The 107964-nt window shown below is 45.7% G+C and overlaps 3 protein-coding genes and 1 long non-coding RNA gene across 11 annotated transcripts in view; 3 read left to right on the top strand and 1 right to left on the bottom strand.

The window, feature by feature from the left end:
- Window positions 1-217: 217 nt before the first annotated feature.
- On the top strand, window positions 218-21841 carry PTGER1 (prostaglandin E receptor 1). Of its 7 annotated transcripts, XM_082213748.1 has the most exons (9): window positions 218-970; window positions 2342-2457; window positions 6419-6529; window positions 9319-9388; window positions 10196-10356; window positions 12496-12780; window positions 18255-19110; window positions 19917-20280; window positions 20350-21841. In XM_082213748.1, the coding sequence occupies exons 7-8, from the start codon at window positions 18283-18285 to the stop codon at window positions 20199-20201; spliced, it is 1113 nt and encodes a 370-aa protein (XP_082069874.1). In that variant the 5' UTR covers window positions 218-970; window positions 2342-2457; window positions 6419-6529; window positions 9319-9388; window positions 10196-10356; window positions 12496-12780; window positions 18255-18282; the 3' UTR covers window positions 20202-20280; window positions 20350-21841. The 7 variants fall into 7 exon arrangements, with proteins under 7 accessions (XP_082069874.1, XP_082069875.1, XP_082069878.1 ...); XM_082213749.1 differs by lacking the exon at window positions 10196-10356; XM_082213752.1 differs by lacking the exons at window positions 9319-9388; window positions 10196-10356.
- A 433-nt stretch (window positions 21842-22274) lies between these two features.
- LOC309527170 (transitional endoplasmic reticulum ATPase-like) lies at window positions 22275-41620 on the bottom strand. Of its 2 annotated transcripts, none has more exons than XM_082213745.1 (18): window positions 41508-41620; window positions 37866-37977; window positions 36387-36559; window positions 35817-35959; window positions 34104-34234; window positions 33466-33597; window positions 32115-32217; window positions 31655-31788; window positions 30098-30233; window positions 29642-29754; window positions 28613-28777; window positions 27843-27965; window positions 27469-27681; window positions 26421-26599; window positions 24692-24821; window positions 24302-24460; window positions 23920-24071; window positions 22275-23059 (listed from the first exon to the last, which is right to left on the bottom strand). In XM_082213745.1, exons 3-18 carry the CDS (start codon window positions 36551-36553, stop codon window positions 22954-22956), a joined length of 2286 nt encoding a protein of 761 aa, XP_082069871.1. In that variant the 5' UTR covers window positions 36554-36559; window positions 37866-37977; window positions 41508-41620; the 3' UTR covers window positions 22275-22953. The 2 variants fall into 2 exon arrangements, with proteins under 2 accessions (XP_082069871.1, XP_082069870.1); XM_082213744.1 differs by lacking the exon at window positions 41508-41620 and adding an exon at window positions 40676-40856.
- Window positions 41621-41682: 62 nt separating this feature from the next.
- LOC309527172 lies at window positions 41683-44579 on the top strand. Its single transcript, XR_014217124.1, has 2 exons — window positions 41683-41793; window positions 43593-44579. It is a non-coding gene; the product is annotated as an uncharacterized lncRNA (long non-coding RNA).
- Window positions 44580-83616: 39037 nt separating this feature from the next.
- The window catches only part of PKN1 (protein kinase N1), a 30048-nt gene continuing 5700 nt past the window's right edge, over window positions 83617-107964 (top strand). Inside the window, exons 1-20 of the mRNA XM_082214317.1 lie at window positions 83617-83834; window positions 88826-89126; window positions 93621-93766; window positions 95052-95181; window positions 95907-96052; window positions 96707-96920; window positions 97233-97433; window positions 97962-98071; window positions 98583-98726; window positions 101046-101121; window positions 102324-102486; window positions 103179-103275; window positions 103420-103505; window positions 104038-104116; window positions 104373-104464; window positions 105149-105325; window positions 105616-105678; window positions 105993-106069; window positions 107185-107327; window positions 107907-107964. Coding sequence (XP_082070443.1) covers window positions 83790-83834; window positions 88826-89126; window positions 93621-93766; window positions 95052-95181; window positions 95907-96052; window positions 96707-96920; window positions 97233-97433; window positions 97962-98071; window positions 98583-98726; window positions 101046-101121; window positions 102324-102486; window positions 103179-103275; window positions 103420-103505; window positions 104038-104116; window positions 104373-104464; window positions 105149-105325; window positions 105616-105678; window positions 105993-106069; window positions 107185-107327; window positions 107907-107964 — 2548 coding nt within the window. The 5' untranslated portion in view covers window positions 83617-83789. The remainder of the gene's footprint in view (window positions 83835-88825; window positions 89127-93620; window positions 93767-95051; window positions 95182-95906; window positions 96053-96706; window positions 96921-97232; window positions 97434-97961; window positions 98072-98582; window positions 98727-101045; window positions 101122-102323; window positions 102487-103178; window positions 103276-103419; window positions 103506-104037; window positions 104117-104372; window positions 104465-105148; window positions 105326-105615; window positions 105679-105992; window positions 106070-107184; window positions 107328-107906) is intronic.

Genomic DNA, 107964 nt, shown 5'->3' on the forward strand with positions numbered 1-107964 from the left:
ATGGCCACCCTAGGCTATAGTAGTGCTATAGTGAGTAGATACTAATAGCAATCAAGAAATCAAAGCAAACATCCATAGAGATCAAGAGGTTAAAAGTCTCTAGTCTAGAGGATTCCCAGAGACATCTGGTTAGCTACTGTGAGAACAGGATGTTGGACTTAGATGGGCCATTGGCTCTTTTTTTGTGTCCTTATGTTATTTAGTTTGGGGCTGAATGAAGGATTGCTGCATCAGTGGTAAAAACTTCTCTTAACAAAGGATTCCTGTACAAAAAAGAAAAGAAAGAAAGAAAGGTGCCTAGGCTTTACTCTAATTCCTTCCTCTCTTCCGAGCCAGATTTCATGATGGGGCCGGGGATCGCCCGCAGCACAATGTTTATGTGGCATCAGCTCTGAAGTGCCCTTGACAGAAGCAAATAAAGCTTGCATTAATGGACCCCTGGAATACGTTCAGAGCTGGCACTCTTGGCACAAAAGTAAATTACAGAATAATTTTGCCTCATTCCTGGATGGGATTCAAGTACTGCACGGAAGAGAAAACAGCATGAAGCCTGCTCAGGAAAACCTATAATGTAGAAGGAGGATTTTTATTCCGTTGTGCTGGGAATCCTATCCTGCTTCCCCAGCCTCCCAAATAATCACTGTCCTCAATTGCCAGAGGGACCAAGGAGTTTTGTTGGAATGAAACACAATACAAATCACTGCCAAGATGCAGAAGCAGAAAGGCAAATTTTGCCCTATGCTGGGTCCTGAGAGAAATGGAATTCCTGCCTAGGCCTGGCCCTCTGAAGAGGCAAGGTGCTGCCTCAAGCAGCAAAAGCCCAAGAAGCAGCACCCGCATTGCCTCTGCTGCACCTTCCCGCTCCCTGCTGCATCTGCTGCCAGTGGAAAAGTGGCACTGGCTTCTGATGAGATCTTGCCAGAAGCTGGCACCACTGCTGGTGCTTTGTGGGCGCTGCTGCGTCATGCAGGTAAGAGAGCTGTGGCGCCAGCGGCGGGGGAGCAGGAGCAGCAAAATGGAATGTGCTGTTCCTGTTCCTGCCCTGAGTTATTCTCACAGTATTGGAAGGCCATGATGAATTTGTGAATATTCCCTTTATCTAATCCTTTTGAAACCTTCCCACCGCACTGTCTGGCCTGCTGCTGTAAGAACACAGAAACAACCCTCTGCTGGCTGGTGGTAGCAAAGGCTGTGTGAAATCAGGAAAGGGCCTCATGTTTCCCCCTGCTTTTACACGCTCTCTGTTCCCTGTGTTTGTTCCACATGCCAACACGATTCCTCAGGCCCAGGAAGAGGTATGCTGTCTCTAGCAGGATTTTAGCTGCTTCGTTCCCTTGGGAGAAGCATGATGCTTTCTCACTGTCCTGTCAACACAACAGGGGCACAAGAGAAAGTGTTTGCACAAGCCTCTTGTTAAGCAATGTATAAGCCTCTTTCGTTGCAAATTGCCTCACAGACCCAACAGAAACAAAACAATCCTTTGGTTAGCTCCTCCGAGTGGACGTTGAAGGAAGGGAAGGATTGAAATACAGCAGATTTTTGAGTTGGTGGTGCCCAGGCTATCGCTTTACTATAATATTAGAAGACCAAACCAAATATTAACTGGCATTAACCAGTCCTCTGCAGAATGGACGTTGAAGGTGGGGGGAACGTTTTTGTGGCTGTGCGTGATATTGGCCTGGCAATATCTTGGTACACAGGTAGCAGCGCTTTGGGTTTCAATATAGGCAAGTGAACTGGCAGAACTTAACAGCTCTGGGCTACATAAATACCTAGACCTTTAAAAACAAATAAACAAACAAGGATCCTCTGGGACAAAGCAGTAATGAAGAATATCAAACACAAAGGGCCCCAAGAGGTGTCAGGCCCAGTCCTACCAATAGGAAGAGTGAGGTGGCTGCCTCAGGCAGCTATTTTGGCTGTCATGAAAGGGCAGCAAAATGTGAGGTGTTTGAATGATTATTGTATTTTTACTCCCAGGGAGAAGTGCTTGTGAGCTTTTCTACTTCAGGTGCCAAAATAACTTGGTCAGCCTTGTATACTATGCTCTTTGCCTTAGGGAGGGAAGCCCCATTTGTTAATCTACCTCAGGCAGCAAAGTTCCTTGAGTCTTTTCAGAGAGGAACCAGTTCCACATTGAGGTCCCTGGGATGGCTGGGGAGGGGGCCATTTGAAAAGTGCTGAAGATCAGTATTATTGCTAATCCAATAAAGCAGGGGTCAGCAATGTGGCACATGCAGGTGTACGTGTGTCCAACGGTACCTGCTATGGTGCCCGTGAAAGTCTTAGTAAACATTCCATGAGAAATCCACAGTGTATGAGAAACTGTTTTCCTACTCAGCTCCTGTTTGCACTGGCTCAGTTTCTCCTACATTAAACATGCCCTCTTCAACATGCCCACATTTGACGGGATGCCAGGACTGAATACCCACCCATGCATCAGTTCTGAACCAAGAGGTGAAAAGAGCTTCTCTCTGTGAGTGAACATGGCTGGTGTAGGTGCCTTCCCCCACTGATGTCTGCACTTAGGGTTGCCATATTTCAAGAAGTGAAAATCTGGGCACAAAAGTTGAGCTTTTCTTTGCAAAATCTTGAGGGGGGATTTAGTTTGTAAGCTGCGGTATTTTTTTAGGAGATTCACCAAAATCTACACTTCCAACATGGGCTGCCATACATCTGGATTCACCCACGCATTTTAAAAGCAATTCTGCCCTGTTTCTGATGGCCAAATCCCAGCTGTATCTGATGTATGGCAGCCCTACATTCACTAGTTAGTGTTCCTGTTCCTGCCTCTTTTTCTGTTCTTTTATAAGTGGCAGCCATTTTGTGTTATGTCATGGCAGCCATTTTGTGACTGCCACCCAACATTCCAAAAGTACCCACTGGCCCCAAACAGTTGGCAAACCCTGTACTAGAAGGAAGCATTAGGTCTTCTCTGCTAGCAAACAATGAAATTGTGCAATAGAGAGCTTGTTTTATCTGCATGTAGTGAAAAGAGGGTTAGGTTAATATTATTTTATTCATGTTGTGAGAAGCAGAACAGGCAAAACTGAGAGCTCCCAATCTATAACCCACCTCTTTCCCCTGATTCTCCTTCACATTACTGAACAAAAACACACAAAATATTTTATTGGCATGACAAGATTATCCCTGAACAGGCGCCAAAATATAAAGGGTATAAAGGAATGAGCTGCTCTGGTTTCTTTCAAATCTCAACCTACTGCTGTTGGAATACAACAATATGAGGTTTCAAGTTACATCAAACCCTTCATTTTTCAGGTGTCACAGTAAATAATTACACTGTGCTTCAGCTATGTAACCATACACGTTTAATCATCCGTGCATCCACACATTTAGCAAAAAATCGTTGCAGTCTATGTACAAAACCACAGTGCTTGATTACTAGGGAAGATACAAAATATATGCAAATATTTCCACACATAAGTACATCCTTAGAGCAAACAGTTTGGAAAAAGTTAAACATCGGGTGCTTGCCATTGTTTTAATGATTCATGAAGCTAAGAATCTCTTGTTAATCCACTGTTGTTTAAATCTGGTCCTGAATTTCAGTTCTTAGGACTTGTGTTGAATATAACTGCAAACGTTTGCATATACTGATACCTTTAGCTGAAACACGCAAAATATATTGCAACATCTTACCCTCTCTCTCACTTTCTAGTCTGTACCCCGTAAGGAAATTGGCAGGTTGTTCCTAATCTTGTAGAAACAGGGGCAGGGAGTCAACTCTAAACTGCTGAAGGGATCCATGGGTGAGGAGTGCAGAACTCTCCCCCCCCCCACTTGCCACTTTCCTCCTGTCAGCACTGGATGTCAACTGAGGATAAAAGTGCTCTGTGTGTATGTGTGTGCGCACTCTAAGGTTGCCACATTCCTAAAAAGGGGGTGGGGATTCCCAAAGTTGTTGAGCTTTTTTTGCAAAATCTCAGAAATACTCAATTTCTGCCCTGATACTGTTTACGAGGGCTGAATACCAGCTATGTCTGGGAAATTCCAGATATATGGCAACCCTAGTTTGTGCAAATTTTGAATCTATAAACTGTGGGCTGACTGCTACTAACAATGGACTCGTCTTACTATAAACATGCAAATTTGTTATAATCAGTTTGTCTGATTACTATAGAACTGGGAATATAGGGACAAAATTTGTGTGTGTGTGCTCAAGTTTCCCAAACTTCTGAGTTTATTTAAAGTCGTAATTGACCCCAACCCAAATTCTTAGGAATGTAAATGAAATAAAGTCAAGAAACAGGAATATATAATCTACATTTATTAATTAGCAACCACCATTCCTAGGAACCATAACATGTAAAAAACAAGGAAGAGAACCAAGAGAAAATAATAATGATACCATATGCATCTGTACATGTCCATGCCTTTTATTTCTAAGATTCCTAGTTCCTAGTTCTTGGTGTGTGTTTTTGCACTATATCTTGTAAATTTATTTTTCACCCAAGGCCTGCTTTGATTCCTAGGTCTTTATTCACTCCCTGCACAGTCCCATCAATCCCAATGGGTCAGTACTGACCACTTTGGAAACTAGCTGGTTTCTGCATGCATGGTCACCCCTGGAGGATTGCAGCATCAAGTGGTGACTTGCATAATACCACAGCTAGAACTTTATTTTCACCTTATATCACACTTTGCCTTTCAGCAGAGTAGCTTCATATAAGCAGCTGTGTTAGCTAAGCTTGAGTAATTAAGTTAAATACGTGTAAGCAGTGCTTATGGATGTGCTGGTACTCCATACCAGTGAGTGCTCTCTCTCTCTCTCTCTCTCTCTCTCTCTCTCACACACACACACACACACACACACACACGTATGTGTGTATGAGCCCTGTGTAAGAGATGTCTTAAGAGGGAGTGGGTAATACAGTTTGTTGTGCCTGCTCTACTGCATTTGCTTTCAGTATCAGAGAAGTCACCATGTTTGATGAACAGTGAAAAGAGACAATAATATATGCCTCTGGACGTCGTAAGAAAGGCATGGTAATAGAAGTCACCTGTGGTTAGCAGGAATTTCTTCAAGGGTACCTAGCCGGTAGTAAAGGAGGGCACCCTACAATCCATGGATGGAATTGAACTGGACTAGCATTTGGATCTTAATTCAACACTGGTAATGGAACAGCATCTTCCACAGCATCTGATGGGCTGGCTTAGGGGGTGGCACACACCGATCTACCTCCCCACATCTCACTGATGCTGCCTGCCTCTCAGCATCTGCTGCCTGACCTCACTCTGCCTAACAATAGGGCCAGTCTTGCAACCTAGTGGGGGAAGTTCTGTAAACTGGGTCTGTGTTTTGTTCTTACCTCTTGGAATACCTGTAGGCCAACAATTTGTGAGGGTTGGTGGGGGTTGTAAATAATCTCTTACATGGCAAGTCTTTAGCACAAGCAGTTTTGAGAGAAATGGTTAAACATCAGGAATGTAAAGATTTAATGATTCATGAAGCAAAGTATCACTGCCTGCCCGCCCCAATGCATTTGCTTTGCACTTTGATTCTTTAGTGATAGAGGTCTGGCCTGGAACCCAATACCATATTATGTTGTTTGGTTTGTGTCTGAGGCAGTTTATTATTAATAATATAAACAAACCAATTCTGCCTGCAACCTTAGTTGCTAAGCGGAGGAGTGTTTTGTCTGGAGATGAATAAAAGGCCAGGGAAAAAACAAGAGGGTGAGGGCCAAGAGGAGAGTGGGCCTTAAGGAGTGCTTAGCTAGTGTACTTAGCTGGAGGCCAAGGCCTCAGAAAAAGGAACCATTCTCAAACTAGTGTTCCGGACCAGGCAAATGGTGCTCTCTTTGGGTCATGAAGAAATGGTACTCAGTAGCACTAGACTGGAGGCAGCAACTCCTCACTGCTCCCCCCTTCCCCAAGAGATAGGCCAGGAGTGGGGAATTTGCCACACACACACCCCGATGTTGCCAGATTATAAAACCCATCACCTCCGACCATTGGCCATGCTGACAGGGGCTGATGGAAGTTGGAATCCAACGGCACCAAGAAGGCCACCGGTTCCCCACTCCTGCAGTGAGAAGCTGCATAGGCACTCCTATGAGTTGACAATTCCTTGTTAGAAGAAAGCACTGGAGTATTATGCTGCTTTTGTATTAAATCTGTAAGTTTAGAATGAAGGCAAGCCCTTGTCCAACTAGACATGACTAGTCTTTCATTTTGTTTCTATTTTGCTGGTAAAACTAGTTATTTTTAATAGTTACAGATTGTGAAATACAGTGACAATGCAAAAAATACAAAAATGTGCGGCATTTGTAAACACATATACCATTGCAAAGGATTTATATGGTTTGAAGTCTGTGTCATATTTCATCTTCTTAAAATGGATGTAAAGAGAAAAAGCTCCCAAATAAAATGGCACCTTTTTCTATCTTGCTTTAAGGCAGGAATGAACGGGATCCTGTTCGCAGGGTGAATTCAAAAATCCCTCACCCACATGGGCCAGCTTTGACAGATGGTCAGGACCACCCACTTGTTAATCACCAGAGATCAGGTTAGTGACACCTGTCAAAGTTCAAAGGAGGTAACTATAACTGCTGAGCAGCTAACTGGAGGTTACAACAACCTCCTTTGAAGATGCACTTTCAGCATTACAGTAGTCAGCTGACTGGAGGCATTCGTCTTTAAGAGGCTTGCTGTAACTGATCCTGGCTACAGAGAACCCCTTGGAAGCATCTGCAGAAGGGGAAATGCTTCAGTTTTCATGGGATGCTGTACTTTGAATCCAAACTGCTTCATCTAGAGAGGAAAAATGCTCTATTTAATTTTTTTTTAATTCAAATTCAGAATGAGGCACTTTTTGTTTTTACAGTAACTTTTTATTGCTTCGTCATCCCAGAATCCTAGAAGTAACCTAATACCTACAAGCACCTAGAAGACTAAATTCAGTCTACAATCTCCATCTATAGACTAGGACTTGTGCTACGAGTAGAGAAAGTGGGAGACATGTCCTCTTGCCTTATCCTGTTTCCCTTCCTCAATGGCCATAGGGAATCCCTGTGCCTCTAGAAGGAAGGCAGGAGTCATTGAGAGAAAGAGCTTGCCCAATTTCTGTCACTCTGAGTTCCAGGAAAGCCTTTAACAACTCCTGGGAAGCTCGCCATTGCTCTCCTGCTGCTAGGGGGAAGGAGGCCAGAGAGCTGCACTCCCCAAAACCCTGTCATGTTCTTGATGGAGAACTGTTGATGGAGAGACTTCATTGCCAAAGTACAAAAATTAACACATCATCATCATCAAACCTTTTATTGGCATCACATACAACATCCAAACAAATCAATACAGAATTACCACTTCCCCAGTGGCAAAAAACATTTGCTAAAAGAAAGGAGGCAGAGCAGTCTATCGTCACAAAAAATAACACAACCACAAGTATATTAAACCACAAGTGTAATACAACTTCTTAAATTGTATGTTATTTATGTATTTTCTTTATGTATGTATTTATTTTTAAATATTTGTACATGGAATTTTTTATTGATCTATAAGTCACTTTAAGATTTTTTTGTATGGCTCAGGCTGCAATATATGTGGAGTTAGAGGCAGGGCTGAGGGGCACTGGAAGAGCTGGCAAATTTTATCCTTGTTCTGCTTCCTCTTCAGAGAGCGGAGGAGTGGGTGCTGGGAACACACCCTAGAGGCCTTCCACAGTCAACCACAATCCCATTATTAAAGCACTCAGCAGCTATGGAGCCATTATCGCTAATGGTGCCACAAAGGACTGAGTTCTGGTGGTAAAGTGGGGGTGGGAAGAGTTGGAGTCAATTCTCAACTGAACAGGAGAGGTAGTTGCATATGCTGAGCAGTTCAAGCAGCCAAAAGTTCCTTCACCAGAGAGTAGTTGAGTTTCCCTTCCCACAATGACCTTTGGCAAGGTAGATATGTATCAGCATTGCTGAGCTAGGAGTGCGTTTCTAATGTGCTGCTGCATGGAAGCTCATCTTCCTCCATTGTGATTCTTAGGCAAGAATCCCATGCTACCTGGAGCCTGTGGCTCTATAACAAGGGCTGTCTGTCTGGGCAAGAGAGGGTGCTGCCACTATGCCATCTGTTCCACTGCTCCACTAATCAATTCCCCCAGCCCCTCTCTTCCCAGTAATAACGACATTCATACCCCACTGTTTCTCCAAGGAGCTCAAGGTGGGATGCGTAGGTCTCACCCCTGTCCGTTTTATCCTTGCAAAAACCTGTGAGATAGTTAGGCTGAGAGCCAATGGCTGTGTACACCTTACAGGCTTAAAACTCAGCTAGGTCATTCTTTATCTCAATTCAGATCGAAGCTAGTTTGAGGGGAAATGCATCAAAGTATTTACTAAGTAATTTCGGGATAGATATGGATTATGGCTAATGTGTAACATGCTTCCTGGTGGGGGGGCACACTGGATGCAGAGTAAACAGTAGTGTGTACACAGCCTATGGGTGGCCCAAAATCACTTAGCAAACTTCATGGCTAAGTAATTGGACCACAACACCACACCAGGGTGACAGTGGACCAGTGAGGATATGGGCAAAGATTAAAAGACAGGTGCATGGGCGTAGCCAGGATTTTTGTTGGGGAGGGGCAGGACTTTTTTGGGGGGGCAGAACCAATGTGATTGGTCAGTTAGTTAAGTATTTCTATTGTTTTATGGCCATGGACAGGTGGTGGGAAAAGGCAGGAGGTCCATTAGCTGTATTCTTTTTCTGTCTTCAAAAAAAGGTTCTGCTTCCAAGTTGGCACACCTTTCATGCAGTACTAATAATGTTTATTGTATATAAAGTCCTTCAACAAGGTAGGTCCTGCCCAGTATGAAAGAAATGGGCTCTGCCTGCTATCAAGCTTATTATCTACATGTCAACACCTTGAGGACAGGTGAAAGAACAGAAAAGGAATGGCGGGGGAAAGGAAAGGAGAGGCAGAGACTGAAGGACAAAGGCTCAAGGGAAGAGGTGCATTTTCATATGTAGTGTAAACAAGGACAAGAAAGGAAAATTGCAGATGTGAGGGAGGCAGTGAGTGTCAGAGAAAAGGGGCAGCCAGAGAGAAAGAACAAGAAGAGTGTGACATAGAGGAAGCAAACTGGGGCAGAGGTGATGGAGAGAGTAAATAGACAGAACGAGAAGAAGATGTAGATAAAGGGAAGGACAAAGAGATTTGTAAACAAAAACTATAGTAGCTTAAACTAGGCCCCACAAAGAAACAAAAGCCAAAGCGAGAAGTGCATCAAAGAAGAAATGTAGGCAAAGGAAGATATAGCACAAACATATACAGTGATATAAATTCACGTGTTGTTTTAATCCTTACAGCAACCCTGTAGGATAAGTCATGAGACAGAGAGAGATTTTCCAAAGGCCATGCCGTGACTTAATGGCAGAGGTGAGATTTGAATCAGGGTGTCACTCTACTTAGATTTTTTATTACAAGTTTTTATTTCATTTATGGCTGCAAGGTCCCCAACCCTGCACAAAGCTAGAACTGACAAAACTCAATTATTTATTTAAAACTGTGATCAGCAGCATAGCTATCTCCACCCACGCCCAAGCAGGAAGGCTATCCCGCATTAGTTACACCCTCCACCAGGAGTGTGGCTTGGAGCTAGCTGGAGCATTGTGTTCCATCTATAATGTGGTTTGAACATACGTATTTCATGGCTTGTTTTGTTTGTGCTGAATGCTCCTAAGTAGAGGAAGCTAGCAAGGAGCCATCTTGTCCTGACCACCCTGACAATGTGTTCCCACTGCCTTTCTCCTCTGGATTCCAACTGAATCTCCTGCCCGTCCCTAAAACCTTGTCACCAACTTTGCTTTGAGCTTGAAAGGGAGGCCCACAAGGTGGATTTTGTTCTAAGAGCATGACTGTAAGAACATAAAAATTGCCCTGCTGGATCAGGCCAAAGGCCCCTCTAGTCCAACATCCCCTTTCCCACAGCAGACAGCCAGATGCCTCTGGGAAGCCCCTAATTTGGATGTGAGTGCCCATCATCCTCTCCTGCTGTTGCTTCCCAGAAGCTGGAATCCGGAGACATGCAACCTCTGATACTGGAGGAGGGAGTACAGAGCCGTAGCAACTAGTAGCCATTAATAACTTTACTCTTCGTGAATTTGTCTAGTAGCTAGGCTGTGCAGATGGGAGGAAATGTTTTCTCTTCCGTTCCCTGTCGTATCTCTTCACCCTCCCTAACAGTCCTGCTGCTTTTCTGGGATATGAAATTCTGGGATATGTAAACACTTGAAGCTGCACTTCAAAGAAAGGTCATGGCGTTTCAGCCAGTAGATGAGAGAGCCATATGCCAACACCAACGCCGTCTTGGAGAATGCCAGGTTAGCGGTCGCCAAGTTCCTCCGGTGAGCACTGAGCATTGCCAGAGCAGGAAACTTGTTCTAGGCCCTTCCTGTCCTGCTCATGCTCATGTTTTTATTTACCCTAACCTTGCCTCCTTATCAGATCTCTCTCCCTGCTCTCGCAATCCTCTTAACTACTCAATAGGAACAAGACAAAACAGAAAACACTGGGGTATCGTGGCTGCTAGAGACTTCCTCTCCTGCTCCACATGCAACTCATAGTTGGGCAGCTAGCCAGGCAATGTCACATGGAAAAAGAAGGTCCCCATCACCACCTGCCTTTCTTCCTTACGAGGGTGTGGTATCTGCCTATTGTCTTGCTGTACCACTTCCCACTGGTGGGCAAAGAGCTGGGTAGAGTCTATTCCTGGCTGTGATAGTCAGCTAATTCCTACAAGGAACTCTGGATGTTAAATCTGTTGTTTTTGCTGGGTGGCGCAGATTAACTGTGTCCCTGCCACACACAATATGCTGGATGGAATGAAGAGATTCCCTCTGCCCATTCTAATGCACTTACATGATCTCACAGCCTGAGTCCAGCTTTCTGTGCACAAGCTGAAATGAGATAACAGGCTCTTCTGTGATTCTTGTTTTCTTGGGGGTCCTAGTAGTATCCTGCCCCCCTCAGAAAGCAAAGGCTTAACTTGTTGGTGTGTGCTTTTATAACCCACTCACCCTTTTTCAACCCTCTTCCCATACAGCATGTTAGAGGCTGCTGAGCCATTGGGTAACCTTCTCAGAAGTGCTGCATGGAACACAACGTCCCCTTTCAACACTCTGAGGGTTTCATAATTTCTTGGTGAAGAAAAAGTGGCAATGAAGCCTCAGCAGGGGCCCTCTCAGGTGGCAGGCTCCATGGGGGCAGCAGATCCTGATGTAGATAGTCATTATTCCTTTGTTCCTGGTGTAGATCTTCACTCACCCCTTCTTCCCTGGTGGGGAGGAGCACCCTTTGGTGGCTTGCCTCAGGTGCCAAATTGTCTTGGGCCAGCTGTGGGCCCTCTTATGGCTTCTGTGCATGAACTAGATTTCCTACACAGAAGTCAGACCTTGCAGGAATCCAGCATCTAGTTCGCTCAGGGACAAACACATATATGTCTGTGAATATGTCTGTGAATGTTTGCTGCGTGTAAGATGTATATCACAGGAGACATCCATAACTTCTCTTTAGAAAACATCATTTTGTGTAATGCAGACCCTAGGCTCCAAACAATGTGACACTTTGCTAGGTCAAGGCAAGATAGTCCTTCAGCCACTGCTGTCTTCAGGTGCCAAGACAGGGTTCCCAGGCAGATAGCTTTGTTCTGTCATTGCCCACACAACCACCTTCCATCTAAGGAAGTGCTCTGACTGCCTGGTTTGAAGCTGGCCATCGTAGAGTCACTATGGGTGTTGCTGTGCTTTGGCTGATAGCAGGCCTACAAGGCTAATTGATTGGAAGAGTCAGCTATGGAAGAGTCGGAGAGGAGGGGAAGGGGAGTTGAGTTTCTTCACAATGGTCCCATCTTGGGGCCCTTCCATACTGGTGGTGCTTTTTGTGAGCGTATTCAGCAGCATGTCACCACTATAGTAATAGTGGTGGATTTATACTGGACTGCCAACACATCAATTCTGCTTTATTAGTTCTGAGATGCTTCCCCAGTGTTACCACATTATTGCCATCTGGGAGGACAAGCAGCACAAACCCCGTCTCACTCACCTCAAAAAGTTGCAGAATTTCAGCAGAAAGTTACGGTACAGGCACCCATTAGAAATGAAGCCGTATGTCTGCCTTGAAACTTTCGTAGGTGCAAGTGGTATTGAAATTGCAACCACATCTAACCAGCCCAATAACATCATGACCACAAATCAGGATGACTGTCCCAGGTGTGTGTGGTCGGCACCAGGGTAAACATGGCAGAAAGTTTTTGGTACCCCACCCCACAGGTGCTGGAAGGGTGATGTGTGCATGTAAGAATACTTAAGAGGAATCATGACTCCCTGTGCCAGTAAGTTCTATTCACAAAGAGTCCCTCCTCTCTTCCGAACTTTTCCATGCACGTTGAGAGTCTCATACTGCATCAGCAACAGAGGATTTGTGAGTTTCTTATGATCGTGAACTTGTGTCTAGAGCTACAAAATATAACTTTTTTTTTCATGCAGGAGAGTTTTGCTGCGGCGGCTCGTGCGGAACAAATCCTTCTTTGGAAGGCGACCGAGGAGGAGGAGGAGCAGCAGAAGTAGTTCATAGCGTCCCCTAGTGGCAGAAGAGGGCGGTGCCCGTCCTATAAACTCGCACAGGAGCGGGGAAGGGCGAGGCAAAAGCGAGGCGAATGAAGTGTACTTCGGACTGAAGTCAGGGCAGCATCGGCGCCGGGCTCTTCCGTGTCGCCGGACGCAACCGAAGGCGAGACTCGGACGCGTCGGAAGCGCGCAGCCCTGAAGAAGGTGAGTCTCCTGCGCAGCTCCAAGCTCTTAATCCCTCCAATTTCGACGGGACGGGAAGAGGGCGCAGAGCTGGAGAGGGAAGGGAGCAGCACGAGTCGGGGCAAGGGGAAGGTGTGCAGGCTGAAGACCATCAGGGGCTGCTGGGGAGAAATCTGGGACTGCACGTGTCCCCTCCCGACTTGAGATAAACGAATCTCGGGAGGACTCCGATGTGTTGAGAAGGGGCTCTCTTAAGGGGTAGCACTCCCAACATCTCTAAACACAGATTTGCTGCGCTATGCAACCACTCTGGTGCACTGACAGCCAGAACGGCTGCAGACAGCACCAGGGTGTGTGGGGGTATTATTTCTTCTGTGTGTAAATTTAGACGTAAGGAGTAGGGAGTAACAAGAATATGGGAGTAACAAGCAGTAGCTGGCAAATTATTTGAGGTAAGGAAAATAGCGTGATCGTGAATAAGGATCTTGCACCAGAGGCAAATACAGCTTGGCTCGCCTACATAAAGTAACTGAGCGCCTGTTATTTCCCGGTAAACACAGCTTAAACTGCTCTGTTATAGTCACACTTAGGATGGGATTTTCACCCCTGTTTGGCATGCTTGCTGATGGGGGCTTGGAGTGGGGATCCTAACCCTTGTAGACAGTTGTGAATGCTGGTAGTTAGTATTCAATAATTAATTGATTTCGGAGCAAAAGGGTGTGGTGGTGGTCTTACTCTCCTGCGTCTGACGATAGCGCCTTGGGAGGCAGCTGGCTCTGAAGAGGGCCTGTCTAAATGCGGAAGAGGTCTTCATCCTCCACCATGGAAGGGATGAAAATGAATGGACTATTGGATTCTCTTCTGTGTTCCAAAGCGGAGTGTTTGCATTAGATAAAGGGTATCAGGATCCTGGTACCACATATTGACTACTGTACACGATCATAGATGATTATTTATATGAGTCTTAGTTGATTGATTAAATTTGCATAAGTTGCATACAGCTAAAAGCAATATTTCTGAAGCAAGATGCATCCTCAGTTTTCAGATAATGTGCACACTTTGGATGACAGTCATCAATTTAGAAGGGGCACTCCTTTCTCTACCAGCCTTCTGAAAGAAAAGGTTGAATGCCTCTTTTACAGAGACACTTATCAACTTATATTAGATATCGGGGGATGGAGTCAAACTCAGTCATGTTCAGAATCGACCTATTGAAAACAGTGGAACTTTTTAGTTGTGGCTAATATGAGAACCCTTGATTCCAAGGGGTCTGCTCTAAGCATGACTAAATATGGACCCATCAACATCCACTATTTGATTAATCCAGGACAGCTTTTTAGTCAATGAAATAGTCTAACGGATTAACCAATTAATCAAAATTTACAGCCCTAATATTTTATGCCCCACATTAATTAACTATTTCTAATGTAGTAAATAAATAGAACTCATTTTCCCCCTGATAGTGATTGTGCCCCTCAAATGTTTATTGAAAGAATTAATATATTACCTCCCTTTTACTAACATTACCCTTCTGTTAATACTACTGGGCAGTTAAAGGATGTTAAGGGAGGGGTAAGCAAAACAATTGCTCATTAAGTGTACCTCTCTGGATGCTGTTTCTCATTCACAGAGACAAATGGGAGCTATAGTATATTAGAAGTTATGACTCACTCAATCATCCGGTTCTGAATATAGCCCTAGGTTAGTTGAGCCAGACAATAGGAATAAAACAAAAATAAAGCAGAGTGATTCAGTTATGCTACATATGATTACTACAGAGAGCTCATGATTTAAACACACACACCACCCCTCTGCTGTAAGTGGCAATGATGGCTATAGCTTAATAATAAAACTTGCTTCTGGTACTAGTATATTATTTTATACCGCTACGCCCCATCCATCATAAGAAAAGCATGTTTCTCTTTCATACTCTATGCAAATGTTAGGTACATGTGTTGAACTATTAGTAAATATCTAAAATCCACAGCTGCACAATACTTTTATTAGAACCAACTAAAGTATCGCAAAAAGTGAGCAAGCTTCCTAGTTCCCAGTAATTTTTTCTCAGGTTATGTAAATGGTGAGAGGGGAGTCAAAGAGAAAGCTCTTCTGTTGAAGACTTGAAGTCTGCAATTGATGTGCAGTCCTACACATACTTACTTATGAGTAAGTTCAACTCAATGCTGTGCTAGGTGATAAACTCATTTTCAGTTACATACACGCACAGAGACACACCCCATTTTAAGACTGTTATATAACATCAGAGGAGCCCTGCTGTATCAGGCCAATCTGGCCCACCTTATCCATCATCCTGTTCTCACAATGACCAATCAGATGCCTGTGAGAAATCAGCAGACAGCATCTGAGCACAAAACACTCTCCCCTCCTGTGGTTTCCAGCAACTAGTATTCAGATGCATAATGCCTCTGACCGTCCTCTGTATCCATGGTACATGAAGGCAGAGCATATCCTCCATTGTGGCTAGTAGCCATTTATAGACTTATCCCCCATTAAATAGTTTAATGCTCCAAGTTGGTGACCATCACTGCCTCCTGCAGGAATCAGCACTTTCTTTTACCTGTCCCGAATCTTCCAATGTTCAGCTTTATTGAATGTCCACGAGTTCTTCTGTTATGAGACAAGGATAAATTATGCATCCATGCCATGCATACTGTAATGTTATAAAATGTCTATCATGTCACCTCTTACTTGCTTTCCCCCTAAACTAAGAAATCCCAAATACCACCACCTTTCCTCATAGGGGAGTTTGATTACTCTGGTTGCCTTTCTGTGAACCTTTTCCAACTCTACAATATCCTTTTTGAGGTGAAGTGATCAGAACTGTACACAGCATTCCAAATGCTGTCGCACCATAGATTTGTATAACGACGTTATGATGTTAGCAGTTTTATTTTCCTTTTCTATTGATCCCTGACATTTCCCCTTTACTTTCCTATTGATTCCTAACATGGAATAAGCCATTTTCACTGCTGCTACACACTGGGTTGACATCTTAATTGAGCTATATACTTATGAGACCAAGGTGTCATTCCTGGACAGTCACTAATGCTGCAAAGCCCATGAACGTATACAAGAAATGAGAGGCACAAATGAGAGGCACAAATACAAGATGGGTGACACCTGGCTTGAGAGCAGTACATGTGAAAAGGATCTAGGAGTCCTGGTTGACCACAAACTTGACATGAGCCAACAGTGTGACGCGGCAGCTAAAAAAGCCAATGCAATTCTGGGCTGCATCAATAGGAGTATAGTATCTAGATCAAGGGAAGTAATAGTGCCACTGTATTCTGCTCTGGTCAGACCTCACCTGGAGTACTGTGTCCAGTTCTGGGCACCACAGTTCAAGAAGGACACTGACAAACTGGAACGTGTCCAGAGGAGGGCAACCAAAATGGTCAAAGGCCTGGAAACGATGCCTTATGAGGAACGGCTAAGGGAGCTGGGCATGTTTAGCCTGGAGAAGAGGAGGTTAAGGGGTGATATGATAGCCATGTTCAAATATATAAAAGCATGTCACATAGAGGAGGGAGAAAGGTTGTTTTCTGCTGCTCCAGAGAAGCGGACACGGAGCAATGGATCCAAACTACAAGAAAGAAGATTCCACCTAAACATTAGGAAGAACTTCCTGACAGTAAGAGCTGTTCGACAGTGGAATTTGCTGCCAAGGAGTGTGGTGGAGTCTCCTACTTTGGAGGTCTTTAAGCAGAGGCTTGACAACCATATGTCAGGAGTGCTCTGATGGTGTTTCCTGCTTGGCAGGGGGTTGGACTCGATGGCCCTTGTAGTCTCTTCCAACTCTATGATTCTATGATTCTAAGAAATGAAGGGTTTTTTGTCCCACCATTCATACTTTATGCTTGTTTCCACTGAATTGCATCTGCTATTTTACCACCCATTCACTGCATTTGTATAGGTCTTTTGGGAGGTCTTCATGATCTCTTTTTGTTTTTAATTACTCTGGACAATATAATCAGCCACCTCACTGTTCACCCCTACCTCTAGATCATTCATGACCAGGTTAAAAACCACAGGTCTTTGGGGGACTCCACTTTCTACATCCCTCCAGTAGAAGAACTGTCTGTTTATTCCTACTCTCTGCTTTATGCTACTTAACTAATTCCTGTTCAAGAAGTGGAACTCTCTTCTGATGCCATGACTGCTAAACTTACTCAGGAGTCTTTGATGATAGCTTTTTGAAAGTCCAAACACACTATGTCATCCAGATCACCTTTATTTATATGCTTGCTGAAACTCTCAAAGAATTCTAATAGGTTTATGAGACAGGACTTGCATTTGCAGAAGCCACGCTGGCTCTGCTTCAACAAGGCTTGTTCTTCTATGTGCTTGGTTACTTTAATAATACTTTCTACCAGTTTTCCCAGGGCAGACATTAAATTAACTGGCCTGCAGTACCCAGGTTTCCACCCCGGATTCCTTATTACAAATTACAGGCTTTTCTGTTTTGTTTTCAGAAAGTTTGAGACCGTTGAGAGAGTAGATGCCAGTTCCCAGGAACAGACCCAACTTGTCCACATCATGTTTTGCTTTTTTGTTTAATTTTGTGATGACGTACAATCCAAAAACTTGATAAAGAATGTGTCGCAGGCTTTGTGTTTGTTATATTAAGCTAAACATGTTTACATGTAAAATGATAATATAACAAACTAACCAGCATTCCATTTATATTTCTTAGCTGGCAAAAATGTGGTGGGAGAAACAGTAACTTTAAATGACAATTCAAAAAATGTTAGTTAAAATGAGACACAGTATTATAATTCTCCCAATTAGTATTCCCCAATTTTCTCTCATGTGTGGGTCTCCATTCTGTACAATCCCTGATCCAAAACTGCTAGGGGAAGGACCAGCCTAGTGTATTTCTTTACAAAAAGGCCAAGAGTGCTCTAGTTCCTCAGCACTGTAGGAGCAGCACCTTGACTTTCAGTTGCTAAAGTCTTTCAAGGTCTCTCCCTCCCCCAGGCTCCTTCCTTATCACCACCATCACCATTTAATTAAAGTATCTAAAATGCACATAGTTCTGTCCAGCATTTCCTTGCAAATTTGAGGACATGAAACACAAGGAATGGGAAGGTGGAAAGTCAGGGAAAATCCATCAGATTATATGACAAGACGAAAGAGGATTTAAGGAGAATCAGTTTGATAGTCAGAAAAGTAATTACTGAGGGGACAGGATAAAAACCAGCTTCTTCTTGCTTTGGATTCTGCAGGAGCTGGGAAGGAGCAGCAATTCTCATCTGCTGGATTTGTAGCTCCCAACGGAAGATTCTGGTGGGCAGGAAGTGCACTTTCAACCTCCTCAGGCATGCTTCTTCCCTCTGCTCCAGAGCAGAAACCAGGGCAAAGGATAATTTTTTAGGGAAATGTGCTGGGTTTCCTAAACAAATGTTTTCAGAGAAACTTCTTACCTTTTAAGGACCTCCTCAGGTTAGTTTCTGACACCTCTTTTCCCCTTGCAGATGCCTGCACCCGGAGGTAGCCATTGACATGATGTCCGGCATCCAGTCTCCCAATGCTTCACAGGCATCACCTGTGAACCACTCCTCATGCTACACAGAGCCCACAAAGATCCAGAGCTCTGCAAGGGCATCTTCACCTGCCGCCCCCATTTTCTCTATGACCTTGGGTGCTGTCTCCAATGTGGTGGCTTTGGCTATCCTGGTGCAGTCTTACACCCGCTTCCGGCGCCGCTCCAAGGCCACCTTTCTGCTGTACGCTAGCAGCCTGGTTATCACCGACCTTGCAGGCCACGTCATTCCAGGCTCCTTCGTGCTGCGTCTTTATGCCACACAGAGCAATTGGGAAAAGATGGACCCTTTCAAATCCCTCTGCCAGTTCTTTGGAGCCTCAATGGTATTCTTCGGACTGTGCCCGCTCTTCCTGGGCTGCATCATGGCAGTGGAGCGCTGTGTGGGCATCACTCGTCCTTTGTTGCATGCTTCCTTGGTGACGCCGGGCCGGACTAAACTTTCCTTGCTGGGACTGTGGGGCACTGCCCTCGCCATTGCCCTGCTGCCTCTCTGCAGCTTCGGGAGCTATGTCGTCCAGGCCCCAGGCACCTGGTGCTTCATCAAGGTGCGAGAGGCAGAAGCTTGGCCTGACGTGGGCTTTGCCCTGCTCTTCTCCACACTGGGCTTGGCCTCGCTGGTGGCCTCCCTCTTCTGCAACACCTTCAGTGGACTCAACCTGGTGCGGGCTCGGCTCCGCAGTCAGCGCAAGTGTGGGCACCGGCGGGCCAAAGCCCATGACATTGAGATGGTTGTGCAGCTGGTGGGGATCATGGTGGTTTCCTGCATCTGCTGGAGCCCCTTACTGGTGAGTGGGGTGGGGTGGGAGGGGAGATTAGTGGAAATCATAGCCCTGCTTTTGCATCCGACTTGTCATTGTGAGAACAGGATCCAGGTCTAGGTGGACCATTGGGACCATCTTAAATGCTGGAATGTCTGAGAGGCAGCGGGGAGGGAGGAGTAGCAGCAATAGAATGAAAGTAGGACTTTCGTGTGCTGGTGAGCATCAGTGAAGTCTCCAGCATGGGTGGATGGAATCTTGCAGGGGGCGTGCAGCGCCTTGATGAGGAACGGGATTTAGTTTGCCCAAACTGCATGGCAGTGGCGTGTTGGACAGGGGACCTTTCCAGCCCTATTTAAAGATAGCAGAGGTTGAGCTTGGAACCTTTCACATCTAAAGCTATGGCCCTTCACCAAAGTTCTAACAGCACTGATGTTTGCACTGAAGTAATGTGACTGTGATCCACAGAGGTGCCTTCCTTGGGGAAATTATAATTGGAAGATTTCTGGAGGTCAATACCAGCAGGAGGCCATCAGCTAATCAAACGATTAGGGTGCATGGGCCTCCATGAAGCAGATTTGGTAGGTCCTTTCTTCTCTTAAAGTCCAGGCAGCAAACTAAGCAGGCTATGGAGACTGGGAAGCTCTTATCAGGGAACAAATGTAGGCAGGTTGAGTGAGGATGGTGCAATGACTATACTGACAGTTTGGTGTGTGCATAGTTCCTATTTCTCTGTTTCCAATTTTCGTTAGGATCACTGAGAGAGTAAGAGAAAAGGCCGCAGCAGAATTACTGTCCTCTTAACTGCTATTCTTGCCTCTTTCTGTTCCCAGGTCTTTGTCATCTTGTCAGTGACCAACTCCCATGGAGACCTTAATTATAAGGAGCTGCTATTCCTGGGTGTGCGACTAGCCTCCTGGAACCAGATCCTAGACCCCTGGGTATATATCCTGCTTCGGCGTGCTGTGCTACGCAAGCTCCTTGCTCTAGTTATTCGGCGCCCTTATTTCAAGGGAGTCCGCTTTGACCGCTGGGAAGCCAGCTCCTTCCAAAGCTCTGAGCGCAGTATAGGACTGGCGGGAGCAAGCAGGAGAACCTCTACTCTGAAGACCCCCTAAGGAGCACGTTTTGCACATTCTCTGTTGTTTGCAGAATTATCTCCCCTGGGATTCAGCCAGCATCCAGGGCCCTTGGATGGTAGAATCATAGAATCATAGAGTTGGAAGAGACCACAAGGGCCATCGAGTCCAACCCCCTGCCAAGCAGGTAGTGGTGTATGCAAGGAGCGGATATGGCATTCTCAGTTTACCCTCTCGGCCAAAAGAGCGATGGGATTCAAGATTGTGGAGAAGAGCATGCTGCTGGGCCCAGTTCCCTACCTAACTGGGACTTTACGGTGGACAAGGGGCACTGGATCTTTTTTTGGAGATTTGTGAAGGAATTGTGATCATCTTTTCTTGGTGGGGTGTGTGTTTGTGTGTGTGCCCCACAGCAGTGTTTACAAAAGTGTCTTGGGTTCAGTTCCTGGCACCACCCGTTCTGCAGGGCTGAAGAACTGTGGCTCAGATCCAGGAGTTTCCAGTACTCAAGGCTAGATGAACCAGTGGTCTGACTCAGTATAAAACAGCTTCATATGTTCTGGTAATTTTGTTGATGACAGGGAGGAAAGCCATGATTAAGTGCGTTCTGAGTGTACCCAACACTTTCTTGGTACAAGCTATGTGGTATGAATGGAAACCTTGACTTGTTATTAGTGTTCTAGTCCAAAGTGGTGAGTTGTCAGTGCTTCAGAGCACAATGGCATCCATGAATGCCCCCCCCCCCATTCCATATTTCAATGATAACCTCTCAGGGGCATAAAGCTTGCTTGTGGATTCATTACTAGGCAAGGAGACAACTTCTGCGATGATAAAAATAGAGGGGGAGACCTTTGGCATCCTTTCTTGGATAATTTGGTTTAGGCATTTTATTATCCAGCTGCAGTTGATATACAGCATTATGTTTAATCCGCGGTGACCTGGACACTCTGGGCCCACAATGTTCTTTCCACATCCCACTCTAGAGGCTGCTGCAGTTCAGTGCCGTGCAAAGGAACACATACATAAATCGGCACCCTTCCTCAGAGGCAGCAGCATATCTGTCCAAGAAAAAAATAATCCCTGCATAATGTCCTTTCCTAAAACAGGAGAGCAGAACTAGGGCACAGGGTAATGATGACTCAGGACAGCATTTAATTTAGATATAAACTTGGTCATTCCAGGGAACCCCTGCATGCAAATGGGGATGCTCAATGGGGTGAGAGGTTTGGAAATGTGATAACCAAAAGCTCTTCCACACCAGCTTCCCACCCTCAATGGGAAACAAGGAAGCTCCTCCTGGAACTGAGCACTTATAAGTGAGCTACTTCCATAGACAGGAAAGAGTTGGCGGAGCACCAGGCAGATGGAAGCCTATCTGGCTTACCATGAATTCCAATTAGATGGGAGACTACCAAAGGCCCTGCAGTGTAGTCTACTGTACTGGAGAGGTAGGTGGGACTAGCCAACAGACCATAAGTGGGGTGCCTCCAGCTGCTGTTATGCTCTGGACTTAGGATAATGGTCCTCCGGGGACTTTCAGGGGACAGTGGGAAAATCCTGAGAAGCTTGTTCTGCAGGGATCATGCAGGCAGGGGATCTAGGCTACTGCTTGCTGGTGCTCTGGCCTGAGAGAGCTGTTGATTGGCGCTGACCATTCTACAATAAAGTATTTTTGTGGAGCATTCTGTCCTATTGCACTTTATTGTCTTCATGCCACTGACTAAATCCCAGCATTCCTGCTGTCAGCTGGCTCTGTCAGCCCTACTAATCTGGTAGGCAGAGTTCTCCATTTATCTCATAGTGTGTTTACTCTTTTCCCACTCTGTGATTTCTCTGCTCTGCCTGTCCTTGCCTCTTCCTAGAACTACTTGATGACTATGGGGCATGTGTGATTGGGCCTCTGGAAACCTGGCTGAAATATGGCAAATGTGCACAACAGGAGAAGGGAAAGTTTAACGTTTTCCCAGCATAGATGGGAATTAGTAGCAGAATCATAGGTCTCTCTCTGTCTGCCAACATGCCCTGCCTGTTCAATTCTGTAGCTTGCTGCCCCAAGCCATTCCAGCCCCTGCAGATGTGAAGTCTGCACACACAAGACATTACACTTCAGGCTTTTATAAAATTCCTCCCAGTATAACGGGCATGCACTTTCAGTTTATTAAGACATCCAGAAATCTCTGTCAACTGGTATCACAAACTGGAGTTCATTGGCTTCATGCATAACTGCAGGCTTCAAAAGCTGTCTCTGCTGTGGAATAAGAAAGGACTAATGGGAGCAGGCTGGGCCGGCTTGCAAAAGGATCCTCCAGTTCCCTGGTTTCTAAAAAAGTGGGAGCCATCAATACATATGCTACAAGGAGCAGGCACCAGCTTGGGACAGTTTGAGATGAGATCAAGGGATAAGTGGGCAGCTTTGCACCCTGTGAGGCATCTGGCTGGTTGGCGGAAACAGAATGCCAGACTAGATGGACCTTTGCCTCTGATCCAGCAGCTGCTTAGGCTTTTGCTGCCCCCTGGTGACTTCCATGGGTATTGCCTTGGACACCCAACAAATGCAAGGGCTGTCGGTGCCATGAGGTTCCTGGTAGTGGCCGAGACAGGCACAAACACTGAAAGAGGCATCTGGCCCCCAAATCAGGGACGAGGAGTTTGCCTCTGGTAGCTCAGATTCCACATACAAGGATGAGGGTAGGAGTTGGGGCTCAAGCACCAGCCCTGACATTAAAGAGCACAATAACTATGAGAATACAGGGTAAATGATGCCAGCAAAAAGGAGGCATTTCCTGCACAATCAGTTGTAAAGATCATCATCGCCCTCCTCTTGGAAGAGGCTTCCTTGGCCACTGCTGCTTCCACTGTTTCCCTCTCCACTGGTGCTCTGCTTTCCAGATGGAAACCTGTGGAGATAAAGAATGGCCTTGGTTTCATGCAAGAGAAAGTTGGGTTATTCTGTTTTATGAATGTGGGCACTGATCTGGTTGTACTCTACATAAACAAGGTGTTAAAATAATGTGGATGTGATGCACATCCCAATGCACATAAAAACCCATCCCGTTTAAAGTAATGCAATATTGGAGGGACTGTATCCTCACTCAGGTGCTAATTCTAATGTGCATCTGAATGCACTTCTAATTTATACCTGCAATTCAGAGTCTGCAGGTACCGCCTGTGGATCTCCATAGCTGGGTCAGGGCAATGCTGTTTTTGAATGGTCTTTTGTTTATTTTAGCTAGTGTGTGTGTGTTTAATTCTATTGCACTTATTTTGAATGGTACCCTTTATTTTGTATATGGAATTTAACATCTTAAACTAACTTGAGAGCCCTCACTGGGTCATACACTTAATAATAAAAAATATTATTTTCAGTTGGTTGGGATGATGGAATGCAACCCTCGGAAATCTTGATAATACTGTTATTATTTAATTTATTTAATTTGTTAGTCACTTTATCCTGCCCAAGGCAACCCAAAGCAACTTACAAAAGTTAGCAGAGTGACAAGGTAGATAGTAGAGAGTCAAGCTACATAGTAGAGTCAAGCTGAGGTTCCTGTACCTTGTTTCAAAGAACAAATTTCCCCCTATCCTAGGAAAGGGGAACCTAGGAATGTTGTTGAACTTCAGCCTTCACTAATCCCAGCCATGGGAGTTCTGGTCAAACAACATCTGTGGGGCCAAGTTCCTCACCCAGGCCCTGTCCACTGCACTGAAGTGAAACTCTAGCTTGGGGCAGAGGAAGCAAAAAGTTCTCCAACATTACCTGAAGTTGCCAAAGCCACGGCTTTGCTGTAATGTTTGGGCAAACATCTCATACTTGCGTATGTCATTATCACTGACAGAGCGGCGTGCAAAGCGCATTGCTTCCTCAAAGTGATCGCGTCGGATCTCTGGCACGGGGTCATAATCGTCATCCTATCACAAAAGGGCAGGGGGGGAAATGTTGTTGAGCTTCATCCTTACAAGCTCCAAAGCCCTGTGAGATCAATGCAATCGAGGACACTGTGGCCCCACGATGGGGGGGTGGCCATAAAGTTCCCAGAATACTATGCAGAATATGTTACTGAGGGGAAGAGCAGGGCATGAGGCAATGGAAGGAATCCTGCCTGGCCCTGTTGGGATGTGGGGAAGTCTCGCTACCATACCATGGCGGCACATTTATGACGCTGACGCTCCCGTTCTGCCTTGATCTCCATCTCGATGGCCTCACGGATGGCCAGTTTGCAGGCACGCTGGCATATTTCAGTGAGGTCAGCACCTGAGAAGCCATGTGTGATCTTGGCCAAGTAATTTAAATCCACATCCTGTTGGAGAAAGATAACATGGGCTTACTGGAAAGGTCCTGCCAACACAGAAAAAACATTCCCTGTTTGAAGAAGATAAACATACCTTTCGTGCAATACATCCTCCTCTGTTGGAAGACTGTGGTGGTGGAGGCCAGGATGTGGTCTCAGAATCCTATCCCCATTTCTACTATCTACTTCCCATGCTGTTTCACCCCCCCTCCCCTGTGTTCAGTCCTGGCTTTCACTGACCTTGGCGATAGGTGACTTTCGCAAGTTGGCTTGGAGAATAGCTATGCGAGACTTGTCATCGGGCAAGGGGATGTAGATGAGCTGATCCAGGCGTCCTGGACGAAGGATGGCTGGGTCAATGATGTCTGGTCTGGAGGCCAAAGAGACAGAGACTATATTCAAGGTATATTGGCTGCTTCACCCTAGATAAGGCACTAGATAATCTCAGCTCAGCTCAGCAACAGCACAGACGGGGGTATCCATTCACAGGTGTCAAGGCAGGGAAAGGGAATATTTTTCACCCAGAGATACACATTCCTTTGGAGCAAAGCAGTCAGGGTCTGCATACCAACAATCACTCTTGTTAAAGGTTTCCTCGCTTAGCTTCCCTGCTGTGGGCTGAAAAAGGAATATGGATTCACTATGGTCAACGGGAATAGCCATCCCCTTAGAGAACTGTGTTTCTTGATTCCCCCAAGGCATCGACACATGGCTCTGCTCACTCAAACTCTTAGTTTCATCGGTAACCAAGCTTAAAGCAAAGAGCAGATTCTATAGTCGTGACGGATAAGAATTAGCAAGGAAGGAGGTGTAACTTTGCATGAAGGGAAGCTGTGATACAGAACATTCTCCTTCCAAAGAACCCTCCTTCCAAAGGCTGCTTCTATGGATGTGTGGAGCTCTAACTTTCAGTGCCTGGCAAATGTACACACTGGTGAGCACATCGCCACATAAAGAATGCAGCATTGCTAGCGTTAGTGAAAAGGGCTGCTGCTGGCCTACTGGAATGTGCCATGATCTGTAAATGAGTGGGGAAATGTTGGGATTCATAAGCTAGGACTATGTAGGCTTTGATCTACTGGGCATTGGTGGGACCCATTCTCACCTAGTGAAGTTGGATGGAACAAGACAAAAGACTGTTGGGGTTTCTACAGGTCTCCATCCTCTGAATTTAAGTTTTCCATGCCTTTCTAGCATCCAGTTTATGCCAGGTACACTCTCTGGGGTGTTGAGGGTGAGGTTAAAAGGAGTGTAGGATTAACTCATGCAGCCTGTGTGGAAGGGTGAATTGACATAAGGACAGGCAAAATACTAAAAATAAACATGATCACAAAGGCAGAAAAGCGGAAGAGATAAGGAAAATGATAAGAGGAAGCGATAAGGAAAAAATGTCTGACTTGGGTGAAAACTAAAATGAAGCTTGAGTGAGCAGAGGCTATACAAAACTTCAAGCCACATGTCCCTGCCATCAGCGAATCAAGAAACAACAGTTTAAGTGAATACCTCCCATGCCAACCTGAAAAGAGGGTTCCCTTTCTCAGCATGAAGCAGGGAAATGAAGCCTCTCTCTCGTTCCTTAGTGAGAGACAGAGACACTACTTGGAGTGTCATCAGGTAGTGACATGGTCTGAGGAGGACTGTGTGCCTGGAGATATAACTGCAGTCCGCATTTGGAAGCCTTGAGATTGAGATCCAGTCAAGAGGTCCCTCCCCACTGCCCTAAGGACTCACCCCTAATGACCTGGTTCTGATTTAACTCTTTTCCAAAAAAAGGCCTCCTTGCATTCCACCCCAATGAGGGTAAAACGGAATAGAATTTGGGGGCCAAGTGGCTGAGTTTGCACTGGGACAAACAGTCTGGTGTTGATCGTATTTCAACAGAGCAGCTTTCTTTGAGAGGAGACCCCAGCACAGTTCTTATGCATGACTTGGCCACCCAACTGTACCCTCCCTTCCCCACCCTCTTTACCTGTTGGTGGCACCTATGATGAAAACTGTCTTCTTGTTGGTCATGCCATCCATCTCTGTGAGGATCTGGTTGATGACACGGTCAGCTGCACCTCCGCCGTCTCCTGCACTGCCACCACGGGACTTGGCGATGGAATCCAGCTCATCGAAGAAGAGGATGCAGGGAGCAGCCTGCCTGGCCTGGGGGATGCAAGGTACCAGTGTGAGCTGGATGATGGAGAAGAGATGGGGCTGACCAGGGTTGCATCTAGAGCTCAGAGGCTCCGCGTCTACCCTGTGTAGTGCATCCCCAGCAGTGGGTACACCAGCTGCCTGTCCCTATTTATAGGGTGAAGGTGGTGAACTGAGGGCTGGATGGTAGCCACCCACACCTAATGGCAACGAAGAGCTGGAGGCTCGTAGCTCAGTGGTTCCCAAGTAATATGTTAGGAAGGACCTAGTTAACGCTGAGTGCTTAGTGGGCAGATCTTCAGGCTGCCAATAAGAATGCAGCAGAGAAACAGTATTCCACAAAGACTATATAGAAACTATATAGTTATCTGCTCCCTGTGGAAAACTGATAGGCAAATCTTTATTGAACATACCACCAGGGGCCTCCCTTAACAACCAAGTCTCTGGAATCAGTGCCCTAATTTCCTCTGCCATTTTTTTAAATGATAATAAAGTCTGGAGGTTTGCTACAATCTCCTTTGCTTTTGGTTCTTCATATGGGCTACTGGAAAGTAGTTGGAACCTCCAGTTCCTTCCCTCTCATTACTTATTTGCTTCTTCACTCAGCCATAAAATATACCATATATCCTGTGCTTTGTTACATGGCCTCAGGCCCAGTTGCAACTAAGATACATAAAACAATCCAAAAACTACTTACAGAGTTATAGAATACTACATTTAGAATTCAGTATACATCCCCATTCATTTGACAACACTAAAAAATGGCTTGCTGCTGTTTCTCAAAGGCCTGGTAAGAGAGAAATACTTTTATCTGAAGCTGAAAGCTATCCAGAGCCCAAGCGAGTGTTCATCTGCCCCACCCTGCATCCACTTTGTACCTTGTCAAAAACGTCACGGACATTGGCCTCACTTTCTCCAAACCACATGGTGAGCAGCTCAGGCCCCTTGATGGAGACAAAATTGGCCTGGCACTCATTCGCAATTGCCTTGGCCAGGAGAGTCTTGCCACAGCCAGGAGGTCCATAGAAAAGCACACCTCGTGATGGCGTCATTCCAAATTTCAGGAACTTGTCGGGATACTCCACTGGAAACTGTTGAGGGTGAGAGGGCGTGGGGGGGTGTTAGGGTGTGTTAGGGAACTGGGACTGTTCCCCCTTACTGAGCGTATAGTCAGGACAATCTTCTGCTGTACCAGTTTTGAAGCAGCACATTAATGCTTCTCTTTCCTCAACCACACCATGCTGCTACTGACCTGCACCAGCTCTTGTAGCTCACGCTTGACTTCCTGCAGGCCTCCAATATCTTCCCAGCAGACCTGTGGAACCTCCACTACAGTCTCGCGAAGTGCTGACGGGTTGCTCTGTCCAAGGGCCCACTACAAAGCAGAAGAGAGCATGAAGCATTGAAGTTCTGCGCCTCCCTGGACAGAGGCAGCAGCTTCCTTCCTTGCTTCCCATAGAATCCCCCAAGAGCAACCCAGGAACACCGGGGCACTTTGGCCAAGTGAGCAAGTATGTGGGCGACCAAAGCCAGTGAGGAGGAGGGAACCGGAGGTGCACAAAGGCAGGAAGGCACAGTGGAAAAGAGAAGGTCTAAGTCACTCTGCATTGTGGAAGACAGGAGAAGAAAAGCCTGCATTTTGAAGTGCCGTCTTCCTTTTCTGGCTTCCCAGCACACCAGCAGTGATGGAGGGAAGAGGGGGAGAGGACAAAGTGGAGAAAGAAGCTTTGCTCTGACACTCACTCACTTTCTCACACACAAACATACACAAAACCTGCTGCAGCTGAAGAAAGCACAAGAAAGAAGCCCACATCTTCAACGCTGGCTTTTTCCTCCTGTCTCAAGCAGCAGCAGCAATAGTGGGATCAACAGGGAGACTGGGGGTGTAAAGGGAGGGGGGTTAGCAAGGGGGAAGTGGGTTTGGTAGGGCCACTGGGGTTGGCGAACAAAGTGAACAGGGGTGATAGCTATATATATTTAGCTTAAGAGCTCTTGCTATTGGATTGCCAAGAGCTGGCCCACCTGGAAGTCATCCATAGTGACAGCCATGGAATTGAGGATGTCAGCATCAATCGTGTCGTCCTCCAGGTCAATGACGCTCATCTTCTTGCGGATGGCTTGGAGCGCTGCCTCAGAACACAGAGCTGCCAGGTCAGCACCCACGTGCCCATGCGTTTCATTGGCCACCTGTAATCACAAACTGTGTGTTGGAGGGGGCTTTCCATGGGGTGTCATTCCCTAGGACAGTTCCTTAAGGGTTCCTGAATCAGCTTCTAAGGAAAGTGAGCCTCTCCTAATGATGCAAAGAGCCTTTCCTCGTAGCTAGCGGTGTAATCAGCTGTCCCAAACAATAGACTGCTGGCAAACCTGCTCTTTCAGCACTGAACAAATGGCAATCTGTAGATAACATGCTTGCTGTTTGCTCCATTTCAGCGCTAAACTGCAGGTTTCCCCAAGGGGAAAGAAGTGGGGCAAATGGAAATGTGGATGAGTCCTCAGGTGACCTCAGGCAAATGTAGAGCACCCTGCATTCTATACAGGGTACTTTCTGGAACCGTCATTCTACTCTTCATACCCAGTCTCTGAGCAAGGATAAGCACGCCCTGACAAGCACACACAGGCAATCCCCAAAGCATGCTGCTGTCTCCTTAGGTTTCCTGCATACCCTGTTATCTACTAGTAGCTATGTACCTCAGAACCTGAGAGCTACTATAATTCATGGGCATCACATCTTTGCACCTAGGGCCATGGCTCTTAACCTCCATCCTCCCACCCAACTTGGGTCACATATGAGGTGCGTCACTTGATGTTGAACCTCTTGGTCAGTGTGGGAAGTGGCATCCTTGAAAGGCATGGCTTGAGGAGTGTGAGATGGAGTGTTCCACCTATTGTGTGTGACCTGTGACAGCTCATTAAGACATGTAGCAGAAATCAAGAGATAAGTGTTCCTGCCTAATGCAGCCCTTACCAAGCTCTAAAGAGCCCATGCATCTCCAAGTGTCCCTTGGATCCACCCTGCCTCCCCATGGGCCTCCATTGCCTGCTCCTCACCCTCTCCAGGTCCACATCGTCAGCCAGTTTCATGTTCTTGGTGTGTATCTGCAGGATTTCCAGCCTTCCCACAGAATCTGGGATCCCAATGTCAATTTCTCTGTCAAAGCGCCCTGCAGAGGGTAAAGGAGTACTGAGCCCAGAACTACCAAAAACAACACTCCTTCATCTTCATAACTATCATATCTTGCAGATGAGGGAACAATGAATGGGAAGTGGGTCTAAGTAGTTAGGATGTGTCCCTGGAGATGGGTTGGCATCTGGGAAGGTTAAGGCCCCCATGGATTAAACAAGAGAGCTAGAAACTTGTCTCTTGTTACAGCCAGTATCTTTAGGAGCAAATTGTGACAATGGGACTCTGGTATTTTCCTCAATGGATTTAAGGCTCACAACCAAGGGAGGAGAAGGAGGAGGGTTCCTAGGACAGATGGATGAGAATGCAGGAGAGTCTCCTACCAAACCGGCGCAGTGCAGGATCGATGCTGTTGGGCCGATTTGTAGCCGCCATGACTATCACATGTGAGCGCTGCTTCAGGCCATCCATGAGTGTGAGCAGCTGGGACACAATGCGGCGTTCCACTTCTCCATGTGTCTGAAATGGGAGCCCAAAGTTGAAAGAAACGCTGGAACAACAACTGGCTCTCATACCTTAGCTTAGAAGTCAAACAAATCCATCCTAGGACTAAAGTTTTGGACACGGCTACCCCTAGTGGTGGTAGATGTGCACAAGAGCAAACTTGGGAGATACAGTGGAACCTTGTCTTATATACGCCTCATCTCATGGACATTCCAAGTTGCATCCACGGCAAACCCGGAAGTAAACACCAGGTTTGCCGCGATTCGCGCATGCACGGAAGCGGCTTCTGCCATCTGTGCATGCGCAGAAGTGCGCTACTGCCGAATGTGCATGCGCACAAGAAGCCTCTTCTAGCATACTGTTTAGACCAGTGGATGGACCTACGGAATGGATTATGTCCGTAAGTAGAGGTTCCACTGTACAGCAATGTATGGCTGCCTCCAGGTGGTCAGGGTTTTGTGGAAAGATTCAAGACCTCACAGGAATTTCAAGTTTGCGCAGTTAGAGTGGATTAGAGTAGTTTATTGCCCTAGCCCAACAAAATCCACTTTATTTTTAAAAAGGGCTTTCTGAAGTTTGGAAAGTAACATGCATTGAAAAGTATGGGATGAATGATTAAAGGGAAGACATGCAAACATCTGGAGGAGGGGCCCAAGGTGAGCACCATAACAGGGCAAAAGATTGAATTGCATCCCTTGCAGCATCTCTTGTACTTGGATCCATAGGACAGGATTTTGCAGCATTCTGAGAAGCAAGAGGAAGGGGGAAGGTATTTGGCAGCACCTTTTCCTCCACCAGCAGTATAATGCCAAGAAAGGATTACTGTATTCTACATTACACAAACTTACCGCCAAGCTGAAGATAACTGTGATGGGAATGGAACTGGGCTCTCTCAGCATGGCTCCTGCTAGTGTCAGGCTGGGAGAGAGTCACTGTTCCTGGTACTGTACAAAACTTAATGATTTCTGTTCCATCACAGCATTAAGCACATCCAGAACCGGGTTTATTCCATTCTGCCATATCCTCTCTCATTTCACGCTGAACAGCTTTACAGAATGTGCCAGTGCTATCAACAGCCCCAAAGAATATCACACACCAGCATTTCCCAAGTAATACAACTGGGGAAAGACCAGCATACCTCTGGCTAAATTCAGCCTCTCTCTCTCTCTCTCTTTCTCTCTGTGCATGTGCGTGTGTGTGTGTGTGTGTGTGTTGAGGGAAAACACACAGGCTTCGTTTAAACTAATATTTCACCTAATGGTGAGATATAGTTGCTTTTGACATTTCTGGAGGCAGTTTATTGCATTGAGGATACCTTCCCAACACATCTGAGATGGGAGCAGCCAATCATAGAAGGATCCCAGTTTGAACAGGCAGCTGTCTTTCGGCAAAGTAGGATAACTTCACTATCTGCTCCCAATAATGCCATCTCTCACCTTCTCCCTCTTAGGGGCAATGGCATCCAGCTCATCAATAAAGATAATGGCTGGAGCATTCTTCTCTGCCTCTTCAAAGGCTTTGCGCAAGTTGCTCTCCGATTCCCCAGCCAGTTTGCTCATGATCTCTGGGCCTGTAGAAGAACAGAAGACAATACTTAAGTCTTAGATTATAAAACAGCCTCTTCTATACTTCAGAGTAGCTATAGAGGAAAGTTGTAGAATGAAATGGCATGGCATCAAAAATACTATTGCCAGTTCTGCTGTGCCTGCTTTGGACACAGCCCAGAGTTTATACATCTCCTGTACACCGGCTTCACATTAATCATAACCTCCATCTATTTCTGGGTGGCAAGAAGGATTAGAGTGGTTGTCCTCAATGGATGAAGAATGGATGGATAGATTTTGCTAAGATTCCCCACACAACTTCCCTCCCTCCATTTCACACAGTATTTCTCACCGTTGATAAGGAAGAAGAAGGCTCCGGTTTCATTTGCAACAGCACGGGCAACAAGTGTTTTCCCAGTGCCAGGGGGACCATAAAGAAGAATCCCTCGTGGAGGCTAGGGAAAGAAAGGAGGGAAGGCAGAGGAGTCCTATAAGGAGAGTCTGTGCAAAATAATTAGGTCCTCCAACAGTGACAGAGGCAGAGCTGGCCCACCCATGAGGCGGGTGAAGCAGTCGCCTCAGGCAATGGAAGCGGTGAGGGTGGTGCCCTCACAGACACCCTGCCTTGCCACACTGCTCCCACCACAAACCGTGTAAAGGAGGCTTCTGCGGCAGGAGAGCGGCAGTGTGTTGCTTGCTGGTCTCCCCTGCCCCTAGGGGCGGAAACAGACCAGCAGCAAAGCCTTGTGGAACATCCCTGCTTGCCAAGAGTCTTGTCAAGAGGGAGGCGTTCCAGTGCATAGTGTTACACCCCAGCTAAGCCCTTGCAGAGTTTGCACGTCCCCCCCCACCCCTGGTGGTGATGCTTCACAAAGGCTTTTCCTTGAAGGGAAGCCCTTGCAGAGCCTCATGAGCTACCCCCCCCCCATGGTGTCAAAATGTCTCAGTCCATCCCTGGTGAGAGGTCAATGGGCCAGAAAAGATGCTTTGGCCAATGAAGCCAAGAGAGCCTACAATGTGGGAGGCAGGAAAAGGGTTCTTGCTTATTTTAGGAGTGGAAGTATGAATGACACAGAAAATTCTGCTTAGAGAGAAAGGAGGAGGAGGAGGAGGAGTTTGGATTTGATATCCCGCCTTTCACTCCCTTTAAGGAGTCTCAAAGCGGCTAACATTCTCCTTTCCCTTCCTCCCCCACAACAAACACTCTGTGAGGTGAGTGGGGCTGAGAGACTTCAAAGAAGTGTGACTGGCCCAAGGTCACCCAGCAGCTGCATGTGGAGGAGCGGGGAATCGAACCCAGTTCACCAGATTACGAGTCCACCACTCTGAACCACTACACCACACCGGCTCTCCGGTGGTGGGAACAAAGCAGAAGGAATACTTATCCACGTTTTTGAATGTCTGATGTAGATTTTTTCAATTTTGTTTTTCTGTAAGGGACAGTGACAATAAAGATTATCATATTGATTATTGTATCGCAACCTATGGAAGAATGTTGCAACACAGGGATAGCTAGTATGGTGTTGTGAACTACAACTCCCACCAGTCCCAGCCAGCATGGGCAATGCTCAGGGAGTTGAAGTCTCCAGTTCCTAGAGGGCACAACATTGGCTTCCCCTGTTGTAATACGGTTCATGAACAACAGTGAAGAATGGTCCTCTGGAAGCTATTACACCCTGGCCTTCCCACTTCCCCTGCCGTACCTTCACACCAATAGCTTTGAAGAGCGCTGGGTGTCTCAGGGGCAGCTCCACCATCTCCTTGATCTGAGCCAGCTGTTTACGGCAGCCCCCAATGTCATCGTAGCCGACATCATTGAGGCTTTCCTCTTCATCCTGACAGAGCGGAGGGGTGAGCAGGAAAGTATCTCAACAACAGAGCACCCTGTCCCACAAAGCTTATATGACATAGTTAACATGCTGAGTAAACTGAGGAAGCAGGATTCGTGCCTTAACTCTTCTGTGGGCCCTGCCAGATGTTGCTGGACTACAAACTCTTGTCAACCTCAACCATTGGCCATGCTGGTTAGAGGTGATAGGAGGTAGCAGTCCAACAACATTGAGAGCTCAGAAGGCTTCCCTTATGCCTCTCTTCAATTTTGTTGAGGTGCATCTTCCACAGAATTATTTTCTAAAAAATAAAATTTTACTGAGGACCACAGTTATTTGCCTGTACCAAACAAACTGGACAGTGCTGATCTTGTACAGCAAATCCCACCCTCAAAATCCTGTGCTTCTACACTATCCAAATGGCTTGAATGGCTTCTAGTAATAACCGCCCAACCATAGTCCAGCTGCCTGCTCTCCCATCCCTGAGGTGCATCTCTTCAGACCATACATACCTCTCGCTTGATGGGCTCCCCCTCGCAGTGGATGATGGTGTCAGGAGCAACGATGCAGTGGGGGCTGGGGTCAACCTCAACCACCTTGAACTCCACAGCCCTCATCCCGCCTCGCACAAGGAAAATGTCACCTGAGAAGACAAGAGGAAGCACCTTGCTAGCTCCAAAGGTTTCGAATTTGGTATGCTAACCTGAGGACCCACAACAAAGGCTGGAAAGTGACAGTTCTGGGGCAAAATAGGAAAAGGCAACACCTGCAAGTAAACAAGAGAACTGGGAATATAAATCCCAGTGGGGTTGCCAAACCCAGCCCCAAACTGTGCTCAGACTGAGAAAGCAATCTCCCCGGTGCTTAGAAGTAGAACCAGTGCCAAGTTAGTCCCTTGGCATGGTGCCCTCCCTCCAGAAGCTCCTCTCCCCAGCACCTTCCTGTCAGCCCTCCCCAAAGTTTTCCGGGGGCAGAAGGGATGGGCAGTGGCACTAGTCCAGCTGGCCAGGTCTCCCTCAGCTTGGTGCTGTAAAGATAAGCTTTGGGTGAGGCAGCTGCAGCAGCCACCATCTTTATTATCTCTAATGCCTCTAGGCTCCACTCCTGTAGTGGCACATGCCAAAGGTGGGGCCCAGAAGTGTGGAGGAGGTGAGTGTGGTGCAGCAGCTAAACTCCTAGACCAGGACCTGGGAGACTGGGGTTCAGATTCCCACTCAGCCACAAAGCTTACTGGGAGACGCTGGGCCACTCACTCACTCTCAGCCTATAGGGTTGTTTTGAGGATAAAATGAGGAGGGAGAAAACCATGGAGCTGCATGGAGGAAAAGTGGGATATAAGGATAGTAATAAATAAAACACAAATCACCAAGGTAGCAGTGGCTTCGGCTACTTAAAGGTAAAGGTAAAGGGAACCCTGACCATTAGGTCCAGTCGTGACTGACTCTGGGGTTGCGCGCTCATCTCGCTCTATAGGCCGAGGGAGCCGGCGTTTGTCCACAGACAGCTTCCGGGTCATGTGGCCAACATGACTAAGCCGCTTCTAGCAAACCAGAGCAGCACACGGAAACGCCGTTTACCTTCCCGCCGGAGCGGTCCCTATTTATCTACTTGCACTTTGACGTGCTTTCGAACTGCTAGGTTGGCAGGAGCAGGGACCGAGCAACGGGAGCTCACCCCATCACGGGGATTCGAACCGCCGACCTTCTGATCAGCAAATCCTGCGCCACCTGCATCCCCTCGGCTACTTAGCCCAGCGCTTTATCTTACAGCAATACAGTGGTACCTCAGGTTAAGAACTTAATTCATTCCTGAGGTCTGTTCTTAACCTGAAACTGTTCTTAATCTGAAGCACCACTTTAGGTAATGGGGCCTCCTGCTGCCGCTGTGCAGCCACTGAACGATTTCTGTTCTCATCCTGAAGCAAAGTTCTTAACCTGAGGTAATATTTCTGGGTTAGCAGAGTCTGTAACCTGAAGCGTATGTAACCCGAGGTACCACTGTAATGAAATTGTGGGAGAGAGCAAGAGCACAAAGAGAGGTCGGCATCAGCTGTGGTGGGGACTTTGGGGCCCATGGAACCTGGCATTTACCCTACCACGCTGGGTGCTGATGCTGTCTTCACTGCAGCCCCCTTCACCTCCAGGTCGAAGGCCCCTCTCTCCAGCACTGCCTCCCTCCCATTTAGCCTTGTTCCTTATGACATGCCTAGTGTTGCCCCTCCTCACCTTTGTGCACAGGTCGATAGGCCTCGAGGAAATAGGGTTTGAGGTAAACTTCAAAGAGGTTCCCAGTCAAGCCTGCAATGGTGTCGTCAATGGGCAGGACGTGGATCCGCTTTCCGTACTTCACATCCGGACAAGCCTGCACACTAGACAAGGGAAGGCTCAGCTAGCTTCCGTAATGTAGGAGAGAGCGCACACACATGCACAAACACACTCTTCAGGAACAAGCTGGATCTACTGGGTATGCAACATACTGGGTGTGCCACACAGCAGCCGTTCCCAAGCTCTAGCATTGTCCCCAATTTTAATAGATTCCAATTTAACAGATTCCATGCTGGACAACTTCAAATAAGTATACATATAGATGGATGTGCACATTCAAATTACCAATAACAAGGGCTGATTCCCTCCAAAAGCTTAAAATAGCTCCACTATGAGCCTTTGCTGACTGTGTGGCACAGTTTGCCCTCTGGTGCTCCCTGTAGCAGCGCACACTCACCCTAGCACACTCACAGCACAACTCCCTTTCCTATGCTTTCTTCCTGCCCCTAGTTCCATTCGGACAGGCCTCACCTGACCACGTCTCCGAGGCGCACACGGAGGTTGTTGCGGGTAACGCGGTTCATGCGGATCTTCTCGTTCTGGCAGGAGTCATCCGTGAGGACGATGCAGACTGTCTCCCGGCGCTTCTTCCCCTTCAGCAGCACCGTGTCCCCCCGGAACAAGTGCAGCTCTTCCATCTTGGCCTGCGATGAACCAAGAATGGGACTGAGGCAAGGTCACTTTCCAATAGATGACATGCAGCTGTGCGTGTTTTCATGATGTGGTTCTTGCGGGGTCAAATGTGGCGCATCTGTTTGTGCAGGTGGGATGCCTGTGATGTATTTGCAATGTGTGTTTTGTAAGGCATTGTGAGAACGGAAATTGTATACTTTTGCATATCCATTGTGTGTGTTATTGCCTGTCTTTCTGGAGAAAATCAAATCTATGGGGTGTTTTTTTAGTATTTATTTATTTATTTATTTATACATACCCTGCCCTTCTGGCTGGGTTTCCCCAGCCACTCTGGGCAGCTCCCAACAGATTAAAAAATAGAATAAAACATCAAACAGAATAAAACATCGTTTAGGTACCTCTGTTGCATGTTGGCAAATCTAAGATATGTTTGAATTCAAATCATGTGCTCACATCAGCCTTGGCAAAATTCTGCACACATGGGTTGCTTATGTATATTTCTCAACAGTCTCTGTGTGCTCTTTATGTTAATATTCAAATCACATCATGTTTGTGACACAAAATATATGCGTGCAGTTCTCAGCTATAGATTAGGAAAGGCAGACGAGCAATCATTTTTGAGTCTAATGGACATAAGCAATATTTCTTTATCTTATAGGTTAAAATCAGTTAACCCAACCAAATAATTAACAGTTATAACAAAAAAATAAATACACACACATGACCCAACCCCAAACTACCACTGGTTATTTGGAATTTTATATCTTGCCCTTCTTCCCAAAAAATTAGACACACACAGAGTGGCTTGACATATTTAGAAGTTTCCCCATAAATTTAGTTTGTAAGCTAAAAAGAAAGGGGAAGGATGGCCCAACATAGACTGAGTGCACTCACTGCCTTCCAAGAGCCATGGGACACGGGGGGGAGGGGGAATGTGGCAGGGGTTGGGGGATTGACCTGCTCGAGCCCCTAACAGCTAAGATTATGTTCAAGAAAGGATTATGATCAGGGGATGTGCACCACGAGACATGCACCCCTTGACCCCAACCTCCTACCCTTGATTCCACTTCCCCTCCCCACCACTATATGGTAGAACTATCTTCCTCCCCATGCTGTACTGCACTGGTTTTTGGGCTTCAGTGAGATGGGGCCATTATATTCACTGGGTGCAGGATTTGATTTGGCCTGGCCAGACTAGCTAAGGAGCAGAGGGCAACGGTCTAGAATGAAGCAGCAGTGACGACGGCTAAATTGACTGTGGAATGTGGGGCAAAGGACACTATGGGCAGGAAAGGTGAGCAGTAGATTTATAGTTACCTGAGACAGGCTCACAATGCTGTTGTCTTCATTGGCCGCTTCATCTACAATGAGGCGGTTGGGACGATGTTTCTGGCGCAAGATGGCTGTGGAATAATCCTCTCCCTTGGGGCTACAGGACAGAACATCAAAGAGGTCTCTCAGGTGCGTGGATGCTCACATAGAAATAAGTGTCAGAGAAGAGAGGAGGACTACAATGTATAGGGGTTTCATTGTAGATATTGCAGAAAGATACAGTAATGTCACTTTACACCAGCCTTTGGTGCAATCCATGTTTTGGGATGCAGCTCCCATCAGGCCCTGTTGGGTTGATAGTTGTAGTCCAAAACATGTGCAGGGCACCAGGTTCAGGAATGCAGCTCCACATCCACTGAGAATCGTGGCCATTTGCAGGTTTCCATTTCTACCAGAAACCCAGGCTGTGTGCTACTAGCTTTCTTTCTAGCAACAGGGTTGCAGTTCTCCCTCTCTCCTGTTAAGTCATCAGTCAGGGTGACAAAGGTTGTTTTCATCCTGAAAACCAGGCCTTCAGTCAGACTCAAATGGATCTAGAAGCAGGGGCGCGGACTTATAAAAAATATTGGAGGGGGCCGGGAAAGCTCATGAATAATAAATAAGCTCATGAATATGCAGATAAAGTGGCGCCGCCTCCTCGTGAGCGAATAGGGGAGAGCGTGCTGCGCCTATTAATCAGCTCCGAAGGAAATTGGGTGGAGCTTTTGCTCGGGAGGGAGGGCAGGAGGCATGCAGGCAGCCCGACCCTGTGCATTTTGGGCTGGGGGAGGGGCGGCGGTGGCGCTCTGCTGGAGGGGCGCCCGAGATTATTGGGGGGGGGCAGAGCCCCCCCAAACGAATTTTTGAGGGGGCTCGGGCCCCCTCAGGCCCCATGGAGTCGGCGCCTATGTCTAGAAGTTGTTGGGACTTTGACTGCCATCAACCCCAAACAGTATGGCCAATAATCAGGGATGGTGGGAGATGCAGTTGCACAACAGCTGGAGACATTCCCCATCCCTCGTTTAAAATGAAATGGGAACTGGTGGAAGAAGATGTGCTCTTTCAAGTCACGAGTCACAGCAAACTTCAAAGGCCTGGTCTTGGATACATTCCAGATGGAATTATTAAAATAAATACAAAAAACATCAAAACAATATTATTTTAAGAGCATTTATTGTGGATACTTTTTATATCTCATAATAATAAATATATAGTTTTTCCTGAAGAATAACAATTGGCAATTATTTTACATCAATGAAGGCAGCCTGAAATTGTTGAGGAAGAAAACTGAGCTTCCCTCTCTAAATGACATCCTTGTTGCTGATAATGTAGGCATGACACAAGACGAAACACTTATTTATTGCACTGGAAGCTGTATTTGGATAGGTGGCCTGAAGGCTGGAGAAATTAGCTATCTGGAGGAAAGACATCTGAATCCTTTGCAACAAATGAGTACAGTAATAATTTTTTTGCACATTTTTGTTGGACGTTTCTTTTGTTTTTAGGGGGAGTAACTTCCTTCATACACACTGCAATTCCTGCAAGTTGCCTACTCAGAAACATGCCCTATCAACTTCAGTGGAACTTACTCCCAGATAAGCATGTACAGGACAACAGCCTTCGTCAACTTACACCATTGTCCTCTAGTAGACACAACATTTCCGTGGCAAATTCAGGGTAGTGGGGGTGGTACAGCAGTTACTGAGTCTGATGCAGCAAAACCAACCCGAATCTTGTGTCCTGTATTTATTGTATCACGAGAATCCAGACAAAAATCCTCTCAGCGATGCATCTGACAAAGTGAGCTCTCTCGCCCCCAAAAAGCTCATGCCACAATAAACACTGTGGCCTCTATAGGCTTGCCATACGACAAGAAAATTCCTGACTTGTCCTGGTTTTTGGGTGTAAAAATGGTGTGAGGGGGAATTTTGGCAAAATGTCTGGGGAAACCCGGTTGTATGACAACGCAACGGAAAAAGCAGCGGAAACTGCTCCAAAAGCTTTTTTAAAAAATCACTATTTTGAGGGGAGGTTCCCCCCAAAAAGCTCAACAATTTTGGGGTCTTCCTAACTAAAGCTCAACAACAAATCTGCTGGTGTCAGGAATTGTACTTTTTGAACTATGGCAACCCTAGGCCTCTAAGGTGCCACCAGACTCTTTGTTGCATTCTGTTGGCACAGCTGATGCTGAGCGACAGAGCAGAAACGCAAATACGGTACCTAGGCAGGGCCAGGAAGGGAGAGGGGAGGGGAAGAGAGGGGAGGGGGGGTCATGTTTTCCCCTCCAGCCTCGCGTCGCGGTCGGGTTCCACAACCTATAAATACTCTAGCAACGCTCCCCTCCCCGTCCAGCCATGCCCATGTGGTGCGATCATTGTCGGATATAAACATCAGCTGCCCCCTAGTCCGGCTTCCCAAAACAACCAACTTGGGAAATACGAGAAGAGCGAAGGGCCCGCTCCTGCCAGGCTTCGGGGACGGGGGGAGGGACCCCGCTATTCACACGACACGAGAGTAGCGAGAGACAGGCATTAGCAACACCAAAACAAACGCGCCCAAGGCCTTCAGCACCTGCTCAAGCGAGGGAGCGAGCGCCCAACTTGGGGGGAAGTTTCCTCCAAGTGCGAGGCCCAAGGAGAGGCTTCTCCCGCCTGCCTCCCCCCGAGCCCTGCCCCGCTCCGGCCAGAGGTGGGAGCCTCCCCCCCCCCCCCGGCTGCGGCGAGTTGGGAGGAGTGCCGAGCCCGAGCCGCCCCTTCGCCGCGCGCCGTTCTCTCGGCGGAGGCGAAGTCGGGTCCTGCCGCGCGAGGCGAACTTACTCCCCTCCGGAGGCGGGCATGCTGGCTGCTCCGCAGGCCCTTCGTGGGGCTTCCCCCGGCCTGGCGTGCCGCTCGCGTCCTCCGCTGCAAGGCCTCGGCTGCTTCGCGTCCCCCGGCTCCCCCGCGGCCACTGCCCGAGTGCCCTGCTTCCCTCCTCGCCTGCCTGCCTCGCTCGCGACACTTGGAAAGCCGCCCAGCTCTGCCCCCCGCCCCGCTTGCCGCCTGCCTGCCCGCCCGCCCGCCTGCCTGGCCCGCCCTCTCTCCCCGCACGGCCCTGCCAGGAGTTTCCCAAGCGAAGGAGGCTGCTGCCCGCCTCCCCGCCGGGGCCTCCGCGGAGATAAACAGCCAGGCGTTGTTGTTGTTGTTGTTTTGGCGAACGAGGGCAGCTGACACGCTCGTGTGGCTCCACACAACCGGAGTCGTTAGTGGAGGGGTCCCCTCCCTCGTTCACACACTCGTGTCTGCGGCTCGCTCGTTCTTGCTTAATGGATAACAGAAGCAGGGGTGCCAATTGGAATAATTATTTTTTGGGGGGCAGGTAAGCCCCGCCCTGCGTAATCGACCACACGCACTCTATTTGAATGGCAATGCCTATTAACTTTGGGGGGGGGGCTCAAATATTTTAGGGGGGCGAAGGGACCTCAGCCCCTAGGAGTTGGCTGCTATGAACAGAAGAAAGGGTGAGAGTTGATTGCGGACACGCATCTCTCAACCGGTTGTCTGCACAGAGAGAGAGAGAGACCAATGAATTTTAGGGACGGTGATAAACTTGCAAGTAATGCCGGATAAACCCCCAGTCCTTCTGCATTTGCCGTTTTCTCTGTTCCCTCACTAGGGCTGCTTTTGACTTGACCACTATGAATTTTTTGACAGGCGAGATGTTCGTGCATGATGCAGCACAGGAAACCAGGAAGAGAGGCCACCCTCCTTTCCATTCCCAGCAGCAGTTTAGCGTAATTCGATCATGTTGTCGTTAGAACGGAGCCTTGTTTTGCGCCCACTCTTTACGAACCCTGCAGGTGGCGCTATGCTCTGTATAAACGCGGCTGCTTGTCTTGCTCCGCCCCGAAGGCTTGCGCTTTGGTGGCCTTCGATTATGCTTCCCTTATATTTGCGAGGTGTGTCTTGCTTCGCTTTAAGCTTGGACCTCTCTTTCTCTAGAATTTAATAAGCGTGTCGGATGAAAGTCTATATCCCGTAATAACAAACTGTGAGATAGCAGGAGTTTGGTATACCTATTTTGCTCTGGCTCTTAGCACGGGCGATGGCCTAGCGGGGGCAGAGGGGCAGCTGCCTTGCCCAGATCAAGTAAAACAATAAAAATACTTAACTGACAGTCGGTCCTGCCCCCCCTAACAAAAATCCTGGCTACGCCCATGGCTCTTAGCAGCATATACTGTGAAAACCTCTGTGTATGAGTGTATTTTCACAGTTTGCTGTGCAAATTCGACCCATAATATATAGGTAAAAAGAAAGGAAGCTTCGTCTCTATTGGCTCAGTCTTGGTCAACAGAACTTCCAGCCTATGTAAAGTTTTTTAATGCTTCCGGTTTGGACTTTGAGCATCCAGGTGGAAGGAGTTCCAGAGCTACCAGTCAGCCACACGAGCTAATGTTATGGTTATGAATTATTCAGAAATAAGACCCCTTTTATGTCTTGTTTGTGAATAGGTTTCAGAAACCATGAAGCAGAAATCACATAGAACCCTGCTGTCCTGTGCCATATAATCTTCATGCTTCATGGGATCAACTCCGATTCTGTTGGGTTACTATCTCTACTAAAAACAACAAATTATTGTGGCACCTTGAAAACTAACAGATTTATTGTGGCATAACTTTTCGTAGATTACAGTTCACATAATCAGGTGTACTCAGTGTTGCTCTTAGTTGCAGAGACAGTTGGTGTGGGTTGTAAACAGTGAGGTCAGAAGAAAATAAAATGTGAAAAGTAGAGATGGTGATAATTACCTTATTAACAGTTGTGTTGCTAACAGAAGCTCTGGTGTTGGTAAATCAATTAGCATATACAGTGGTACCTCAGGTTAAGTACTTAATTCGTTCTGGAGGACCGTACTTAACCTGAAACTGTTCTTAACCTGAAGCACCACTTTAGCTAATGGGGCCTCCTGCTGCCACCGCGCTGCCAGAGCATGATTTCTGTTCTCATCCTGAAGCAAAGTTCTTAACCTGAAGCACTATTTCTGGGTTAGCGGAGTCTGTAACCTGAAGCATATGTAACCTGAAGCGTATGTAACCCGAGGTACCACTGTATTGTGTGATAAAAATCCATTGTGTCCATTCTATCCACAAGTGATAGCACCAAACTTACTGATGAGGCATAATTTATCTGTTTCATGTAGCATTCTCCCTTTGAAGTTCCAATACAGTGGTTCCTCGGGTTACATATGCTTCAGGTTACATATGCTTCAGGTTACAGACTCTGCTAACCCAGAAATAGTACCTCGGGTTAAGAACTTTGCTTCAGGATGAGAACAGAAATCGTGCTCTGGCGGTGCGGCAGCAGCAGGAGGCCCCATTAGCTAAAGTGGTGCTTCAGGTTAAGAACAGTTTCAGGTTAAGTACGGTCCTCCGGAACGAATTAAGTACTTAACCTGAGGTACCACTGTATAGCCACCTTAAGGTCAATTATGGAGTGTGCCGGGAGACTGAAATGTGCTCTTGCTGGTTTTCCCAATATTGCCAGTTCTGATGCCAGAATTTCTGTTCATTCATTCTGCTTAGTTTCCAGTGATGTTTTTAATAGTAGCCTTTTTTGTGGTTCAGTAATGATCTTTTCTCTCCCGCCTACCTTCCCTCCCTTTTCTCCTGTGGGGCCAGCCAAAGGTTTGCTGACATTATGTTATCATCTTGTGGTTTGATAACTGATTCCTTCTGCTTACTTTCTGCCATATGCCCAGGATGCCTGCACTGGGGAGGAGGCAGGGGAATGCATCTGGGCACTTGGCACTGAACACAGCCAGATGGAATCCCACAAAAGAAGAAGGAGCCAAGGAGGCAGCCAAGCCAGCAAGGGCTTGCTGAAGATCCTTGTGGCTCGCAGAAACAAGCTGCAGAAGCCCAGGATGAAAATCGGCACAGGTGAACTGGGAACTCGCTGCCTTGGAACGGTGTGACTTCAGGAAGTAATATGCCATCTGAAATGTTTATAAAATGTGCCAGTTCGGGCGAAATGACTTTGCTACCTCTTATGGTCTATTGCAGTACTATTCACTGGCAAACTGGGGATAATACCATCTATCTTGCCAGCATCAGCACAGATTTCAGGAATGCAAGTGCTCATACAAAGTGACACTTGCTATTGAAATCTTCTGTGAGTACTATTCTAACACGGGGCTGCTGCTTGTACTAAGTGTTTTGTCTGTGCACGTTACAAACATGAGTTGTTTTATAATTATACGGTGTTGCAAAATACATGTACCATGGCTGTGAGAGAGCCATGATAGGCCAGGACATTGGTCACTTATAATGTGTGAAGCAGAGCACATGGTAGCTGCTGAAACTAGGAAATGCTGTGGTACCAGGCAGTGTTGCAGAAAGCACAGTATATAGCATGCCCTTTTTGACAGTGCAGCTACATAAGATGCTATATACTTGTTTGTCAGCAGACATCAACAGCCTAGATGGGTTTTCTTTCCACCCAGTACTCAAGGCCAGATTAAGGTGGTTGAGGACCCCTGGTGCAGTTCCCAAAATTGGAACCACCTTCCCCTCAAAAGGATCAAATAAGATACCACTAAATAAAGCAATCTGTTATGGCACAAGAAAGGTTTTGAGCATGTGTAGTTTTATAACTCTTTTGTTTGCAATATATATATATATATATTGCCAGCTTTGATAAATAATAAATAAATATGCTCTGAGCATGTGGAGTTTCACATTATAAACTTGCTTAATTCATCCTTGCTTTTGCTCAGTTTCTACTTTGTTCCAGTCACCAACTCTCAGCCTAAACTAGCTCACATGGCTGTTCAGAGGCTATAGGAGGCAGTATACAATAGCTGCCAAAGGGGATTAAGTGCTTGTATCATAGGCATAAAAGCGTGGTTCCTTTAACCAGAATAAAGCATCTTTGTAGTATAAAGGACCATGTTTTTCTGCATTTCCCCAGCAAATTAGCACAGCTCCAAGGCTTCCACCAATCTTCATTTGACCTGATTATTGCGTGTTTTAGATGCATAAATTCCACTTAAGTTCCATTGAGTCTACTCCCAGGTTAGTGTGCATAAGTGATTGATTCCTAAGAGGAGTTATCTTAGGCCTGTAGCCTAAGATAACAAAGTAATATTTCATTTTACAAGTGACTTCAAAAAAAACCCTTTTAATAGGTAAAATAGTATGGAAAAGCATACCATCATTATTTTTCCTAACTGAGCAGTGAAAAAAATAAAAACTGCTCTCCCTTTCCAATGTTCTGCCCCAGTGACAAAACTACTAAGATAACCAACAGCCTTTTAATATGTTATAGAATAATCCTATATCCACTTAGCTGGAAGTAAGTCACGTTTATTGTGTAGTAGTATTTGCAGAAATTAACTTCTAGGGAGAACTTGATAGCGGATCAACTTATCTTAGGAAAGATGCATCCTGGTTGCTAGGAATTATTATTAATTAATTAATTAATTAATTAAATTAAATTTCTGTGCTGCCCTTCTGAGGATCACAGGGCAGTTTATGAAAATATAGCACAGAAACAAACAATACCCCTCCTCAATTTAAAAGGCCATAGGTTTGTTTAATTAGCCATCGGCTTGGGAGAAGAGGAATGTTTTTGACTGGTGCCTAAAGATATGTAATGAAGGTGCCAAGCGAGCCTCCCTTGGGGAGAGCATTCCACAAACAGGGAGCCACTACAGAAAAGGCCTGTTCTCATGCTACTGCCCTCTGGACTTCTTGCAGAAGAGGCACACAAAGAAGAGCCTCTGTTGATGATTGCAGGATTCAGGTCAGTTCATATGGGGAGAAGCAGTTCTTGAGGTTTAGCTGTCGTGAGCCTATAACCTTAGGCTATAGTTACCGGTACTTTGGGGCTAGAACTGGCGAGCTGTAGTTTGAGCTTAGACCCCCCAATAGGATTTCAGCACTAAACCATGGTAGTATTAGCTTGGAAGGCAAGTGCAAGCCAGTTTTCTGCTTCAAGCATAATGACAAACTGAGGTTTGAACTGAAAAGGTAGTAACTAATTGAAATGGAGCAGTCAAAGGGAGGAGGCAGTACATGAGCACAAGACTTGCTACCAATCTGAAATCAGTGTTTCTGAGGGATAAATTCCAATTTCTGGTAGCTGAAGTTGTGAAGAAGTTGAGGACTACTTGAATCTAATCCATCCTAACTATTATTATTTTTTAAAAATTTCATATTGTAACAGAAGAAATTGACTTGGAAAATGCTCACACCACTTTTCAAGACCATAGCAGTAGGATGTGGCCATTAAGGGGAGAAGCTGGAACAATCTCCTTGGCTGTTTTCCAGGGGTTATTAGCCTCTGCCCCAATGAGCCTCCTTAAGGACTCCTTCCCATATTGGTACATTTGGATCTCAATATAAGCCATTGTTACTAACCTACTATGAATGTGTTGATGGCACCTACTTTGCTGCTCTCTGCTAGCATATGGAAGAAAGAAGCCATGCTCCCTGACTTAATATTAGCATTCAAACTGGGAACCACGGTTTGTTTGAACCATAATCAGTAAGCCAAGAACAAGCCTTCGCTACAGATTATTTGGACCAGGGTTTATAATCTCTGTGCCTCTTGCTAGTACGAAAGGAGACCCAGATGAGTACGATGTCATATTAACATTTCCATGTTTTCAACAGGGCCCGAATTGGCTAAAAGGAATCATAAGGATCCTCCCGTGGATCAGAAATTGTTTAAGTACAGTGGTACCTCGGGTTAAGAACTTAACTTGTTCCAGAGGTCCGTTCTCAACCTGAAACTGTTCTTAACCTGAGGTACCACTTTAGCTAATGGGGCCTCCCGCTGCCGCTGCACCACCACAGCACAATTTCTGTTCTCATCCTGAAGCAAAGTTCTTAACCTGAAGCACTACAGTATTTCTGGGTTAGTGGAGTCTGTAACTTGAAGCGTCTGTAACCCGAGGTACTACTGTAGCAGCAAGCAGAGAGCAGGAATAAATGGATAGTTCTCCGAAGGGAGAGATGTCAATAGTGAAGTCCCCCAAGGATTAGTTTGGGACCTGTGCTTTTTAACTTGTTCCTAAAAGATGTAGAGCTAGAGGTGAGCATTGCTGTGAAGGGATGCAGGGTTATGATTGAACCTACCAGAAGGGAAGGTGCTGTGATTCTTCCCTGTACCGTCAAGAGGTCTGAATAGATGGGGTGATTTTATTATAGAATGGAAAAGATAGTTGGCATGCTCAGAAACTGAAACGAAGAGCTTTCTTCTATTTGTTATTTTTAAGTCAACCATCATCTTTGTGCTCACCATGCCATGCTACCTCACAAAATTAATCTCCTCTTTAACGCTTAGCATAAGTAGGCAACGATGGAAATGAGCCTGAGGGAAATGTATCTCTTTGTTAACCATAGATTTGGAAAGAAGGAAAAGTTCTTGCATACCTACAACGAAAACAGAGAGAAAACTTTTTTGGCAGCTCAAGAGTGCAGGCGAAGGAAGGTGACGCTAACCCTAGACTTCCTAACCAACAATACCTCTGTACTCCTGAAGTTCTAAATTTACTATTACACCACCAGCTTGTTTTCCCCTGAACTCCACCAGCCAATTTGGGAGGGGCGGGGTGGGGAAACCCCATTGTGCTGGCTGTACTTGGATAGGTTTCTGCTAGGGAGACCGGTTAGTTGAATCTGGCCTACTGTCTTTATGTGATCAAATAATATCAGTGGTGTCCTGTTATGTGATGGTTACAGTATATGCAGCTTCAGGGGTAATTGCATAAGTGGCTTTGGAATACTGTAGAATGTAATGTTGTTGGCTGGGTGGGTATCCTGCAATTCTCCCTGTGCCTGATTTTATTTGGTTGGAAGAGGGCTTGATTCTGACCATTTCTGGTGTTTAACATGTTTTAAGTAACTTATAAGGCATTGTGTGAAGGCATAGATTTGTATGCCTCTCGTACACTGATGAAATCCAGAGCTAAGCAATTGGGCTGGGGCTTTTTGGGTTGACTTACAAAGATGCCAGCCTGCATGACATTAGCTTCTGCCCAGATGATTCCTGATTAGAACAAGCAATGGGCCACTGATTGCTGCACACAGATATCTTGTACATATACGAGTATGCAGAAGCTTTTAAAGTGCATTTAAAAAAGGAAGACTACTCAAACATCTGCAGTGGTAGTTCCAAATAAGAAACTGTCCTTGGCAGACTGTTGCCTTTTATCAGAGCTGCTCTTCAAGGGTAAAATGAGACAAATTGCTTTCAAAAATGGATATTTGCCTAGGGACACTTTGAACAAAGCTATTTTTATTCTGAAGGTAGGCTAATATTCTAGTTGTTCTTTGCTCCCCTGGGTGGGGCTTTTAACCTCAATAGTTTTGAAATGGTAGCAGTAACCATATGATGAAAAAAAATAAAAATAAAATAAAATCAGATCTGCAGTCTCTGATAAACTAGATATTTTCAGAAGCTGGATATATGGTATCCCCTTTAATCTTTCCATACCTCTGACTAGGAAAGATGGATAGCTACCCCTCTGCTTTTCTTTCTTTACAGATAGAAAGGTGGGGAAGCTTTCCTTTCAGAAATATGTGAAGTACTGTCCTTCATCTTACGGGGCTGAAGATCTTTAACCTTGCAGTTGTTCCGTACCACAAGCCCCTTCTTACCTCTTTTATGCACCCCAAATACTGAACATGTGGTGAAACATGGAGCAAGGCATTGTATGTTGAATGCAATGTCTGAGCAGTTTCACATGGGAGGAGGTGGTCATTCAGATGACAAGGTTACAAGCTATTAAGGACTTTATAGAAAATAACCCGCACTATTGAATTGTACTAGGAAATTAAATGGGAGCCAGCACAGATGAAAAAGAACTGCTGCAATGTGTTCTGAAAAGCGAGCACCGCCAGAAACCACTGTGTCAGCTGCATTTTACACCTGGTAGAGTTTCTGAACACTTTTCAAGGGTGACTCCCCATAGAACATGTTCCAGGAATGAAATCTGGATGCAACCAGTGCAAGACTGGATCTACATGGTCTAGGAAAGGGCATAACTGGTCCACAAGCCAAGGCTGTGCAAAGACACTCCTGGCCACATCTGGACTTCTAGGAACAAGGCTGGGTCCAGGAACACTCTCAAACAGCCCACCTGATCCTAAGGGGAGTACAGCCCCAGCTGACACATGTCAAATTTCCAAGCCAGGACCAACTCTTCTGCTGACCATTGTCTGGATTAAGCCTCTGCTTCTTAGTCCACAATCAAACCATCACTTTAATCAGAACTGTGGAGGTGAAAGAGACCTTGAGGGCCATCCATTCTAACCCCCGGCATACTGTTTATGCTGCATTACTGTTTGTTGCTTTGTTGTGAGCAGCTTAAAGCACCTCCAGCCCATGGACCTAATTGGACCTGCCAAGCCACGCCCACCTTCCCCGCACCTGATGTCATTGATGGCATGAGTCCCAGAAAGGTTCAAGCTGCAGCAAAGGAAGAACAGAATTCTTCCTTTGCTGCCATGGACTGAAGTTAAAATCACCTGACACATCAGGTGCCTGACAGGTGCATGGCCTTGTCCACCCATCAAAATTGCCCACAGAGGGCTGGCCACTTCTGGGTCCGTTCCTCTAGCTGGATCCAATTCCCTACCCCTGGCTTGGAGCATATGGAAATACAATAAGGTGTGATATAAGTTATTGTAATAAATCAAATCAAATCTGAGATTACTTTGTGTTTGAAGGCCAGTCCAGTATCTAGGAGTGCACATCTGGATCCTCTGTTTCTCCTGACTGCATAGTTCACTCTGAGTTGTGTTTTTGTTTTAAATTAGGTTGAGGAAATCATACTATGTGTTTCAAACCATTTACTGCAGAATAGCTGTACTGGAGGATATTGCTCTGGAGCAAAATGGAATGAGGCCAGTATGACTCATCCAAAGACTGAAGTCGCATGACTATTGTGTGCAGCAGAGGATCACATTTCTGGTGAACCGGTTGCCAGATTGGTCTGTTGGTGGCAAATAGTGCAGGTCAGCAGAGTTAAGTTCGCTGCCTGACACTTTGTGTTTTGTGCTTGCGACAAAAAGGTTTCAGTTCTACACTGTTCCATCTTCCTCATAAGTGCCCACCCATTCCCAGACCGAGCCTTATATGTGTATTGTATCAACAGGTGTATTGTAACAACAGGGACGTGGGTGGTGCTGTGGTCTAAACCACTGAGCCTCTTGGGCTTACCGGTCAGAAGGTCGGCGCTTCAAATCCCTGCAACAGGGTGAGCTCCCATTGCTTGGTCCAAGCTCCTGCCAACCTAGCAGTTTGAAACCACGCCAAAAAGTGCAAGTAGATAAATAGGTAATGCTTTGGTGGGAAGGTAAATGGTGTTTCCGTGCGCTGCTCTGGTTTCAGTGTTCCATTGCGCCAGAAGTGGCTTAGTCATGCTGGCCATATGACCCAGAAAAACTGTCAGCGGACAAACACCAGCTCCCTCGGCCAGTAAAGCGAGATGAGCGCCACAGCCCAAGTTGTCTGTGACTGGACTTAACTGTCAGGGGTCCTTTACCTTTAACAGCAGGCTGATCCTGTACAGGGTTAGGTATGCCCAAACACATCACATTGGCTTGTAATCTAACTCAGTCTTGTCTTGGAACAGTATGCAGGAATCCAAGGTACATAGGAAACTGCCTTACATTGAGTCAAGCCATTGGCCCATCTAACTTAGGGGACATTCCCAATCCTACCTGGAGGTGCCGGGGAATGAACCTAGGACCTTCTGCTTGCAGAGCAAATGCTCTAGCACTGAGCAGATGGATTTCCCTCAGTACTTAGCAGATCAGTGCTGTACTCTGATGTTGAACACACACACTCCCCCTTGGTAATAAAGACTGTTTGGAATCTCAGTCTGTTTTACTGATAGCTCCCTGCTGAGAAATGACCCTGCAGGTGGCAAAGCCAGGCTGTGTGAAGGATGTACATTTTGTAGTTTTCCCCATTGGGCTTGTGGAGAAAGTAAGAATCATCACTGGGGAAAGAAAATGTGTGCTTTGTACAAGACATTGGGTTTAGGGCTCAAAACCAACCTGATGTAGCAGGTTGTGTGCAGGAGGAGCAGAATTCTAAACTTGAGTCTTGCGTAATTTGTAAGGTGTTAAATGTTACATTTCTTACTAGTAATCTTACCAATAAAACGTTAACTGTAGACTAAGCTTGCATTTGAGATTGAAATTACATGTTACCTTTTAAAATAGCAATTCTGGTCTTCTTTTTCCTTGCAGATCGTCCCTTTCTAAATGAATGTTTGTTTATTACTGTAATAGGGATGTTGTTGCACTGAGTTTAATTACCTCCGCCTTTGTTGTCTTCCAAGAGGGAACTTGTAGTTCCATGTGTATGATCACTGCTGCAGGAGAAACTTATGCCAGGTCCTGTGATGGCTAACAGCTGCACTGCAACTCTGCTTACATGGGAGTAAAATATAGACAAAACAGACTTCCCCATTAACGTAGCTTCTCTTTCCTTCACTATACCGGTAATTTCCCTTGTTTTGGAGTGCAGAGAGACTGCTTGAGGGGACAGTGGGATCTTGCCACATAGGGCTGGAACTAAGCCACAGAATGATGGTCAAGCAGGTGTGATTAGTCATAAGACTGTTCTTGTTATCACAGGCCAATGCTGAAAACAAGATGTATTAACCATATTGAATTACAGGAACGGCAGAGAGGTCTGCCCCTTAACCTCTTCTGATGGACTCAAAACAGCTACCCGTTTTTTGTTTTTACTGCGTTTTTGTTTTTACTGTTCTGTTTTTGTTTTTAGAAATCTTCTCCCAGCATGACTCAGCTAAAACTGGGAGGAGTCAGGTGGGTGTAGGGCTTATACATTTCAGGAAGTCTGCCCCTTCTCCGTTATTCAAGCCCTGCCTGAACTGCCTTCGGACTCGTTTTCCAGTAACTTCAAATGTACATTTGGATTGTTCAGGTATGCATTGCCAAAAGAGGAAATGTATCACTGGAAACAGATGACACAGAACTGCATACAATTTGAATACCGTATTTTAAATGCATAGATGCAAATTTAGAAAATTGCTATAACCGAAACAGAAATGCACGCACGGTAGTGGGGAGCTTTTGTGCCTGCGAATCTTAGATCATATCAATTTGAATGGGACAGCCCTCTAAGTAGACTCTGGACTTCTATTGCCACCCCCAATAAAGTAGGACACACAGTCACCTCTCGTCCCCCCCCCCCTTAAGCCCACGAGTAGACGCGATAACCAGAACATCAGGGTCTGCACCAAGACCCGGGCGACCCTCTCCTGGCCGTGTATGGCAACAATATGAGTTCTACAAGCACCCCACATAAGTTGTGAAGTGTAATGGGGGTGGGAGTGGGGAGAAGGCGACGAGGCGAGAACAGGCAGCGCTTGCTGGGCAAGAAGAGCAGCCGCTTGAGCGAGGGGACGGGCGGAGGGAGGGGCTTCTGAATGAAAGCCAGGCCGGCCTCTCAAATAATGGCAGCGTCCAAACGAGCCTTCTCCGTGTCCTTCCTCCCGGCTGCAACAAACCCGGCGCTGTTCTGGCTTCTGGAAGCCAGGCGGGGCGGCGGAGGGGAGCTGGCCCTCCTACCCACCCCGATCCCCCCAGCCTGGCCTTTGTTGCTAATCTTTTAATCTGCTCCGGAAAGGGGGAAACCTAGGGAGGGTTGGAAGTAGCAGCTGCAAGCTACCCCCGCAAATCTCCGGCTTCGGCCAACGGCCTCCTCCCCGCCCCCCGCCCCTGGAGCTGGCGGCGGCGGCGGCTGCAGCGATGTCTCCGTCTCCTCCTCTCTCTCTCTCTCTCACACACACACCCCCCAACTCAACCCCCCCCAGCTCACGTGACCAGCAACCCGGCCAGTTGAGCACCGGGAGGGAGCGAGCGAGCTAGCCCGCGGAACCGACGCTGCAACAACAATAAAGAGCGGCGAAAAAAATAAAAGAAAGGGAGGCCGGCGCGCGGACGGAACGTTCGGCGGGCAAAAAGTGGCGCGCGCGGCGGTATCGGCCGCTGCAAGGCAGGCTGCCTGCAGGAGAGAGAGAGGGAGAGAGGGAAAAAAACCCTCAACTCCTCCTTCTTTTTCGTCCGCTCGTCTGTTCCTGGGCGGGTGGGCCGCCCCCTTTCGGGGCTCGACGGCTCCCTCCACACACGCCCCACCAACCAGAGGATGGCGGATCGACGACGGCTCTTGCTGCTGCTTCTGCTGCTGCTGTTGTAAGGGCAGCCCTGGGGAGCAGCAGAGGCTGCCCCAGGAGCAGCAGCAGCAGCGAGAAGGCGGGGAGGAAGCCAGCCGGGGCTTGGCGGGAAGATGGCCAACGAGTCGCTTCAGGTAAAAAGGAAAACAAACCCCCACCCGAGTCCTCGCTTTTCCTGCGCGGGGTGGCGCGCAGCCTGAGGAGGGTTCGGTGGTTGGGATGCTGGGGGGAAAGGAGAGAGAGCCGCCGGTCTCTGCGCGCCTCGGGAGTGCAGCTGAGGAGGGGCTGCGCGAGCTCCCCCACCTCCTGCTCGCTTCTCTCCCCCCCCCCATCGTGGTCCAGATGGTGGCGAGAGTCGCAGCTGCTGCCTGTGTTCCCGAGGCCGGATCCCGGCGCTGGTTTGGCTAACCAAAAGCGGGGCGGCGGAGTGGGGACGGACTCAGATGAGCCATGCTTCCTAGATATGGGTCGGATGGGTTTGTACCTCGACAGAGCCGGTTTCTGATTCCTGGTTAGCCACCAGCTTGTAGGGTGGACTTGGGCAAGTCGTCGTATCTCTCTCATCAGTTCTATTTTTTAAAAAAGAAAGTAATACTGTAACTTGGGATACTTCATGATCACGTGGTGTTAGCCGCCGACAGTGAAGCTCTTGCGCATGAAGTACTACTAAACATTTAAATAACAATGAATCTTTTCATCTTTTCGGGGTGGATGGGGAAACCAATCCAGGACTTTAATGTGCTCTTCTTCTGCATCCTGTCACTCATCAGTTTAAGTCTCTCAAGATGCCCAATGAGTAAACCACTGGGTTAGATAGGCTTTCTTTCTTGGGTGCAGAGTGCGTGTGTGTCCCTCTCCATTTATTTAACCTAGCCCCTCTTATGAGACTGCCTTCAAAATTGGGAACCCTGGCCCCTTCTTGCTGGTGATCCCAATGTGGTGACAGAGATTGCCTCCTAGTTGTGAACCTTCAAAAAGTCCTTTCTTCCAGGTCATTCTAGAAATCTTGGACCCTTCCAGGTCTTTCAGAAGTTGTTTAAACTTGGCAGTGAGGTGGCCAAGTTTGCTGGTGGTAGTAAATCATTCAGCATTGTCATAACAAAAAGAGATTATGAAGAGCTCCGAAATGACCTTTCCAAAACAAAAAGAATAGGCAGTAATATGGCAAATGCAATTCAGAGTAAATAAGTGTAAAGCAATACACGTCAGAACAAAACAAACAAACAAATCCCTAATTTCACATATATGCTCATGTGGTATGTACTGATGGTGACTATTGGGGTCTATTGTGGTTGTATTGTAGTTCTGTGTACTATTGGAGTTGTATTGTAGTTCTATGTACATGTCCACCCGACGTGTGGCAGCTATGAAAAAGGCAAGTTTCATGTTAGGGATCATTAGGGAACAGAATGGAAAATAAACCTGCAGGTGTCCCAATGTCATTATAGAAATCTGTGCTTTGGCCACATTTGGAATGCTGTGTACAATTATAGTTGTCTTGCCTCAAAAAAAGATATTTTAGAGTTGGGGAAATGGTTCAAAAAAGGGGAACCAAAATGATAAAGGGGATGGAATGACTGTCCTATTAGGAAAGGTTGTAGTGTTTGGGACTTATTAGTTTGGAGAAAAGGTCACATGATAGAAGTTTATGCAATTATGCCTATTGTGCAGAAAGTGGTTAGGGAAAAGTTTTTCTCCTTCTCTCCTAACACTAGAACTTATGGCCATCCAGTGGAGCTGAATGTTGGAAGATTCAGGACAGATAACAGAAAATACTTTTTCATGCAGCACATTATTAAACTATGGAATTCTCTCCCATAAGATTTAGCAAAGGCCACCAACTTGGATGGCTTTTAAAAAGGATTGAACACCTGCGCTGAAGAGAAGACTTATCAGTGGCTGTTTCCTATCATGGGTTGGTTCTGCCTTCACAGTCGGAGGCAATAATGCAGCCTTTCTCAACCTGTGGGTCCACAGGTGTTGTTGAACTACAACTCCCATCACTCCTAGCTAGCAAGGCCAGAGCTCAGGGATGATGGGAGTTGTAGTCCCAACAACATCTGGGGACCCGCAAGTTGAGAACCGCTGCAATAATGCTTCTGAATACCAGGTGCTGGAAACTCCCGTGGAGTCACAGGGCTCTTATGCTCAGGTCTTGCTTGTGGGTTTCTGACAGGCATATGGTTGGCCACTGTGAGAACAGGATTGTAGACTAGATGGGCCATTGATTCTTAGCCTGTGCTAGCTAGGTTATGTCCAAGAACCTTTACATGTCTCACTCTCTCACATTTTGTGGTTGTTGGCCTTGGTGTCAGCTTCTTTCCCTGTTACCTCACTTGTCTGTTTGGATTTATTGTTTCTGTCTGTGTGCCCATGGGAGCCCTCTTCAGATGAGAGTTTTACAATCATAAAGAAATGCCGAAGTGAGACTTTTAATCAGGGAGGCATGCAGCAGAGCTCTGTGGGAAGAAGCACTTTGCTTAAAGGGAATTCTGCTTGCCAGGCAAGCGTCCTTCGGGGCTTTGTGATCCTGTGCTGAATCCATGGAATAGAGCCTGCCAAGGAGTTCCAGGGGACTCTGCCTGTGAGGCTACCTGTTGACTGGTATGTTGAAGGGCTTTCTGGAACTGCAGGCTGGAGACCCTGTTCCCTGGCAGAGATTGTCTGGCATTAGGTTGTTTTGGAAATAAAGTAAATTGCAAGATAAGGAGGACTCTAGCCAATATATGATTTTGCTGCTTGTTTGTTTAAATGATCATTGCCAGCTTAAAAGATCAATGCACTAAAACCAATCCTCCTTGCCTGTGCAGCTAACAACTTTTCAATTATTAAAGATACAGTGCTGATAATAAAATCCATTACTGTCAGCCCCCTTACCTTGCACTGTCAACAAAGTCCGTTGAGCTAAAAGGGATAAAAAGATCAGATTAAGCTTTTGCCCTGACATTGCATTTTGTATTTTGTTCAGCTTGGATGCTTGAAATGAAGAACAAACAATTATTATTTTTTTCCTCTCAGGTAGCACATTTTAATAGGTCACAGTTCTTGCAGGTGACAAACGGTAGGGAAACAGCAATAAAAGTGTTGAGTTATAAGATGATTTTCAGTCCCTTAAAATGTTGCACCCGTGCAAAAGGACATGTGAGAATATACTCAGTTGATGGCAAAACTGGATGCATGTAACAGTTGCCGTTTCTTAAAATGAAAAGCAGCTTCAAAGTGCTGTAACTGGGAGTTGGGGAATGGGAGGAGACTAGAAAGGGGAAGGGGCTGCTTAAACCTTTTTAGTCTGTGGGCAAAATAGTCAGCTGTGAAAGTTAAATACCCTCTTTCCCTTTCTGCCCCTCTCCTCTCCACTCCCAGTTGTGGTACCCTTGGATTGCTTTTCACTTTACCATGTCAGGAAAATTGTTCATATGTACATTTAGTTTTGCCCGTAGCCTTTAAATGAGTTAAGGTAGAAGGCATCCCAGATTTCCACTTTACAACATGATGGAAGTATCTTCCATATTTGTAATTTTTCAGAAAGTTTTAACTCATGCTACAGTTTGGATGTACAGATTTGGATGTAATACATGTTCACTTATGACTCTAACTTTCGCAACTAAAAATTATGTATAACATATTTCAGCTAGAAAACCTGACTTCCTTCTATATTGTCTGTGAGCATATTATGCACACTGTGAAGCATTGGGATAAGACATTGCTTAAATTCCGGGTCAAATGTCAGCTCTTCTGCAGATTCAGATCTTAGCTCTTTGGTCTTCCATAATGTACTTGTTCAGTAACAAATCCCAGGCTTAGAGTGAAACATGAAAATTTAGGGGATTTAAAGGGTTTTGGTTTTTTTTGGCAAGAGTTTGAAATTGTTTAATTTTATTTACAGAATTCAGTGTTTCAGAAGCTTGAAGACTGGTTGGTGAGATGGCAGGCTATAGTTAATAACCAGACTACATTGCTATGCATACATGGGATTAAGGCTGCCGTGCATGTGTACTTTACCTGCCTACCTACATAATTTAATTTGTATACCACCTTTCCACAGTTCAATCCATGATCAAGGTGGCTTACAACATGAAAAAATACATAACTCCGACATAGCAAAAATAATAATAAACAACAAATAAAACATACTTTTTTAAAAAACAACAACGCCCCACAACTAAACTGAACAATTGCCACATATATCACGAGAGGATCTATAATAAAGATACAAAAAAACAGTCACAACAACCCCTAAACAATACCCCAGCCCAACAGTCTGTTCAGCAGCCTCAGCTTTTGTATCTAGGAGTATGGCCCCACTGAACACAGACGGCCTTGTTTCTAAGAAACATGGATAGGATATCACAAACCAGAAAGCAAAACTGAGAAACAAAATGATAACTGATCTTACTGAAACTGACTGATTTTTCAAGAAGAGAGGTAAAAATCAAAAAGCAGAAAGTAGCTGGGAGCCTTTAAAAGCTATTTCAGGATTTTGAGCCTGCAAGTGCTTATGCACTCTTATTTTGCCCATTTGAGGAAGTTCTGCTGACTGAGGCCATCATGTGAGTTGAAGTGAGGGACATGGCTAAATACACATGGGACTTCTAAGATATCGGGCTTGAACTAGTGCTATATATGTTAGAGGCAGGGTCAGGGTGGTGGAGGAGATAAAAAGTACGAGTTGATTTAATAAGACGAGAATCTGAACTGTGCTGACTATCCTTGAAACGCCCCCAAATCCTATCAGAACCGGTTGAGGAGATTAGTTACAGAAACAAACTGGGAATCTTTGATGCAATCTTGTTTCCATGTTGCCTTTTTAAAAAGTTGGTGTGACACTAATTGTTTGGATTGCAATGTAAATTTTAAGCTTGATGTAGAGCCCTTGGGAGCCTGGGAAAGGGTGAATTATCTGTTCATTTTTCACTCTGTTGTGAGAGCAGGGGGTGGGGAGGGACTGCAATCCTAATCTAATAGGGTCTGGGGAGTGTCATAATGCTTGGCATTTATACAGTACTTTAAAAGTGTTCAAAGTGCTTCACATGCTTTGTCAATAATCCTTAGCTTGCAGCAGGGGATGGGGGAACTTATGACTCAGTGCAGAACAGCCTATCTGCTGAATTCATGGCTAAGGAAAGGTTGGAACAGGAGCAGTTTGCACTGCTAGCCACTATGCTATGCCAGCTGTCAGATATAATGAAACACTGCATGGATTTGTATGTCCTTCTTCTGCACGGGTATGCCAATCTTCTCTGCGGTGTTCTAGCTTCAGCATATGTGCTAAAACAGGAAAGCATGCGTCAGTGGGCAGAATTGTGTGTGGAGGACATATGTACCAGTGTGCCTCCATTAGGAAGTCCCCAGTTTATTTCAGAGGCAAACCTGACTCAAAGTACATGGACACCTGTGCAAGCACACATTCTTCATCCCTAAAACTGCAGTCTGAATAGATATGTATTTACATCATTTGACAAATGAGCTACCAGAATGAGCGGGGAGTGGAAGGAGGATAATTTCCCTCAGATGTACCTTCTGCTGGTGTCTTTAGGCCAATTTACAATAGCTAAGCCAACTAAGATTTTGTTTCTTGGGGTGTGGGTATATCAGTGTTCTCTTTGTCATATACATGTGCAGACATATGGTAAATTATCTCTCCTTTAAAACTGACTTAAATCAGAGTAACTTGGCTAGAGATTACACCCTAAATTGGAGTACCTTCTGTATGAATCTTAGACTTCTCATTCTTGTTTGAGGAGGATACAGTACTTGGGACTCCTGATTATAAAAGGCACTGTCGATACCCACAATTTCTTGGAAAACATACCTTTACCTTCACCAACTCATGATGAGAAAACTTTTTTAGATAGCCCTATCTCCCTAGAAGAAATTGACAATGTTCTTTAAAAATTGAAACCACATAAAGCCCCTGGACCTGATGACTTTGCTGTCTGAGTTTTATAAACAATTAAAAAAAACATTATTATCATACAGTATATGGTCTGCCTATTTAATGACCTAATGAGAGTAGCACCCCTCCCCGTTACAATCTTGGTACGACTTCAAGTAACTATCCCAAAACTATTTAAAGACCACCAAAAGGTAGAATATTTTTAGCCAATCTCTCATATTAATCAGTATTATAAAATTTTTATGTCAGTGCTAGTCAACAGGATTCAGATATTTTTACACAAACTAATAGCCCCAGTCCAAGCTGGTTTTGTCCTCCATCAAAACACCACTGAACCAATCAGAAAACTTTAAAACATAATCATACATAGTAAACAGACAACCACCTCAACCTCCCAGTAGTCATGGGCTTTGGCCATGTGGGACTACTTGCTGGCAGTCCTATTTTATCTGGATGATCTAAATTTAAATTTAAACATAAATTATTATCTTCACTTTGAACCCCACTCCCAAATTCCACTCCAAATTATTCAATATACCAACACTTTATATTGTTCCATTGGTAACATAAAATAGGAAAATGACTATTACTCATACTAAATCTAAGTGCAACCACAGGGGCTCCTGCTAGCTAGCTATGGGATGTTGAATGTTATCTGTTAACTCTTTTCTATCCTGTTTCACAATTGTTTTCGTGTGAACCAATTCACGAACCAAGAACTTGTACGCTGACCTCTAATAATGCACCACATGTTGTAAACGCTACTGCAAATTTATTGTGCTGTTTTTGTCATATACAAGTGACATGAGAAGACTTGGTCTATTTATTTGTATCTGTTATCATTCTAGCTTATTATCCTTGTTTATAAAACCCAATCAAAAGTTCTTCTAAAAACAAAAGGCACTGTTTGCTGGTTGATATTGGAGCGTTGCTTGTGATATCGGAGAGAGAAAAGCACTGCGAGTGACCACAGAAGCATTGCTTTAGAAAACCCATACAGTGTTGCAGAATGCAATGCTGTACAGAATGTTCCTAGAGGTAGAGCTACTAAGCTTGAGTGCATTTGCTTAATGGAAGTGCAGTCAGGTGCATACGTATGGCCTTTCTTTGGTGTACTCCGTGTTTGGTTTGTTGTATCAATAAACTTACACAAAGCTGTATATATTTTTCTTCCACCCTCAGCCAAATTGCATTAATGGCACTGCTCTTCTTTTGAGTCCCTCCTGGTGTGGATGGAAACGGAAAAGCTACTCTGTCCAGCAGGTGCATGTTGCTACATAATGTTCAAGCATGTCCCTTCATGTTCCCACAGAAGAAGGAAATGTGACCTCTAAGCTGCTGCACCTTATCCAGTGCAGCTGCTGGGTAGCCAGGTGGATTTACAGAATACTTCAGAGGAGTAGTTTTATGTTTTGCCAGTGTTGTTGCTAATTAATTCACTAATACAGCCAGAGCGCAGTGTCTTTATGAGAGCCACGTGGGTCTCACCTATGGCATCCTTCGAAGCCTTCTGTTCTGTGGTGACTACCATGTGAACTAAACCTAAGAATGTGTTTGGTCTGGTTTATTGGAGCCAAACCTCCTCTTGATTTGGAGGGAAAGTTAAATTACTGCTTTCCTTCCATGGCTGGTTGTGCATTCGGAAGTGGTGGCTGCTAGGTGCTTATTAGTGTCACAGTTGCGTGGTGACTGCTGCCATGGATAGAGGCTGAACTCTGTCTGGAGCTCTCACTGGGGAGGCTGAGCAGAACCAGTGTGTGTAATTGCTGGGAATGGCACTGAATCTATCTTATTAATTCACTGAGGGGAGAAAAATAGGTTTGTATGTGAATAATTCAGATTGAAATAATGGAGAGAATCGAAACGTTCTTCTGTGGGGCTACATAATCCTTTGTTTCCCCAGATTTCGTCTTCAAAATATGCAGTATTGTGGCTTAGGAGGAAAGAGGTGTGTGAAAACACTTGGGACAATGGTTCTCAGGGTGTGTGTCTGTGCGTGTGCGTGTGTGTGAGAGAGAGAAACTGAAAAGCAGTCCAAATGGGGCTGCCCTAGGGTGCAAACATTGGCAGAAGTCCAGCAAATGGTGTTCAATCTGCTCCTGTTCTGATGAAAGCTCCTGGATAAACCTCGCACAAATCAGTTCACATATTTCTATAATATACATTTAAACCGGTTTGAAAATGGTTTCCTCCCACGGAACCCTGGAAATTGTAATTTTGTGGAAGTACTAGGATTTATTTGTTACAGCACAGAATAGCCTGTACATTTTCAGGGTCCTTTGGGTGGAAGCCATTATGATTAAATTTCGCTTGAAATTGGCTTACATGTAACCCTTGCAATGCAATTCTTCACATATCTACTTGGAAGTAATTCCCAGGGAGATAATTGGGACTTACTGTCAGGTAAATGGGAAAGGGATTGCATCCTTTATCTTTTAGGCCACAGGGAACATGATAGACATGCTCCTTTTTTCTAATACCATGCAATAAGGAGATACCTACCTCAGCAGTTGCCCACATTTAACTGAATTTCTTTGCAATTTTTTTAATTGAAAAAACACATTCAGCTTTATTAGTGTTGGTGCTGTTTTTCTCCCTTTGTTTTCTAGGGTTACTTAGAAGCCTGGGACTTGAAAGGCCTCTGGATATTTCCCTAACAAGTGCCTCCCATTGGGCTTAACCATGCACTTTTCTCAAGTTTGCTACTCTTAAGTAGTTTTAAAGGGTGGCTGAATGAAAAGCATGCATGGTGTGATGTTAAATTCTTGAGAATAATCTTTTGGAGAATATTCTCAAGAATATTCTTGATTAATGAGGTGTTGTACATTTAAAGCAGCTGTGTAGATGACACAGAATTTACAGTTTGTGGAGAATATTCTCTGGAGAATTTTCTAGCAGAGAATATTCTCCGGAGAATATTTTCACCTCACATCACTACATGTATGTACTGTTGAGGCTGACCAGTGAAAAACTGAATTGGCAGCCGCAATAGATCATCTACTACCTGCCTGAAGAGGAAAGGCAAAATATTCAGGTCCCTTCTGAGTCTCAGTTAAAATACTGCATGGCTGTGCACGTATACAATGTCCCTTTTATCTCAGGCCCAAACTTTATTTGGCAGTGACATGCATCTGCCTCCTCCCAACATTTGTTTGTCTTTCACGAAGAGTGTCCCCCTCCCTGCATAGATGTGAAAGCAGCTGGGAAGGGGATATTAAAAAGAAGCTCAGACGCACCATTCCTGAGATTTAAAACAAATAAGAAATGGTGGGGTGGGGGGAAGAGGCATGTAACTCCACCTGTCCTTTGTTTAGGCCTTGGTCAGAGGCATAACTTAACTCCTGGGTCTTTAAAACTAACCTGGATTATTTTCTTTTTCGAAGCAAGGGCAGAAGAGTCTGAACGTAATGTATGCAAATAATGAATGCTTGGAAGTGCTCCTCTAAAGTGTACAGCGTAAAGGAAACCATGCATTTAAGGGACTCATTGAAGGTTATACATCTCTATGGCAGCATCCGCAGGGTATGGTTGGAGTTCCCGGCAAGGACCAACTGAGTTGTACTTATGCTAAGAAGCTGTAAGTTCCTACTGTGTACTTGCACGCAACTTTTTGCAAGTCCTACATGAGAATATTTTCAGTCTTTTCGTTCAGGCGGTTCTTGATCTGAAGCAGGCCGTTCAGGATAAACTTGGCTTTGCTATTCCTTTACCAGATCCCTTCAGGAATTTTTTCCCCTGGAATGTGGGACTAAAAAGTATGTCCCTGTATTGTAGTTTCATTCCATGTAATGCAAATTGTAAAATAATAAAATGACAATATGTAATTAATGATGCAATTAAAAAATCATATAGCACCTAGCACAGCACATTACAGTTTCTACAATGGGCAGAAAAATAATTAATTAGCTTTCAAAACCACCAGCAATTTTCAGGCAGGCCATGGGGAAAAGGTTGGGGATCTAGTGTTCTGGGGAGTGAACACCATTGAAGACAATGTCGTTGAAGATGGTAGGATTTGTTTCCAAGTAAATATGCATAGGATTGTGTGGCACAACATCTGAAAGCTGCCCCAGGACAGAGAAGAATGTGGTTGTTTTTAACCAGTAAGCAGGCCAGGTGACATGTCTCAAGACAACTTTAATCAGTCAGGAAGTGACCTTATTAGTCACCTTCCTTGTTAAGCAGTGGGCTCTGATTTCCATCAAGAAATTTCACTTCTTAAAGAACCAGCTTTTGGTTCTTGTTTAGACCTTTTATCTTGTGGAACTATTTCTTAGTTTCTTTTCATCTTTATAGAGAAATTGATTGGACTTGAATTTCAGGTCCTCTGCACATTGTCAGGCTTAGCATTGCTTATGTACAGAGGGATCTTAGAATCTGCATGAGATAATGGCCTATAATGCAGAAGGCCAATGTTCATGGAAACAAAATAGTGATTTGCCATTCTAGTTCTGAAGAAATGTCAAGTGATGGTCTGTCTTCACTTAAAAGCTTTGAGGACTAGACTTTGGTTAGGAGTCTAGTGGCTTGGATTTTTGGGGAGTGGGATTTCAGCACCGCTACTGATACATCTGTGTAGCACCCTGTTCATCTTTCCTTTTGTTTATCTGTTGCTCCTCAGGTCCAAGGATCCCCAAGCTACTACAGTGGTACCTGTTGTAAATAAAAATATGCCCTTTTCCCTTATGGGGTATCCAAGAGCCCATATAGAGTCCTTACATAGGTTCCCTATTGGTAGGAGAAAATAACAGAGGCCAACCAGAGAATATTGAGAAGCAAAGCAGCTAGTAAGCTTGATCTTTATTGATCTGTTGCAACAGGGTACTCCCCTCACACGCAGGAAAGGAAGAGGACCCAGAACAATGGCCTGCAAGGCCTTATAAAGACTTTTGAAATTCCCCTTCTCTAGATCAGGACCACCCCCAGAAACATTATGCATACATCACAGAAGGGGTGTAACCTAAGACCACCCCTCAGATACATCCCACCTACATCACAGAAATTTAAATATTGTTTTTCTCTTCTCCTTGTTTATCTCCTGTCTAGCAGGTTACTTGATTGGATTTTCTGTGGAGCCTGGCCATTCTTTTGTAGTGCTAAAATACTTATTTCCTGGGCCAGGTCACAGGCTCACACCTTATTCAAACACAGATTAAGACAGGATTTGTGAAGGAAGAGACAATGGGGAGGCTTTTCCATTTTTAACCTTGCAGAGAAAGGATTTGGTCAGTTTAGGAATCAAAATGGTTCCAGGTTGGCTTTCCTGTGCTGATCTATGTATGTGCAGTTATGAACATTACTATATATCTAAAACCATAAAATTCCTATCACATACCTCTGGTTACATACGCTTCAGGTTACATATGCTTCAGGTTACAGACTCCACTAACCCAGAAATATTACCTCAGGTTAAGAACTTTGCTTCAGGATGAGAACAGAAATCGTGCTCCGGTGGCGCAGCGGCAGCAGGAGGCCCCATTAGCTAAAGTGGTGCTTCAGGTTAAGTACAGTTTCAAGTTAAGAACGGACCTCTGGAACGAATTAAGTACTTAACCCAAGGTACCACTGTACTTCCTCAGTGTCTAACAAAAGAGAAAATAGAAAATAGAACAAGTATAAAATCTGTGTCGGTGTGGGCAAATCTACATAGTGTTAATAACTTTTTTCAGTCACCAATAATAAATTCCCATGTCACATATTTTGCATACTCCCACCTGTGTCAGTGTATGAGGTTGTCAGTATTTTTCCTAAAATGGAAAAACAGGTCACTTAAGTGTGACCGTGTCATGCCTCCATCTTCATGCAACATTCCCAGAACCTGCTTGTTAACAAAGGTTCACCCACGTATTTGTTTTCACATTAGAAAACATACCAAATCCTTGTACACAAAAAGAGAAGGAAGATAATGCGAACTAGCCGAAACTTTCCTGTATGACCCTTGAAACCTCTGCCACCAGATCTCCCAGTTACTTTTTTAAGCTTGAGGGAGTCTGAAGAGCTGTTTCGGGATGGGGAGCAATTGTTAGAAGGAAAGTTTAGGTAGGGTGGGGGAGGGTAGGCAGCGAATGAATGCAGGATTGAGCCTGCTATGTTGGCTTGGAATTCAAGGGTCTGGGGCAGTTTAAAAACTACCAGCAGGGTAACTAAGCCCTTTGCACCTGATTCAGTCTCTTCCATTAATTGGAACTGAAACCAGAAACCTGGTATCTTGTAATGCTACACCAGGGCTGTGAAAAAAACTGGTGCTGGGAGCTTAAGCAATTCAGAGAGAGGGAGAATAGGGAGCATATGTGCCCACAAAGGGCCTTGCCTGTATGCATGTTTTGAATATACATGCTTAGTGCAGAACCTTGCCTGTGTATGCAGAGAGCTGTGTACATGGTGTACAGTATGTTCAAAGCTTTGTAATGCTTCCCGCAATAGGGCAGAGAGAGAAGTAGCTGGGGTCTTGGGGTGTGTGTCTGTGTAGGTAGGGATGAGACTCTTCCTTGAATACAAAGTACTTCTTGTTGCTAGGGTTGCCTCTGTTCTTAGGGAGTCATTTTGGTGGCCCAGTAGCAAAACCAGGCTAAAACTTTCCAAGGCGATTGCTGTTGTGCAGACAGGTGGTTCTCTCTTGAGTGTCTAGACCTTCTAATAACCCTGGTCTCATACAGGCTGACAATTCCTTGTTGTTCTGAATATCTTCTACCTGAGGATCTCTGTGGTCGGGCTGAGTGTTGTCTTTATGCCTGTGCACTTTTGAAGTGCTTTGCACTTTGAGAACCCAGTGAGCATGAGCAGTTTTTCCTGCCCAACATTTCATGGACGAGGTTCTAATCGAAGTACAGTACTTTTCCATGTATAAGACTAGGGTTTTTTTTTACTTTAAAATAAGGTTAAAAATCTGGGGGCATCTTATACACGGATAGTGCATATGCCCATTTTCTAAATTTGGGGTCCCCCAAAGCAGGGGACATCCTATACATGGGGGCATCTTATACACGGAAAAATATGGTAATTACATTCTTCAATCCCTGGACTAGGATTTATTCAGTTGTGTGCTGGATAAGAGGAATAGGAGGCAGTTTTGGGCTCCCCATCTGAAGAGATTCAATATTGCCAGCCCGTCTATAATGTTGAAGAAATGCAGGCCAAAGGAGAAACCTTTGATATATTCTGTGTTGCTATAATGTGTGCCTGGCATGCTCTGGTCCATGGGGTCACGAAGAGTCAGACACGACTAAACAACAAATAATGTGGTATGATCTGTGGTTAAGCAAGAGCCCTAAATTGTGCCAGAACACATGAGTTTCCAACTCTGGGTATCAGGATTATTATGAATTATTTTGAAAGCTAGTCCATGCATGCTACATTTTACCATCTAATTTGGGAGATCATTATATTCTATACAGTGGTACCTCGGGTTAAGTACTTAATTCGTTCCGGAGGCCTGTTCTTAACCTGAAACTGTAGTAACGTAATCTGGGTAACCGGGTTCGCGTCTCTGCTCCTCCACATGCAGCTGCTGGGTGACCTTGGGCCAGTCACACTTCTGTGAAGTCTCTCAGCCCCACTCACCTCACAGAGTGTTTGTTGTGGGGGAGGAAGGGAAAGGAGAATGTTAGCCGCTTTGAGACTCCTGAAGGGGAGTGAAAGGCGGGATATCAAATCCAAACTCTTCTTCTTCTTCTTAACCTGAAGCACCACTTTAGCTAATGGGGGCCTCCTGCTGCTGCCGCGCCGCCGGAGCACGATTTCTGTTCACATCCTAAAGCAAAGTTCTTAACCCAAGGTACTATTTCTGGGTTAGCGGAGTCTGTAACCTGAAGCGTCTGTAACCTGAAGCATCTGTAACCTGTGGTACCACTGTACTTTGAAGAAGCATTCACAAATTCATTCACTTTTCCTGAAGCAGTAATTCCTTCCCTAATCTCTGACTTCCATATTGTACTTCAGGAGTTCTCAGAATACCTTGGAAGGGCAGCATGAAGTTGGATTTTATGACCTTCTGTGCATACCAAGGAACTCAGGGAAGGGGCAATGAGAAAAGGGCAGCTTGTGTGATGACCATTAATGGTGGCTGGCTTGCAAGACCTACTAACATTTGTAAGACCCTGTTGAAGACTTATTTTGAGAGGTATACGTTGAAAAGCATTCCTTATGTCAGTCTAGGAAATGTATAAACCTCCCAGTTTGAGAAGGGGGACTGTCCTATTGAACCAAATGCAACAATTTGCATGAGGCAGCTGAGGACATAATAAATACTAAGCTTGATTTTGCTAATACCCCACTGGCTGATGTTGGATGATCTGAATACAAGCATATGTAAAGTGGCTGTGGATTTAACCAGGGTTAGCGTTGAGGTTAGTTCTTTCATCTTTTAACCTGTCCCCAGAGGCATGATTCCTTATGTCTGCTTTAATTTGTTCTTCATCAAGAACAGGCTACTGCTAGGGTGCTGTGATTTTACTGAGACCTGGGCTTTGGTTAGGGAGTAACTCCACTTTGGCTGACTCCAGAGTAGAGAGGAGAGTTCTTTTCCATTGGCTGGTAGTCACAGTTTCTTTTGGTCAGAGGGGAATTCACTTTGCTGCTGTGACAAGCTGGATTCCAAACTGCTTTCCCTCCATATCCTTAGCAAGTAAAAAGCTAAAAGCTTCCAGCTTTCCAGGGCTAGCACTACTCCAATAGCAATTCTTCCTGTTAATTTCTGAAACTTTCCACAAAAATATGGCCCCAGTGACTTGCAGGCTATAATTTAAAATGATTAAACCAGGAATACCCGATTTTTGTTTATGAACAGGACCTATCCTAATTGCCACAGCTTTCCAGTGTATGGATAGTAAAATTGGCTCCTGTAGCACCAGGTAGATGCTCCTTACTGCTTCTGATGTTGGCCATCATGGTCCAGATTGATGGCTGCTTCATTTTCTGTTGCCTTGGTGGCTGGAATTTTTCGTTCTGTTGCTAATGCATTCCTTTTCTTCTGCAGTGTCTCTGTATTAGCGCACGCATGAAAATGTTAATCTTTCACCACATTGTGGAATACGGGTCAGCCGTAGGAGACAGTGACTGTTTTTCTGTTGGAAGGAGGTTAACACACTGCCTTTGTTTAGGGCTTTTGCCACTTCCTGCCCTTTGAGCTCCAGAAAGGATTCCCTGTTGTCAGTTGTCCCTACACAGGGTTCAGAAGAGTATAATCTTGTTTGAAGAAGGTGAGCTTTGCCTTTACACTGGTCAGGAGGTGCTTTCTAATTCTCTCCCTCCTTGCTGTCCCTAATTCTTGGCTCACACTGAGTCAGGGCCCAGTGAGGGCTGCCTCACCTGGATACAGAAAACTCAAATCCTTTTCTTCCCAAGAGCAGCAGCATCTTTTTGAGTTTAAGCCCCATCACTGATTTTCCTTTGCTGAGATGTTGCTGATTACAGAGTTCTTTGGTGGAAATGTCTGGGAAGCCAGAGCCAAAGACTGCTGTGCATTTCATTGTGGGATCCTTTGCAGGCCTGTATGAGCTCCCTTGCAAAGATAGCCAAGAGCCTTGAATTCCATAACCTTGTTTGCCCATTCTTTTGAGTCATGTGGTTAGCAAACAGACAAATGCTCATGTCTCTGGGTGGTGAGAGCACTTGTCCCACAAGCAACTGGAACCACTTAGCATGTTTCATAGGGAGGGGAAATCAGGTGCAGGAGAAGGGGAGGGAAGTATTGCTGTCTTTGATCATGGCCACTTGTGGGGGGGGGGGCCTAGAGGAGATAAGGACTTTGGCCCTTATCAGAATGGCTGCTGGAGGCAACCAAAAAGCCTGCATTTCAGAGCTTAAGCTTTACTTTTACCAAGAGGCAAGTTCTGTCTTTATGGCATCAGGTGATCAATTCAAAGGGGCGCATCTCTGATCAGAGCTGAGAGTAAGCCCTGTTGGCTGCAGTAGTGACACCTGATTGCCAAGGTACAACTAGGAGCACATTCTGAGTTCTTGATTGCAGCCACGTCTTTGCCTACCTCGCATCACATATGTAGGGCAGGTGGGTGTGATCTGAAGAAAGCAGCCTCACAGGCATAGTTGGATCTGTAGACTGGAGTTTCCCCCATTGCTGTCCTAAAGTCTAGTCTGTGAGCTGACAAGGTACCCTGCCACTTTCCTCCCAGCCAGTGTGCTTTTGCCCTAGGACCTAGGTGAACTTTCTCTTATTCTAAATGCACTGGTGGCCATGGCAGACAAGGGCAGATGAAATTCTAACTCCACTAAATGCATCCTGGTGCTACCAGGAAGGGTGGGTTCGAGTGGCTCCCATGTTAACCTTAAAATAACGTGGACATAGTCCTTAATGTGCAAGTTTAGTGGCTGGTTCCTTACCCCGGGTTCCTGTTGAGAGATGAATCAGCTGCGCAGCTAGCTCTCCTCCAATTTGCAGTGCAAATCTTCCTGAAGGCTGTGCTGGACAAAAGGCAACAATTTCCCTTGGTTCCCAGCATCTGAGTCACTTTCTCCGATTTGGCCCACGTCCAGGACAGAGTTGGGGAGAGGGGTGGGAGAAAGTACAGCCTGCTTCATTAATCTGTGGCTTTTAGAGATGGAGCTGCTCAGCAAATAATGCTCCTTACATTTCCTCTCCACAACTGCTGCAGGTTGTAGCCGAATTCCATTTGGCAATGCTTAGAGTCTCCTCCACCCCTTTTGCAAGTGAAGAAGCGCTTTCTCCTGTACTTTCAGCTTATGCATACTAATAGCAAGAATGTCTCCCTCCCCCCTCCCCCCTCCCGGGAACATTTATTATAATCTCTTCTGAACTGTAGTGACCCTTGTATGGAGAGCTTGCTGGCAGGATCTTAGGTGGCTTGGCTGCCATCAACTTTCCTCCAAGTCCCCACTATGTTTGTAGTGCAGGATTCGCTCTTAGCTGCTTGTCCTCTGTTGTTCAGGGTGGTTTGGGCCTTCATCTGCAGTTCTGTATCTCTTCAACGCAACCTAGTTTGGCCTCCTTGTGACCTCTGTGTGCAATAGTTGGATGTTCTGGATAGCAGAGATCTCTCTGTTTGACCCAGCTGGCTTTGTCCTTCCCATAGAAGCTCCCTGACCGCTTGGTCAGGGAGCTTCTATGGGAAGGACAAAGCCAGCTGGGTCAAACAGAGAGATCTCTTGTGCTTCTTTGGCCCTGAGAATGGCTAACGTGGGAATTGGCCTAGATTTGCAGAGCCTGACACCAGCAGTCAGCCACACATAGCAAATGTGCCAAGCTGACGCGGATCCCTGAAATCTGTCTCCTCCTCATAGCAGCTTTGGGTTGCTCAAGTACCTGTTCTCTACAAGATTGCAACCCTTTGCTGGGGAAAAGAGGGGCCAAATATTGAGGCAAAAGCAGCCTACTCTGCAGTAGCCAAGGGAATAAAGGCTGCCTTTATTGTACTGCCTTGCAGCACATCTTCAGGGTCTCATAAACAGATTTTATGATGCTTTGACAGTATCTGCAAAGGTAGGCCAGGTACAAAGATGGCTGAAACAGCACTCTGCAAGAGAGGGAAAAGAGCGCTAATGTCTTATTCGGTCATAATATGTCAGGCAGTTGCTAGACCAGATCCCGTGTAAGCACAGATAAGCAGTGAAGCCCTCCTTGCTGGATTGCTGCATTCTTTAAAAAGAATGCAAACAAGCCCTGCCAAATACCATGGTGGCAAGGAACTGGACTGCAGCAATAATATTCCCCTGGCAGCTCCTCCTTGACCCCAAAGTGCATGAGAGCACCTTGGACTTTCCAGGCAAGAAAAAAGCAATATTTATCAGGAGTCTCTCTAGAAATACAGTGGTGCCTCGCAAGACGAAAAACTCGCTAGACGAAAGGGTTTTTCGGTTTTTGCGTTGCTTCGCTAGACGAATTTCCCTATGGGCTTGCTTCACAAGACGAAAACGTCTTGCGCTTTTTTCTTAAAGCCGCTTGAAGAGGCGCAGTTGCGACGGACCGTGCTTCGCAAGACGAAAAACATCGCAAGACGAAAAGACTCGCGGAACGAATCAATTTCGTCTTGCGAGGCACCACTGTAGAAGGATCCTTTCTGCCTCTGAATAGTGCCTGTTGATGTGCTGCTCTCTTCGGCAGCCCATATACTAATAGGGACTGTTGATGTTGGGTGATGCACTGGGTGGGTGGGTGGGGGGGTGCGGATCTAGGGAACTGGGTACTCCTTAGTTTCACTTGAATCTTTTCTGATGGAAAATCTGGTTCAACTGAAAGTGTAACTTTCCATAAGCAAGCCAGAATTCTCCTGGGGAAAGTCAGAGCAAGATGAAGAAGGTGGGGGAGCTCCTGTCCTGCCTGTTTTCCAACATTTGGGAGGAAGGAAGGGCAGTTTTTTCCATTCTTTGTCGCAGTAAAAGTACTTGTGTAGAATACATTTGCATTCTCTTAATAAGCCTGGAATTCTGGAAACCAAGGTGGTGACTTGAGACTTGTTTGCTGCCATCCCATCCCTCCCTCAGACACACACTAGATACACAATTCCTGGCAAGTCTGAGAGATTGGGTGTATATATATATATATATATTTGCTTTCGTAGATTTTCACGGGTACAGGAATGCAGGTTTTGGTGTCTTCGGGTGTCTTCCCGTGTAAGAGTCGGGGTGTCTGTGCGACGTTTCGACGAGGTCTCACTCGTCATCTTCAGGCTGGTGCTTTCGGCTTCTTGTTACTGGAACAGAGCAGAATCTGGTGTTTGAGTTCCTATAAATACTGTTGAGGGGTGTGGTGTATAGCCTCCAACGTTCTGGGCAGCGAGGAAGTTCCTAGATTAGTATGCCTCTTCTTCTTTTGTTCCTTAATTACTTGAGGGATATCTTGAGTGATTTCATGAGTGATATTCTGAATACCACTGGGTGGGTCATTAAGTGTAGATTAGTTGCTAAAGCTTTTGTGTCTTGACCTCTTGAGCTTGTGAAGAGTTTTTCTGAGAAGATGGCTGTGCTGCATTTAGTTGTGCTCTGGCTTGGCTTCGTGTATAGGGGCGAGCTGTGGTTTTGTGCCTTGTGCCAGCCAGATCTGTGTAGGGATTGCAGGGGGGTGCAGCATCCGGAGGTGCCACTATAGTTTGGCTACTGGATGGAGTATATATATATATGCTTGAACATATTATCAAGGGGAATCATGTGAGAGGTATGAATTATAAAATTCAAGATCAAGGAATATATAGTATTTACACAGAATTCCTAAGTGCATAATTAATTTTAAAATATGGGATTATCATAGGTGTTCAGGTCTTGTAAGAAAAGGAGCACAGTATCAGTGGAACAACAACGAAAAATTAAATATCAAGAACAAAGTCCCAAAGAATAATTTTTATTAAAACAAAACAAGCAGTATGCAAATTCATCATCCAAGCAGAAGGAGGAAGGGATTTTGTCTTTGCTTCTAATCCGTGTTGCAGTTGGGGATGAATTGAGCAAGGGTTCTCCTGGGATGCTTTTCAGATTGTACAAAAGCTAGAATGAAAGGAAGATCTGTCAGAATGACTAGTAGAAGCCTCCTTGCCAGAGAGCAAACAACTTACAATGCCTAAATAAATGATTGGTGTAGAGGGGAAAACAGGGTCTGGAAATCTGCCTTGTTCCTTGTTTTTTGTTGTTGTTGTTTTTGTTCTTCCAGGAAAGTGGGGGGTCAGCTATTAAAATAAAAATTATTGGGGGTTGGGACTCCATGGTCCCATTTTCTCCCTGCACACCCTTTCCTGCTAATGGTCTATAACAGAGGTGAGGAATTCCAGCCCATGGAAATAATTAGACCACCCCTCCCAGATCTTGGAGGTTGGACGTCAAGCCATTTCTGACAAGCTACACCCACCTTTCTCGTACCTAACTTCATATGTGACAGCAGCCACAGGAAAGTTCACACTGTAGCTGCTGCATAGGAAGATTCAATGAGGGCGCTCTCAGGCGAGGCCAGCACTGCAAGGCAGCAGGGCCAACACAAACGATTCCTTTTCCCTTTCTTGCAAACATGCGTGTGTATCTTCCACTTATATTCTCTCTCCCCCCCATTCATTCAGTTGAATCAGTGTGTGTGTCCCCCCCAATCCTATCCCACTCTCCACAGTTGCAGCATGCTAGCCACAGAGATATATCACGATATCTGCTATATCACGCCGATGAAACATGGTGTTTCTGTCATTGCTTCCTTAGCCCAGTCAGCTTCCATACTTGATGTCAGCCCGATATACTGTGGTGCCTCGCAAAACGAAAAGAATCCATTCTGTGATTCTCTTCGTCTAGCGGTTTTTTCGTCTTGCGAAGCAAGCCCATTGACGGATTAGCGGATTAGCACTATTAGCGGCTTTTAGCGGCTTATCAGCTTATTGGATCAGCTGATAAGCGGCTTAGCGGCTTAGAAAAGGGGGGGAAACCCCGCAGGAACTCGCAAGACTTTTTCGTCTTGCGAAGCAAGCCCATAGGAGATTCGTTTTGCGAAGCACCTCCAAAACGGAAAACTCTTTCGTCTAGCGAGTTTTCCGTCTTGCGAGGCATTCGTCTTGTGGGGCACCACTGTAGCTGGCTGTGGGTAAAGAAATAGCTTTCTACCCTGCAGTAACAAGCACACTATGATTGTGGAGGAAGTGGAATGGGACTGGCTGGGGGTGGGGTGGGGCGTGTATTCTTGGGAATGCTGGGAGGGTGTGGATTCAGAGGCCTGCCAGAGTGGATTCGGCCCCCGGGCAGGTGGTTTGCTCATGCCTGGTGTGTATGTCTAGCGTGTAGATTGTGGCTCGTGGAGAGTTTGTCTGCAGCTTGCTTACTGCATTGAAATTTGCATCCCACCTTTTCTGCCTGGCGACAGGCCTCTAAAGTGGCTGTCGGTGTGATAATCAATACATGAGAAACTTAAAAGGGTATTCTTTAAGGCAGTGGTGAATTGTGGAGGCTGGGGGTGGGGGTGGCAGATAATAGAAAATGCCCACTCCACAGGCTTCAGGCGCTGCTGCTGAGCCTCTTTCAAGGGATGCTTTTCAAAGGTTCCATGGTGACCATGACAATGAGAGTTGGGGGAGATGAGGTCATACGACAGCTAGAATTATGGACAAGATGGATGATAGGGGGAAAGTGAGGCTGCTGCCCAAAATGGCAGCCAGGCACAGTGGATCTCTTCCCTTCCATAATATGTGGAAATGTAATTTTGTTCCACCTCATAACATTCTAGATTCACCTAATCAGCTGCTGCTTGGCATGGGGGACGGACACTGGAGAGGACATTGTGACACCATGACACAAGTTAAGATCTATTTGATGTGCAGTTGCCGTTTCGTGGCAACAGCCACAAACTTACCCTCGCATCTTGTTTGGCCCTCTGTGCCTGTTTCGTTGCTGCTGTTGATTTAAAAAAATAATATTCCAGAAATCATTACAAATAACCCCAGCATTGGAGTTTGGAGTGTTGAGAGAATCGAGGATTATTTGTGTAGGAGTAGGGAGCTTGCAGCATTTAGAATTGCTGCTTGATAGCCTTGGAAATCTAAGGCTTTCCTAACTGCAGCAAGAGCATTGCCTCGTCCTGCTGCTGCTGCTTCTCCACCACCCCCTCCCCGCTTCCAAATGCTGAGTGCAGAAATCCTGGCAGTAAAGTTAACATCTTTGTGCCCGTTGCTTGTGGCTTTGTGTGGGCTCTTTGCCAAGCTGCATGAATTATTTATTGCACTGCTGCATCGGCAGCTGGTTAATGCCCGGTGGGGTATATTATAAAACTGCCAGTGCCTTAGTGCCTGGGGATCTCAGATATGCATAGTGGGTAGTGCAGGATAGAATCTGCTCCCCTCATTTCGAACTCTGCTCCACTCCATGAAACAACGAAGAACAAAATCCTCTGGTTTCCATGACCTCGAATTGAAGCACTGTTGTTGTGACAAGTGATGCTTGTGATTAGATTTTAAATGTCCACAAAGGTTGAAGTTCTGAAGGCCCAATCTTTCCTCCCTACGGAAACAAAGTAAATAATATTTTGGAGAAAAGCAAAAGAAATACAGTACTTCCTTTTCAAACTTAAACTCATTTTACTGCTTTAATAACGTAAAGTGTATCATTTGTGACCTAAGCCAGGAAGAGTTAGAGTGTATTTTTTTGGCATATTTATAAAATTTAAAAGTGAATGTGTTGATTTTGTACATGCAAAAATTGCAAAATTGCCCAATTGTAGCTCATTTCCTTCTTTGGATCTTGGCTAAGTTGTCACCCAAAATTTCACTTTCCCCTCTGATGCTTTGGCACTCATGCCAGAACTCCTGCAGTTTCAGCCCCATCTTCTGACTCTTTCTCTTACCCTCCAACATGACAGGGTAACATGCTGCTCCTTTCACAGTCTTGCATCAGGATGTCTTTTCACAGATATTTGAGGGGAGACATGGAAAGTCTGGCCACAAGGGTAAAGCCAGGTCAAAAGGACAGCAGAAACAGGATATTGTTTCTCACATCACCAAATTAGACTAAAGGTCACCAAAAGAAGGCAAGCAGCAATTCCCAAGTACTGTAATGAAGATCCTGTGTGTTCCTCTCCTGAAGATGGCAGCACTCGCCAGGTGAAAAATGCATCTTGGGTTTGAGTGTTCTATATGTCATAATTATTATTCTCTAGTGCTGTAGGTTATCTTACAAATAATAATAATAATAACAGCATTTCATTCATTCTGAAAAAGGAATGTTTTACAGTGTTTCCCAAAATTTCATTTTCCCCCTGTTGGACGATTTGAGATGGTGTAGTAGCCAACTATTGTGGTCCCTGAGGTTTTGCCTCAGAAGCAAAGGATAAATATGCATCCCTTTTGTACTCACTGTCTGTCATTGAGCTTTTACTGAGGGGCAGCATCAGGCTGTGTTGGTGTGTGTTTGAACCACCCCTTTTGTACAGATCTCTTGGCCATAGTACTCCTTGCTCTGGTAATTTCCAGATTGGATTGCTGCAATATGCTTTATGTGGGCTGCCCTTGAAGACAACTCAGAAACTTCAACTGGTCCACAATGCAGTGGCCAGATTGCTGGCTGGGTTTGCCTTTAGAATAACTATAACGCTGTTCTAAAACAGTTGCATTGGCTTCCAGTTCATTTCCAGGCCCAACGTGCTCAGGATAGTAGTTTTTCAAACCTTAAATAACTTGGGTCCCAAATACCTTCAAGACTGTGTTCTTCCCTACAGACCCTCCCAGGTGACCTTGATAGTTCCACCTCCCTCAGAGGTTTGTGGGGGCAGGGAAGGGCATTCACTGTGGCAGCCCCTACGCTGTGGGGTTCCTTCTCTACAGATGTGTGTCTGGCTTCTTCACTACCGTATTTTTCACTCTATAAGACACACCAGACCACAAAACGCAATTAGTTTTTGGAGGAGGAAAACAAGAAAAAAAATATTCTGAATCTCAGAAGCCAGAACAGCAAAAGGGATTGTTGCGCAGTGAAAGCAGCAATCCCTCTTGCTGTTCTGGCTTCTGGGATAGCTGCGCAGCCTGCATTCGCTCCATAAGACGCACACACATTTCCCCTTACTTTTTAGGAGGGGAAAAAGTGAGTCTTATAGAGCAAAAAATACGGTATATGGTTTTCAGCAAATGCTGAAGAGGCATAGGGAGATTCCTATGATGCTAGGTTGGAGAGAATGTGATGTGTTTGTGCTCAGATTAAGCTTCACTTAAGTGCCCTTCTTGCATGTTAGGATCTCATTTCCTTGTAGTCTTAGCAGCAGTTGTGGCCATTCCCATTTATGTTACTGAAGTGGGTGGTGGCAGGTATTTTGAGCTGGCATGACATAAGTTAGCACATTGACCTTCGCACGGGTGCAGATGCAAATCATTGCAGTCACATTGCCTATGGTGCTGGTGCAGTTTTAAATCTATAAATCTAGATCAAAGGCAACTCCCTTGCCTGCCCCCACCGTACAGATATTCTCTTGCAAATTTAAAACTGATTCTGATATTAGATGACCTGCAAAGAGAGGAGGCGAGAAATTGAGAAAACCAAGGAGGCATCTGGGCATGGATTCAAGAGATTTAGAGAGGGGCCTAGCTGGGCTTACTCCTTTACAAAGAACTCTTACATTGTGTTTGTTGTGAGGCATTTATGTAACAGAATACATGAGCTTAGGTCATGCTTGAGTTTCTGTAGTCCCTGCTTTCAGGAAGCTGACTACAATTGTGAGCGGGGTGGAGAAAAGGAGCCACAGCCAGTGTTTGTAGGAAGGCTTCTTGTTGACACTTTATTTTGGTGGTGAGGATGTTGCTGCCTCTGTGTGGTGCAGGCCTGCCTTCGTCTTGGAGCTCACAACACAAGGTTGGTAGAGACTGGCTGTTTGCTTTCTGAAATCTCAACCCTCATTGTGTTTAAAAATTAAAAGCCCAGTATATCCTGTCATTGCCTTTCCGGATCAATAGCAGCAGCAAAGGTGTCTGAATTGTATCTGCTAAAGTCGTGCTAGTTCCAACCGGTACTAGTGGTAGTCTATTTCTGACCCCACAGTATGGAGGAGAGAGCTGGGGGAGGCTAGCCTTGTGGCTGGAGAATAATCAGCAAAAATGTAACATAATAGGAACAGATGCTTTTGCCTGAGGGACCGTTAGTTGTATCCTGGTTAAGAAATGGCCAGTTTCCAGAGGGAAACTGCTGACACACACCATTTTTTCTTCTTGTCCCTGCTCCAATTAAGGAATAACTTCTGTAATCCTTTGGAATGCCTCTTCTCTCTGTATACTGCATGAGACCTGAGCAGGTTCCCAGTGACTGCTTGGTTACAGGCTCCTTACGCATTCAGTTGCTGAGATTTGTCTAGGAGGGTGCTGGATGTCGCTTAAAGTGTGTGCACTTCAGGCAGCTGGGTACTTTTGCTGTGTCAAGGTCACATGGTCAATTCCTATGGGGCCTTTAGATTGTTCAGCAGTTCTCGGCTCCCTAAAGACCTGGTGACACATGTAGAGCCTGAACTTTGAATTACTTTGCAGAAGAGAAAGAGAGAGTATGCATGTGCACACAGAGACACACACACACACAGTTTTACTTAGGTCCTAGCAAATTTATGTGCAGAGAATTATAAGACTCCTTAGTCCTCCAGAGTTCTTCCTGAGAAAGTAGGGCACTGGATTAGAACTCTGGAGGCCTTCCTTCCTTTCCAGCTGCTACTCTTTTGCTGTGCTGGGTAATGAAAAACCAAGTTTCTGCCTAGTTCTAAGCCATCAGACAGACACTATGGAATATCACTCCTTTTTCATGGGGAGGGACATGGTTTCAATAATGAATTAGACTCTGGAGTGCAGCATAGCTTAAGGGGGTGATTAATTGATGTAAACTAGCACATTCTGGTTTCTATGACTCGTCAAAGAACCCTAAATAATTATGGCTTAAATTGAAGGTTCCAGTTATGTCATCAGTTGATCAACTCCAGAGAGCAGGAGTTTAAATGGACCTGGATTAAATTCCAGACATGGATGTTTGGCTTGCTCACACTCGGACCAGAGCACAGAAAGTCTGCTTTCAGGAGACCAAAAATAACACACGAGTTTTGCTTAGATTGTACTGCGGTTAAGAACACCCTCTAATCCTCTGTCAGGTTACTTTTGAGCACTACCATAAAACACCCAGCACTAACTGTGTTGAGTCCAAGTTGCATGTTACATTTCAAAGCCATGGGGTCATTCTTGCAAGTGGCCCCATGCCTTGATGATAACAATGGGGAAGATGCAATCCACGTGCATGGGATCCAGACAGCGGCCCAATTCATGAGCATGATCCTCTTGACCGAAAAGCATCATAACAAGGCAGGGCTGACACCTGTGCTGCCTCCATGTTCTCGGAGCAGCTTGGTGCACACATTTCGGCCTGAAGCCATCTGGGCAGTGTTACTGAGCTCCCATTGTGTTTCTTGACTTGGGATGAAGTGAATGGCTACATTGTGATGTCCAGGTTCTCAGCTGTTGTGTTGCTCGGCCAAGGGGGATCAGTGTCTGCCAGATGGAGGGGTGAGTGGGTGGGGACAGTGCTCTTGGAGGAGTCAGGAAGTCCAGCAAAACCCTGCTGTGCTACATTAAGGAGTGCTCCACTGAGCGTTCAGCATGGACTTTGAACTTGGCACCATGGACTTAAATCCAGGCTGTTCCTCAAGCAACAACATAGAAGCCTGTTTCTAATAATATGGGTCTTTATTATCAGCTGTGTGCGTGTGTGTGTGTGTGTGGTGTGCCTGCATTTCCTGTGGTATTGTGGGAAGCCTGGTATGAGGGCCCATGAGAACATAAGCATAGTGGTCCTAGCATAGGGGATAGTGATATTCTGAGGGTACTCCATCATGTGAAGCTTAAGGAGGAACTGGCTCAGAATCTGTGGGTCACATGAGGCTTCTTCTCACTCTAGCCATGCTCAGAATCACTGGAGCAGGCAGGCAGGGTCACTCAGGTTCCGTTTTGATTTCTGGCCCTGGCAGCACTCAGTGTTTACAAAGAGCCAGATGCGAGATGGAGCAACTGGGGGGTGGGGGTCTGGCCATAGGAAAGACGTGCAGAAGGAATCCCATCTTCTGCCTGGCCTGCAGAGGGAAAAAACAGGTTACATTGGGGAGAAAAGACTTGTTCTAAAACTCCAAGGTCTGCCTACCAAGGGTGCAGAATTAACCTTGGAGCGCAAGGGCTTGCTGCCCTCCCTTCGTATCAGCAGCACACGCCATTCTGCATTCCTGTGCCCTGTAGCAATGTCTGCTTGGGTTCCTGGCCCTGTTCCCATTGTGCAGTGGTGAGTCTGTTGCTTGGAAAGAGCCGGGGCTTGCAAGCCAGGATATCTTGGTTTTGTTTTTAGAAGAGGAATACATAGGGGAGGCAGCGCTGCCCAAGCATTAGAGCAAGGAAGTAGTGAAAGATTAGAAATTGCTATCTGAACATTTATTTGCCCCTCGCCTTCCAGTTCTGGTATATGAAAGCTATAGGCAGCCTCTTTGATCTCGTGTCCTCAAAAAGGAAGGCTAGAGAAGGATTCTTTTGTGTGCCAGCTGGCTGGCTTGTCTCCGGCCTTTGGGCATTCTTAGAGCTATTGTGTGGAAGATAGTTGCTTTCCTTTTATAGCTGCTTGCTGGTCCCAGAGGGGAAAGTCCTAGCGTAGAGCAAATCTGGGAGCAGTTGTGATTTCATAGAATTGTAGAGTTGGAAGGGACCCTGAGGGTCATCTATTCTTAAGGCTGTTTTTATATAGAGACTGTGGGTCCTGTTATTGACTCGAGAGTTGAAACATGAAATATTTCCCCCCACAAATCTGTGCTAAAGATTATCCCCCCCCCCCGATAGCTTTCCTGTAATACATTAATTTGGTTGAGAGGACTACAGTCCATACACGTTTATACCAAGCCTCTGCAGAATTCAGTGCAAAATCCATAAAGCAATCTTTTGGGAAATGGGTGCAAGATGTTGGGGAGATGGTTCGTTTGATTTCACAGGCACCCCTGTATTCCAGTACAGAGCTGCTTGCTCTCAATCCAAGGCATATGAAAGAGCATGTAGGATAGTGATGAGTGTTGTGCCCTCTGTCCTTACAGTATTAATACTTGCCCCAATCATGCTACTACTCCAGTGCTGGCTAGAGAAGTCTCCTCTCCCTGGTGTTGACCTTTGCATCGCTGGGGCTGCTGCACTGTGTTAGGGTCAGCGCTGACTTCTGTGAAGGAAGCGGGTGAGTCAGCAGCTCCATTTCCTGCATTGCGTCAGGAGGTGTCCAGAACAAGTACGGAGGCTCTCTGGGCTGTGACCTGGCCTGATTCCAACCCACAGCTGAGTGAACTGGCTCTGCACACATGCTCCAGGCTGCAAGAAGGCAGAGCTGCAAGTGAGGTTCAGTGAGGCCCGTTGGTCAAGCCAAACTGCTGGGTTCATTCCCACATCTCCACAAGACAGTTGACTCTGTAGGAACTTTGTTATACACCTGCCTCTCAGAGAAAGAACTCTCGGCTGGTCTTTGACTCTCAAAGTGGCTTTTGCTTAGAGCTCCTTTGCTTCACTTATAGTCCACACTGCAGATTTTCTGGGCAAATTATTGCAGCCACTTCTCTGGCTGCTACAACCAAGACTGCTGTAAACTCACAACCAGACTACATGTACAGTGGTACCTCAGGTTAAGAACTTAATTCGTTCTGGAGGTCTGTTCTTAACCTGAAACTGTTCTTAACCTGAGGTACCATTTTAGCTAATGGGGCCTCCCACTGCCGCACGATTTCTGTTCTCATCCTGAAGCAAAGTTCTTAACCTGAAGCACTATTTCTGGGTTAGCAGAGTCTGTAACCTGAAGCGTCTGTAACCTGAAGCATCTGTAACCCGAGGTAACACTGTAATGTTCAATTAAAATGTGTGTTTTAATTATGCTACTGTTACTTAAAGCGGCCATGTGGGTCCCTGATCCTGAAAGTCCTTCTGGTCTAGATCAGGACCCTGCACCGATTTCTTGCTGCATCTGCTCCCACCGTCCCAACTGCTATTTGCCTGCACACTGTACAAATAATAGCTGGGAGGGGGGAAGACTTTTAGCAGGCACCTGGTGCAGCAGCCCCAGTCTGGATTGGGAACACCTTATGCATCAGGCTATCACACAGCTCCTTTTCCTTTGAAGATACAGTGCCCAGTGTGAGTAATGTAAATTTGGATTATAGCTGCTCTGATGCAAAAATAACTACTACTTCTTTTTTGGCATGTATGAGTTTACAGCAGATCTGGTCAGCTTTGTGCAGAAGGCATTAGTCTTTGCTACTGAGTGTCTTCTGTTATCAAAAATGCCAATTTCTTCCTCTGTCTTCAATCCATAACTTTAGTAGTAGTTTTCAACACATTAAAACATCAAATAAAAGAGTCCAGAATAAAACAAATTCAAGCTTCAAGGAAAATATTCAAGGATATTTCAGATCCTTCTCTAAGTGACATTTTGCTTTCCCCATATTTATTTACCTTTTTAATTTATATAGCTGCCCCAGAAGTACTGTAGGAAGCCAATGTGGTGTAGTGGTTTGAGTGTTAGATGAGAACCTGGGAGATCAGGGTTCAAATCCCCATTCATTCGCCATCATCATAATTTATTACGGTCAAAGACCAGCTGTAAAAGCACAACTGGGACAGCTTTCACAAGAATAAAATATACATGTAAAGCAGTGTATAACAACAGCTTAAAGATTAAAATCATTCATGAAACTCACTGGGTGACCTTGGGCCAGTCACAACCTCCTAGCCAACCTCACAGGGTCAATATAGGGATTAACTGAGATGGGGAGTGAACCATGTACTCCTTGGGGAGAAAGGTGGGATATAAATGCAATAAATAAGCAAAATGTTCCTGGTGCCTGAGTAATTTTAAACACTGCTTTTTACTTCACCCTGTTTTTTTCTGTTTGAAAATTATTTTAACCAAATTTTATATTGTTGGCAGTATGCAACTAAGTTCAAAGCAGAGTAGACCCACTGAAATTAAGGAACCTAAGTTAGGACATTTTTATTTATTTAGATTAGTATCTTGTTTTTCCACTAGATGGTATTTAGCGCCTTACAGTAAATGTGCAATTTTGAAAAGGGATTCACCACTGATAGAAAAACTTTGGTTTTTCCTATTCCTTCATGCTGACAGTTTTTTTTAAAAAAAATCATTGGGGGGGATGGGACTAAAATGTGCTCTTGCAAATTCTGAGCTAGAAACCATTGTGTTGAAGGTTGAAATTAGGAAGCTGAAAGCTTCAAATGACAAAAGGCACATGTGCAGTTAATGTAACTTGAGAAAGAGAGTGAAAAATGGGAATATGCTTTCTAGTCCATTGTTGCTAAAATGAGGCAGCATGAAAAGGCTACAAATAATCAGGGCACAAAATGTCCCATTTTTAAAAAATAAAATATGACAAAGGGAGGATTGTGCTGAATCCTGGGAGAGAAGGAATACTTCAGAGAAAGTCTTCCTTTTTCTTTCATTTTTTGTAATGTCAAGGGCAAAAGCCTCAGTAGTGCATAGCTCTGACAACGGGATCTGTGCTGCTCTTGCAAAACTGTTCCGCAATTTGCCTGCTCAGTGTAAGGATCCAACTGCTGTAGATCCTGTAGCAGTGTGTTTGTCTTCTCTTGTGCTAATTAAGAACAGAGAGAGAGAGGTGCTTTTCTGCCATTGGTCACCGTTGTGTGGATGGTTGCATGGCATTTACTATCTTACAGTAGCATTGCTGATAGAAAGATTACCGCATTTGTCTTCACTTCTGCTTTCTGCCACACAGGGGACCTGTGTTTTCAAGTTGGACACAGTTCCAAATAACTACCTAGATTTTATATTGCCAAAATAAGGAGAAATTGCTAGTGGTTGGTCAGTTGGCTGGTTGTCCTAATAAGCCTGTGGTGCATCCTTAAATTCTTTTGCACCCAGCTAAGTCTATAATAAAGTTTGACCACCCCATTCTGCATTAAGGCTTACAAACTGTGAACTTTTGGGCTCCAAAATCATGCCTAGCTTTCTCTCCCTCCCTCTCTCCCTCCTCTGCTCTGCATTTTGCTTGAACATCCAGCCAGAAGCAGAGTTCTAGACGCCTTGAAAGCTTGCTTGCTGTTTCGGGGTATTTTACCTCATAAAAGTATCGCCCTACTGCAGTTCTGGGGATTTCCTGTCCCTCTAGAAAGTTCACTCAGAAGGGAAGGCAAGTGGCAAAGCAGCAGGGGAACATGTAGGCCCCACCATTGCTCCCTTCAGCCGTGGCCTGTGTTCCGGTATTGCCAGCGAATACAGGAACTCTGTTAGGAAGTGGTTTGTTTGCTCACAGGCTGGAAGAGCCGTTTGAATCAACAGGCAGGAAATGAGGGTGTAGCCAGCGCACAGTTCGAAGCAGACGGGCGGCCTGGTGTGCCTCTCCTGGGGCCGGGATGTCTCTTTCGGAGCCGGACACAAACTCTGAGCATGACCAAGAGGTACAGTCGTTTGAAGGGGGGTGGTATCAGGATACTTCCTCCCCCCCCCCTTTTTTAATGATAACCAAACAACTGGGGAGTGTAGAAATCAGTAGGCCAGTATCAGTACGAGGGAGCAGGAATCCTAGTCTAGGTTGCGGGAGTACTGCGTGTGTTGTGAAAGTGGCTTGGGAACTGCACTGCCTTATCTACAAGTGGCTCTGCATGTTACAATGAACAACCCTGATGTTCATCTGTGTGTGCATTTGCTGCTCTGCACATCAGAGAAACGGACATGAAAGGCAAAAAAGCACAATGGGGTACAAGTAGCAGGAAGTGTTAACATTTGTGGGGCATCTGTGGGCAATGTGCCTCGGTCTGGAACACATAGACACATGTGAGAGCAGCAGAATATGTGTTTGAGGAATAAATGTTATCTTTTACGCATTGGAGAAAGGAGGGACTGTAGTACTTACAGTGGTACCTCGGGTTACAGACGCTTCAGGTTACAGACTCCGCTAACCCAGAAATAGTACCTCAGGTTAAGAACTTTGCTTCAGGATGAGAACAGAAATCGTGCTCCGGCGGCAGCAGGAGGCCCCATTAGCTAAAGTGGTGCTTCAGGTTAAGAACAGTTTCAGGTTAAGAAAGGACCTCCGGAATGAATTAAAGTTTTTAACCCAAGGTACCACTGTACTCTACTGAACAAGGTGTCTGAGACGAAGAGCAACAGATATATAATTTTGTGTGTAAAAGGGGGGGAAGGGGGCATGTAAATATTAGGGAAGACCATAACATATCTATAGGTTTGGCCGATGAGTTATCACTGCATATACTGGCTGTCATGTGCCTAACACATTTAATGCCAGGCTTCATTGAGTAGATACATGCAGCTCCTTGCAGTGCTTTGAAATGAGATTACCTACTTTGTGTCCTGCTCAGAATTCCTTATTCTCCACCTTCCCTACCCCAATATATTCACTTCAGTCCAATATTCTGGCCACATCCTTGTGCTGGATAGGACGGATAGCTTACTGGAAGCATATTGCCCCCACCTACCCCCAGCAGTTCTTCTGCCTATGTGCAGACTCCACAGGCTCTGGGCATTGTCCATAGGGTAGCAAGGGAAGCTGTTAAATGGGTGTCGTTCTGTGTTGTACTCCCCCAGGCCACTTGTTTAATTCCTTCCAGTAAGCCTGTGAGGTCTGTTTCCTTACTAGAAGACTTAGGTGGATAATATTTAACTACAATGTGCCAAGTTCCCACCTGGGCATGTATCCTGTAGCTGGGGTACCACAGCAGGGTCAGCCTCTGACTCAGACAGCCTAGATTGAAGGTAGTGCCAGAAAGAATTTGCCAGCGCATTCCAAGTTGGCACCACTCAAACTGTTGTTACTGAGAAAGTGCTTCTAATTTGGCTCAACCTCTTAGTCTCCACCCCCCACCTACAGAAGCCAAGCTTTAAATGCACACAGCTTCATTTTCTGTGCATATCCTTCACCTGTTGACTGTGTATCTATCCTTTCCCCTTCTATAATTATGCTCCCAATATTTCATAGCTAAGATTGCAGTGTTCTCGGGGCATGGACCTGCCTTCTTATGTTTATGTTACTTATTCCTGTGGAGCACCATGTGTGTTGATGACACAATAGAATAATCATAATTTGCAAAAGGCTTCACAATCCTTACCTCATTTTATTTTTTTACCCTTATGACTTATCACAAATTTATACACATTTTACAGGCACACTTGCACATGGACATGACTGAGGGTATTCAGCTCAGGACAAAAGCCCTCACTAGGACTTGATACATTTAGACTTCAACTCTAATAAGCACACATACAGTACGTCAAAGTGATGCCGTTAGGATTGGACTGGAGCTGCCTAAGGAGCTTAATGGTGCTACACAGCAAAGAAATGGATGCTCTCTTTCCTCCACTGGACAGATGGTGGAAGCCTGAAGATCCTTTTGCAGTTCCATCCAAGGAGAGGCACCATTCTGGACTGCTAAGTTTTCATTACTGTCCTGCATATTGGCGCAGTCCACTAATGGCAAGCATAGTTCTGGGAATAATTTTAAGAGCCGAAGGTTTGAGAACTGTATCTATTGTCCTTATTAGTAAAAGGAACCTACCGTCGTAAGAGAATTCAGCCTTCATAGTGCTGAAAGCAAAGGAACAGGGCAGTAATGGCCTGCTTGAACTTCCTAAAGAGCTCCACATAATCCAGCCTAGCGTTGGTTATGCAGTGGTTTGAGCAAGGTGTGTGTGAGAGGAGTCAGGGGGTTTTGTTTGGCTTTTTTCTAGTTGGGGCAGGGGGAGAAGCTGTTCGCCTGAATCTGAAATTATGGACTCTTATGTAGTTCTAAGGAGACAGCACAATCCAGAATGGGAGAGGTTGCACCCAGGACTGCTGGGTTCTTGGACCATTTATCATTCATATTTCAGTGGCAGACTGTCTATTGCTGTAATGCTTCTCTCCCTCTCTTTCATCTGCTTCCTCATTCCAGTTACGCATGGTTTCTTTTCTCTATAGTAGCATTTCCGTGAAATGTCTAGCAACATGAGAACATTTTTAGTGCTAGCTGGGTGCTGCTTTAGCTAACGTCCTGGGCTCAGTTGAGCGGAAGGGCAGTATATAAATAAAACTTTCATTAATAATATAATTATAATAAAAATAGCACTTACCTAGTGCTCACAAACATTAGCAATAATTCCTTGAGCAAAGTAGGCCGATGTTATTTATCTATATTTGCAGTTTGGTGACTAAGAGAGAGAAGGGTGACTTGCCCAAGGCTACGAAGGGGGCGGCAGGGTGGATTGACTTTAAATCGTGCCAACTTAAATAATGGATTTTAAACCACCTAGAAAGACCATTTTTAAAATATTGATTTTTTTACATTTCAAGAAGGTGAACCATTCACATGTCACTTACATACTAATAAATTTCTGCAACAATGAAACATAATGGTTTGATTCTAATTAGAACCTTTATACAGCCTAGTAGCGTAATCTGCATTTTGTTGTCATTGATCGTGTGTCCTACCTGCACAGCAAAATCATATCTGCTTAGAACCAGACCTTCTGCTTAGCTCTGTGGATGTATGCAAGGAAATTATGGGCAACATGCATGGGATTGGGCTGTAAGTGTATTTCCATTTGCACAAAATTATGTTTCCCTGTTAAAGGGAAAGTCACTGTGTATGTTGCTTCATTTACATGAACATTTGTGACTAAGTTGAGTTCTGAACAGATTGCAGAATCTAGGTAGTTGGAAGGCATAAAGTAGGAGTATAAGATTCCCCATATGGAAAATTGATAACAGATAGGCTACTTACAAGGATTTTCTGAAGTTTAAAGAGAGTTTAAAGTTTAGAGTTTAAAGTTTGAAAAGAGATGAGGTATCAGATTATACTATAGATTGGTTTCAGTACTTCCAGGTGAAAGAGTTATTTTTAAAAGGTTTTAAAAAGTTTAAAAAGTTTAAAAAACTTAAAGTTTTTAAAAGTTTAAAAAACTTAGTTTAAAAAGTTTTTAAAAGTTTAAACTTTTTTAAAGTTTTAAAAAAGTTTTTTAAAGTTTTTAAAAAAGGAATTTGGGGAAACGAATTCAGAATTCGAAAAAATTGTAATAGGAAAGGATGCGAAACTGATTTCTAAGATTTATAAACTGTTATTGGAGTGGGAAGCTAAAGGCAAAATGGTAAATGCGACAATGGTTAAATGTGCTATAGATATTGGTTATAATATAGAAATGGGGGAGCACTATGAACTTCTCTGCCTGCTACCTTATTAAGGAACATTTACAAAAGATGATGTAACGGTGGTAACTTGAAACCCAGCAAAGTGGTGAAAATGTACAGAAAAAGGTCAAATCTATGCTGGAAGTGCCACAAGGTACAGGGAACCCTGATCCATATGTGGTGGTTGTGTAAATATGCTAGAGAATACTGGGAGATTCCATTAAATAAAGGAAGATTTGAGACAAAAATTGGTGGAATAGCAGATTATGCAGCCGACAAAAGACTACCTAGAATGCCATGGAGAGATGGATGGAGAATTCTGAGGATAAGAGATAATGATGAATATTGTATGGTGTACAGTGGTGCCCCGCAAGACGAATGCCTCGCAAGACGAAAAACTCGCTAGACGAAAGGGTTTTTCGGTTTTGCGTTGCTTCGCTAGACGAATTTCCCTATGGGCTTGCTTTGCAAGACGAAAACGTCTTGCGCTTTTTTTTTTAAGCCGCTTGAAGAGGCGCAGTTGCGACGGACTGTGCTTCGCAAGACGAAAAACATCGCAAGACGAAAAGACTCGCGGAACAAATTCTTTTCGTCTTGCGAGGCACCACTGTATATATAAGTTGTATAAATGCTTTCGTAGATTTTCACGGGTACAGGAATGCAGGTTTTGGTGTCTTCGGGTGTCTTCCCGTGTAAGAGTAGGGGTGTCTGGGCGACGTTTCGACGAGGTCTCACTCGTCATCTTCAGGCTGGTGCTTTCGGCTTCTTGTTACTGGAACAGAGCAGAATCTGGTGTTTGAGTTCCTATAAATACTGTTGAGGGGTGTGGTGTATAGCCTCCAACGTTCTGGGCAGAGAGGAAGTTCCTAGATTAGTGTGCCTTTTCTTCTTTTGTTCCTTAATTACTTGAGGGATATCTTGAGTGATTTCATGAGTGATATTCTGAATACCCCTGGGTGGGTCATTAAGTGTAGATTAGTTGCTAAAGCTTTCGTGTCTTGACCTCTTGAGCTTGTGAAGAGTTTTTCTGAGAAGATGGCTGTGCTGCATTTAGTTGTGCTCTGGCTTGGCTTCGTGTATAGGGGCGAGCTGTGATTTTGTGCCTAGTGCCCGCCAGATAAATGCATATATATATATATATATATATATATATATATATATATATATATCACCCATATAGGCTCTGTGGATGATTCTAGTGATATTTAGAATAGTGCTAACCTCATTCCAGTGCCTGTAAACAACTTATTGCTATGTTTTCCCTTGCAGAGTGATCCAGGCAACTGGTCAGTGCTGGAGCAGCTGGGCCTGGACCAGAGCTCAGATTTCTCAGACACCAGTGTACAGCAGAAGCTGGATGAAGAAAAGGAGAAGATTAAGCGTGAGATTCGTAAAGAGCTGAAGATAAAGGAGGGAGCAGAAAACTTGCGCAAGGCAACCACAGACCGTAAGAACCTCTCCAATGTGGACAACTTGCTCAAGAGTTCCAACCGCAAGCTGGAGGCCCTGCACCACCAACTGCAGGATCTCAATGCACATATTGTCGTCAAAGACCCTGAAGAGCTGGGGGGTAAGTGTGTGCAATGGACCACCGGGTGGATGGATGGGAAGTCAAGGGTGAGGTGCTATGGGGGAGCCAAAAAGCAAGCAGAGATTTAGGGCAAGGATGGGTAGGAACTGATGATAGGGTGCACAAGCTTTAGGTATTGGTGGATTTAAGTCTGCCTCTGGCTTCCTGACGATTTCAGCTGGCAAGAGTTTAAAGAACTACAGAGAGGGTTGTTAAATTGTGTTGTTGAGCTTCCCTTGATCAAGACATATCAAATCTTTTAAACACCTCTCATGGTGAGCAAATCCGTGACTTTACTGGGCAATGTGTGCACTTTCCCCTAGTTTGGTGAGAGGCATTTAAAAGGAAATGGCTGGTTTAGCGAAAGCTGTCCATAGCTAAGTTAAAGAAGTCACTCATATAAAGCAGGGCTGGCGGCATCTACTTGCACTTCAGGAGAATTTTGTGACATAGAGAATAGGATAACCCATCCTGAATGCAAATTAAGAACAGATCTTCCAGTAGGCTTCTGTACTGGGAATAAGGGCATTTATTCTTAGAATTATTTCAGTACTTGGAAAAGCAATTTTAAAAAATCTTTTATAAAAATGTGGGAACTGCTTTAAAGTGTGAAAAGTGTCTCTCTTATCCCAGGGTACATTCTTCCAGAGTGTGCAGCATCTTATTTTGACTATTCTTTGAATGTTTTAAGACACTATCAAATTCTGCAAAAATGGGTTATCCCTTCAAACAGTATAGATCGAGGCATGTATTGCTGAGTCAGGAGCTGTATCCCTCTCCTTTTATTATGCAAGAATCATTATAATATGACAATTTTAATTTGTTTTGATGAAGATGACTGTTAGCCTCTTTGAGTATTTTATAGAATAGCAAGCTATAACCTGCCATTTATTATTATGTAATAATAACCATTCAGATGAGGCTTACTTCAGCTACTATTTTTGAAAACTTGCACATTGCACCTGCATTTTGTTTTGGGGAAAAGTTCAGAATATAGAAGATAAAATATAGAAGTGAGTATTAATAATTCAGTTAGCTTCATATTTGGCATTGGAGAAACACAGCTTTCCATATGTTGCTACCTGCAGTTCTTGAATGTTCATAAAACCATCGACAAAGCTGTGAAAGTGTGTATTTGTGTGTGTGTGTGTGTGTGTGTGTGAGTGAGAGAGAGAGAGAGAGAGAGAGAGAGAGAGAGAAACAAAAAGAAAGAAAGAAAGAAAGAAAGAAAGAAAGAAAGAAAGAACTCATTTCAGCTGCCAGGCATTGTTTGTTTAAAAACTGTTCCGTATAGATCCACACCCTAGCCTGTTGGCACCTTTGTATGGTAGAGGGAACTTTACACTTTGCCAATCCTGTTTGTCTGCTCCTCCCTACCTGGCTGTTCCCAGCCCCTTTTTCCTAATAAGCAGCGGCTATGCCAGTCTCCAGATGTGGACAGTCACTAACAGAGCAGAAACTTGGCAACTGGCCTGTGTGTGTGGAAGGAAGCATTGGGGAATAAGCAGCAGCAGGGAGAGGAACATCCCCAAACCCCTCTGTATGAAGCAATTGAAAAAAGGCACAGTGGAGCCCATGGAGCGCACAGGCAGAACCTTAAAATGTCAAGGCGCCACTTCCATTCCAAAATAGCTTGTTACAACGATGGGGCTGCACCTTATGGAGAGGCAGTGGCCTGTGACTTTGCAAAAAAGGAAGCGGTTGCTGTTGTACCTGACTCCACTGTCAAGCACAGGCCACAAAAATGGGGAGGAGGGGGGAGAGCCTGCATATATATATATATATATATATATATATATATATATATATATATATATATGCAGGTTTTGGTGTCTTCGGGTGTCTTCCCGTGTAAGAGTCGGGGTGTCTGTGCGACGTTTCGACGAGGTCTCACTCGTCATCTTCAGGCTGGTGCTTTCGGCTTCTTGTTACTGGAACAGAGCTCTGTTCCAGTAACAAGAAGCCGAAAGCACCAGCCTGAAGATGACGAGTGAGACCTCGTCGAAACGTCGCACAGACACCCCGACTCTTACACGGGAAGACACCCGAAGACACCAAAACCTGCATTCCTGTACCCGTGAAAATCTACGAAAGCATATATATATATATATATATATATATAAAATAACTGGGCTAGAAAGCCCTCAGGGCTTGGGTGTGGCTGTTTTCTTTTTGCTTGGAGAACCTAGGCTCAGAGCCCCCTGCAAACCAGAGGTCAGAAAGGATAAGAGTTCTGGATGGGCCACTGTCTAAGCCTGTCCTCATTCAGCCTGTGGGCTGTGACGTGGTGTTGCTGACAACACTGCAAGTGTTCTTTCTAACCAAGTGCTTTGTAAATCTAGGATTTACTCAGTGGTGTACTGGCTTAGAAGATCTGAGCTGCTCTCTCTTTCTCTAAAAAGGATTCATTCCAGTTGGCTTGCTTTACACTACATTGCACAGCAGTGAATACCAAGCAGTTCTGGCAGCCTTTCTCAAGAACAGGCCCCCAATCTTATAGTCCATTCTTTGTCTCTGGGAGAGAGAGAAAAGCGCTAAACCGGGAGTGTTGGGACCGCACCATTGCCTAATGCTAGTTCCACGTGATGTCAGCTAGGGTCCAGAATTTAAAGTGCCAAAGTCTGAATACGGCCTCTCTTAAAAGCCTTTGGCCTATGTATTCAGTGAAGAGTTGTCTGCCCTGACATGGATGTTGCGGAAAATACATATATTATTGTTTATGCATCTAATTGTACACAACTCTTTCATAGATTAAATCACACTCAAATGCACTAGACCAGACCTGTAGAAGTTTCTCTGGATCCAGGAACATACAGTGGTACCTCGGGTTACATACGCTTCAGGTTACACACTCCACTAACCCAGAAATAGTACCTCAGGTTAAGAACTTTGCTTCAGGATGAGAACAGAAATCGTGCTCCGGCGGCACGGCAGCAGCAGGAGGCCCCATTAGCTAAAGTGGTGCTTCAGGTTAAGAACAGTTTCAGGTTAAGAACGGACCTCCGGGACTAATTAAGTATTTAACCCGAGGTACCACTGTATTAGATACTGGTTAACTGAATTCAGCTGTTTTCTGCTGTCTGTCTCATTGGCAATCTGCTCTTGGATGGAAAACATAATGAGGGAATCCTCTTACTAGGCTTGACAAAGCATCCTTTGTACAACTCTTTATATTTAGTATTTAAATGACAACTTCTTTACAACAAATGGCCCTTTGGTTGAAACAAGTGAATTTGTGTTTTTATATAATTTGAATAGAATTCAGAAAGATTTCAACATGCTCATACTGATCAAAGTAACAATAAACAATGACACAATTTAAAGCAATATCTTTTTTTAAAAAAATGGATCCATAAAACAGTACTGAAGCAGCAAAAAAAGAGATATCATCTGCTGCTGCTTTAGGTTTTCATAGACACTAAAATCCTGAGTACACTAACATTTTAGCCTGGTACAGTGGTACCTCGGGTTACATATGCTTCAGGTTACATACGCTTCAGGTTACAGACTCCGCTAACCCAGAAATAGTACCTCGGGTTAAGAACTTTGCTTCAGGATGAGAACAGAAATCGTGCAGCAGCAGCACGGCAGCAGCGGGAGGCCCCATTAGCTAAAGTGTGGTGTAGAGTGTGAAGCCAGTGTGGTGTAGTGGTTAAGAGTGGTAGATTCGTAATCTGGGGAACCGGGTTTGCATCCCCACTCCTCCACATGCAGCTGCTGGGTGACCTTGGGCTAGTCACACTTCTCTGAAGTCTCTCATCCTCACTCACCTCACAGAGTGTTTGTTGTGGGGGAGGAAGGGAAAGGAGAATGTAAGCCGCTTTGAGACTCCTTTGGGTAGTGATAAAGCGGGATATCAAATCCAAACTCTTCTTCTTCTAAAGTGATGCTTCAGGTTAAGAACAGTTTCAGGTTAAGAATGGACCTCTGGGATGAATTAAGTACGTAACCAGAGGTACCGCTGTACTTAAAAACTCACCAAACTGAGCACAAAGCAAGTATCTCTGGGGGGGGGGGTGTATTCCAGAGTTGAGAGACCACCTCTAAGAAAACCTTTCCCTCCTTGAGGTAACCTGGACCTCATGATTTTAATGGTTAAGAAGCAGTGCTTTGAATTCTGCCCAGAAAGGGGCAGCAAGTAGGTACAGCAGCCTGAAGATGGACGAGATACCTTCCCCAAACAAGTAGACTGGGTGATACATCTTATTCTGTGCTGAGGTCCAGAAACCTCTAAAGCAGAACGCAATCTAAATGTGTTCATTGGCTTGATTCAATCTTGTCCCCAGTGCCTCCTGGGGGGGTTACGGATTCCAAGATGCCAATGAGCCGGGATGGGTGTAAAGATGTGTATGCATCCCATTGCATGCTCTTGATGGTCCCTGCTACGTGATGCCAGTTCCCTACCTGCTAGCTCATGCATTTGGATGGTTCCCCTGAAAATGGTGGTCTGGGATTTGTGCCCTTGTGGCATTAACCACTTTACTGTCTTCCCAGATGCCCCACAATCTCCAGGCAGCCTGAGCCGATCAACAGCTACCAAGAACCGCATTGCTGGCCTGGAGAAGCAGCTCAATATTGAGCTGAAGGTGAAGCAGGGAGCAGAGAACATGATACAGATGTATGCCAACGGTGCTGCCAAGGTATGTGGATGTCACTGGCTGGCTGCCTCCTCTCCTGCCCTGAGCTTAGCTAGTCCCTGCATGCTCAGCCGCTAAAATGCAAATATACCAGCAAAGCTGCCAGGGGCAGAGCTATACCATTGGTCAACCTAGCTCAATGTTGTCCTCTCTGGCAGGCAGCAGGTTCTCTCCAAATTCTTTGGCAGAAAGCCTTTGCCATACCTGCTACGCAAGGTGCTTTGATCTATGCAAGTATGCTAGCCTTCTCGCCTCTAGCTGCCTCTTGCTTCCAGCAAAGCCGGAATGGCAGGCTGGTTGCATGTATAGCTGCAAAAGAGGGAAAGTTCCTAGATAATAACATCAGCAGGTAATTCCTGCTGGTCCAAGTACATATTTCCTATTAGACCATTAGTAAACCTTTCTGAGTAAACTCTTCTGCTATGGCTGTATGTCTTACCGTTAGCTGCAAAAAACATCTAAATATAGTTGCTCTGTTAAGCAGTGCTGCATACGGTTGCACCAGGAAAATTTTGGTCCAGATATCACATGCAGTTACACATTTTCATACGATCTCGTCCTTGGGACCAAGATGGCAACAGTTGACTGAACTGATATGAAAATAACATTTTTGTGCATCTGAACTTTTGAGGGAGGCAGGCGCTTCTGTGGATGATTTTGGCGTCTTTGTTATCAGGGTCTCAGGATTGAAAAGAAAAGGAAAAAGTTGGGTGGGATTCAATGTAGTGCAAAGGCAAACATTCTGTCAGCACAAGAGTTTCTTCTTGCTGAACAGAATGTCCCCGTCCCCCATGCAATTCAAAACTATTCTAAGGATTCCCCCAACCCTCTGGAGAAGATCTGGGGATAGGGTGAAGCGCACTTGGAGGAAGGAAATGAAGGACAATCCAGTTGCTCAGGTGGACATTCCGCTTGCGCAGTTATTTATTAAAATACCACTTTCAAAATTGCTGCGATTGAGTTTTCTGGTTTTAAATATTCACATTGGAAACCACTTTTGTTGAGGAAGCAGACTGGTTACTTAAAGGGATTTTGTAGCTACTTCTGTTTTGAGGCTTACCCCGTAGACTGGATGCCTAGGATGTGGTTCAGTATGCAGAAGAATAGAACATGATACCTCTAGGTTTAGGAAGCATGGGTGTGGGGGGGGGGTTCTTCTGTTATGGCTAGGGACTGATGCGCTGAGAGCCAGATGGGTAGGCTTTGCCCTTGGATTGGGATGCATTCTAATGACTAATTCTCTCCTGCCGTCCCTGCTAATCCCACCCCCACCTGGCCTGCCCTCTAGGATCGGAAGCTGCTGCAGACAGCCCAGCAGATGCTACAGGACAGCAAGACCAAGATCAATATAATCCGCATGCAGATCCGCAAGGCTATGCAGGCTGACGAGGTGCAGCTGAATATGGAAGATGGGCAAGGTGAAGGGGAGGATAAAAAAGAAGGTCCCTGTGGCTGGCAGGCTGCTCTGCAAAAGCCAACGTCCCTTTCTCCCACTTTTTAACCTTTAAAGAGCCCTTCAAGAGTTGGAGAATGTCAGGAGCTCATCCTACACTCGAGTAGGACCCTGGCAGAGACACATGCCTGACTAGCATGTTCCCTTCCTCCTGGTCAATCGTTCGGGAGCTTCAAAAGCTTTCTTCAGCCCAAGCATCACAGCGACTGATGCCAACCGACACCAGCACACTTAGGGATCCGCAGAGTCTTTGCAGCTTGCATAACAGACCTCAGCAACTCAGCATTTTGGCTAATCTACTTTATTTACATATAAACACACACGGAGCACTGCAACATAGCTCCCTCACTCTCTAGCATCAGACAGCAAAGAGAAAAAGAACAAAAGACAATAGTCCCACCTCATGGAACACAGTAACACAAACACCCTGTCTCCGTCACTTCCCACTCTGTGGAGTCAAAACATACACCGTCATGTGATAGACAAGAATCCTATGACTGCAGTCACGGAGCAGGACTTCTAACAGAGAATGCTCCCTGGAGCAGTTTGAATAACCTCCACCAGGTGCTGGAAACCCGCCCCCCCCCATTTCCTTGTGCCTGGGATGCATGTGTTCTGGGTTCCCTCCACAATTAATCCTGCCATCTGATGCAGATAGCAGATGCCTGACGCCCATCCTGTTACTTGCAGGTAACACTGACCTGAGCACCATCGAGTTGAGGATCGAAGAGCTGCGGCACCACTTCCGGGTGGAGCACGCTGTTTCTGAGGGGGCCAAGAATGTGCTGCGCCTTCTGGGCTCCACCAAGGTTCAGGACCGCCATGCCATCTCCGAGGTAATGGGCGCTTCACTCAGCTGGGGAGGAGGCGGGTCTCATAAGGTCCGATTATATACACTCACACTTACGTACACATAATTACAAATGGTTTGGGAATTGTTAACGGGTCCTTTCCCTAGGACTACTATAGTCCTAGGGTTAAAATAGGGTTGAAATCAGCTGAACTCCTCTCCCCGTTCCCCCCACCCTGGCTTAGGTTTCCTCTTGCAGCATTCACTATTAATGAAGCTGTCTTGGGGAAACAAGCAGACCATCTGTTTGTCACAGAGGTGGTGGCAGGTATCATAATTTGCAGAGTCTCCATAAGCAGAGTCTGGCAGGAATCTGAGATAAGTTAAAAGGTCTGGGACGTTCACTTGTCCTTCTTGACTGTTCTACGGTTCCCTAGCCTGTGACCTGTTGCATCCAGTTCTACTCGCTGCTGAAATTAGGAGTGGGTGGGTTATTGTAGTTGAGTTGCCCAGCTGCAAGCTCTGCTACTGAGATGTGACTTGGGATGTTTGTGAATTAATGAGTACTGTGCCTCCGTGTCATCGTTCATATCCCAAGAAGGCTGTGGTATTAGTACAAGGTTGGGAAATGGGGTGGTGGATGGAACGCCCATCATTGCCATGTGCAGGATGTAGCCATATTTTTCCCTGGCCGTTTTAGGCACAGACTAAGCTGAATGAGTCAAGCCAGAAGCTGGACCTTTTGCGGCACTCCCTGGAGCAGCGTCTAGCTGAGCTGCCTCAAGATCACCCAAAGGGCTGCCTCATCAAGGAAGAGCTCATCCTGGCATCCTCCCCGGCCTTCAGTGCCCGTAATACCACTTCCTACCAGCACAACCAATACAACACTCTCTCAAAGCCATCTCCACTCACAGGTAACTATGGACTTAGCTTTGTTTGGGGTGCCTTCAAAGCCCTCCCAGCTCACCATTGCTATTTTTTGGTGGGGTTTCCAGCACTGTCCACTCCCTAAATGCCCCAGGGCTGCCCATAGCTAGCACCTCTCTAATTTGCTCAAGACTCCTTCCTCGCCTCACTCTCTCCTTTCCCATACCTTAGTAGTGGGAGAGCCCTTGCTCTCTCAAATCCTTAAGAAGGCTCCAGGGAGTTACGGCTGTTCTTCGAGTGCTCCTGGAGCAGGGCCTGCTGGACCTTCCCCTTTGAGCTGTTCTCTCTCTTGTTGATAGGGATGCTGGAAGTGCAGTTGTTGGGCTGCAGCGAGCTGTTGGAATATGTCCCAGGACGCACCCGTGGCTCCACCGTCTCCCTGCCGTGCAACAGCCCTGGTGAAGCGCGGCCATCTTTCATGAGCCGCAGCGGGCGAGGCCTGTACAGCCGAAGCGGCAGCGTAAGCGGCAGGACCACCATCAAATCAGAAGATAATAGCAGTGAGTAATGGGGGGGGGGGTTGGCAGGCTCTAAACTGGGCAAAGGGTCAACTGAAAGAAGGGAGACCTTCTAGCACAACTAGTCCTACATGGGCCTCTGTGGACCCTGTCTTTCTCTCAGCGGTTCAGACAACATCAGGTGGAATCCTTCTACTCTGTTTTTTCTCATTGATCTCTAATTTAAGAGATTTTTTTTTTAACAAAATTGTCCAGTACACCTTAGAGACCAACTAAGTTTGTTCTTCATATAAGCTTTTGTGTGCATGCACACTTCTTCAGATACACTCATAAGAGATTTTTTTTTTTTGCTCTGCTATCATCTGCTGAAGAATGTCAACAGTAAGTTGGGTATCTGAAGACGCATTTCTTTTCTCTGCTGTCCTTTTCCTGGTACCTGACATGCTGAGTGTTGGGACACACACCCTGTTTCCTGCTTCACTTTTTAAGAGTTAACACTTCTGAACTTGTTCCCCTTTCTTACTTGCTGTCCGTCGCTTTTCCAGCTTATCGGTACTCTTCCTCTTGCAGATGAGGTGAGTGCTGTGCTGAAGCTGGATAATGTAGTTGTCGGCCAGACGGCCTGGAAACCCAGCGGCCTACAAGCCTGGAACCAGACTTTCGCAGTGGAGCTGGAGAGGGTATGTGGAAAGCTGCATCCTTCCATGATGTTCCTGGTTGGGTCACAGGGGGTCACCAGTTTTATAATGGAAGAAAGACCCCTGCGTTTGCTATCCTTTTGGGAAAGGAATGGAAGCTGGCAATCACATTCATACCCACTTAACTTGCTGTTGGCCCCCTCTTCTCCAATAACACTCCCAATGTCAAATTATAACTTTGTGGAGGAATGAGAGAGTTTATCAGGACTCATACACTGATATAAAAGATGAATTTTGTGCATCTCAAGGACATAGCAAGGGTCAGTAAGATTCTTTGCTCTTTGTACTCATCAAGCAGTAGACTGGTCAGCTATAGCTCTGGCACCTTTTGTGTCGTATTGCTAAACTGTGCTTCATACAGAGAAAGGTGGTGAAGGTGTGTTGTCCCCCAGTGTCAGTTTTGATTGAGCAGTTGTGGGTACAATGTAGAGTCCAAGCCAATAAGCTGTTGCCTTTTAAAAATAAATAAATGGATTATTTCTCTTCCTCTCAGGCACGAGAGCTCGAGATTGGTGTGTACTGGCGTGACTACCGCAGTCTCTGTGCCCTGAAATACCTGAAGCTGGAGGATTTCCTTGACAACCAGCGCCATGAAATCCACCTGGAGTTGGAGCCACAGGGCATTCTCTTGGCAGAGGTAATAAAAAAGAGCCAAACTGGGCAGAACTGGGATCTGAACATCTAGAGATCCAGCTAGTCAGATTTCTTAGCAGAATACTCTTAGATAAGATGGGAAATGCCAAAACACAAGAGTTATCTGATAATAGCAGAAGAAATACAACCCCATTTTCGCTATCATTTTTGTTAATATTAAGAAAGTCCTCAAAATAATTCCTATTATTATTCCTCCCATAGAGTCTAAGCACTTGCCCAGTGTACTGTTAACATGCAGCCCTTTGTAAAAGTGGAAGTTTCCTATAAGCAGCAATACATTCTCCCTATATTGGCAGAAATGACCCATGCTTTGTTAATCTCATATCTTCCGGAATATTTTTCTCAAGTGAACATGGGTGTCACTGTTTCACGTTGCTGGATTACAACCAGCACAAGCGTTGCACTGAATTTTTAAAATTGCCTACATAATTCCAAAGCAGACACTTTAAGTTGCCTGTGGGTTTTAATGTTGGCCCCCCCCCCATCTATAAAGTGCTTTGATATGATCATTAGGAAAATGCAGTTTACCTACAACGAAAGCACCACTTTGAGAAAATACATTTAGCATGTGTACGGTTACTGTGAACATGCACAAAGAAATCCACCTGGAAAGGCTTTGTTCTTTTTCTGAAGCATTGCATTCATTTGGATGCTAAAATATGGAATATTCGTTACAGGGACAATCAACAGACTGCTGCCTCTTTCAGTGCCAATTCAATTCCTGTGGGATAGTTTCCTCCCACAAAGATTTCATGTTGAGAAAAAGAAGTCAAAACACCTCCAGCTTCTGTTTTGTCTCATTTTGACAGGATGAAAGAATGATCTCCAAACCATTTATTCCAGCCTGGAAACAGTGTGGGTGAACCTTGAATTAGCATGGGGTTAGCGAGGAGATAGATGGTGCCTCTCTATAGGTTTTCGGTGCACTGCCAAAACCATTTTTATTTCAGTGAGCTGTCAGTGTGGTTTAATGCTTTTAGCTCTTTGCTTTTAAACTTGTTTTGACCTGCTCTTATTTATATGGTGCTGTTCTTCATAATCATCAGATTGTCTCCATTGTATTTGTTTTGATATGTTATTAGTAACTTTGCGAGCCACTTTGAATTTATTTGTAAAGAAAATCAGGGTAGAAATTTCTAAATACAGTGGTACCTTGGGTTAAGTACTTAATTCATTCTGGAGGTCCGTTCTTAACCTGAAACTGTTCTTAACCTGAAGCACCACTTTAGCTAATGGGGCCTCCTGCTGCTGCTGTGCCGCCGAAGCACAATTTCTGTTCTCATCCTGAAGCAAAGTTCTTAACCCGAGGTACCACTGTAAAACGAATGTTGTAGAGATCTAAGACCTTACACTCTTACACTGGTACTTATGGAGCTCTGATTTTTCTGACAGTGCTTGGCTGTCCCTGTTTTCATCCTCAAGACAGGGCTGGGCAGTGGGGAAAGATTCAAGTTTCTCTATCCAACATTGTGATGGGAAAGAAGCTGAGGCTGGTGAAGAGACTCTTGGGCTGGGGTATAGTTTAGATCAGAGCTTTCCAAACTGTGTATCGCAACATGTTAATATTTTGGCTGCAGTCTGTCGGTGTGTCACATGAATGCTCCCCAAGCCCCTCCTGGGGCTGGAAATGGGTTTGTTTAACCTTTGGTTTGCTAGTAAAACTGAATTACTGTGTCATGAAATGATGCATGTCTAAAGAGTGCATCACTGACATGGAAAGTTTGGAAAGCTCTGGTTTAGATGGTTTTGTGTTATTGATAATAATTTTTCATATGTTTTTAGATCTTACTATGATTTATGTGGAAATGGTTCGGTTTGGTTGTGTTCTTTCTGATGAGTTTTATTTATTGCTCAGGACTACTTTTGTTATGTTTGTAATTCTGCAAATGCTTTCATGTTGTAAGCCACTTTGAGCATGATTTTTACTATGTAAAGGTGGCCTACAAATAAAATGATGATGGTGGTGATGATTTGCACGGATCACCTGATGGGAGTGTGCACGCCTCTGTCCGCCTGCATGAATTGTGGTGTACATGTGTGTGTTCAGGAGTGTGGGAAGGCCACACCCAGCGCTGGCCTAGCAGCCCCTGGAGTGGTTGCCCTGGGGCTGAGAAAGGCTAAGCCCCTCCCTCCTGCTCCAAGGTGGAGACGTCTTCTATCCCATTCTATGTGGGTGTGCTTTATAACCTACCCTAACGGCCTCAGCCTTGAGGCTCTTTTTGCAGTAGTGTTCATAGCAGAAATTATCGCCCAGTGTGCAAACTCACCCTTGACTAGCTTATGTCATTTTCCCCTGCTGCAGGTTACCTTTTTCAACCCTGTCATCGAGCGCATACCCAAGCTCCAGCGGCAAAAGAAGATCTTCTCCAAGCAGCAAGGTAAGGGCTGGGTGAAAACGCCTGAAGGGCAGGCAGCATCTTCGCCACCCTAGCCTTGCCTGGTTTTCTTAGGCGCTTTCTTAACACACATTGTAGAAGGATTGATTGAATCACGCATCCTTAGCTTAGCTCACAGGTAGCCATTGTTGTGTCCTCCAGGTGAATGATGGGAGTTGTAGTCCAGCAGCACATTGGGTAACCCTGGGTTAGTTTGGGAGAAGAAAGCAAGCTGTGTTGCTGACTATGTACAGTGGTATCCACCTAAGGAATCCTATCGGTGCAAGCCTTGTGTGAGGGCTTCCACAATGTGGCCTTCCTCTCCTCTCCTCCCCTGGCACCCCCTGAAATTGACTTCTGGGGTTTCTCTTCTCTCCCCCCCCAAAAAACAGTGCATGGGGGAAGGAGGAGAGGGAGATCATTCTGACTGGCAATCTGCAGTGTTTGCACTGGCAGGATGTGCACCATAGTGCAACATTCCAAATGGCTAGAACCTGGGGCCACCCAGAGAATCTGATTGATTCAGAAGAGAACAGATTTCTTCATTACACATCGTTAACCTGTGGGTGCACTTCCATAGGATATGGTGGTCGCTTTGAAAGGGAATTAGCCTTGTCCTCAGTTTGTTTGACAGTCAGCTGCTACTAGGTAAGGGACTCCTGACCATTAGGTCCAGTCATGGCTGACTCTGGGGTTGCGGCGCTCATCTCGCTTTATTGGCCAAGGGAGCTGGCGTACAGCTTCTGGGTCATGTGGCCAGCATGACTAAGCCGCTTCTGGTGAACCAGAGCAGCGCACGGAAACGCCGTTTACCTTCCCGCCGGAGCAGTACCTATTTATCTACTTGCACTTTGATGTGCTTTCGAACTGCTAGATTGGCAGGAGCAGGGACCGAACAATGGGAGCTCACCCCGTCACGAGGATTCAAACCATCGACCTTCTGATTGGCAAGTCCTAGGCTCTGTGGTTTAACCTACAGCACCACCCATGTCCCCAGCTGCTACTAGATGCTGCCCCCAGGTTCAGAGCAGAGCCAGAATACCAATTGTGAAAACATCAGTGGAAGAAGGCGATTGTCCTCATGTGCTACTTGTGGGCTTCCCTGGGGTTGTCTGGTTGGGCCCTGTTGGAAACAGAAGGCTTGCTTTGATCCAGCAGCACTCTCAGGGTTTATGGCAGCTTGTGGTCTGACATTTCTCCCCCAGGGAAAGCTTTCTTGCGCGCCCGCCAGATGAACATTGACATTGCCACTTGGGTGCGACTCCTGCGGCGCATCATCCCCACAGCCAACACCACAGGCACTTACAGCCCTTCGACGCAGATGACCCCAACATCTGGCTCCGAAAGCAGGCACAGCCTCAACTCTGGGTAGGTGCCCATTGGACTGGGTGGGTAAACAGCCTGTGCAATAGGGAAACACAAGTTCTTTTATATTGTAGCTCCCTTTTTTTCTTTTGTTGCTAGGGTCAAGGCAGGCATAGGCAAACTCCAGCACATCAGATGTTTTGGAACTACAATTCCCATCATCCCTAGCTAACAAGACCAGTGGCCAGGGATGATGGAAATTGTAGTCTCAAAACATCTGGAGGGCCGGAATTTACCTATTCCTGGGTTAAGGAAAGAAGGGAATTTGAGGGGAATGATACGTTTGAAGGGGCAATGTTGAGGTACCCTATTCTTGGTTGGGCACTAGGGTACCACCAGGCGGCTGTTGTCTAGCATTATAAGAATATCTTGATTGCACTTGTTCTCATTTGCGGCTGTGCCATAGCCATGCAGGTTTCTAGACCCCTTGACAAATCCCTTCCAGGGCCCAGTTCACAAAGCAGTCAGAGCTCCCCCCACCCCCAATAAGCACTTGTCTTTCTCCAAGACACAGAGATGTTCTCCTGCAGGTCTAGCTCTTGCCTAGGCTACCTAAAGTGCTGTCAGTGTGATGCTGAGGCCTGGAGGCAGTGATCTGGGTGCTGCTTGCCTCCGTTTCTTACTCAACTGTAACCCCAACCCCATGATGTTATTGCCTAGGATTCTCCAGAGTGGCATTTTCTCCTTTTCTCCAGGGACATTGCCATTGAGAAGCTGAGCTTGGATGGGGACAGAATTCAAATCGAGCAGGTGGGCCAGGATGACAGTGAGCTTCCCGGGAAGGTCTTGTTGGTAAGTGTCTGTGTTCTTCCCCTTCTTTCATCTGTCTGCCCGGAAGTTGCTCCCTTGTCTGCTCCTCTGTCATGAACAGCAGTGAGTTGCCTTAATCTGCCATTTGCAGATGCCTCTAATTTGTTTGTGTGCTTGTCTCTTCAGACCTCACAAGTTGGGGAGGAGATTCCCTTCCAGGTGGAGCTGGGCCCCGGAGGGGAGGCAAGAGGATCTGATGGTACTTTTCACAGGTAGGGGACAATCATTATTCCCCCTCCCACTCCACATGCACCCCCTATATGCAGATCCTTGCTCACCTTCTATGTCATATGCACACTACAGTTGCACCCCACCTCCTTTCCGTGTTCTAACCCTGCCTCCTAAAGTGGCTAACTTCAGTCTATACTGCAATGAAAGCTTAGTTGTGGCTCATCCCTTGCACGGGTTCCAACATTTCTTGACCTCTTATTTCCAGCAGTTACTTCCGTTTGGGAGATAGCAAACATAATATATTGTTGTCTGGGGCGCTTGCCTGGAATGTGCACATGTAGATTTCACAAACCACAGAAGTTTTAAGTGTAACACCATTGAGAACATATGTCCTGCTTCCCTACAACCTTTCACAGTGCCCAAACTGTGGTGTTCCCTGTTGCAGAAACAGGGGGTTCTCACATGAGCTGACATTCATAGGTCCAAGTGTGGAGAAGCTCATAGTATATGGGGGGGGGGGGAGGAGAGAGGTGTGGGGACAGCTCTCTCCAACTTGTTCTTTTTATCTGACAGCAGCCACCTGAGAAAAATGCCTCTCGCATTGGATGACTTCCGATTTGTCGCTGTGCTGGGGCGTGGCCATTTTGGCAAAGTGAGTATTCTAGTAATTCCTCCTCAATACTTCTAGGTATCTTACATTCCTCCAAGAGGTGCATCTGCTTCCCCCCATCCTGACAGGCATAAGGCCATCTGCTAGTGGGTGACTAGGGTCTGGAACCCTGGCTCCTCACTTCTTCTGCTTGAACCTCCCCCGATGTCCTAGTTCGCCTCTTCAGTATCACAGAAATGTTAGGTGCTAGTTTAGTCACTGATCTATGCTGCCTTTCTTGTGTTCGCCTTGGGCATAGGTGCTGCTGTCTGAATTGCACCGCACAGGGGAGCTATTTGCTATTAAAGCCTTGAAGAAGGGTGATATCGTTGCAAGGGATGAGGTGGAGAGGTGAGTCTCTTCCAGCAGCCAAGGAAAGGCATGGTGCCAGGGGGGCTGGAGAGCTATGCTTTTGGTGTCATAATAGTGCTAGTTTGGGATAAGACCTGAGTCTGCATCCCCATACTAGGCTCTGTTCCTGTTCCCTTGGCAGAAACATTATGTGTGTATGCAAGAGAAATGGTATTTGTAGGCAGCAGCTGAAAAAGCATGTTACTTCTCATGAGGAGCCATGGGCTTATGCAACTCCCAAGGTCCCACAAAGGGGAGGAGGGAGCAGTTCTAGCCAGTTAAATGCCATTACTCCAAAGGTGCTGTAACCTCCCATGCTGCAGCTGTCCCTTTGCGCACTCCCGTGGGAATGCTTTATTCCAGCCAGCTACACATGTGCCTCCAGTAGCATCAAGGCTCCCCACACCCCAATATACATAAGGGGAAAATGCATGTATGCATTGAATTGTGTGGGAGTGGGAGCTGGGAGGGAGGCTGTTCCGATGTGGTAGATCTCTGCCTTCAGAGCTCTGTGTCTTCTCAGTGAGACAGCCATGCATGCATGTGAATGCACACACACACACACGCAGCGAAGTGGGCATGCACAAATTGCAACTGTGAAGGCAACAGCCTGTTTTTAGAGTGCCAGGCAATGTGTGGTTGTCGCCCATCCTGACATGGTTTCCCCCCCCCCTTCCCTACTAGCCTGATGTGCGAGAAGAGGATCTTTGAGATCGTGACCCATGCGCGACACCCCTTCCTAGTGAACCTCTTCGCCTGCTTCCAGACACCCCAGCACGTCTGTTTTGTCATGGAGTACACAGCAGGCGGAGACCTCATGATGCACATCCACACGGATGTATTCACAGAGCCACGTGCCACGTGAGTTATGGGTCAGGGAGAGGGAGCCACAGGGCATGCAATGGAAAGGGGCTAGAGGCGTCCTGAAAGCATCTTGCCCATTGCTGTTTTGGGGTCACTTGCTCTCTTGCCAGCACACTGAGAGCCGATTAGGCAGGGATGCAGTGGGTGGCGAGTCCGGCTTTCCAGCCCTTTTTACTTTGCCTGTTACTGCACACTTCTCTTCTTGAAGCCTTCATGCAGTTCGTTAGTCATTGCTAACTAACCAGAGAAGGGCTGGTCATGGTCTCTCCCTCTCTTGCCCTCTGTAGGTTTTATGCTGCTTGCGTTGTGCTGGGGCTGCAGTTTCTTCACGACCACAAAATTGTATACAGGTAGGTAACGCCATGTGGGCCGCCATCCTGGTAAATTCATCCCCTCCCAGAGTCTCTTCTACACTCTTCCGTGTTGTCTTTTTGCTCTGTGCTTCTTGATATGTGTTATAGCATAGGAGGGTGTTGTTCATCTGCCTATGCACCGTGGGATAATCGTGGTGTCTCCTGCCAAACAAAGAGCTGTGGAATACGATACAGGATTCCTGTGTTACAGTGCAAGTTCAGTTAACCCTGTAGCTCCCTTCGGTGAGGTTGGCTGATAGTTTCTGCAGAATGCAGTGGTTCTCTCTGCCTAAAATTATCTTGCCCTGCAGGGATCTGAAGCTGGATAACTTACTGCTGGACACAGAGGGTTTTGTGAAGATTGCAGACTTCGGCCTCTGCAAAGAAGGTGATTGTCTGGGGTGAGATGGATACCTCCACGGTAGGCATAGGATCCTCTAAAATGGGGGTAGTGAACCCACAGCCTGCAGGCTGTAAGATATTTTAATGGCCACAGAGACCGTTCTCCACCCCCCGCCGACATTTGACATTTTCAGGATTTTCCAGAATTTGTTAAAGCACTTTTTTCCAGAATTTTGCAGATTTACCTTGTAGCCTTGCTTGGATGCATAGTTATTGCACTTAATTATTTCTTAAGTCTTTGCAGTCCTTAAGCATCACTAAAACTCCTTAGACAGAGTGATTCTGCAGCTCTCAGTAACTTTTGTCCCAGGCACTTCCTGTAGCTTCACGCTGACACCTAATGAAGAGATATAATCTCTGCTATCGATCTTGAGAGCAGCCAAAGCTTGAAGCTGCAGAATGCATATCTTTTCATTGGTGCCAAGCTGCAGGAAGTGCAGTAGCACTTCTTCCCTTGCCCCTGCATTTATTCCTCTTTTTATAGTATACTGGGGGGAGGGGGAGAGAGAGAGAGATACATTTGGATCTGCCAGCCTGTCCCCCCTTCAACTGAGTGTGTGCGTGCCTGCATTGTTTTGTGTGTGTGTGTGCCCCCCAACTGTGTGTGTGTGCAGGCTGCTTTTCATCTTCTCTCCACACCTCCGATACTGTATGCACTATGTGCTCCACGGGTGTGCACATGTGTCTGAATGTGAATGTATGTGCATGCTGGCTTGCAGCCCTAGGCCCTCAACCTGAAAAATGTTGACCGCTGCTGCTCTAAATCAAAATGCAAACAAAGTACAGTCTTGTAGAAATGATTCCAGACTAAAACAACTGCCCAGGGAGGCACTAAACTAATCTACAATGATCCCAAAAAAACCTGGATGGTGGGGAGCATGCAGAGGGGAGCAATGGACTGTTTTGCTTAAGCTTTCTTAGCCCAGTTCTCCACTGTAATGTGAAATCCTCCAAATCCTGAAGGAGAATGTGCTTCATCTATCCCTTATTTCAAAAGTCCCCCTCATATGTTTCCAGATGTTTGTCCCTCCCTGGCAGGCACTTTGCAGAGGGCTTTTGGTGAGGGAACATGTTAATGACCACTTTCTTTTGCTCTACCAGGGATGGGCTATGCTGACCGCACCAGCACCTTCTGTGGGACTCCAGAGTTCTTGGCTCCTGAGGTGTTGACAGACACATCATACACAAGAGCCGTCGACTGGTGGGGCTTGGGGGTCCTTATCTACGAGATGCTTGTAGGGGAGGTGAGTCCCACCTGTTGGACTGAGGAAAAGAGTGAGTTGAGTGCAAGAGACCAGGATTTTATTATTGGCAATCAAGCACAGGAGTGTGTGTGTGTGTGTGTGTGTGTGTGTGTGTGTAGGTTTTGGGGCAGAGGGGTTGCACAGAGAGAGAGAGAGAGAGCGTGCAGAAGAACTTGGATGTTTTGGGTGACATACGACCATTGGCCCATCTTGCTCACTAATTGCCATGGTTCCCTGGGAGTCTCTCCAAGTCCCACCTGGCTAGGTCAGGCATTTAAACCATTGCAAGCAAGATATTCTCCCACTGAACTGCAGCCGTTCCCAAGGAGGGATATTAAAGAGGCCTCGTTCTCCACAAGAGCCTAGGAAGAGCATGGTTGGAAGTTCTGTGGGCTAGCACTGACTTGAGAAGAGTTTCCTATACAAGGCCATGTGAGCCACCTAGGTGTTTTATTCTCACTGGGGCATGGGTGGTGGTCCAGCACAGATGAAAGCGAGGGTGTCCTGGAGTTCATCCTAAGGGATGCCCAGAGGAATGACGCCCTTCATCTACTGATCCTGCCTCGATTGACTTTGTAGTCCCCATTCCCTGGAGACGACGAAGAGGAAGTATTTGACAGCATCGTCAATGACGAGG

Source organism: Podarcis vaucheri (assembly GCF_965113315.1).
Source record: "Podarcis vaucheri genome assembly, chromosome: 2".
Lineage (NCBI taxonomy): Eukaryota > Metazoa > Chordata > Lepidosauria > Squamata > Lacertidae > Podarcis > Podarcis vaucheri.

What these genes read in the sequence shown, in the direction of transcription:
- PTGER1 (XM_082213748.1), top strand. Translation starts at nt 18,283, where the DNA reads ATGATGTCCGGCATCCAGTCTCCCAATGCTTCACAGGCATCACCTGTG. An exon ending in TCTGCTGGAGCCCCTTACTG is followed by an intron (nt 19,111 to 19,916) that starts GTGAGTGGGGTG and finishes TTCTGTTCCCAG; the next exon opens with GTCTTTGTCATCTTGTCAGT.
- LOC309527170 (XM_082213744.1), bottom strand. Translation starts at nt 40,695, where the DNA reads ATGCCCGCCTCCGGAGGGGA. An exon ending in GGGAGCCCATCAAGCGAGAG is followed by an intron (nt 33,598 to 34,103) that starts GTATGTATGGTC and finishes CCGCTCTGTCAG; the next exon opens with GATGAAGAGGAAAGCCTCAA. An exon ending in ATCATAGGTGCCACCAACAG is followed by an intron (nt 24,822 to 26,420) that starts GTAAAGAGGGTG and finishes TTTGGCCTCCAG; the next exon opens with ACCAGACATCATTGACCCAG.